General features: G+C 46.3%; 2 protein-coding genes across 4 annotated transcripts; one reads left to right on the forward strand and one right to left on the reverse strand.

The window, feature by feature from the left end:
• Nucleotides 1–41406: 41406 nt before the first annotated feature.
• LOC115637848 (tetratricopeptide repeat protein 38-like) lies at nt 41407–82302 on the reverse strand. 3 transcript variants are annotated; one of them, XM_030539455.1, is made up of 14 exons: nt 82229–82302; nt 76604–76681; nt 76220–76301; nt 72345–72516; nt 71158–71331; nt 68393–68468; nt 67027–67146; nt 62080–62139; nt 59862–59900; nt 58958–59039; nt 54985–55150; nt 43395–43554; nt 43065–43138; nt 41407–41642 (listed from the first exon to the last, which is right to left on the reverse strand). In XM_030539455.1, the coding sequence occupies exons 1-14, from the start codon at nt 82250–82252 to the stop codon at nt 41549–41551; spliced, it is 1401 nt and encodes a 466-aa protein (XP_030395315.1). In that variant the 5' UTR covers nt 82253–82302; the 3' UTR covers nt 41407–41548. The 3 variants fall into 3 exon arrangements, with proteins under 3 accessions (XP_030395315.1, XP_030395326.1, XP_030395320.1); XM_030539466.1 differs by lacking the exons at nt 41407–41642; nt 43065–43138; nt 43395–43554 and adding exons at nt 53605–54646; nt 54812–54863; XM_030539460.1 differs by lacking the exons at nt 41407–41642; nt 43065–43138; nt 43395–43554 and adding an exon at nt 53605–54863.
• Nucleotides 82303–82600: 298 nt separating this feature from the next.
• On the forward strand, nt 82601–91582 carry PKDREJ (polycystin family receptor for egg jelly). Its single transcript, XM_030539386.1, has one exon. The coding sequence runs from the start codon at nt 82625–82627 to the stop codon at nt 90593–90595; it is 7971 nt and encodes a 2656-aa protein (XP_030395246.1). The 5' UTR covers nt 82601–82624; the 3' UTR covers nt 90596–91582.
• The last annotated feature ends 17828 nt before the right edge of the window (nt 91583–109410 follow it).

Genomic DNA, 109410 nt, shown 5'->3' on the forward strand with positions numbered 1-109410 from the left:
CAACATTCCTCCATTTGTAGCTTTGGGATAACTATTAATCAAAAAGCTACACCCTATTTCAAGATCTCAAGGGCCGCTTGGCAATTTCAGCCTGGGCCAATTCGAAGAGAGTAAGGCTTTTAGCTGAAGTGGGAAAAGAATAAACTGACTTACATGAGTTTATGAGGGAGGGGACACACTGAATACAGCAACACAGTATTATAAGGACTACTATGGCCCCAACAACACCCACCAAGAGTTTTTTAACCCACCCAAATCCGGGCAGCCAATTCCATAAGGCTCCCCACCAATCATAAGGTGGCTGGCCAGAGGAGTAGTTTTTAGCCATTTCCCTTAGGTGTTTGGTACGTTGAAAAGTGTCAGAGTAGGTGTCATTTACAAAAACACAGCATTCTTCATTTATGAGGGCGCAAGTTCCTCCCTGGGCTGCTAACATTATGTCTAAAGCCATTCTGTTTTGCAAAGCTAACTGGCGCAGCTGGGACATTTCCCCGGCCTGATTTTCAAATAGGATTGTAGTTTCATTGGTCAAAGATTCTAATAGTCCCTGTAGACGGATGATAGCACCCTTCAAGCTAGTGTGACCAGCCCACCGCTGCCAGGACAAACCATCATGGAGAGTAATATCTCTGTCAGTTTCACGGATGTTACAAACGTGGGGAAAATGAGGGGGAGTGAGGGAGATCCGAGAAGGTGGTGCTAGCCATGCCAAATAACATGACCCTGCCCAATCAGGGGAGAGAAAATAATAAGCTTTGGGCCCGCACACCCAGTATGTTCCATATAATGCGTTTTGGGTATTCCATTTCTCAAAGTAGGAGGTAACCCACCACCCGTTGTACCACTGTTCCCCTGGTAACGCAGAGGGGTCGTTGTGTGAACTGCAGAGGCACAATTTGGTAGTGTTGTTCTCAAAGGGCAGTGTAGTACTGCTTGAGCAGTTGTAGAAGGCAATTGTGTATCCTTTAACAATTAGTTGGACACCCTTGAGATCTGAGCAGGGCTTTTTAAAAACTGACTCTGAAAACCTGCCCCTCCATGAAAAAGTTGAAAAGGTTGGATCGGGGTGAGGGATCCACATATGGGATAAGTGGGATGCGCAAGGCTTGAAGCCAAGATTTTTACTAAAGGCGGTGCCATTAAAATATATGTTGCATTTACTTGTTCCCACAAAAGTTGACCCTTTTCCTTTAACAAAACACAGTGATCCTGTTTGATTGTTTACCCTGAGATATTTGTTAATTGGCACTCCTGTTTTGTCCCATGTAAGATTGGGTTGGACTGGATCTTTTATCCTAGTCGGTGGCATCCAAGTCATATTAGCAGTGGTTAGGGGAATGGGTGTGAAGGGGAGTCCCTGTGCTGCATTTACTGGAAATTGAGTACATACCCAGCAATTACTTCTATTTCCTAAAATACGAGTTTTAACCTCGTGGGAATATCTAATAAAAGCATTATCTTCATAAGCAGAAAATAAACTAAAAAAGCATAAAAAAAAACATACAGTTGTCAGAATAAAGGGTCCTCTCATTTTTTTCGAGTCAATTTAAGTCTAATGTCTGAGAGAGGTAAGCTGGTCCACTGGTCGAAGGCAGTGTCCTCAGTGGTGACAAGAGCTGCTGGTCCGTCACTGTGGTCCACTACGGCTGGCTTGACGTGGGAGTGGTGGATCCAAGATTTGCGTCCTTCCAGGAACACTGCAGTCTGGGTTGTCAAAAGAACCTGGTGGGGTCCAGTAAACCTTGGCTGGGGGGTGTCGTCACGAACGAACTTTTTGGCCCAGACGAAGTCCTCTGGTTGGAACGGGTGGATCTGTTCCTCCAGCGGCACGGTCTGGGAAAACTGCGAGGCTTTCCAAAGGGTACGGAGGCGAGCCTGTAGGGAGAGAAACTGACACGCGGTCATATGATCCCCTCCCAATAGTGAAACATCAGCACGTGGTAGCGCCCCGCCTTTGAAAGGGGGGTGTCCATAGAGCAGTTCAAAGGGGGATAATCCCAATGCGCGGGTTGGGCGAGTACGAAGGTGAAACAGGACCAAAGGAAGTACCTGAGGCCACTTTAATCCTGTTTCCTGACAGTATTTAGCCAATGTAAACTTAAGTTCCCTATTCATACGCTCAACTTTCCAGCTAGACTGGGGGTGGTAGGGTGTATGAAAGTAGTGTGAAATGCCCAGTCCTTGTTCTAAACGGCCAAGGACATGACCAGTAAAGTGAGGTCCGCGATCTGAGTCGAGCACAAGAGGGATGCCAAAACGGGGTACAATGTCTCTAAGGAGAATCTTCGCCACTGTGGCAGCAGTACAATTAGCAGTAGGAAAAGCTTCGACCCAGGAAGTCAGAGGGCAAACCAAAACAAGGAGGTGCTTTTTCCCAAAAGCCTTTGGCATATCTGCAAAGTCAATTTGAAGATGTTGAAATGGAGCAGCAGGCGGAGGTCTTCCACCCTTAATTTTGTTAAGAGGCGGAGCAGGTCCATTACGCTGACATGTGCTGCATGCTTTCACTATTGATAGGCAATAGGGTTGAATGCCTGGAGCATACCAAAAGCGAGCGATGGTGTCCACGAGGGCGTGCGTGCCGTAGTGACCCCCTTTGTCATGGTACCAGCGAACTGCCACGGGGTATGTGGAGCGAGGGAGGCAGGCTCGGCCATCTGGCATAAGCCAGGTCCCTTTGACCAGAGTGGCCCCGAGGCTCTCCCACGATTGTAGTTCAGCAGCGGGTACTGGTACGGGGTGCGGTGGAGTAAAGGAGGAGGCTGCAATAGCCAATGTGGGCATGGCTAAAGGTAAGGTGGCAGCCTTCTTGGCGGAGGCGTCAGCCAGGGCATTCCCACGGGTAACGGGGCTACTATCTTTAGTATGGGCCCGGCAGTGAACTACAGCCAGGACTGAGGGTTTTTGGAGGGCGTCCAAAAGCTTGTGGATGAGGGGAAGGTGCTGAATGGGTTTACCGGCAGCTGTCTGGAAACCTCGCAACTTCCAGAGGTGGATATGACAATGCACAACTCCAAAAGCATATTTGCTATCAGTAAAAATGGTAACGGTCTTACCAGCGGCCAACTGGCAAGCTCGAGCCAGGGCATAGAGTTCAGCGGCTTGGGCTCCCCAGTTGCCTGGCAGTGAGGCGGCCTCTTGAATGTCCCATTCAGAGGTGACAGCATAACCTGTGAAACGCTTGCCATCAACATAGAAGGAGCTTCCGTCCGAGAAGAGGATGCAATCGGGATTGTCCAGTGGCACGTCAAACAGGTTGTCTCTTATCTGTAAGATGCTGGAAACTACTTCCACACAGTCGTGCTGATCCTGGAGGACTGGCAGGTCAGGAAGCAAGGTAGCTGGATTAAGGGGTCCACACCTTTCAAAAATTAGGTTAGTGTCTTCTAAGAGTTCGGCCTCTAGCTGTTGCTGACGATGGGCCGAAAAGACTTGGGTTGTGCCCCTACGCAGAAGGGCTGACAAGGCATGAGAGGTCCAAACCATGGTAAAATGACCCAGGGTTAGGCTCTTTGCCTTTGTGATCAGCAGGGCTGTTGCTGCCAGAGTCCGGGTGCAGGATGGGGTTCCCTGAGCGACAGGGCCGATTTGCTGAGAGTAAAAAGCAAGCGGGAAATGGTGGGGCCCGCTCAGCTGGGTAAGGACACCACTAGCAATTCCGCCCCTCTCGTGGACAAAAAGGTGAAAGGGTTTGCTGTAATTGGGGGGGCGGAGAGACATGGAGGAGGCCACGCTGTCCTTGAGTAACTGAAAGGCTTGAATAGTGTCCGGGGACCACTGCAAAGGGTCAGGAGCAAGGTTAGCAGTGAGTCGGTGGAGCGGTTTGCTTAACTCCCTGCAGGACGGCAACCAGGGGCGACAGAAGCCAATTAATCCTAAGAAACCTCGAAGTTGTTTCTTGGTGTTCGGTAGAGGGCAGTTTTGAATAGTCTTTATACGGGCTGGGTCCATCTGTCTTCCCTCTGGGGTTAACAGGAAGCCCAGATATCGGACCTTCTGTGAGACCCACTGAATCTTTTTAGGGTCTACCTTGTGGCCTCTGGTGTGTAGGTATAATAAAAGTGCCTTACCATCGATGCGGAGGGCAGCTTCTTCGCGATTACCTAATAGGATGTCATCTACGTATAGGACCAATGTGGATCCCTGCGGACTGGTGAAACCTTCCAAGTCGTGGCGGAGGCACTGGCTGAAAATCGTGGGGCTGTCTCTGTAGCCTTGAGGAAGTCGTTGCCAGACATAACTTTGTCCCTCCCAGGTGAAACCAAAGAGATACTGAGAGTCTGGGTGCACAGGAATGCTGAAAAAAGCTGATTTTAAGTCAATAACAGTGAACCACTCAGCATCCCAGGGGATTTGGCTGATGATAGTAGCTGGGTCAGGAACTACTGCATGAAGAGGGACCACATACTGATTAACAACTCGTAGATCCTGTACAAAGTGCCAACGAACAGGGTCTCCGTCCTTTTTAGGAGGCTTTTTGACAGGCAGTATAGGGGTGTTACAGGGAGTGCGCTGAGGGCGGACTAGCTTTTGTGCAATGAATCCCTCGATAATGGGGCGGATGCCCTCCCGGGCTTCCAGAGACAGGGGGTATTGAGGGACTGACGGGGGGGTTAAGGAAGGCTTCACCTGAATCCTTACGGGCTCTGCCGAAAGGAGCAGGCCAACATCAGTGTCAGAAATTCCCCAGAGGGTTGGAGGCAAGTCAGTGAGGTCAGGGGAGAGAGAGGGGGGTGTTTCCCAATTACCCTGAGTAGGGGCCGAATCTCCTAACACTGTCAATAATCCTACCCCTTCAGGAGTGCAGGTTAAAGTAGCCTCAAGCTTACAGAGTAAATCCCAGCCCATCAAAGGGATCGGACAAGCTGGGGAAAAAAGAAAACGGTGAGGAAAACATTTATCAGCATAAATAACATTCAAAGGCAAAGTGAGTCCCAGAGACTGTGGGTTGCCCTCCACCCCAGTCGCAGTTTTAATCTCAGAGGATAGCCAGGGAGAGGGGGCATGATTTAAAAGAGAGAAAGTAGCCCCAGTATCAATGAGGAAAGAGACAGGCAGTCCCTGGACTGAAAGGGTTAAACGAGGCTCTTTGCTGGGAGGGGAGAAAGTGAGAAAGGAGCCTGCTAAAGACATTAAGGAAATAAGACCATCACATTGTTTGCCTTCGCCCCGGGATACCGTCATTGAGGAGGCTGAGTTTGCTGCGGCTGCTGCTGTTTCCCGTAGTTGATCCAGGCCTGGGGAATGGGCTGAGCTGGTGGTGCAGGGGTGTATTCCTCACTTGTGTAAGCATCTGCGGATGCAACCAGACCCTCTGGGCGTCCCCAGGGGCATTCACGTTTAAAGTGACCGGGCTGTCCGCACTGAAAACAATTTCCTGATGGCTGGGGTCGCCAGGACCCTCTTCCCCGAGCACCCTGGAATCCCCTGCCACGGCCACGGCCTTTGCCTCGAACACCGCCGTGAAAAGCTAAAGCCATCAGCTTATATTCTTCCTTTTTCTCTTTCTTTTTACTACTTTCCCTTTCTTTCTCCCAGGCAAAATCAGCTACGTCCAACACTGAAGTGACTGACTCACCTCCCCAACCAGGGCGAAACTTTAAGAAGTAATCCCTTACAGGGGGCACCGACTGATTCACAAAAAACGAAATAAGAGTAGGGTGGTCTGCTTCTCTCTCAGGATCCATCTGAGTTAACATTCGGGCCCCCTCCAATAGCCTCGACCAGAACTTTCTGGGCGGCTCATCAGATTCCTGCCGAATCTGCATGAACTTAGCCTGATTAGGTGAGCGGCGAGCCATTTCCTTGAGTCTCTCTAACAATCGCTCTCGATCTGTTCGCAGCTGAGTCAGCCTTGGCTGAGTCCAGTCTAGGGGATTCCAGCCAGCGGCCAGATCCCGCCTATCCATCCAAGTAAGATTAACTGCATTGATATCTCCCCATGTCCTTTCTGCCATCCACAATCTACTACGTTCCTCTCCGGTCAAAACTCTACTTAACAACTGATCCACATCCGTATAAGTAGGATTATAACTTAAAAACAATCTTTCTAGAAGTTCTATGATCTTTCGGGGATTTTCCCCAAAAGACCCTGACAACCGTCCCCACTCTTTCAAATCCCATTCTAGCCATCCTTTATATTCCACAATATTAGCATGTTGTAACCGTCCATCATTGCCCATATAAGGTTGATCGTGCACCTGTAAAGGCATCTCTCTAACTATACTTTTATTACTCGCAAGAGATTTGACGGGGACATCCTCTGGGCTATCCTCGGGGGGGGGGGGGGGATGCACCCTGCTGTATCTGCTTGGACATTAGCCTAGTAACTACTCCTCCCGAGGTTTGCCCCTTCATTTCCTCCTCATCCTTCTGCAGAAATTCCAATCTGGGATCCTGCAGATTCCCCTCTGCTACATGGAGAGAGTCCCCCTGCGGAGGAATAGGGGCAGGTGCAGAGGGGACCAGCTGACGAGTCAAAACACGCCGTGGTCTACACCCTTCATCGAAATAACCTGGAGGGGGTTCACTCTCGGGAGAGTACCTGACTGCCATAATTTTTAAAGATTTCCACAGCTCTGCTGCTGTGTCCCAACAAAACCAGTAACATAACTGTCCCGGATGGTCTTTTTCGATCTGGCTCTTTACTCCTCTTAAGGCAGCCTGTTCGAAAGAGCCATACGAAGGCCACCTCATCTCCGGGTCAGCCAATACCGCAGTATACCCAGTCCAATTCCTTACACATAGTGTGTACAACTTCTTCCTAGACATTCCTGTCTGTACTGGGAGTTTCCCTTCGTTCCATAACTTATTTACAATCCCCAACGGACTCTCAAGAGGCACGCTAGTCCCTTGACCCATGGTGTCTGACAGGAGCCCTCCAACTGGCGTTTACCCTGCTGTCCAATACACGACCCCTCAATATTGAATTGGCTGGGAGAAATCTCCTGTGGCGCCTTGCCAATTCATATATGAGTGGTCTGACCACTGGACAGAGGTACCACACCAGAAGGAATCCCGGACGAGCCCCCAAATTGTTAGGTAAATAAAGCAAGTCCTCACTCACCTCTCCAGCACCCGAGTTCGTGTGGAGTTGGTATGGGGCACACAATTCTGTCAGAGACCAGACACCAATGCGTTGATCAACGGGCTCACACTATCCTTAGCTCTAAAAGCTTTAGATTAAGTGTGGCCCCTTTATTAGGGGTGAGCATCAATATTTATACACAGAAGTAAACAAAGTGATTAACAAAAGATAATGGTCATGCATAATCAATCAAGATTTTACAGGAAAAGCAAGTTAACAAGTAAATGCATAGAGATAAAGGCTAATGGCTACTTGAGAAAGGGGGTGTCATGAGTAGTTTGCAGGTCAGTGTTTTGTTCAAAAGGGTTCAGGAAGGATTATGCAGAGACAGCCAGTCTGGGTGTGTTTTGGCTCCCCAAAGTTCACCAAAAGTTTAGACCCAACATCTATTTTTTTTCACAGAAGCTCCCCAGTGCCCCCTCCCATTGCCCTCTGTTTGAGGAGCTCTCTGCAGCTCCCTCAAACCCAACCCCCCCCGCCTCCTGCCACACTTCAGTCCCCACATGGCAGTGGCTCTGCACATATCCTCATTCCCACTTCCATTCCCTGCTTCCTGTAGGCATGCTCAGAGGCAGGGCCGGCTCTACAGTTTTCGCCGCCCCAAGCAGCGCTGAATTGCCACCGCGAGTTTCCGCTGCTGCGGCAATTAGGTGGCAGTTTCTATGTTTAGCTGAAGCCACCCCGGACAGCTAAACATAGAAGCTGCTACCGAATTGCCACTGCCGTGGAAACGCGCCTGCCGCCCTAAGAGCACATGGACTGCCTCTGCCCTCCGTGGCAATTCGGTGCTGCTTGGGGGCAAAACAACAGGGACTGCCGCCCCCTGCAGATTGCTGGCCCAAACACCAGCTTGGGATGCTGGTGCCTGGAGCCAGCCCTGCTCAGAGGCAGCCCTAGTGTAGAGATATGTTTATGAACGATTGTAATTTGGAGACGCTTCCTCATGGACCATATTGTGAGTATAAGAATTTGGAGGCAGGAGTTGGGAACACCACATAGCTGTGGGCAGCATTGCACCAGAGACGCTTCTCAGTTTATTAAAGTTTTATTCCTTTCTCATTTACTGGTTTGTTATTTAATGAACTTAAAGAGCGTTACCTGGTGTTAGAAGTGCTGAGTGAGAAGGAAACAGCAGTCATTTTGAAATTAATGCCTGTGTTTGCAGGCAAAGACAAAGCAAGGCACCACAGAAACACTCAGAGCATCAAGCACAGAGGCTTTTGCATATATGTTTTAAGCAAAATAGTAACTTGACTAGTTTAAGAGGGGAAAAAAGCCAAAAATTAATATGTTGCAACCTAAGTTCCCTGTAAGCTGCATGGCTGCACAACAGGCTATCAAGGGCCATGCAGGCAGGGAGAGGAGCTCCTCTGCCAGCCAAGCCGGAGCTGCTGGGGAGAGGAACCCCTCCGCCAGCCCAGCCCTGCCGGAAATGCTGCAGCCCGTGAGAGGTGCATCTCCCCCAGCCATGCTGGAGCTGCCACAGCCTGGGTGAGGTGCCTCTCACCTGGCCCTGAGCTGCTCCGATGAGAGAGGGCTAGGGGGAGTCCTCTCTCCCCTTTGCAGCCCTGGGGCAGCCTGCACCCCAAACCCCTCATCCCAGAGCCTGCACCCCCCTGCACCTCAATCCTCTGCCCCAGCCCTGAGCCCCCTCCCACACTCCAAACTCCTTGGCCCCACCCCCACCACACATCACCTCCATATTGGTGTACATAACAAAATTCATTCCTTACATGGATGTGAAAAATAGAGGGAACACTGGTTGCAACCTCCATCCAGTCAGCAATTGTCAGGCAACGTTGCAGAGGACTGGAAAAAATTCAGAGATTTGAACTGTATTTAGTAGCCCTGGGGGCAGAGAAGAAAAATGATATAGTAAAATCAATCTTTTTGCCATGTTGTTAGGGAGGTAGCATTGGATATTTATAACAATTTTTAAGTTTAAAGGTGAAAACATGAAGTAAAATACTGACTAAATTTGAGGAACATTGCCTGCCAAAAAGGAATGAAACCTTTGAGAGAAAGAATTTCTTTACATGCATGCAAAAAACTGATGACACCATAGAGCAATACATCACAGAATTAAGAAAACTCAGTAAAATCTGTGATTTTGGTGAGCTGACAAAATCTGTGGTCAGAGATAGACTCATTTGTGGCATTAAAGACAATGTGTTAAGAGAGAGACTGCTCCATGAAGAATACTTAATGTTAGAAAAAGCTATCCAAATATGCAGGGCAGAAGAAACGGTGAAAGCACAAGCCAAAGAGCTGAATTCACTAGAAGGGGTTATCCACGTACTAAGTACAAAAGAATATAGCCAGAATAGGTCAAACCAAAGAATGGAACCACTCTGTATGAAAACCACTGCTAAGGGCAAAACTGAGTACAGATGGCCATGTGGAAGGTGTGGATCACAACATCGCCCTGAACTGTGTTGCCTATGGGGAAATAATCATTTTGCAAAATGCTGCAGATCCCAAATGCAGATAAGTCAAGTACATTCAGTTAAGGACAATCTGCTTGAGGAGTTTTTCATAGTATACTGGGATCCACCAAGCCCAATGAGAGGGACTGGATACTGCCTATGACACTGAATGAAACAATTATTCCACTGAAACTGAACACAAGCTCAGGTTAATATTCTGTCTGAACAAGATTATGAGACACTGAAAATAAGACCAACACTGGGACCAAGAAAAAAAAAGTAACTGGTTATTGTGGAATAAATATACCAATGAAGAGGAGATGCACTGCTAGCATCAACCAGAAAAATACCATGTTTAGCCTTCCTTTCATTGTAGGGTCAGAGGAGATGACATCAATTTAGACCTGGCTTCATGTGAAAAACTCGATCTGGTAACATGGGTGCTCTCACAAGAAGATCATATTGAACCTGGCTAGGAGGCACTCTTTTGGGAATATCATGACCAGTTTCAAGGGTTGGGTTGCTTGCAGGGTGAACATACAATCTGGCTAAACAAGCAGGTCCCTCCAGTTATCCATCCATGTAAAAAGGTTCCATTTGCACCATGATAAACTCAAGGCTGAGCTTGCTAGGATGGAGACAATGCAAGTAATACAAAAAATTGAGGGGCCAACAGAATGAGTGAGCTCCCTAGTCATCATGAAGAAAAGTAATGGCCAGCTACAGATATGCTTAGATCCCAGAGATCTCAACAAGGCTATAAAAAGAGAACATTTCAAACTACCAAGCAGACAAGAGATTATGGCTCAATTTGCAAATGTTCAATGTTTCTGTAAATTTGATGCATCCTCAGGGTTTTGGCAACTAAAATTAACTGAAGACAGCTCAAACTACGCAAATTTAATACCCATTTGGAAGATACTGATTTTTATGCTTACCCAACAGCATAGCTTCAGCACCGTATTAATGGTGTTGATACTTCAATGGATGGCATCATCATCTGTGGCTCAAAAAAAGAGGAGCATGATTGTAGATTTAAGAAAGTCCTGGATGCAACCAGAGCAGCAGCTTTGAGAAAACTCCTAGAGAATAAAAATGAATGGTATTGGGGTGCCAAACAGGAGGAATCATGAGAAGATTTAAAGCAACTGATACAAGAGCCAGTGTTGAAGTTCTATGCACCAGGAAGGCCTATTAAAATTTCAGCAGATACTTCACAGTCTGGATTAGATGCAGTGATTTAACAGAAGCATGAGGATTTTTGGCAACCAGTGGCATATCCATCCAAACCACTGATTGAGGCAAAAACTAGATACACACAGATTGAGAAGGAGCAACTGAGACACACTTTAAATAGACTATCCAGTAACCCAATACTTAGGGCCTTTTCCACAAAGCTGGGAATCCTGGGTTCAAGTCCCTGCTCTAAATCAGGCAGAATGGGGATTAGAACCTGGTTCACCCATGGCCTGTACAAACACTTAAGGGAAATGCTGCCTCCTCTTTGTTGGTTATTTATTTTGCAAGAACTGACCTGGCTTCGGTGCTTACTGCCATGAAGGGGTTCACGGCTGTGAATTCCAAGCTGAGCAAGCTGCCTCCCTCTGACTGAGACTAATCCCTTTTGTGGGGCAGGGTTTAGTCCATGCCGCTCAGCATGCTAGTTTCAGTGAATCCCTCTTTTGAGGCACCCTGGATGGGGAATCTGGGTGTCTAACTTGGGGCTATGAATTCATTTGGACAGCAGCACCTAAGTGTTGTGACATCTAAATCTCCCTTGTGCATCTAGTCCTTAATTCTTTATTCTTCTGTGACAGATAAAGGTAGTATCATGCAGTTTGCACTATGTACAGGGCCGACTCCAGGTTTTCTGCTGCCCCAAGCGAGGGGGAAAAAAAAACCGCAGCAGCGCGATCGTGCCACTCCACTCTTTGGAGACAATTCGGCAGCAGGTCCTTCGCTCCGAGAGGGACTGAGGGACCTGCCACCGAATTGCCACCGAAGACCCAGATGTGCTGCCCCAGTAGCGGCTGGAGTGCCGCCTCTTGGTATTGGCCTCCCCAAGCACCTGCTTCTTTAGCTGGTGCCTGGAGCCAGCCCTGTCTGTGTATGTAACCTTGGTAACAGTCAAAAAATGATCACATCACTGTCGACACTGCACAGATATTAGAGTTGACACTTTTTATAAAAGGGAGTACAGTTTGGCCCTATGACCTTGGACAAGTTCCCTCTGTGATGCTGATGCCAGCTCTGATCAAAACCGAAGGCTCAACTGAAAACTGACAAATTCACAGTTGGAAGTCAAGTCAATTCACTTGTGTAGTAGCAGATCAAAAGACTGTTAAATGTGTGTGAATGTGTTTGGTGTTTAAACTTCATAAAATGAATGAGATTATGCATGCATTGTTTTCACTTATCTGTATTGTGCTAGTAAATATAACACCCTCCTGCCCCCTCCTGTTTAGCGTGCTTGTGTTCTCCCTACCTCAGCTATGGCTTTATTTCATCGGTGTTGTATGCAGACAGTTCGTACAGAACTTTGGGATTCTTCAGCATAAAAAATATCTTACATTTTACTGTGGTTACAGTTCATTCCAACAAAACAGATCTGAGGAAAGACTATGAATCCAGAACATTTTTAATACAAGAAAAATCAGTGCAGACTCATTCAAGGAATAAAGGATTGGGTGGGCATAGGGAAAGATAAGCGTAAATGACAATCTTTTGCAGTCTGGCCACACATATGCCTAACACTAGTGTAATGGAAGTTTTGGTGCCAATTCCACCTCTGAAAATGGGATCTCAAAATGGGATTTTGTTTTTTGTGGGATTTTGTTTTTTTAGATGGGTGGGTGAATATGAATATTGTTGCTGAACTCGATACCATAAACTTTAAATTCAAACAGTGTGGCTTTCTCTCACAAATGTTTGGTGCATAGATTAGCTTGACTCATCCTAGAATTCGGCTGAAAAGAGATCCAGATTGAATATGTAAATTATTCATAAACTGATCTCCTCTACCACTGCATGCATTAGGAGACCATATGGAGTGGAGCTTCATGGAGGCACAGGGCTCCCACATCCTGCCCCTACTTGTAGCAGTGGTTCTGTGGGGCCAGATCCTGCTGTGGTTATTGGACTCAGGGCTGGCACCAGCAGAGCAAGCACATGCGTGGGGCAGCAAAGTCCAGGCAGCTTCTTTTTTTTTTTTTTTCCTCCCCCTGCTTCGGCAGTTCAGGCAGCGGCAGCCTGAGCCACCTTTTTTTTTTTTTTTTTTTTTTTTGCTTCTGGCGGTAAAAATGGTAGAGCCGGCCCTGATGGGCTGAGGTCGCTCAAGTGGTCAGCCCCTCAACACAGTCTATCGGGGTGGCTCCAGCCTGGGTGCGGCCCAAGCAGCCCACAAACAACCAGTCTTCAAGGGCTGGCCCTGGCCTGGGTGGAACCCTGGCAGCCAGCGAGAAAACAGTCTTGGCATGACTGGCTCTAGCCTGGGTGGGGCCCCAGTGGCGAGCCAATGAACAGCCCTCCAGGTGAGTGATAAGGGAGCTCCTGTCCTGGGCTAGAGCCTCCTTGCACTGTGTAAGGGGTCAGCCACCCAGGGTGGGATGGCAGGGGGACTCGGGTCAACTCTACTCCACCATGTCCCAGCCTTGGGCCCTGGCAGGGGCAGGATTGGCTGCCCCTGCATCAGTGGGGATCCGGCCACAACATGCCGACTGAGCCACTCTGCAGCTGGCTGCTCCGGGACTGCCCCTGCGTTACTTCCTGCCTCCCTGGGGTTTGGTACCTGTGGCCTCCAGGCCTCTTCCGGCTCCTCGGGGTAAACCACAGCAGGTACTCTGGGCCAGTCCTCATCCATGCCTGGGGATTGGGAACAGCCAGGTGTGGGTTCCTCTCAGGGCCTCTGGAGAACAGGCCGAGCGTCCTTCTCTATTGCAGGCTGTCCCCCAACTGTGCTGCAGGGCCAGCCTTTTATACTTCCAGTGAGAGGGGCGGGGCGATATAGGCTCCGCCATCCAAGGGGCGTGTAGGGGGTCCCTCACTCTCCCGATTGGAGAGAGGCCACTCAGTCTCAACACAGTCTACCAAAGACCCCGGTGGCCAGCCAACAAACAGTCCTACAGGTGAGGGGGGCGGGGCGAAATAGGCTCTGCCCTCCAAGGGGCGTGTAGGGGAGCCCTCACTCTCCTGCTTGGAGGGAGGCCACTCAGCCTCACTACACTCTCTGTTTACAGGGAACAGGAGTTGCTGGTGGCCTCAGAGGCAGGACTCCTGCAGCACTTCAAGCACTTGGCGCAAGTGCCGGATGATGTGAAGTTGTTGCATCACGTTGGCCATCACGTCCTCTTCTGCATGGGAACAAGGACCTGTCAGAAAATCAGATACCCCCGCAGAATCAGGGGGAATTAAGGGCACCTAGGACCAGGAGCATTTCCACTCAGCACCCACCCCCTCTGAGGGATGGAGTCCCCCTCCTGACCTCCAGAATGGAGTCTTGTTCTCCTTTCTAGTGAGCCCCAGGCAGGGAGAGGGCTCGAGCGGGGAGCGGGAAGGGAGAAGAGATTCTGGCAGCAGTGAAGTGGGATGTGGGGAGCTTGAGACCTTTCCCCAAATCATCCCAGTCACTAATGCTGAAGCCGCAGAATGGCAGCCCTGGTGAATGGGGCAGATCAGCAGCCCCTAAATCCTCCCGTTCTCTCTAGAGCGGGTCCAGCCCTGCCAGCAGCAGGACAAGCTTCCCCCACCCATGTGCCTCAGAACTGCCCAGTCAGTCACCATCACCTGTCAGTCCTTGGCCTCCCAGGCTGCCAGTGATGGGAATAACTCTGGTGGTGGCTCGGGTGACAGGAGAGGCTCACAGAGGGCACTTAAAGGACTTTGCTGACCTTCCCAAGAACAGAAGTCCGTGATGAGGCAATGCTTGTCATTAATTAGCCTTGCTAACGAGCTGGGCTGGAGCTGCTCTGTGGACAAGCTGGCTCCGTCCTACTTGTGGAGGTGAATTCATCTCTCTTCCCAGTAGCACCTGCTCTCACTCTCATTGCCCACCAGTCGCCTTGCTGCCAAGCCAGTGAATGGCCATAGGATGGGAATGAGGCCTGGGCCCCGCCCCAGTCTCCTGAGCGTAATGCAGCTGCTCACCTTGTCCCTCATCAGCTGCTGGGCTTGCCCCAGGAGGGAATAAGTGAGGAGCAGCCCAGCCTGGCTGACATGCAGCAAGGGGTGGTGGATGGCCATCTGCAGGAAGAATCTTCTCTGCCCTGATGAGAAGAGCTTTCCGAAGACCTGAAACCAACCAGATGTGAGGCTTCAGCAGATTGTCCAGAACCAGATTCCATATCCTGGACTAGAATAGCAGCTCCGTCTAGTGGCTCCAGGGGGCAGCCACCCGCATTGCCAGAGCTGTGCCCTTAACTCCCCCACCCTGACTGTGTTCTTGTACCCCAGGAGCCTGCTGTCCTGCTGCCAGTCCCAGCACCAAAGGTCTTCGGCCTCATGGATGGTCAGGTCTGGGAAAGAGAGAGAGACGCACACATTTGTCATTCTGGTTGCAGGGCTTGTGTCCTTCCAATCCCATTGGTGGCTGTACAGTGGGCAGAGTCCTCGCTGCGTGCCTGGCCCAACAGAATTGCGGGGGTGGTGTAGAAAACAGAAAGAGATAGAGAGTCATCCTCCAGCTGAGAGAAATTGGCTTGGGTTCCAGTCTCACTCGTCTATCAGGCGTCATTTCCCAGCTGGGTTCCTTGCCCCTCTGGTGAAGCAGCAGCCGGTAGAGCCGGGAAACCCCCTCCCTGGCCTTCCGACTGATGTCCTTGTCTGGGTCACTGACGAACAGAGCCAGCTGTGCCACGTGGTGACCCATCCTGGGGAATTCCACTGAGTTCTAATGGAAGGGAGAGGGGACTCCATCAACATTTTCCTGTCAGCTCCCAGTCCTTGCCTGGATCAGGACTCTCTCTCCCCTCAGCCCATCTGCGGGAGATGCTAGAGGATAGGAGCTAGAGCTAGACCCATAATTATCTCTGCCAGCAAGGCAGCCTGGAGAACAGGGATGCGAGCAGGGCCCTCCATGAGGATTTGCTTCCCCAGCTGCTCCAGGATGACAGGAAGGCATGAACCTGGATCATGATCCCCTTAAAAGCCCAGAGTCACCACTTAACCAGGACAAGAAGAACTTGACACAAGCCAGGCTCATTCTCTGCTCTGACTCTGCCTCTCCAAGAGGAACACTCCTAACCCACAGCCCCTGCAGCAGCAGATCCAACAGCCCATTGGAGCCAGCCCACTTACGCCTGGAGTGAGGAAGCTGGGGTCAGAGGCCACTTACGTCAAACTCAGGGAGGGTGATGATGGATCTGAGCAGGGCCGTGCTGCTCCTGATGGCCCTGGCTCTCTCTCGCGACACCCTGGACATGATCCAGTAGTTAATGTGCTGTGGGGAAAGGAGGCAGCTCAGGATCAATGGGTGGGTGCATGTGTTGTGCTACTGAGCCCCTCCCCATCCCCAGGGCACTGAGACATTGTATGCGGGGTGGAATATCTGATTCATTGATCGCAGAGCTTTAGAAGGGGATTGTTGCCCCCAGGACAATGCTTGTATCCTGCAGGTCACAACTTGTCATTGGGACAATGCTCGGTGTTGGGGCTGGTCCCATCCTCTCTGAACTCCTGATTCCTGAACAGCTCACCAGGAAGGAGACAGACCCCTCACCCCTTCCTGGCTCTCAAGTCCTTGGTTGGGTGAAGGGACTGAGTGTGAGCACAATCCCTCCAGGAATCTCGGGGCCCATCAGAGACAAGGGCTGATTCTCTGAGGCCCTCTTGTTTCTCTAGGAACAAGCCTGTGACTCTTCTCTGAGGAGCATCTTCTGGATCTCACAGGAGGGATTCAGACTCTCACTCCCCAAGCCAGCCTGGGGCCCCATGGTTAGTGCTCAACAGAACCAGGCAAAGCTCTGGCTTGAAGTCCCAGCTCCTTTCTCTGTCCTTCAAGGAAGAAGGGCCTGACACTGCATTGCACTGACTGCCCTGACCAAGGACGGCCCACTGGGGGCCCATCTAGGAGGACAGACTGGAATATGGATCTAAGAGTTATGGTAAAATTGCCCCACCCCTCACACTGGGCTCACCTCCAAGATGTAGTGGAGCTTGTTGGTATCTGGGGATTTTGCCAGCAGGTTCCCCAGCATGGCATCCAGGAGGTCTTGCAAGACCCTATGCAGATCCTGCAAAGCAAGGGAGAGCCATGGGTCAGACTTAGGGAAACTGGGGCTACACCTGCCACAGGATGGGAAGAGGGGTCTCTGGGAAGCACTGGTGAGACCCCCAAACACATATCTTGGCCTCTCACATCCCACTGCAGGCAATTAGCAAGGATTCGGGCAGGATGACAGCTGGCTCTTCAATCCATGATTTAGCATGATCTACCTGGACTTGGGCGGTGTCGGTCTGCATGCTCAGGGTGAAGATGGCATGCAGGGCAGCTCGGAGGAGGTGGGTCTCCAGCTCCGGCTCCAGGGCAGGTGTCATGGTGCTGGCAAGAGAGAGGAGCCGGTATTAGACTGTGCAGTGCTGGGGTGAGACTGGTATCGACACGGATGTGAAAGTGCAGGGAAATAGGCAGTCTGGTGAGAATGGAAACTGAGGCACCAAGCCAGGGAATGATAAGGCCAAGGTTTCCCAGACAGACAGTGGCAGGGCAGGAATGGCGCCTGTTCTCTGGATCCTGCTGCCCCTCCTGTATCTGATCCTGGGAGTCAGCCTCTCCCCAAAGCCATTGCAGTGTTACTGGAGTGAAAAGAACAGAGCAGCCAGGAGAGGGAGTGAACCTTCCTGCCACCTCTGCCAGAGGAGCCACCCTTGGGAAGTGACCTGGGAGTGGGAGGGGCAGTGACTCCTACTCATGGGCCTGAGCAGCACCAGGGATAGGGGAACTGGGCAAGACGGTCTTGGTACCTGAGGTTGGCCACAGCAATGAGAGAGTTGGCCAGGATGGTGCCAGGTGGAGAGTCATCAGGAAGCTCCTCAATGAGCTTCTGTGAAACCCAAAAAAGACAAAGGAGCGTGTGAGATTTGGGCCTCACTGACACTTCCCAAGGAGGAGATTACACAGCCAGCACCCCACAGAGCCAGCAGGATCCCCCCAGCTGCCTCCTGTTCCTCCAATTCCTGCCCACCATTTCTCCCGTCTCTTCTCCCCAATCTTCAGCCCCAGCAATACCTGCCCTCAGCTGCATCTCCAGCACTAGCCATCCCCCTCCGTCAGCCTGGGAAGACTCCTGCCCTTCCCATGTCTCTGTCCATCCTCCAGCTGCTGAGCACCGTGTCTCGCTCACCACAGTCCTCTCCACCACAGCAGCCTTGCAGCAGTGCAGCTCCAGTATGTCCTGCCCTCACTGCTGTGAAGCGAGACACGTGGGGTGGACGGCATGCAGGAACATGAGCTGCTGGGCTCGTTCTGTACCCACCAGAAGTGGAGTTAGGGGAGAGAAAGCCAGTTAGCCAGGGACCTCCCTGCCCTAGCCACACCAGCTGCAGGACTTAGGCCTGAGTGGGGAATAGTGGGGACAAAATCACCCACAACTTCTACACAAGCAGGGTCAGGAACTGGGACAGTGCCTGTGTGGGGGAGGATACCCTGGCTGGTGTGTGACAAACATCTCCATCTTGGGGGTCCCAGATCATGGAGGAGAAAAGTCCCCATTAGGGGTGGTGGCTCCTGAGCATTCAGGGGGTTGGGATGCTGGGAAGGAGAGGGACAATCTCGGTTCCAGAACAGCTGGGGAATGTTTGTACCTTTTCTCGGCCCTGGAGCTGCTCTCAGATGATTTTGAGAGCAGCCTCCTCTGTTATCACATCTACCCATTCCTCCTCCTCCTCCTCATCCTTAGAGTCCCTGGCAGATCCTGCACCAGGGACAGAAGGGGACAGGGTGACTCCTGCTGCCACTCAGGGGAAGGACAGGGGCATGGTGGAACAATGTGCCCCCTTCCAACCTCGGGACATAGGGCAGATCGGGCCCCACACTCCCCCCTCTCAGTGATGTCATCAGCCTCCAACTCCTTTAGGAGCCCATAGCAAAGAGACCCCATCCCCCAAGTGTCCTGGACTCCCTGGGAGGTGCCCCTCCCCGCCCAATGGAGCACCAAGGACCAAAGGGTCAGCATCTAGTGTCAGTGGGGTTCACATGGCTCAGGCCAGACACCTGGTCTGGGGACTCGCCCTCATAGCATTGGTCGAGAGCCTGGGCCCAGGGTGTTCACAGCCCCCTCCTCACCCCTCCCTGAGCCCAGCCTGGCTCCTCACCTTGAACAAAGCAGAAGTGTCCATCGGCCATGCTGCTGCTATCCGAGTCATAGGTGCTGCTGCTGTCCCATGGGGAGCGGGCCGAGCTGCTGGGGCTGGGAGAGGGATCCTCCACCTCCTGCTCTGGGAAGGCTGGAAGGTCCTCACTTACTGGGCAGGGCAATGCCTCCTGCTGGAAATCAGGGCTAGGCTCCTGGGGCTGCTGCTGCTCACACAACAAGCCCCAGAGCCACCCTGCCCGGGTCTGCTCCTGGGCTGGGTCCTGCCTTCCCAGCCGCATCCTGGTCCAGGTCCATTTTGGCCTGGCCGGTGCCTCTCCTACCTTGGCGCCTGCACCAGGAGCGGGTTTTCTCCACCAGAAGGCTGGGTACTTCCATCTCCTGGCCCAGCTGGGAGCTCCTTCCCCACCAGCAGGGATGGAGGGGCTGCTCTGCTCCTGGGGAAGATTGCAGCTGCTTCCCTCAGGCTCTGGGGCCACCTGCAGAGCCTTTGTCCTGAACATCCTTAGAAGCCTGGCCATCCTGGAACCCAACGGGGAGCAGGCGTGAGTCTGGGGCCAAGGCAGCCTCTCTCTAACCAGCCTGTTTGGTCCCTCCCCATCCCTGCCCCAGCCAGAGCAGCTCCTACTCTCCCTACAGGGGTACAGGGAGTGCAAGCTACACACATTGGCAGGAGTTCATTGCATGATCTGCTCCCCCTCAACGTTCTCCCTCGTCATCCCTGGGGCTGCAAGAACCGGGGAGTCTCCTCCTTTTTGAGCACTGGGGTCAGTCACAAAGACCATCAGTCACTTTGTATAAGCAGCTTCCTCCTGCCACCCCAGGCCACAAACCCCTTCCCCCCCGCACCGCCCAGACTAGAGAAGGAACAGAACCCAGGAGTCCGGACTTCTCCTGGGAAACCATTCCCCACTTCAAAGTCCCTAGGCATAGCAAGGCCAGGACCCCCTCGGTTCCTACTGATTTCCATGCTCAGCAGCTCACAGGGTCTGGCCTGTGTCTCAGAGACTCTCAGCCTGAGGAACAGTCTCCCACAAGGGAAGGGCTGGGAGCCCCATTACTGGGACCTTTCCAAACACACTGCAGATGGCTCTGGAGAAGCCTCTCCCCAGTCTGAAAGTGAGGGGCTCCTGGGGGCTGTTTGCAAATGCAATCTCCTTTGGGAGAGATTCTCTCCCCCTCTTTCTGCCTCTCCCCAGACAGACAGGGAACGCCACAGAGGAACCTAATGCCACTCACTTGCTCTGGTGACGGAGAGATGGATGGAGTGTGTTCAGGGTCATCCCACACCCTTCTCACTCTCCAAGCCCAAGGCAGGCTGGAGAGAGTGGTGGTGACCTGAGGAGTTACCCTGCCCTGCAAGCAGGCAGCGTGATGACACTGGGTGATGGGCTGGCTGTGAAAACAAGAGTCTGTCTTATTGCCAAGGGATGGAGAAACTCGGCCAGCAGCAGGGGGTGCAGAACACTGCCCTAGTGTGGGGGTGACAGCACCTCCAGGATCCTGACATCCCGGCACTTTACACACCTTCCTGGAGCCTACCAACCCCCCTGGGCTGTCGGGACTGCAACCCCAACCCTACTGGTGAGAAACAGGCCTGGGGAGGGGAAGCTACTGGCTTAGCTTTGCATCAAGTGTCAGAAGTATGGTTGGGACCCAGCAGTCCTTATTTCCAGGCCCTTTCGCTAACCACTGCTGCATACTCCCTCCCCCAGCTGGCAATTACAACCAGGCCCTCATGTCCGCTCCCCCCTGCCTTTGAGAGGGCTTGTGCTCTGCTGTAGTGAGTGGACCAGGGGATTGGGAGTCAGGACTCCTGAGTTCCATTGCTGGGTTTCCTATTGGTTCCACTGCTGGTTATTTTCCTTTTCCTGTGGGACAAGAAAAGTTGCTCCCCCCTCTAGGGCTCTGTCCCCAGCAGTCAAATGGGGATTTAATATTTTCCCGCTATTGGAAAGTGCTGGGAGAGTCCCCAGCCAAAGCTGCTCTGACAGTGCTAAGCAGCATCTGACCATTCAAGGTCGGAGCGCACTGCAAGGAGGAGGAGTGTTTGGCTCTGGGTTTCACTTCAGCCCAGTCTATAGAGAGGGGCCCAGCCATGGAGTTTGGCTCAAGAAGACCAAGTCTCCAATTTGTTAAGGGCGTTTTGAATTCTAACCCTGTGCTCCAAAGTGCTTGGTGTCATTTGCAAATTTTAAAAGCATGCTCTCCACTCCATTTTCTAAATCATTAATGAAAATATTGAATAGTACCAGACCCTGAACTGATCCCTGCCGGACCCACTAGGTACACCCTCTCTGTTGGACAGCCAAACATGGAGAAGGGCTCTTGGAGTCTGGGCTTTCAACCAGCTCTGCACCCACATTACACTGATTGCAACTAGACCGCATTTCCCCCATTTGCTTGTGAGAATGTCCTACGGGACTGTGTCAAAAGCCTTAGTAACACCAAGACAGATCACATCTACTGTTACCTACCTCCACTAGGCCCGTAACCCTGCCAAAGAAGGAAAGAGGATTGATTTGGAATGATTTTGTTCTTGACAAATCCATGCTCACTAGTCCTAAGAACCAAATTATCCTGTAGGTGCTGACAAACTGGTTGTTTAATAATATATTCCAGTATCTTTCCAGCTATGCAAGTGAGGCTAGCTAGTCTGTAAGTCTCAGGGTTCTCTTTGTTCCCCTTTTAAAGATAGCTCCTGTCTTGTTAATGGACCGGAAGATGTTCTTTTTCAGGGATCTCAGGCGAGAACTAGGGCACAACACCTGGCTTGTTAAGGCCACAAAAATGGAGGCAGGAATCTCTTCTTTCCATCTGGCAAAGAACCCCAGGTACCTAAAAGACAGGGCCTCACGTCCCTGAATGGGCTTTAAAAAAGGCAGTGGCTAAAAAATTTGGCCCTGACCATTTCTTGTTTCCGCAGACTAGACATTTTAGCAAACTTAGAATTCCTAGGTGCTAAACACCGTGAAACTCCCCTTTCTCCTTCACAGAAGGCTTTAACACCCCTTATCTCACTCAGGCTCATGACTGCCCAGAGTTCAAGAATTGTCCCTGTTCCCATTGGACAGATGGGGAGGAGGCTGAGGTGCAGAGAAGGGAAGTGACCTACTCAAGGGCCTACACAGCAAGGTGGTAGCAAAGCCCGAAAGAGATGCCACCAGTCCTGACTCCTGTTCTAACGGAACTCCCTCACCCCCCAAGAGGCAGGGATAGAGCCCAGGAATTGAGATGGTGGGGAAATTTCATTGAAACCATTTCTGTCAGAAAATCCCATTCAGACTAAACCAGTTTGTTTCTTGAAATCATAACAAGTGGGATGAAAGTTCTCTGCAAAAAGATTTTGTTGCAAAACAAAAGCATCTTCTGTTTGTCACGATATGTTAAATTGTCTCATTGCACACAAAGAGGAGACACTTAAATGTCAAAAATTAGACAAGACGCTACAGTCTGAGCTAAGCAGTTGCTGCTCTTAACAATTTCAAAATAAAAAAATACAAACAAAATAGACTATTTCGGCTATTCTATTATGTCATAATCTGATCTGAGTAAAGGTGATAGGACACCGCATGTTATGCACTACTCCCAGTGACACTCTCCAATGGATCCCCATCCTCCAACTACTGTGAGGTAGGTAGGAGTGGATCTTTATTATCCCTACTTGAAAGAGGGAGAAGCTAAGGCTGAGAAAAGAGAATTGACTTGTCTTAGGTCACACAGCCAGTCAGTGGCAGAGTTGGGAATAGGACCCAAGAGCCCTGATTTTCAAACTAACCATAGGATCTTGAATTTCATACATTGAATGACCTGAATAAAGTGCTCTCAAATGAGCTCCAGACCAACAACAGTGCACAGTAATTATTCAGCAAGTATTTTAGGAGAACTGGAATGTTAGAGAGAATCATGAACTGCTCAGAGACAATTCGTGCAGAGAAGCAGCAAAATTCATCAAACATATAACTGGTTATGACTTATTTACTTGGTCTTAAAAGAGACCAACAAGGACCTGAGTCTCCTCCCTGAGAATAATCCCCTGCTCAGCCAATCAGGGTAGAGACTGAGGACGGGAGGCTGAGGGTTCTCACCAGAGAGCCCAAAGGATGGCCCAAGTCACTGGTGGGGATCACTGCCCGAGCACTATTTCAGCCCCACATTTTTGGATGGCCCTCCCACAATAGGAGTTGCAGAGCACTCCCCCGCAACACACACACCCCTCCTGGTGTTGGGAGGGGAACAGGAGAAAGGACAAAAGAAGCAAGAAACGAAGAGAAAGGAGGGACGGATGGAGGAAAAGGTGAAACAAAAAGGACAAACCCTAATTTCCCAGTGATTCTCAGGGACAAAATCCCAGAAGCGGAATAAAATTCTGCCTCCTTAAGCTCATGTTTTCCATGCCTAGAATTCAAGTGTCACCAGATGAATCAGACTGAATAGGTTTCAAACCCTGAGGAGGCTCTTATCTTCTAAGCAGGGATGGCTGTTTTCTAGTAAAATCACTAAAAGGAAAGGAGAAAACTCAAAAGAGGTTCCTCCTAGCGCTCACGTACATGAACCCGAATACTCTCTCAGTCCTCAAAGAGAGACCTCGAGAAGGAGACTTGCTGAAGCAAAGCCACAGGAGTCTGTGAGGTTTCCCTGGCTCCTCACCCCTGTCCTGCTTGGCTGATGTCAGCATCTCTCTGTGACGTCATCACCTCCCCACATTTGACCAATAGTCTGAGGTCCTGAAAAAGGCCTTTGTGATGTCACCACCACACCCCTCCCTTGCTGTGATAATGTCCTGCCCCTGGCCAGGCACTTTGGAGGTTTGAGCTACTCCCCGTGGAGTGTTCATTCTAGGATGCAAGCCGGCTAGACAGTAACACATCAGGCACTTCTCCCAATGCTACACTCAGTTTTTCAGAAATGAGTAGACTTTATGGCCAGAAGAGACCATTAGAGCATCTAATTTGACTCCCTGCATGTCACAGGCCTCCTGTATGACACAATAGCTTCTTTGGGGGAAAACACATTCCAGAAAGGAATCTAGTCTTCATTAAATGACATCAAGAGATGGAAAACCCACCACTTTCCTTGATAGCTTGTTCCTGTTGTGAATCATCCTTGCTGTTGAATATTTGTGCCTTATTTGTAATATGAATTTATCTCTTTTCACCTTCCAGCCATTGAGTTTTGTTATGCCTTTCTCTGCTAGATTAAAGAGCCCTTTAATACCCAATATTTTCTCTCCATTAAGGTACTTCAGTGAAGTTACCCTTCAATCTTCTTTTGATAAGCTAAACAGGTTGAGCTCTTTCAATAGCTCACTAGAAGGCATTTTTCTCCAGCCCTCAGAACATTTGGTGGTTCTTTGCTGCCTCAGCTCCAATTTCACAACATCTTTTTCAAAGGAGGACACCAAAACTGGAGGCAGTATTCCAATATCAGTCTCAATGATCCGTGTCACCTCCTGTGATGTTATTGACATAATCTGTAACCGTATAGATCACCGTTGTGACCTCTGTTATATATTTGCAGCGAATATTGTATAAAGGTTGTGGAAGGGGTCTATGGAGAGGTTATGATTGGCTGACTATAATAATACTATCTGTTTACGTGTATCATTTTTGTAGTTGATGTTATGAATATTGGCTCCATACTATCTGTATTTCAAACTTATGCTAGGCTTCCGAGGAACACCCCAGACAAGTTGGTGTCAGCTCTGCCTCGCCTGCTTGATGGCCCATTAAGGACCATCAGCTATACAATGGATCCGTTGAGAGAAGGCAGATACGCCTTGTGACTCAGCAAGGTGTGCAGGGACATGCCTATGGACAGAACTCTGAGGTTTTTCTATGCCACGTGCTGGATAGAGTGTCCTTGGGACAAAGAAAGCAAAGACCACATGGCAAGAGGCTATAAAAGGCTGATGCCTGCTTCATACCTCTGGAGGGACTTTGCTATGAACTGAAGCTCTAAACAAAGAACTGAATGATCCATCCCAGCTGTGGATGTATTCCAGAGATTTGAGTTGAACCTGCAGTTTATTCTATCACTGCTACAAGCCTGAACCAAGAACTTTGCCATTACTGTATGTAATTGATTCCATTTAACCAATTCTAGCTCTCATCTACACAGGGGTGAAAATAACTTACAGGACTTACCAGTACTGCCGGAGTCCTGAGTGAGCGTGGCCTCATCTGGAAGAGGCATGGCCTCTCAAGATTTAAAAGCCCTGGGGCACCAGCTGTGGCTGGGAGACCCAAGGCCTTTAAATCAACCAGGGGCTCCCAGCTGAAGAGGTGGCTGGGAGCCCCCGGGGGTCAGGGGCAAATTAAAGGGCCCGAGGCTCCAGCCGCCGGAAAGAACCCCGAGCTTTGTGGGGCTGGGGCAGGGATTTAAAGGGCCCAGAGCTGCTGCCGCTGAGGGGAGTCCCAAGCCCTTTAAATCCTGACCCCCGCCCAGCCGCCAGGGCCGTGGCCAGGATTCAAAGGGCTCTGGGCTGCCCACAGCTACGGGGAGTTCTCAGCCCTTTAAATCCCAGCCACAGCCAGAATTCAAAGGGCTCTGGGCTGCCCGCAGCCGCGGGGAGCTCTGAGCTCCTTAAATCTCAGCCGTGGCCCTGATTTAAAGGGCTCTGGGCTGCCTGCAGCTGCAGGGAGCTCTGAGCCCTTTCAATCCCAGCCCCAGCCCAGCCGCTGGAGCGACGGCCAGGATTTAAAGGGCTCATAGGCAGCCCAGAGCCCTTTCAATCCCCAGCATGGAAGCCAGTGCAGTCCAGCATGGCGTACTGGCTCTTGCCAATACACCGTACCGTACCGGACCAGCTTACTTTCACCTCTGCATCTATATCTTTTCCCCTTCATGAATAAACCTTTAGATTTTAGATTCTAAAGGATTGGCAACAGCCTGATTTGTGGGTAAGAGCTGATTTGTATATTTACCTGGGTCTGGAGCTCAGTCCTTTGTGGTCATTTGAGAGAACCTTTTGTCTTTTACTGGGGTATTGGTTTTCATAACCATTCATCCCCATAACGAGTGGCACTGGCGATGATACTGGGAAACTGCAGTGTCCAAGGGAATTGCTTGTGTGACTGGTGGTTGGCCAGTGGGGTAAAACTGATGTATTCTCTGTTTGGCTGGTTTGGTTTGCCTTAGAGGTGGAAAACCTCCAGCTTTGGGTTCTAACTGCCCTGTTTGAAGCAATTTGTCCTGAACTGGCACTCTCAGTTGAGTCTCACCAGAACCAGCAGCGTTACACCTCCCTATCCTACTCATGACTCTGCCCATACGTCTAATGATGGCTTTAGCCCTCTTCACCACAGCAGCACACTGGGAGCTCATTTTGAGTGGCTTCTCCTTCTGGCCTCTAAATCCTTTTCAGAGTCATTGCTTTCCTGCATACACTTCCCCGTTCTCTAGGTGTGGCTGGCATGCCTTGTTGCTAGGTATAGGACCCTGCATTTGGCTCTGGTCAAACTTGTTTTCTTTGAATGGAGCCAGCTTGCTGAATGAGCCAGATGGCTCTGTATCACTGCCCTCTCCTCATTAGTAATTACCACTTTGCCAGTATTTGGTCACCCACCAATCTTATCAGCAGAGATTATATGTTTTCTCCCAATTCACTGATATAAAATATTTTAAAAAATTAGTCCTTGAGAGCTTCTTCAGACTCCTAGTACCCAGGGCCTGCTCCCCACAACACAGTAAGAAAAGGCCGTCCAGCCCTGCTGGTACATAGGAGAGAAGCACAGAAGAAAGTAGGATTTCTCCCTCAGCAACTACCTGAAGGTCCCTCTCCCTGAGGGAAGGGAGCACGTGCTCCTGTTGCACCAGGGTGTGGTGTTCTGTCCCAGCTAGTGGTGCTGAGACCACATAGAGAGAGAATTAAACAAGTCAGCTCTATAGGCTTAGCTAATAGCCAGGTGGCTTTTAGCTCATGCTGTAGAGGCTCATGACTATGCTCCCAGGTTTGATCCTGCCCGCTGACGACCGGGTCTATCGGTATTATAAGTGGGGGGTTGTGATACTATGCAACCAAGGTCCTAGAGTTGCACCAAAACTTGTACAAAGGAGGTCATATGAGGTGTCTATGAAAAGGTTGTAATTTGCTGGTTATGATTATGCTGTCTGTATGTGTGTATCATTTTTGTATTTGAAGTTATGAGTATTGCTATGCACTTGTATCTCAATGTGTTTGATTCTAAGTATAGGTCTGTTGCATCTTATGCACATTTAACATGCACGATTTCAGCTTTACGTGGTCGGCAAAAACAAAAACAAAGAGAAAAATAACAATTTTAATACTGTTCCTGTAGTGCGGGTGATTCCGCCCACCATTACACTCAATGTAATTTTGACTATACGTGATTTTTGCTTTATGCGCTGACTGCAGAACGTAACCCCAGTGACAGACCTGCATTAGTGAAGCATTTGGTAAGTTTCTTGAGAAAGGAATTTTCGGATTAAGTGCCCAATCAAGAATCACTTAACCCACAATGGAACTTGGGAGACTCCAATCCACGTATGAGAAGCATTCCTGAGAACGTTCAAGGTAGCATATGAGCAATGGCTGCTGTACATGTAAAGAATGGACTCATGCATGGACATATGACTTGCCCCTGTGACTCCAAACTCCACCTTGCTGCTGTGCTTTTCCACAGTAAGAACAAAAGGGTCCTTCCGCAGAGGATAGAAAAGGCCCTGGAAACCTCTCCATTCTGGAGGAACTTTGCTACAAACTGAAGCTCTGAACAATGGATTGAATGACCCATCCAAAGCTGTGGATGTACTCCAGAGACTTGATTTGTGCCTGCAGTTTATTCCATCACTGCTACAGGCCTGAACCACAAATTTTGCCATTGCTGTATGTAATTGATTCCTTTAACAATTTTAACTCTCATCTATATTTCTTTCTTTTTATGAATAAACCTTTAGATTTTAGATGCTAAAGGATTTGTGGGTAAGATCTGGCTTGTCTATTGATCTGAATCTGGGGATTGGTCTTTTGGGGTTGTCAGGGTATTTTTCCCACTTTGAACTTTAGCGTCCTAAAAGTGGGGACCTGCATGTACCCTTCTAAGCTTAATTCCTAGCTTAGATTTGATAGCGCAGCCACCAGCCAAAATATAGTGTTTGGCACACTTTCTGTTCCCCCAAAACCTTCCCTGGGTACCCAGGACCCAAACCTCTTGGGTCTTAAAATCAGGAGAAATAAACCATCCCCCCTCCTTTCCCCCTCCCAGACTTTCCCTTCCCTGGGCGACCCTGAGAGGCTCCACTGATCCAAACTCCTTGGATCTTAAAACAGAGAGAAATTAACCTTCCCTCCCCCTCCTTTCCCCCTCCCAGACTTTCCCCTCCCTGGGCTACCCTGAGAGACTACACTGATCCAAACTCCTTGGATCTTAAAACAGAGAGGAATTAACCTTCCCCCCCCCTTTTCTCCCCACCAGTCCCTGGTGAGTTCAGACCCAATCCCCTTGAGTCTTAAACAAGGAAAAAAATCAATCAGGTTCTTAAAAAAGAAAACTTTTAATTAAAGAAAGAAAAAGTAAAAATTATCTCTGTAAAATCAGGATGGAAAATGTTTACAGGGTACTCAAATTCATATAGCCTAGAGGGACTCCCTCCCCCTTAGCCTGAAATTCAAAGTTACAGCAAATAGAGGTAAAATCCTTCCAGCAAAATACACATTCACAAGTTAAGAAAACAAACATAAGACTAATCCGCCTTTTCTAGCTAGCACTTACTATTTTGTACATGACAGACTGTTTCAGAAAGATTGGAGAAACCTGGGGTGCACGTCTGGTCCCTTTTAGCCCCAAGAGCGAACGACGAACAAAAAAAAAACAACAGCACAAACAAAGACTTCCCTCCACCAAGATTTGAAAGTATCTTGTTCTCCCATTGGTCCTCTGGTCAGGTGTCAGCCAGGTTCACTGAGCTTCTTAACCCTTTACAGGTAAAAGAGACATTAACCCTTAACCATCTGTTTGTGACAGGGGTCCTTTGAGAGAACCTTTTTTCTTTTGGGGTATTGATTTTCATAACCATTCATCTCTGTAAGGAGTGGTGCTGGTGGTGATAGAAGGGAACTGGAATATCTGAGGGAATTGCTTGTATGACTTCCCCACCGGCAAATCGGTAAAACCAAAGTCCTCTCTGTATGGCTGGTTTGGTGTGCTTTACTAGTAAAGGACACCCAGCCTTGGGCTGTGACGGCTGTGCTCCAAGCAATTTGTCCTGAACTGATACTCTCAGTAGTGTCCCGCCAGAGGCCGCATCATTACAGGGGTCATCCAGGATTACAACTGGGAAGTCTCTGAAGCTCAGGACACACTTCCTCAGCTAGGGGAAGTATGTAAGCCACACTGGGCATGGTGGTGTGTCCCAGCTAATGGCACCAAGACCACTTAGAGGGAGAGATAAAATGAGTCTGCTCTACAGCCTTAGCTCACAGCCAGCTGGCTTTTAGTTCATGCAGTAAAGGCTCAGGCACTAAGCTGCAGAGGTCTCTGGTTCGATCCTGGCCACCGATGAGTGGACCATCGGGATCTGTCAGTGTTACAGAGACAGCTGCCACCCCAAGGAGAGAGCTGACATGCCACACCCGGCCACGAAGAGGTGCTAAGCACCCTTCAGAGCTTCCTGTGATAAACTGCAAACTTTGGACAATAGCAGCGTGGTAGGAAGTGTCACCCCCTTGTGTTGACCTCAGAGTGGCCTGGGCCAGAGCCCAGTGGGGGGCCCTGGGCTCCCCCACCATCTGCTGTGCCCTTCCCTCCTGAAGGGCCAAAATCCTGACCACTAGCCAACATCCCCATGAGTGAAGGCCATCATGAGGCATCCGTCTTTGAAAGTTTGCTGAGGATGCAGGAGCAGAAAGGGGAGAGATGATGAGGGTGGCTCTTGAGAAGAGGGAGGGAGGGAGGAAGCCTTATGGGAATCTCTTGTTTACTGCCATCAACCCAATGATCAGATCATTGATGCCTAGAATCTTCCCTGACATGTTGTAATTGATTGGATCTCGATTTTAAAAAGGTTCCCACATTTGCAGATGGAGAAATGCAAGCGAGTTGAGTGGAAGGTCATTGCAAGCTCAGCTAATTATGCAATGTGGTTATGCCCCATCTAACAAGCTCCTTAAACAATGGATCCTAATTTTCATTCACATTGTTCTGTTTAGTGTTTTTCTCCAAAACACTTTCACTAATCATTTTGGTCAGCTTTGGAAAGTTAGCCCTTTCAGTGCACCAAATATAAATATTGCTGGTGGGGACTTTCCTCTATTGGTCATAAGAACAGCCATACTGGATCAGACCAATGGTCCAGCCAGCCCAGAATCCTATCCTCCCACAGTGGCCAATGCCAGGTGCCCCAGAGGGAATCGACAGAACAAGTAATCATCAAGCGATCCATCCCCTGTTGCCCATTCTCAGCTTCCAGCAAACAGAGGCTAGGGACACTTCAAGAGCATGGTTTTGTATCCCTGCCCATCTTGGCTAATAGCCAATGATGGACCTGTCCTCCATGAACTTATGTAGCTCTTTGCTGGACCCTGTTATAGTCTTGGCCCTCACAACATCCTCTGGCAAAGAGTTTCCCCAGGTTGACTGTGTGTTGTATGAAGAAATACTTCCTTTTGTTTGTTTTAAAACTGCTGCCTATTCATTTCATTTGGTGACCCCTAGTCTTGTGTTTTGAGAAGGAGTAAATAACACTTACTTATTTACTTTCTCCATACCTGTCATCATTTTATAGACCTCTATCCTATCCCTCCTTAGTCATCTCATTTCCAGGCTGAAAACTCCCCCCAGTTTTATTAATCTCACCTCATACGGAAGCTGTTCTATACCCCCAATCATTTTGATTGCCCTTTTCTGTACCTTTTCAAATTCCAATATATCTTTCTGAGATGAGGGGACCAGCTCCAATATTCAAGATGTGGGCATACCAAGGATTTATAGAGAGGCAATATTATTACATTTCTGTCTTGCTTTTCTAATGACTTCCCAACATTTTGTTTGCTTTTTTGACTGTCGGTGCACATTGAGGTGGATGTTTTCAGAGAACTATCCACAATGACTCCAAGATCTCTTTCTTGAGTTGTAAGAGCTAATTTAGACCCCATCATTTTATATGTAGAGTTGGGATCATGGTTTCAATGTGCATTACTTTTGCATTTATCAACATTGAATTTCATCTGCCTTTTTGTTGCCCGGTCACTCAGTTTGGTGAGATCCCTTTGTCACACTTTGCACTCTCTTTTGGACTTAACTAACTTGAGTTGGTTTGTATCAGCTGCAACTGTTGCCACCTCACTGCTTACCCCTTTTTCCAGATCACTTAGGAGTATGTTGAACAGTACTGGTCCCAGTACAGACCCCTAGAGGACACCACTATTTACCTCTCTCCATTCTGAAAACTGACCACTTAGTCTGACCCTTTCTTTCTTGCATTTGAACAAGTTACCTATCCCAGAAAGTACTTTCCATCTTATCCCATTTTGCTTCAGAGCCTTTGGGGAGGGACCTTGTCAAAGGTTTTCTGAAAATCCATGGGATCACCTTTATCCACATGCTTGTTGACTCCCTCAAAGAATTCTAGTAGATTTGTGAGGCATGATTTCCCTTCACAAAAACCATGTTCACTCTTCCCCAACAAATTGTGTTTATCTATGTGGCTAATAATTGTGCTCTTTACTATAATTTCACCCAATTTGCCTAGTACAGAAGGTAGCCTTAGTGGCCTGTAATTGCGGGGAGCATCTCTGGAGCCTTTTTAATGCATTGGTGTCATATTTGCTCTCCTCCAGGCATCTGATACGGAAACTGATTTAAAGGACAGATTACATACCACAGTTAGTTAGTAGTACTGTAATTTCACATTTGAGTTTCTTCAGAACTCTTGGGAGAATACCATCTGGTTCTGGTGACGTATTGCTATTTAATTGAGCAATTTGTTCCAAAACCTTACTGGTCCTCACTGAATAGTCAAGTCATGATCACTGGCCCCAGAACAATCGTGGCCATCCAGTCCAGTGATCAGTTCCTCTTTATTCACCACAAGGAGGCCCACAATAGAGTACTCCTAGTTGGGTACAAAACTTTGTATAGAAAGTATCTAGAATTTTTCAAAATCTCCAAGGACTGTTTACTCCTGGCTATGTGAGATCTCCCCCATCTGTCTCCCAATAGGAAGTCCCCCGTGCTAACCTAATTTCTTCCCACAAGTCACAGACAGGTGCAAAAGGAGAAACATTTCCTGCTCTCTGGTTTGGATTCAGTGAATTGTGCCAGCCCCGCACCGTTTCATCTGCTGGGCTGCGTTAGTTAGCAGATTGATCCCTATCCATTCGAGGTTCTGGGGTTCTCAATAACCAAGAACGTAAAACAGGTAACAATGTGTCTAATGCAGGGGTTCTAAAACTTCACTGCATTCCGACCCCCTTCTGACAACTAAAATTATTACATGACCCCAGGAGGGGGGACTGAAGCCTGAGCCCTCCTGAGCCCCACTGCTCTGGGTATGGGGGTGGGGGGAAAGCCAAAACCTGAGTCCCCCCACCCTGCATGGGGAGGACAAAATAGAAGCCCAAGGGCTTCAGCCCCAGACAAGGGACCTGCAACCTGAGCCTGACTGCCCAGGGCTGAGGCCCTCAGACTTTGGCTTCAGCCTCAGGCAATGGGGAGCGGGCTTCAGCTTTGGCCCCAAGCCCCAGCAAGTCTAAGCCAGCCCTGGTGACCCCATTAAAATGGGGTTGCACCCATTTTGGAGGCCTGACCCACAGTTTGAGAACCGCTGGTCTAATGTGAAGTGCCACCCTGCCCACTGCTTTTTTTACCCTCTCTCTCCTACCTCAATGGGTTGTAACCAGCGACACTAACATTCCAGTCATCTGCATCATCCCACTGAGTTTCCCCATTTCCCCTCCCCATGGAGAATTTCCAACTCCTCTTCCTTATTGCCCAGATTCCATTGCCAAAAGCGGTGTTGCTTCCCTTTATGAGTGATATTTTGTAGGGCACCATACACTGCAGCACAGCATTCCCCTGAGTCCACCCTTGTGTTACTACAGGATGGGTTATCTGTAAGCCATGGAGAGACTCCATCTCATGTCCCTTTCTTCCCTCCATTGCAAGGTGCTGGGGGAGAAAGAGCACGTGTCCCCAGGGCTGAGGCAGCATGGGATTGCTGGTGTTGCAGCATGCTCTCCAGGAACCCTCAAGCCTCTGCAGCCTCAGAACAGCAAAGCCTGGATTGGAGCAAGGGAAAGGCCTGTTTTCCACAGAATCCTTCCTTCAGGCCTGGAGCATTTAGAGCAGAAATCCCTGTGGGAGTTAATGTTGCTCTAAAAAGAGCTGCCAAGGGGGGTGCAGCTTCGTGACAACACCACGCAAACTGATCTTTTTGTAGAGATGCATAAAGCCCTACACTGAGTCTCTGAGAGGATTCCCCCAAGCAGTTGGGGGAGGCAGGACCTTATTCCTTATCTCTCGTGACAGGACCGCGTGAGAGTTTGTAGAAAGCCAGAGGCAGCTTTCTAGAGGGTTCATTCAGAAATTCCCTGTGGAACCTAGGGGCTGTGGTCTACGGCAGGAAGGAGCCAGGTGATTGTTGGAGTGACTCTAGGAGGAATGCTATGGGATGGCTCTCTGAGCACCTCTTCACTCTGCTTCTTCCCACTCCCACTTTTGGGGTAACTCCATTACCACCTCCTCAGTGCATGTGGGCTGGAAACCAGATATGGCAGGAGAGAGGTTGCCCACTCAGCCCATGCACAGGAGGATCCACTGAAGTTTACATCCTCTTGCTTGTCACAGCCCAGAGGAATGCATGACACCAATCCTGGACTCTGTGACTGCATTAGTTACCAACAGGTGAGTGTGGCAGGAGAGGACACATAACATGTCTACAAATAACTTTTTCTGGACTGCTGAGGTGAGGGGAGAGAGGCCAGATTCCATCTGGCTCTTTAGGACTCTGAGGAAGCTCTGGGATCCAGAGGGAGGTCTCTGGAACCTTGGGATGTGCAGGTTTGGAGACATGTGGCTCCTATCTAGTCCAAAGTAACCTGCCATGCTCGCCCCGCAAGCCATATTAACAAGCAACACTGCCTCTCTGTTTCCTTGGTCACATGTATCATGTCCTTTTTCTGGTGGCTAGTCCAGAAAAGGAGGACAAGAGCTCACTACTGCTACCACCTGAGGGATTTGCTGGGTTGAGATCAGCTGGTAGGAGCAGGCAACAGCGCCAGAATCTGGGACTTCAAGCCCCTAGAGCAGGGGTCGGCAATCTATGGCACATGTGCCAAAGAGGGCACGCAAGCTGATTTTTAATGGCCCCCTGGGGCCTGCCGGGACTCCAGCATGCCATTAAAAATCCTGCCGGCACGGCAAGCTGCAGGGTTCATGCTCCCGGGCCGGAACACCGGGCCGAGCACAGCAAGCTGCCAGCCCGTCCCCCGCATTCCCCCCCTTCCCCTGGAGCCCTGCCGCTGTGCGCTCAGCACTCTGGGGACCGGGGCTGCTCGCTCCCGCGGGGCAGTGTTTGGCTCCGCATGGAGGGAAAGATGCTCCCCGCTCATCTGAAGCCCTGCCACCGTGTGCACAGCCTTCTGAGGGGGGGGGCTGCATGGCAGCGGCAGGGCTCCGGATGAACGGGGAGCCTCATGGTAAGGGGTCCGGGTCCGGGGGGAGAAGTTAGATAAGGGGTGGGGGCAGTCAGGGGACAGGGAGCAGGGTGGGTTGGATGGGGGGGTGGGATCCCAGGGGGATGGTTGGGGTGGGGGTCTCTGGAGGGGGCAGTCAGGGAGCAGGGGGCGTGGATGGGGCATGGGAATCCCAGGGTCTGTCAGGGGGTGGATAGGGGTCAGGGCAGTCAGGGGACAGGGAGTAAGGAGGGTCCTGGGGGGGCAGTTAGGGTGGGAGGGTCTCTAGAGGGAGTGGTCAGGGGACAAGGAGCTGTGGGGGTTGGATGAGTTGGGAGTTCTGAGGGGGGCTGTCAGGAGGCAGGGGTAGAGAGAGGGGTTGGGGCAGGCAGCGGTGTGGAAAGGGGTTGGGGGAGGCAGGGAGCAGAGGGGGTTGTATGGGTCAGGAGTTCTCGGGGTCCTGTCAGGGGGCAGAGAGCAGTTGGATGGGGCATGGGAGTCCGGGGGGGGGTCTTCTGGGTGCATGGGTGTGGGTAAGGGTCAGGAAAGTCAGGGGACAGGTAGGGGATAAGGTCCTAGGGGGGCAGTCAGGGGACAAGAAGCAGGGAGGCTTAAATAGGGGATAGGGTCCTGCGCGGCAGTCAGGGGCAGGGGTCCCAGGAGGGGGTAGTTACGGGACAAGGAGTGGGGGGAAGTTGGAGGTTCTGGGGGTCAGTCACCCAGCCCTCTGCCCTGAGCCCTGACCCCCCACACACACACACCCAGCCCTCTGCCCTGCACCTCCACGCACACTCCCAGGCTCCTGCCCTGATCCTCATACCTTCCTCATATGCACCCAGCCCTCTATTGACTCCTTCACCCCCCCATGACCCCAGCCCTGACTCTGGCACCCCCACACATACCCAGCCCCCCCCAACATCCCATGCACCCCACACATCCCCACCTGCACCCTTCACACCAAATGGGAGCTGCCCAGGTAAGTGCCCCACACCCAAACCTCCTGCCCCAGCCCCGAGCTCCCTCCCTCATTCTAGCTCCTGGCCAGACCTTCACCCCCTGCCCTGTGCTCGGTCCACTCCCACCCTCAGCTCAGTGCAGAGAGAGGAAGAGAATGGGCCAGAACCAGGGAGAAGTAGGTACCCATTTTATGTGGGCAGGGCTGGGACCCCAGACCAACAGCAGGGTGAGAGGGTCCGGCAGCCAGGATCCCAGCTGGCAGGAGCCGGCGGATGGAACCCCTGAGCAGCAGTGGGCTGAGCCGCTCAGCCCATTGTCAGTCTGGGGTCCCAGCTGCTGGCCCCGCACAGACTGCTGCCGGTCTGGGGTCCTGGTTGCCGGCCCCACACAGCCCGCTGCCGGTCTGGGGTCCTGGTTGCTGGTCCCGCACAGCCCGCTGCCGGTCAGGGGTCCTGGCTGCCGGATCCTTCCCAGCTGGGGTCCTGACCGCAGGCCCCGCTCAGTCCGCTACCAGCCTAGGTGAACAGAACCCCAGACCAGCAGCAGGCTGGCGGCATAGGATCAACATTTTAATTTAATTTTAAATGAAGCTTCTTAAACATTTTGAAAACCTTGTTTATTTTACAATACAACACTAGTTTAGTAATATAATATATAGACTTATAGAGAGACCTTCTAAAAGACATTAAAATGTATTACTGGCACGCGAAACCTTAAATGAGAGTGAATAAACGAAGACTGGGCACACCAGTTCTGAAAGGTTGCCGACCCCTGCCCTAGAGTGACCTCTTACCCTTATAGACCTGCCCTTTCATCATACACAGCTATTTTAAAGTTTAGCATGATAATAAAGAGACCCCTTTTCAACTCTTCACCACACAAAAGACAAAGCCCGCAGCCTCTCTCATTAACTATTTATTTCTACTCTCCTGGCTCCCAAACTGCTTCTCCTCCCTACTGCTGCCAGCCACCTTCGAGTCCTCCTTCTTCTCTCCCTGGCTCTGCTCACTTGATTGCAGCAGCTCAGCAGATGGTCCAGCTCTGCTCTTTCATTTCCATTCTTCTTCAGTTCTTTGGGGGCTGCATTTGCCATTGAGCAGCCTGACGGAAATACCTGAGCTGCTCAGCCCGCTGCCGGTCTGGGGTCCCAGCCGCCAGCCCCACTTAGCCCGCTGACAGTATAAGGTTCCGGCTGCCAGCCCCTTGCCAGCCAAGGTCTCGGCTGCTGGCCCCGCTTAGCCTCCTGCCGGCCTGTGTGAACGGAACCCCAGACGGTCAGTGGGCTGAGTAAGGCTGGCGGCTGGGACCCCAGAACGGCAGCAGGCTGAGTTGCTCAGCCTGCTGCTAGTCTGGGGTTCTGTCCACCTTCCTGGAAGCCGGGATTCTGGTCGCTGGCCCCGCTCAGCCCACAACTGGCCTGGGGTTCCATTCACCCAGGCTGGCAAGAGGCTGAGCGGGGCCAGTGGCCAGCAGGGACCAGCAGTGGGCTGAGTGAACGGAACCCCAGGCCAGCCCCGGTCTCAGAGACAGCTGGGACATGCAGTCTGCCATTAAAAAAAAAAATCATCTCGCATGCCACCTTTGGCACATGTGCCATAGGTTGAAGACCCCTGTTCTAGCGTATACAGTGTACACTGTGTATACTGTACTTTATGGTAATTTTCACTATACATAATTTTCATAAACATAGAGCTAAGGGTTAATTCCTCTTTTACCTGTAAAGGGTTAAGAAGCTCAGGTAAACTGGGTGGCACCTGACCAAAAAGACCAATAAGGGGGAGAAGATACTTCCGTAGCTTGGTGATTTGAGCATGGGCCTGTTGAACAGAGGGTTGAGAGCTCAATCCTTGAGGGGGCCATTTGGGGCAAAACTCTGCCTGGGGATGGGTCCTGCTTTGAGTAGCAGGTTGGACTAGATGACCTCCTGAGGTCCCTTCCAACCCTAATACTCTATTCTACTATAAATAGTCAAGAGAAAGGTTTTTTGTCTGTCTCTCTCAGAGCCAGCCAGAAAACAGGGCAGGGAAATTACATCTCCTTAAGCATATCTGAACTAAGCATCTAGTGTTGCAGAAGTAGTAAGTAATAGGAAAGAAATGCGTTAGGTTATCTTTTGTTTTAGCTTGTGAATTTTCCCTGTGCTAAGAGGGAGGTTTATCCCTGTTTTTGTAACTTTAAAGTTTTGCCTACAGGGGAAATCCTCTGTTTCTGAGTCTTTTGTTATTAAAGTACTTACCATTCTGATTTTACACAGGTGATTCTTCTACCTTTTCTTTAATTAAAATTCTTCTTTTAAGAACCCAATTGATTTTTCATTGTTCTTAAGATCCAAGGGTTTGGGTCTGTGTTCACCTTTACCAATTGGTGAGGATATTATTCTCCAGCCTCCCCAGGAAAGGGGATGTAGGGACTTGGGGGCATATTTGGGGAAGATAGGGCTCCAAGTGGCCCTCCCTGAATGTCTATTTAAATCATTTGGGGGTGGCAGCACTACTAAGGCAAAGAAGGAATTAACCTAAGCTGGTAAAAATAAGCATAGCGGGTCTTTCATGCAGGGCCCCACATCTGTACCCCATAGTTCAGAGTGGGGAAGGAACCCTGACATGCACAGACCTTAGAATCTAACCCCCACGTAAGATGTGACTCCACTGTATTCATTTTTGAACGTTTATAATAAGCAACGCTCCAGGGGGAGGGGAGGTGGGATGGGCTAGCCTCTCCTTTTGCCTCTCAGTTAGGGCTCGTTCTATAATCAGCTTGGCTAGGCCCCAGGCTGTGCAGCCCAGGGTAAAGCACCCCGTTACAGGCCTGCTCTGCCCACTCTGACTGTTACTGGGCTGGGATCCTTGCTCCCCATTTCAGACTTGGTTTCCAGAGGGCCTGAGGACACACAGGCCCCACTGCCTGGAACTGGAGTTTGCTCGTTCTGGTGACTCTTGACATTCAGAGGCTGACAGGTGTGGTGAGGGGGCTGGAGAAACCCCACTGCTGCGGGAAATGGAGCTGGAGACGCCAGGTGATCACGACTACCCGATGCTCTCTTTATGTCCGAGGGGCTGGAGTCTCCTGCCAGAAATGCTCTCAGGAGTCCAGGTTCAAGGACATCTCTGGGGAGCCCCTTCCTAGGAACAAAACTAGGGTGGTATGATGATGGAGACGTCTCTGTCCCAGAGCTGGGAGCCAGTAATGGGGCAAGCTCCCAGCCAAGCTATGCATCAGGGATGCCATTTCTCCCCCAAGAGACCCACAGGCCCCAAGAAGTAAATGGCTCTTATCTCCATGAGGGACTGGGGTCTTCCATGTAAGCCTCTTTGAGAGCCGGCGTTGCTTGCTTTGCTGGGATGAGGTGACCTGTCCCTACAGCTCTCCGTGGCTCAGCTACAGGATGCGCCCATCTGGGAGGCTGTGCCAGATCCCAGGGCCTGGAAGAGAGCTGGGAAAGAGGCTCCTATTCCTTTCACACCCAGAGACCCCATAGAAGGGCCAAGGGGAGAATAAAGGGCATGAAGTGAAGCTAGCCCTAAGCCTCTGTGCCATCCCCACCTCCTCAAAAGTGGAGCTTTCTGAGCTCGAGTGGGGCTGGGGCCGTGGCCCTGACACAAAGGCCTTTCTGCATCATATGGGGCAGGGAGAGCTCTGCCTGGGAGCAGGGGGAATGGGAGGGAGATAGACCAAGGAAAAGTGGGGAGGGGAGTGGGTGTGAGGGAAAGAGCTTCTGCCCCAGATGAAGGAATTTGGGGGGCAGAGGGAAGGACCCTGCTCCACAAAGAGGGAAGCGAGTTTCTGTGAGTGGCAAGGGGCTCCATTTCCCCTTCCACTAGCTCCCTGTAGGGGTCCTTCGCGCTCCTGCTCGGAGGGAGGCCACTCCGGCTGGCCCAGTCTGGTCCAGACCAGAGTCTGCAGGGTAGCTGGGGGCCCACAATAAGGCTGGGTAGTTGTGACGGGGTTGGGACTTGCCATCATGGCACCTCCTGCTGGTTGCTCTGGGAATTAGCTCAGTCCATGGGGAGTGCCCTCTGCTGGCGGTGTCCCATCCATCTCTTGTCCTCCATTGGCATCTGCACTCGCGTTGCTCCCTGCTTGACAGTATTCTTCAGGCCACTGACCCTCCAGCAGTACCCACTAGTCCAGCCTCACCCCCTTCCAGGGGGGTGGGGAATTAGCAACAGTCCCTGCACCTGCCTCAGTGGCTAACCACAACCCCCAAAGTCTAGCCCCTTGTCTCAAGGGCCGGTTGCAATTTCTCTCTGCCACCACATGGCCAGGCGCAGTACAAGAGGGAACGGGGGGGACCCAGGCCCTCCTACTACTCTGGGTCCCAACCCAGGGTCCCTCTAGTGGCAGCCTCCCTACCCTCCTTCTCCCCCTTTGTCCAACTGTCCCTGGGCCACTTCCCTTTTGGCCCCTCATGCTACCCGGGGTTCTTTCAACCCAAAGCTCTTGGTAACTTTACTGTGTGAGGAGGTGTCAGGAAATAAATCAGGGGAGACATGGCTATCCAACCGATAGATGGCTGGCACAAACAGGACAACACAAGAGTGCTTTCACTTAAAGCTAAACTTTACTAGTCTCAAGCACTTACACACGTCTGCAACAAGTTAGTAAAACACCCCCAACCCTTCATAATTACCAAAGCTGAGTGTGGCTTTCAAGTGATACAGCGGCAGCCTGTCTGCCACTGGGGAACAGAAGATGCATCCAGAGGGAGAGACCAGTCCTGAAGAGTCCCCAAACAAGTCCCCTTATTTATACATTAGTAATAGAATGACATGTCCTTTAAAGAAACCTTGTTAAGTAAGCAGTTTCAAGCAAGAGGTTCCTTCTGATTATTGATTAACCAGGTGTGGGTTTTTCCAGAACTTGCAGCCTTGGAACCTCAACAGAATTTCTGGGGCACATCCTACTCTTTTAAAACGCATGTATCAGCAACTTCAACCCAATTCTTATCAGAAAGGACATGGGGTCAAGCCGCCCCTTCGGTGGCACCCTAAATCCTCCTCCCCTCCTGCCTTGGCCAAGCTGAGACTTGCTTTTAACAGCGTGCTGACTAGGCTGTCTTTAACAATAAGCCACAGTGGTTTCAGGTACTTTATTGGTTTGTCAAAGTCTCCTCGTACACTCACACCCTCTAGGCCCTTTCTATCAGGGTCCGCAGTCTGGCAGTTATTGGGCCAGAGCCTTATTATGCTCCCCCTAAGCCTCCCCAGCACTGCTCTGCCCAATGTGCTGGTCTCCTGCTCTGGAGACAGACCTTTCCCCATGAAGGTCTGGGACAGACTGCCTGCTGCTCGCCTGGGCAGCCTTTATACAGGGCCTAGCCTAGCTCTGATTGGCTGGCTCTCATCTCATTCCTCATTGGCTCTCAATAGCCCCTTCGCTGATTGGCTGCTGGCCTGTGCAGCTGCTTTGGCCTACCTATGCCCCCTCTTGCATCGGGGTGGGGCAGGCGCCCCACCACAGGAATCAACTGTCGCTACCAGGCTGCGGCCTGGGCTGCATGGCTGGCTCCAGGCACCAGCGGAGCAAGCACATGCATGGGGCGGCACATGCTAAGGGGCAGCATTCTGTCCATCGTGGGGCAGCGGCAGTCTGACCGTTTTGTTTTTTTCTTTTTTCTGCTGCGGCAGTTCAGGCAGCAGCAGTCTGTTTTTTTTTTGTTTTTTTTTGCTTGTGGCGGTAAAAATGGTAGATCCGGCCCTGATTGGGCTGTTCGCATAAAAGCTCTATCCATCCCAATCTAGTATTCATGTACTCGAATAGCAACACCACTGCCTACTTTGGCAGTGCATAACCTTGCAATAATAGTGTTATCCTGCAATCTGATAAGCATAAGACAGATGCGTTCTCCTGAAAAGCAAAGGCTCAGAATGCTTTTAAACAAATGATTGAGATCTATTTCATTTGCTACTGTCACCCTGCTAGACACAGCTAGGCTACAATCTTCCAAGAATCAGAGGTGTGTCAGAAGCTCAAGCAATGATGCTGAATCACCAAAAAAAGCTTCCCAAAGCTCAGATATTTAGAAGATCTGGTATGGCTGATGATGCAGGATTTTCCCTTTTTTGATTCTTTTAATGCCATAGAAAGAGACTCATTACAGTGCTAATTATTATTTCCACTGGAATAACAGATTTAAGATTCATCCCATCACATGAACAGCTGATGCTTTCCGAATAAGTCGCTCAGTCAATGGTGAATTTGGTATCAACCCATCACGTTCTGCCAGGAGGCATCTGAAGGAGGTAAGAGATGTGGGAAGTGAAAAAAAGAGGCCATAAATACAGTGCTCAAAACTATAGCAAGCAGGCTTTTTTGTTTCCTGATTTAGTAGTCATGTGTTGTCTGAAAATAAAAAGCTCGCTGCAGCAAAAAGGCTGGTAGATGCTCACGCTTCAGTCTCTGGCATTTAAAAGAGTTGAAAATGAAAATCAGTATAGAAAACAGCACAGCTAAGTTGTTAAATGCCCATATTGTGTGCTTTGACCACAAATATCACAATGCAGGACATGGATTAATAAGAGAGTGATGTTCCCTTTCCCATTTCTAACCCTCAACTAATGTTCCCTATTTTCACAGCCACATGGCTCTGAAAATCACACAGCAGAAGAACTTTGTGAGAAAATAATCTTGCTCTCCTCCCTTCAAGATCCTAAAAGCTTCCTTGTTCCAGCTAACCCTCTACCACTTGTTCCAGCTAACCCTCTACCACTAACCGTCCACTTCTGTTCTGATATCTCACCTCATAATTCTTAACCATAACCAACATTTTAAATAAGATGTCTCATACACAGACTACCCGCTCACATTACTTTAAATGTTCCTTCCCTAGTTATCTGTATGTTGTCTAATTGTGATTGTAAAGTTTTCTGACAGGGAGATATAATAGGAAAATGAATAAAATGAGCAAGGATCTCTTCATATCTGGGAGGCTGGAATGATTTTCATTACTTAGAAGCTAGGGGTCTGATTCTCCACTCATTTACACTTGTGTTAATCAGGACTAACTCCAGTGAAGTCAGTGGAGCTACTCTAGTGTAAGAATCTAGTCTTACTCCAGCTACTTAGTCAAGCTACTCTAGTCTTAAGCTTCAATTCTTTCAAGTGTCCTACACAGGTAGACTCCTCCAATAACTTGAATGGGTTTCAGTATGGGCACGTGAGTCTGCTCGCCTGCTCATGTGAGCAACTCTTGTGATTTCTACTAACACAAGACTGGCACAATGGATAGCTGAAATATGGCACTACAGTAAGTTAGATCCCAAATAAACTGCATGTGGCATCATTATAGTATTCAGCTACTCATATACGTTTTATTCTATAATCTATTAAGTATTTTGTTCCATATGTAAATACAATGGTGCCATACTGGAAGAGAAAGTCTTTTATAGCTAAACTTGTAGACTGCTAATAAATTGGTCAAATCAACCAGCCAAGTTTGTGTAGCTGAACAAACTAAATATTTGATAATTGCTGTAAATTGTGACCTAAGATTAAATCTAAAACTATGCAGCTTTGTATGTACTTACTTGCATATCATTTTACTTGTAATTTACAATGTTTAAAAACAATTGTAATTTGTGCTTTCATAAATTGTATTTCTATTTAATACATATCATGGAATCCAGAAGTTCTGATTTTTAGCAAGTGGTACTTACCTAGCCAGTTTTTGATAGGCTTTTGATTTACAATTTAAAGCAGCATGAATCAATAGCTGGCTGAAAACATCTCTCTGAAAATATGAGTTACAAATGAAATAAGTTAATATTTGGTAATAAATGCTGCAAGTGACAATTGCTTAGATTCTGATTGGTTATAGCTATCGAGGAGAGAATTTCTTCTACAAACAGTATTAAGCAGCTGAGACATAGTACTTCTTACTTGTACATTTGTATGTTAGTGGAAACATGAAATCCTAACAGATGCTACGCAAAGACAAACAAGCCTTACTCAAATGCAATTTAATAAATAACATTCAAGCCCCTTACCTGAGCATTGCTGCCTCCTATCTGCAGGAGTTCGTAGCGAATTGGATAAAGTAATTCTACTGTTTTGTCATAATTTCCATTGTCAAACTCTACCAAAGCCTGGCAAAGTGGCAACCCCAATTTTGGAGCCAGACCCAGCTCATGGTCTTCACCAGGTGCTCTGCAGAACAGGAAAGGAGTTAACTGCCAGTGAGCAGAAGATAAGACTGTAGCACTTTACTCCTTTTAGTGCTGTTCTGTCACCTTCTGTTGGAGCAACTTAGTTCCACTGAGTTCAAGGAATAGTGATACATGGAACAAAACACCTCACATGTTAGGTACATTTTGCTAAAAAAATCCTTATTTGCTGTACCTTTAAAAAATCCTGAAATCTTGCATATTTTAATTATGCAAGTGAAGACATCCATTCCATACTAATGTTATCCCATTTGACCTGAGAAAAGACGGTTACTCACCTTTGTAACTGTTGTTCTCGAGATGTGTTGCTCATATCCATTCCAGTTAGGTGTGCGCGCCGCGCGTGCATGTTGGTCGGAGGATTTTTACCCTAGCAACTCCAGCGGGCCGGCAGGTCGCCCCCTAGAGTGGCGCCACCATGGTGCCGGCTACTCCGACAGTGGGGAAGGAGGGCAGGTGTGGAATGGATATGAGCAACACATCTCGAAGAACAAGTTACAAAGGTGAGTAACCGTCTTTTCTTCTTTGAGTGATTGCTCACATCCATTCCAGTTAGGTGAATTCCAAGCCTTACCTAGGCAGTGGGGTCGGAGTGAGAAGTCGCGGCGTGGAGCACGGCGGAGCCGAAGGCCGCGTCATCTCTGGACTGCTGGACCAGGGCATAATGGGAAGCGAAAGTATGAACAGAGGACCAGGTCGCTGCCCTACAGATCTCCTGGATGGGCACATGGGCGAGGAAAGCCGTGGATCAGGCTTGCGCCCTGGTAGAGTGCGCAGTCACATGGCCCGGAGGGGCATGAGCCAAGTCATAACAGGCTCGAATACAGGACGTCACCCACGAGGAGATTCTTTGAGATGAGACGGGCAATGCTTTGACACATTCTGCCACCGCCACAAAGAGTTGGGGGGATTTGCGGAACGGCTTGGTTCTCTCTATATAAAAGGCAAGTGCCCTACGGACATCCAGTGAATGAAGCTGCTGCTCCCTGTGGGATGAATGGGGTTTCGGGAAAAAGACAGGGAGAAAGATCTCCTGGTTGACGTGAAAGGCCGAGACCACCTTGGGGAGAAAGGCTGGGTGCGGTGTCAGCTGCACCTTTTCCCTGTGGAACACAGTATATGGGGGATCTACCGTGAGGGCCCGGAGCTCCGACACCCGTCTTGCGGAGGTGATGGCCACCAGGAAGGCGGTCTTTCAGGAGAAGTAGAGAAGGGAGCAAGTTGCCAAAGGCTCAAAGGGAGGGGACATGAGCCAGGCCAGAACCAGGTTCAGGTCCCAGGAAGGGGCGGGGCGGCGAATCTGTGAGTAAAGATGCTCCAGACCCTTAAGGAACCTAGTCACCATCGGGTGAGAAAACACCGAGCGGCTATCCGTTCCTGGGTGGAAGGTGGAAATGGCTGCCAAGTGAACCCTTAGAGATGACACCGCCAGGCCCTGTTGTTTTAGGGACCAGAGGTAGTCAAGGATAGTACAGATGGAGACTGTGGTGGGAAGGAAGTTCTGATTAGCACACCAGCACGTGAAGCGCTTCCATTTGGCCGAATACGTCGCTCTGGTGGAAGGCTTCCTCCTCTCCAGGAGCACCTGACGCACTGGGGTAGAGCAACGCATTTCAGACCAGGTCAGCCACTCAGGAGCCACGCCGTGAGGTGCAGCGATTGAAGGTCCGGGTGACGGAGCCTACCCTGATCCTAAGTGATCAGGTCTGGGTGAAGAGGCAGGGGGACAGGGTCGGCCAGAGACAGGTCCAGCAACATGGAGTACCAGTGTTGCCGGGGCCACGCTGGAGCTATCATGATCAAGCGGGCCCTGTCCCTGTGCACCTTCAGAAGGACCTTGTGGACTAGCGGGAACGGGGGGAATGCGTAGAACAGGTGCGTCGCCCACGGAATAAGGAAGGCGTCTGCTACCGAACCCGGTTCCAGGCCTTGAAAGGAGCAGAACATCTGGCACTTCCTGTTCCCTCGGGACGTGAAGAGGTCCATCTGGGGACATCCCCACCTCCGGAAGAGCGAAAGGGCGATGTCCGGGCGAAGGGACCACTCGTGGGAAAGGAAGGATCTGCTCAGATGATCCGCCAGCGTGTTCCGAACCCCGGGAAGGAAGGATGCGATGAGGTGAATGGAGTGGGCTATGCAGAAGTCCCAGAGCCTCACGGTCTCCTGACAGAGGGAAGAAGACCTCGTGCCACCTTGCTTGTTTATATAATACCTGGTCGTTGTGTTGTCGGTGAACACCGAGACACAACGGCCCTGAAGTTGATGATGGAACGTTTGGCAAGCAAGGCGGACCGCCCTCAATTCCCGGATGTTGATATGGAGGGTCAGCTCATGAGGTGACCACCGGCCTTGGGTCCGCAGGGTTCCGAGATGGGCCCTGTCATAAACAGATAGCTAAGGGTTAATGTCTCTTTCACCTATAAAAGGGTTAACAAACAGTGACCTGAAACACCTGACCAGAGGACCAATCAGGAGACAAAATACTTTCAAAACTGGGTGGAGGGAAGTTTGGGTGTAAGTTCTTTGTTCCTTGTCTTGGTTCGGTGGCCCTCTCGTCTCTGAGAGTGATCTCTCTATCTCCAGGCTTTCTAATCTTCTGTTCCCAAGTTGTAAGTACAAGGATAGTAAGACAATAGGTTTATATTGTTTTTTTGTATTTACATATGTGTAGTTGCTGGAATGTTTTAAACTGTATTTCTTTCTGAATAAGGCTGTTTATTCATTTTTTTCTTTTAAGCCATTAACCCTGTATATTGTCACTTTGATACAGAGACCAATTTTATGTCTTTTTCTTTCTTTTTATATAAAGCTTTCTTTTTAAGACCTGTTGGATTTTTTTTTTAGTGGGGGCTCAAGGGGATTGAGTCTGCAGCTCACCAGGGAATTGGTGGGAGGAAGAAGACAGGGGGGAAGAGAGAATCTCTTTGTGTTAGATTTACTAAGCCTGAATTTGCATAACCTCTCGGTGAGGGGAGAGAAATATTTGATTTCTCGATGCGGTGTTTCAAGGACTTGAAGCAGGGAATCTCCTAGAGTACCCAGGGCGGGGAAATCTGGGAGGAGGTAAAGAGGGGGAAGGGAAGTGGGTTATTTCCCTTTGTGGTGAGACTCAGGGCATCTGAGTCTTGGGGTTCCCCAGGGAAGGTTTTGGGGAGACCAGAGTGAGCCAGACACTGGAATTTTCTGGCTGGTGGCAGCGATATCAGATCCAAGCTGGTAATTAAGTTTGGAGGTTTCATGCTAGCTTCTCATGTTCTGAACTCTAAAGTTCAGATCTGAGTAGGAAAGTTATGACAGGCCCCCTAGCCTAGATCTGAGGCATCCGTTGTCAGGGACACAGAGGGCTGGGGCGGATGGAATGGAAGCCCCACGCACACCACGGACTGATCCAGCCACCACTGCAGGGAGCCTAATACGTCCTGGGGGATGACGACAATCGTGTCCAGAGGGTGCCTGGCCGGACAGTACTGAGTGATGAGCCAGGACTTTACGGGGAACTGTTAGTCAAATTGGAAAAGATGGGAATGAATATGAAAGTTGTAAGTTGGATAAGGAACTGGTTAAAGGGGAGACTCCAGAGGGTCGTATTGAAAGGTGAATTGTCAGGCTGGAAGGAGGTCACTAGTGGAGTCCCTCAAGGATCGGTTTTGGGACCGATCTTATTTAACCTTTTTATTACTGACCTTGGCACAAAGAGCGGGAATGTGCTAATAAAGTTTGTGGATGACACGAAGCTGGGGGGTATTGCTAACATGGAGAAGGACAGGGATACTATTCAGGAAGATCTGAACCACCTTGTAAACTGGAGTAATAGAAACAGGATGAAATATAATAGTGAAAAGTGCAAGGTTATGCATTTAGGAACTAATAATATGAATTTTGGATATACGTTGGGGGCGCATCAGTTGGAAGCGACGGAGGAGGAGAAGGACCTTGGGGTGCTGGTTGATAGCAGGATGACTATGAGTCACCAATGTGATACGGCTGTTAAAAAAGCAAATGCGATTTTGGGATGCATCAGGCGGGGTATTTCCTGCAAGGATAAGGAGGTGTTAGTACCGTTATACAAGGCGTTGGTGAGACCCCATCTGGAATACTGTGTGCAGTTCTGGTGTCCCATGTTCAAGAAGGATGAATTCAAACTGGAACAGGTTCAGAGACGGGCTACAAGGATGATCCGAGGAATGGAAAAACTGCCTTATGAAAGGAGACTCAAAGAGCTTGGCTTGTTTAGCCTGGCCAAAAGAAGGCTGCGGGGGGATATGCTTGCTCTATATAAATATATCAGGGGGGTTAATGTTAGGGAGGGAGAGGAATTATTTAAGTTTAGTACTAATGTAGGCACGTATAAACTGGATATTAGGAAGTTTAGACTTGAAATTAGACGAAGGTTTCTAACCATTAGGGGAGTGAAGTTCTGGAACAGCCTTCTGAGGGAAGTAGTGGGGGCAAAAGACTTTCCTGGCTTTAAGACAAAGCTTGATAAGTATATGGAGGGGATGTTATGATAGGATTGTTAATTTGGGCAATTGATCTTGGATTACCACCAGATAGGTCTGCTCAATGATCTGCGGGGAGATGTTGGATGGCATGGGAACTGAGTTACTGCAGAGAATTCCTTCTTGGGTGCTGGCTGGTGACTCTTGCCCACATGCTCAGGGTTTAGCTGATCGCCATATTTGGGGTCGGGAAGGAATTTTCCTCCAGGGCGGATTGGCAGGGGCCCTGGAGGTTTTTCGCCTTCCCCTGCAGCGTGGGGCACGGGTCGCTTGCTGGTGGTTTCTCTGCAGCTTGAGGTCTTCAAACCAGTTTTGAAGATTTCAATAACTCGATCCTGGGATAGGGGTTGTTATAAAATTGGATGGGTGGGGTTCTGTGGCCTGCCTTGTGCAGGAGGTCAGACTAGATGATCAGATTGGTCCCTTCTGACCTATGAGTCTATGAGTCTATGAGACTGGAGGGGCCTCATGCGAAGCTGGGTATACCCCGTGACAAACGTGCAAGCCGCCATGTGGCCCAATAAAGTCAGGCAAGTGTGTACTGAGGTCAAGGGTGCTGCCTGCAGTCGCTGTATGATGGCCGCCAAGGTCTGGAACCTCGACAGAGGAAGAACGGCTCTGGCCAGAGTAGAGTCCAGAAGGGCTCCAATAAACTCTATCCTCTGAGTGGGGATTAGTGTTGACTTTTCTATATTGAGGATTAGACCCAAGTTCGCGAAAAGTCTGTTGACCATGTGGATGTGGCTGAGGACTTGTGCCTCTGATGATCCCCGTATCAGTCAGTCGTCGAGGTATGGGAATACATGTATGCAACTGCGATGAAGGTGGGTGACGACTACAGCCATGCACTTGGTGAACATCCTCGGGGCTGTAGAGAGGCCGAACAGGAGGACTGCGAATTGATAGTGGCAGCAGTTGACCACGAACCGAAGGAACCGTCTGTGGGGCGGGAATATGGCTATATGAAAGTATGCGTCTTGCATGTCGAGGGCGACGTACCAGTCTCCAAGATCCAAGGATGGGATAATGGTCCCCAAGGATACCATATGGAACTTCAGCTTCACCACGTATTTGTTGAGTTCCCGCAGGTCGAGAATAGGCCTGAGGCCTCCCTTGGCTTTGGGGATCAGAAAGTAACGGGAATAAAACCCTTTGTCCCGCTCGCTCTCTGGAACCTCCTCTATGACTCCTTTGACGAGGAGCATTCGCACCTCCTGAAGGAGGAGTTGCTCGTGAGAGGGGTCCCTGAAGAGGGACAAGGGAGGGGGGTGAGAGGGAGGGTGCGAAACGAATTGCAGATGGTAACCAACTTGCAATGTGCGTAAGACCCATTGGTCAGATGTTAGCCGGGACCACGCAGGGAGGAAAAACGAAAGACGGTTGGAAAAGGGAGGGGACGGATCCGGAAAGGAAACTGGTGCAGTGCCCTTGGGCACACCTTCAAAATGAAGGTTTCGGGCCGGAGGGAGCCTTGGAGGAGCTCTGGTTTTGTCCTCCTTGGTTGCTCGATTGTCTACGTCGGCCATTTCTACTTCGTCGTCTGGCGAAGTCTTGCCTCTGCCGGGGTTGGGGGTAGGGCCGGCGTTGTTGTTGAGGCCAGAAGGGTCTGCACTGGGTGATGGGTGTATGCATCCCCAGTGAGCGCATAATGACCCTATTGTCTTTGAGGCTTTGTAGCCTGGGATCAGTCTTGTCCGAGAACAGGCCCTGGCCTTCAAATGGGAGACCCTGGATCATATACTGGAGCTCCGGAGGGAGGCCAGAGACCTGTAGCCAGGAAATGCGGCGCATGGTAACGCCAGAAGCTAGAGTCCTGGCGGTGTCCAGAGATGCTTGTAGTGAAGTTCTCGCTACCTTCTTGCCCTCGTCAAGGATCACAGCGAATTCTTGATGCGCATCTTGCGGAAGCAGCTCCTTAAACTTGTCTGCTGCCACCCAGGTGTTGTAAGTGTAGCAGCTAAGGAGAGCTGATTGGACACTCGAAGCTGTAGGGCGCCCGCAGAATAGACCTTTCGGCCGAGCAGGTCCATGTGCCTCGCTTCCTTGGACTTTGGTGCCGGGGCCTGTTGGCCATGGCGCTCCCTCTCGTTCACAGATTGTACGATGAGGGAGCACGGGGGCGGGTGAACATATAGATACTCATACCCCTTCGAGGGCACCATATACTTGCGCTCCACTCCGCGTGCAGTGGGGGGAACGGACGCCGGTGATTGCCAGATGGTATTGGCATTGGCCTGAATGGTCTGGATGAAAGGAAGGGCGACTCGAGTGGGTGTATCGGCAGATAGTATGCTCACCACTGGATCCTCAATTTCTGAGACCTCCTCAGCCTGTAAGTTTATGTTCTGCGCCACGCGCCTGAGGAGGTCCTGATGCGCCCTGAGGTCAAGCGGAGGAGAGCTGGAGGATGTCGTTCCAGCCACTGCTTCATCTGGGGAGGATGAAGAGGAGACACCCGGCAGGAGTGGATCTGCCGGAGGCTTTGCCTGGAGCACTGCCTCCAACTCCGGAGGGAGATCAGGGTCCTGACGGTGAGACAACCCCTCCTCTGCAGGGGAAGGGGGAGGACGAGACAATGTGACCTCCAGAATCCTGTGTTCAGATGCCGTCGAACGCGTGGGGATCTGCTGAGGGCCTTGGGCTTGATGATACGCCCAGGGAGTCCAGAAGCCCCACTGTTGTGGTCCATGTTCCTGAGGCGGGGGATCATGGAAGAGAGCAGCAGGCCTGTCAGTGTCCATGGCGTATGCGCTGTCTGTTTGGGAGGAGACGGACGGCTGTTGGGATGGCCAGGGAGGAGCCGAACGGGACTGATATGGGTCCCTCGCTCTACACGGCGAAGACCTCCTCAGTGCCGGGGACTGGTGCCAGGAGTCATAGCGGTGCCGGGATCGAGACCGGGACCTGCCACCAGTGCGGTGCCGGGAGGTCGACTGGGATCTAGAACGCCGACGTTGGGAATGGCTTATTGAACCTCGGTGCCGGTAGCAATGGCTCGAGCCAGAGCGGTGCCGGAGTATCGGGACCATCGTGAAGAGGACCAGCGCCACGAGTACGACCGGTACCGCCGCGGAGAGCGGTGCCGGGACTGCGAGCGACGCCTTGATTGAGACCACTCACGGGTCCAGGAACAGTGCCGGGACCGCGATGGGGATCGGTGCCAGCTCAGTGAATCCAGAGACGGCGCTCGCATGGCCACAGGCTTGCCTTTCAGTTGTAGAACCCGCACCAGAGGCACCGGGGGTTGAGGCAGCGTAGACTCAGTTAGTGCTATCAGGTCCCTAGCCGAGGAAAATGTCTTGGGCATCGAAGGGACCATTAGCTCAACCCCGGGTCTTATGGGGGAGCTATGAGGGACCAAACTCGACGGACCCTCCGGGCCCGGAGTCGACGGAATCCCTGGTAGCGGTGCCGCGGCAATAGTCGGTGCCGGGTGCTCCATTTGAGTCTGCTTGGCCGGAGTGATGGACATCGAAGGTCTTGCGTTGGGGCCCGGTGCCGGGGAAGGTCGGTGCCGAGGCGTTTTCCTGGGCCCGGCGCGGTCCGGTGCCGGAGCGGAGCCAGCACTTGGTGCCGAGGACGGAGGGATAAGCGCTGCTTCCATAAGGAGAGTTTTTAAGCGCTGATCCCTCTCCTTCTTGGTCCTTGGCTTAAATGCCTTACAAATGTGGCACTTCTCAGAAAAGTGCGATTCCCCAAGGCACTTCTAGCAGGAGTCGTGGCGATCGCTCGTGGGCATCGGCTTCTTGCAGGCCAAGCACTGTTTGAACCCTGGCGAACCGGGCATGAGCCCGGCGCCGGGCATGGGGGAGGGCTAGAGCCCAAGCCCGCCAACTATATACAATAAGTAAATACAACTATCAACTAATATTCTATACTTTAACTATAACTACAACTAAATATAACTATTAGAACAACGATACAATGGAGAGCTAGGGACATGGAGGACAGCTATGCCACGCTCCACAGTTCCAACGACCGACACGGCGGTAAGAAGGAACGGAGGAGCGGATGGGCCGGCAGGGGTATATATCAGGCGCCATGGCGGCGCCACTCTAGGGGGCGACCTGCCGGAGTTTCTAGGGTAAAAATCTTCCGATGAATGTGCACGCGCAGCGCGCACACCTAACTGGAATGGATATGAGCAATCACTCGAAGAAGAAGTTAGCCAATCACTGGAGCCTTGCAGGTTGTTTCCATTAGGAGGAGATACTGATGATAAAGTCAGATATTTCTTTGAGGGAAACTTGTTTATTAACAAGAATGTACAGAAAGCCCTGTTTCCTCAAACACAGTAGGAAACAAACATACAACAGGAGGCATTGCTCAATATTCCAAGCCTCTTTTTTCAGCCAACACTCGACTCAATAGCTCTCTCAAATGTCAGGGTCATACTACAAGCAATGCTTTGGATGTCTTTGGATTTGTGCTGCCTTCTCTGTCTGCCTGTCTCACTCTCTCTCTCTCACACACACACAGGCATGCAGACAGAGAGCCCTCTCCATCAAAACATACGTGTGATACCCACCAGAGTACACTATTATATGGATTTGTTTGTCTGTTGTTTTTTCTTTAACTTTCAGCCTCAAAATGTATAGGGTAAAAAAATAAAAATAATGAAAATAAAGGGCTGGAGGATTAGAATTGTATGGCTATTCTTTAAACAAACAAATTTCTAATATAGGTAATGTAATTTTTATATTCTTGATGTGAGTAAACAGTCCTATTACCCACATATTGGTTTAGTAAACATGAGGTTTAATTTTATATTTAGTTTTTCAAATATTCAAATTCATATCAATTCCTGTTTTCTAAAGTAATTTTACTATATTTACATTTTATAATGCTTCAAACAACTATTATAAGGCAGAGCAGTTACAACAACGTTACAATAAAAATGTAAAAGTAGCTGTGGACAAGCAGGTGGAAGCACTGTGCAGAGGTTGGCAAAACGAAGTATAAATTCATTAAATATTCCACAAAGTTTCCATCTATCAATGTTGAAATTCTATAGCACATACAGTATGTATCTAGAAGAAAAAAAAGTCTGTCACCATCTGATAGTAGCAAGCAAAGCAGAGATTACTGTTTGGTAGCTTTACATTTCTCACATTTTCTTCTTGATCTCTCAAAGCCTAAGTGGATCATTTGCACGTGCACCAGTGCTGTTCTGCTCTTTTGTGCAAAACAATACCCATCACACCTGATATTAAGATTCCATTTATAAACAGTTTCTAAAAATTGTTAATTGGTTAATAGGTGTCAGGCTCTTAGAAGATTGTTAGAGAGAGTCCAACAAATCAACATATTCCTTGTAACCATGGCTTGCAATCATGTAGCACAATGATTCTCAACCAGGGGTCTAAGGCCCCCCAGGGGGCCATGAGCAGGTTTCAGGGGGTCCACCAAGCAGGGCCAGAATTAGACTTACTGGGACCCAAAGCAGAAAGCTAAAGCCCCACTGCATGAGGCTGAAGCCCAGGGCTCAGAGCCCTGCCACCCAGGGCTGAAGCTGAAGCCTGAGCAACGTAGCTTTGTGGGGGCCCCATGGCATGGGGTCCCAGGCAACTGCCCTGCTTGCTATCCCCTAACGCTGGCCCTGGCTTTTGTATGCAGAAAAGCAGTTGTTGTGGCACTGGTGAGCTGTGGAGGTTTTACTGAATGTTGGTGGGGGGCCTCAGAAAGAAAACGGTTGAGAACCCCGATCTAGCACCCTTCTGTTGCACTCATAACTATCTTTAACACACACTGCTCATGTCTAACATCTTTCGATCATATATTACACCTTTACACACCATTTATAAATGGAAGCTTAAGATAAAGCATTACTACAGTAACCTTGCTGCCCTATTTTGTTTGGTCATCTTTCTAATGCTATGTATACACTATTTAATGAAGATTTGTTTTACCAGAGTATGATGATTATTACTCTTCTGAAAACTGAAAGACAAATCACAGGCCCCTTCTTTTGCAAGTGAAAAAAGTTGTCATTGTAGATAGCTGGCTCTTTCCCAACCTGTCTATTTCAGCATGTTCTGTGGCACCTTTATGCCACAAATGTCTTACATATAGCCCTCCAGGTCAGAAACAGAAAGCAATGACTGACTCAGACTGTACTCTAAAGAAAGAAGGAAAATCAGTTTCACCCACAGAAAAGCTGTGTACATAAAACAAAAACAGGAAAAATGTAAGAGTGGAATGCCATTCCTATACTGCCTTTCATGACGGTCAATATAAAAATAAGAGCAAGAAATTTATATTTTAGACATAAACAAGGATGTGACAAACATTCTATTTTGCTAAAATACCAAAATATTCAAAGTTGTAGAGCTGAACGAAGTTGTGCCAAAATTATTTTCACAGTGCTTTTAGCTCAATTTCATGTTAAAATGGTAATTCATTGTATGCTTATAGACATTTTATAGATATCTTGTAAACAACATTGATTAAAATTGGTGCATCAGGGCAAAAGGGGCCTTTACAGGTAATTGGCTTATTTTGTTAAGTTTTCTTAATGCTGTAGAAGAAAAATTCCACTGTTCTGATACGAAGAGTCACATCTCTAAAGTACACCCACTGTAAGGGAAAAAAGCGTCTATAGGTTAAGGTGCCACAAGCACTCAAAATCACGGTACGTACAACACTCAGACAATGATGCTGCTATCTGACAAGATTAAATACCCAATCGAGACATTAAATGCCCAGTTTAGATACACTTAAAATCAAAAGTAATTTGCTAACCTTAACTTTAGAAACACTACCCTGCTGAAACCAGAATTCCGGTTAGGACATCCTATATCAGAGAAAAATAAATTATGGTACTTAGCAAACTGCAAGAAATTAATTATTATACTAATATGCTTTGTGATGAAAAAAATATTTATTCAGAACAACATTTTAATTCACTTGCTTACTTGGCAAGTTCCTGAAGAGTTGTTAAGAGCTCATTGGTGGTTTTGTGGTCTTTGACCCCAAGCAAAGACATGAGAATGTGGACATCATTGAAAAGCCAGACATGATCTTTGGTGTGCTTCTTTGCAAGAGGGATAACTTTGTTCCATCTGTCTCCCACCTTTACACCTAGGAGTAATATACATGATTTCAAATAAAAACTCCACATGCAAAACCATGTATCTTGGCATATACTCCCAGTTTAATTCAGCATCATAAGATTTGATTACTAGTTTAAGGAACCACCTCTGGACCTGCGTCAAACCTCTTTATTGATCATCTCCAAATATACCATCTGTAACTGATATCCTGGATCCCATTAGATAGGGATCAGGCCTAATAATAGGATAAATCAGAGGCAAATTATGGGTTTGTAGGGCCCTGGGCTGAAGCAAGTGGGGGCCCCTCCCCACTCCTTCTGCCTGCAGTCCCCCTGCTCCCACCCACAGCGCTCCTGTAGGGAGCTGGGTCAGGACGTGGGGGCTTCTCCCGCCCACCTGGTGCAGCTGCTGGGGAGCAGGGTCAGGGCACAGAGGCTTGTCTGGCTTCACCTGCCTGGCACTCCGGCTGGGAGCAGGGTCGGGATGCGGGGGCTTCCCCCTGCTCCCCAGCAGGAGTGCCAGGCAGGTGGGGGGAGCAGGGCAAGACCCACGCCCCAACCTTGCTCCCCAGCAGTAGTGCCGGGCAGGCAGAGTGGGTCAGGGCAATGCCCATTTTTCCGGGGGCCTCACAATTTGCCAGGGCCCTTGGGCACAGGCCCCGTTGGCCCAGTGGCTAATCCACCACTGGGATAAATGATGTCCTCCTGAACACAGATGAGGGAAGAAAATGCCCAAAGTCATTATTCTGGATCTGTGTGGGGCATATATTACTAAAACAGACTGCAGATGAGTGCACCATGACTAGCTGCAGCAGAGCCCTGTGAAAATTATTATTTACAACTGTGATGATGTGGGGACAGTCTGTCTTATGAATTCTGGTTGATATTATGAAGTTGTATCATGAAATTGCTGTATCAAGGAAAACCTCTGTATGTGTATCCACCACAAGCAGGCAGAGTAGTGTTATGTCTTCCCCAGACCCAGGACAATGGGAAATACTTAACGTTAACTGAGGTGCTTTGAGCAGGCAATAGATATGCCTAGGTAGTTTGCACAAGCTGGGAAAAGATAGTTCTTCTTAGGAGTGGGGAAGATTGGAGCACTGGAAATTTGTCAAAAAGCAGACCAAAGAAAGCCAGGTGTTGGAAAGGTGGCATATAAAGAGGGGATGCTTGCTGTGAGACACACAGTATCAGGCGTTGTTGGGTAGTAAGAGAGGAAGGGCATGGAGCAACCAAGAACACAGAAGGCAAGCTGGGCTGAAAGACTCCATGAGGAGCAGCAACCCAGAAGCCTGATGGGGAAGGGAAGGGCAAGTAAGGTTTACTATGAGCAGATCTGTGTATTTCTCATGCTATTAAACAAAGAGACTCTTACTGTGTTAATAACCCATACAAAGGTCTGTGTGTGTTACATGCTTTACAACCACAACAGGCTCCAACTCTGAGAGAGTTAAACTGTAAACCAGAGGGCTCTTATCTTTGGCGGGATTCTGGGACTGGGTGTGTGTAGGTTGCTGGGATACCGGGGGCAGGAGAGGGTCAGCACTGGACCTGGGGACTAAGGCATAGAGTTACCATATGTCCAGGTTATTCTGGACATTGCCTCTATTTTGAGACTCCATCCTCTGTCCGGGCAGATTTTTCAAACAACACGAAATGTCTGGGATTTTTGCAGAGCAGATATTGCAGCTCAGAAAGTGCCCTGACTAGTCCGCTTCCAGATTAGTCCCTCCCTTGTATCCGCAGCTGACTAGACCATTCCCCTGCAGCTAGAGCTTCTGGATCTTGCCCACCCAGGCCCCTGTTCCTAGCCCTGGGGAGGGGATCCTGCAGGAAAGTGCTGACTGATCAGAGAATCACAGAATATCAGGGTTGGAAGGGACCTCAGGAGCTCATCTAGTCCAACCCCCTGCTCAAAGCAGGACCAATTCCCAACTAAATCATCCCAGCCAGGGCTTTGTCAAGTCTGACCTTAAAAATCTCTAAGGAAGGAGATTCTACCACCTCTCTAGGTAACCCATTCCAGTGCTTCACCACCCTCCTAGTGAAAAAGTTTTTCCTAATATACAATCTAAACCTCCCCCACTGCAATTTGAGACCATTTCTCCTTGTTCTGTCATCTGCTACCACTGAGAACAGTCTAGATCCATCCTCTCTGGACCCTCCTTTCAGGTAGTTGAAAGCAGCTATCAAATCCTCCCTCATTCTTCTGTTCTGCAGACTAAACAATCCCAGTTCCCTCAGTCTCTCCTCATAAGTCATGTGCTCCAGCCCCCTAATCATTTTTGTTGCTCTTCACTGGACTCTTTCCAATTTTTCCACATCCTTCTTTTAGTGTGGGGCCCAAAACTGGACACAGTACTCCAGATGAGGCCTCACCAATGTCGAATAGAGGGGAATGATCATGTCCCTCAATCTGCTGACAATGCCTCTACTTATACAGCCCAAAATGCCGTTAGCCTTCTTGGCAACAAGTGCACACTGTCGACTCATATCCAGCTTCTTGTCTACTGTAACCCCTAGGTCCTTTTCTGCAGAACTGCTGCCTAGCTATTTGGTCCCTAGTCTGTAGCAGTGCATAGGACTCTTCCATCCTAAGTGCAGGACTCTGGACTTGTGCTTGTTGAAACTCAGATTTCTTTTGGCCCAATCCTCTATTTTCTCTAGGTCCCTCTGTATCCTGTCCCTACCCTTCAGCATATCTACCACTCCTCCCAGTTTAGTGTCATCTGCAAATTTGGATGGTTGTCAGTCACTGAGTCCTCGGCTTGCGCCAGTCACCATGACAGGGAGTGACACTGTCCCCCATGCACCACAGGTACCCACTCCAGCACCTTTAACTGTATTCCCTTCCCGGCACCCCCTCACCCCAGCAGTATCCTCTTTTGGGGGACCTGAAATACGATAACCCTACACTAAGCCAGGTGAGCTGATGAGCTCTATTTCCATGAAAGGATAACAGACTGAGAATCAGCACCAGGATATGTGCCAGACACACCAAGGGAGGAAACAGCCTATTAAGACCCAGGGAAACTTAAAAACACTCAGGAATCCAGAGGAATTCCCCTGACAGCGATCTAGTGAGGGTATGTCTACACATACACAGGTCTACCCTTCACCCTCGCTGGGTCCCAGAGCTCAGGCTCTAACCTGAACCCAATTGTCTACACAGCATTTTCAGCCAGCCTTGGATTTTTTATCCCTGTGTAGATGTACCCTGAATGACCAAAAAGAGGTGCTTGATTGGATCTGTGACAATGACTTAGGAGGTGAGCAGTTTTTTTCAGGAACTCTCACTTCATCTTTGCGTTAGAAAGTTAAAGAAAAGTTGGATGCCTGTTTACATAGTCCCATGGAACTGTTGGAATGATTGGTACTATATTTACATTGACTCTCTATTTCATCAATATCAAGATTAAGAACTAAAAATTAACGTTGGCTTGATATTTAGTAAAAGAGAAGTTAATGGCTTTTTAATAGCTTATGCGTTTGATCTTTAAACATTAGGTTGAAAAAATTAGATCTCTGGGGACAAGGGAAGTGAAACTTATCAAAAAAAAAGAAAAATGTGACCTTTATTCATTTGATTGAATGGAATATTGTACTTGCAGGAAAATAATTACCTTTATTTCTCCCTAAAGTTTATGTTCATTAGTATATACTTAAAATTCACCTCTGAAGAACAGCATCTCTTCTCTAGTATAACCCACTGCTCAGACTCGCTCTGTATATTTACCTAAATCTTCACCTGTTGCATTTTGGAGGATGAGCCTTTTACCTTACTCTTTTAAGAAGAATGAGTAGACTGAAGCAGAAACTAACAATTCTTTTACCTTCCAACTGAAGCCGGTACAGCATGGAGCAGTTATCTAGCACAGCCAACATACTTCTGCTTGACAGGCATGCAGGAGCAATCTATAATCAGAAAGCATTCTTATGTGGCATTACCCATCTTTAAGTGGAAGTTAACCTGACGATAAACTTACTTTGACAGTACAAAATTAATTCTCTCCTCTTACTTTTCCAGATACAACCATTTTTTAACAACCCAAATTGCATCTTTCAAAAATACAGCAATCTACAAATAATATTCATATTATTTTATCTGTGGTGTTTTTCCATTTATAAAATCAAATATAGTATGTGTGAAAGCTATCTTTTCTACAATCTCTGATCTCCCCCAAATGGACCATAAGTACCTCTATTACTTTGCAACAATCACCAGGGTAGAACGAGATATTTTTGTAAAGTTTCACACCAAAACAGACATGAAGAGACCTGTTACACAGATTCCTGGTTAATTTGCTGTGGATTATTTTAGAAAGATTCTTCCAAAAGTTCAGATAGCAAAAAATTTTAATAAGTCATCTAGAAAGGAAAAGACATGACTAAGGAAGAAGCCTAACTAGTAATTAGATTAAAATCAGATCTTGTAGATTAATTACCAATCATGACAGCTTAGATTTACAGAAAAAACTATTTTACATAATGTTAAACTTTTAAAGATTATCTTTTTTTCCCCCTGTCCCACCAAGGCATCTACATAGCAACCATGGCAGCCTGACTAAAGATAACAGGATATGAAAGTGGTATCAATAAAATAATTGGAAAACACTAAAAAACCAGAAAATGGTATCACACCTTTATATATTTTACATCAAATACAAAACGAGGCATATGCACACCATTTCATTTGAACAATGTCTTTTCACAACACCAGAAATGGTTTATACTCACATGATTGTCATAAATTGTCAAAGCAGCCTCATAGTCACCCTGTAAAACCAAAGGAGGATTGTGTCATGATCTTTAGTATAGAGTGTCCATAAGTGACTGCTAGAATTCAGTACTAGCAAATTTTTAAAAGAATATCAGTGATCTCATCAATGAATGTCCATGTGCAACATACCCGGATTAGATATGGGAGAGCTGAACAAGTGCGCTACCTGATTATTTATTATGTGTATTATAGAATCTAGGAAGAGAGTACCTCAAGTCATATTACATGAAAAGCAATTATACATAAAAATAAAATAAACTGTAGAGTTATCTTGTGGCTTTCATCCAAAACTTAATCAAAGAGCTCTGAATAAATTTAAAGGAGTTAAAGGAATTCAACATGGATTAATACTAAATTTACCAGGCAAAATTATCATGGAAATCTCATTTCAGCGGATGTGCAAAACAAATGCAACATACAGTACATGTTGACACATGGGTATTGGGAGGGGAGTCGTAGGAAGAAAAGTAACTTGGAGATTTCAATAAAGTAAGGAAGGGGTTTGCTTTATCTTACCCTCTCCAGTTAGGGTGTAACACGAAGTTTTGTATTAATTAACTGAATGCTAAATTGGGACAAATTACACTCTTTGTCACTAACATGTATCTCCTCACCAACTCATACTGCTTTGCCACTTACATACCAGCATTTATTTCCCTGCTAATTTTTGCCCCCAACACATTAAGTGCTAAGTACTATTAAATCCAAAGAAAATATATATTGCAGCCCAATAGGTTCAGTATAACATACACATATTTGTAAAGAGTTTAAATAGATCTTAAATATTTTTAAGACTATGGGGAAATTAACAGCACAAAATCTCTCATTTCTTTAAGATAGTGGCCCTATTGGTCTCTCTCATGCAATTTTTGCAAACTCCAGACTCTTACATTCTACGTGTAGGAAAAAATTGTACACCTTTACCCTGATATAACACGACCCTGTAGAACTGATAAATGAAATTGTTTTCAATTGTTCACTTTATTAATGTAACTTCTGTTCACCATTCACTACACTTGCCTATACTGTAACTTCTGTTCCATATTGTAATTCAAACCCCATTTTAAAACACTCACTCCATTTTGTAAAAGCTTCCTCCAACCTTCATTTTTGCAAACCCTGCTGTAATCTTATTAGTTTAGTTTAGATGTGTGAATGAGGTATGTATGGATGACGGAATCAACCTCCAGCTCCAGCCTGTCCTGATGAGATAAAGTTCAAATACCAACGGCTGAAGACCTAGACAACAGCCCTAAACAAAGTAAGAAGCATCCACCCTAAAAAGAAAAGGACAACAGAACAACAGAAGGAAGATCAAAGCCAGGTTCAAGGCTGAAAGTCACGCCTGCAATTGATGGGTGATCAATCTAAACCCAGAGGCAGTGTGACACAGCAAGACCTATAGACTTTGAATCCAAACTAAAAGCCTATAAAAAAGTAGGGTGAGATGAGAGACTCTGGGCAACATTCTGCTGCCAACATGGAAGAACATCGGTGCCTGCCCAACAGAGATCCAGCTCAGCCTTGTGCCCAGCTTTCCTGGCCAGTTAGCTGCCACAAGCTACGAATCCAAGCTGCAAAATCAAGCCATGAACTTAAGCTATCTTCAGGACTGGTAACTATGCAGCAGCTGCAGAACACCTGATGAATGTGGGTGCGTGTGTGTGTATAGGTATTAGGTATAATGTGAATTGTGTGTGTGTGTGTATATATAGGTATTAGGTATAATGTGTGTGTATAAGAATTAAGATATTAGTTATTAGTCATAAATTGTTATCATAATAAATGTGGCATCTTTGCCTTGTCCCCTTTAATAAGATCCTGCTGGTTTTTACTGGTCTAATATAATTGGTATAACAACCCGATATAACATAAATTCGGATATAACGCGGTAAAGCAGTGCTCAGGGAGGGGTGGAGGGCACTGCGCACGCCAGTGGATCAAAGCAAGTTCAATATAACGCGGTTTCACCTATAGATTTTTCCTCTCTAACATATAACTTTTAAAAACACTTTAGTAAGGTACCAAACACCACAAATTATACTGTAGTATTTCATAAAAACATTGAAATAGAAAGAAGGGAGGAAAGCAGACCATACCCTTTTAATCAGGTCTGCCTATTAATAATCATCCAACTGGAGCAGATAGTATATAGATATAGAAGTGTGCTCATACCTTTTCAATGAAATACAAAGCCCAGTGCCAGTAATTATGGCAAGCAAGCATGTCACAGTCCTGAGAAGAGAGAGAAAATATTTTACTCCCAATTTAAACTCTGATTTAAACAGATCCAGGACATCCAAATCTGAGGGCCTAATAAATCAGTAGATATTAGAGCCAAGAACCTTAATCTGTTGTACCAGTCTGAAAACTGACAACAGCACAATCTTACTCAATAGACTTGCTCTCTGTGGATATGTAGAGATACACAAATATGGAACCTCACAATTCAAGTTCTATAGAGCAACTTTTCAGAGCAGAACTGCATTTTGAATCAGACTCTACCTTATTCAATGGCACCTTTATTGGAAAACCTCTACACAAACCAGACTAACTTCACGCCTGCCTTTCCAGCCATAGGCTGACAGCATAAGGTCAAATACTCCTCTCCATTACACCAATGGCAGATTAGTCACTGGGCCCATGGGGCCTGTTGCTCAGGGGCCCCTACCAACTGGGGGGCCCCTGGAAATAATCCACTTCCTGGCAGCAGAAGCCTGGAGCCCCAGCTGCCGGGCAGGCGGGGCGAGGGAAGTCCCCGCGCCCCAACACCACTCCGTGGTAGCAGCGCCAGGCGGGGAGAAGCCCCACCCATAGCGCCCCCTGACCTCATCCCCGGCCAAAGCTGCAGGATAGGGGAAGCCCCACCCATCCCCCACAGATGCTGCAGGGCAGCAGGGGAAGCCCCAGCTGTGGCCCTGGGACTGGAGGAGCTCACTCTTCACTATGGCCCGGGGCTGTGGCAAGGGGACAGAGCTTCTCCAGTCTTGGGGCCTCAGTGAGGGGGAGAGGGGAGAAAGAACCAGAAGAGGTTGTGGGGCTGCAGTGGGGAAGTGAAATGATGGGGACCCTGGGTGGAACAAGGGCAGACCCCACCCCAGGAAAGGGGCAAAAAGGGGTGGGGCTGTGGGCATGACCACAGGCAGAAGGGATGGGGAGGGACCCCCCACTTGCTCTGGCCCAGGGCTCCGAGAAACCTTAATCTGCCTCTGATTATGCTGGCACAAATCCACTGAAGACAACAGGGTTGCACCAGTGTAACAAACAGGATTCTGAATCTGCAATATATTGGTGGCAACTCAGATAAGTATAACTATCACAGATTCTAAAACTACCTATTCCTGCCCAATGGAGAAGTTAAAATTAATCTTATCTCTAAAGGAACAGAGTGCTCATTTTAGTGGTGACTACTTCAGTACAAACCTCCGAGATGTGAGACAGTTTTCCGCATGTCAGCATTTTATGTTGTTTACATACGCCAGTGGTTTATCGTAACTTGTTTAATATTAAACTACAACAAGGACTCTTTTGACTCAAGTGGCTAAATGTTAGACATAAAAGTGACATTAGCAAGTTTGGCCTATACAGTAATCTGTTCCAAATGTCACACAAATAAGATTATTGGTCCCTTCCCTATGAATAAAATGTAGCTTCTTAGTGCTGCATAGGCTAACCTATAAGAAATGCCTAGGGGAGGGGTGTGGCTTAAGTGTACCCCTCAAAGGGATTTAGGCACCTGCATCCAGACCAGTGGAAGGTGCCTCTTTCAGCTTGGGAATCACAAGCATGAACCCTTTCCTGGAGTTAGTACCTAAGTCCTTTCTTGCAAAAAGCTGTTCTACTTTGTACAAATAATTAAAGTCACTGGGCCTGAGAAACAGTCATTCTCACTCTATAGCCCAGTGGTTAGGGCACTCACCTGGGATATGGAAGACCCACGTTCTAATGAGTAATTATCTATATAAGGTGGAACAGCTTCAACAGGAGAAATTGAGAGAGACCCACCCCAGAATATCCCATACCTCAGCAGTTAGGACCCATTCCTGGGAGGTGGCAGACCTGGGTCCAAATTCCAGGTAAAGTGGGGATTCCAACCCAGGTCTCCTAGATCCTGGGTGAATGCTCTCACCACTGGGGTAACGGCTCTAAGAAGGTGGCAGTACCTTCCCACTCAGGCTACATTTTATGCAAGGCCCAATCCAGTAGGTATGCTCTGAGCAAGCCTGCTAAATTGGGCCCTGCAGGTGAGATAGGTAGGGTAACCCTAGTCTGAGGATCCTGCTGGCGCTTAGGTGTGAGCTAGGTGCCCAGTCATCAGAACACAGTGAGCAGTGAATATGCCCAACAATAGAAATGTAGGTTCCTAGGGGACATTACTGCAGAAACGTAGGCACCATGGGACTTTAGATATCTACAAGGTTAGGCAGCAGCTGAGAGAGCACTCAGGTGCTTCTGAAAATTTCACCCAAATTTTCTATTTATAGTTCATTACAATTTTGTTCGTTAGTTTTGATGCCGTGTTTTTGTTTGTTTTGTTGTTGTTGTCGTCCTCAAAGTTGATCAGCAAAGGGAAAAAAAAATCTCTATCTGAAATGTGATATGCTTGAACCTTGAGGGAGTGCTCAGAAGGCTCTCCGTCAATAATACTAATCTTGATATTGAAGATTTCTAATTTTTAAAAACAAGCAGAAAACAACCCCAAACCTCTTTAGGCCTTCTTGATACAGCTCTGCTCCCTGAGTATGGTGGAACTGTCTATTGCAGGAATAAAGCTCATTCCTACAGCAGACCCTTCTTGGAGCTAGCTCCCGTGGGTTGTAAGAACCACCACAAACTTCAGCACCTTCTGTTCCAAGTGCAAGGTGCATTTCTTTGATACCTTTCCTTCACTATTAAATACATTGCATACAGCAGACAAAAATTAAAAATCTACACACAATTTTCTGCCTGAAGAGAAAGAAAGATGGAAGGAAAAGACCCACATGACAGAAGCTGGTTATGTTATTTAGTGCAGTAGTTCTCAATCTTTCAGACTACTGTACCCCTTTCAGGAGTCTGATTCGTCTTGCATGCCCCCAAGTTTCATCTCATTTAAAATCCACTTGCTTACAAAATCAGGCATAAAAATATAAAAGCGTCACAGCACGCTATTACTGAAAAATTGCTTACTTTCTCATTTTTACCATATCATTATAAAAATCAATTGGAATATAAATATTGTACTTATATTTCAGTGTATAGGATATAGAGCATTTTAAACAAGTCATTGTATGAAATTTTAGTTTGTACTGACTTCACTAGTGCTTTTTATGTAGCCTGTTGTAAAATCAGGCAAACATCTAGATGAGTTGACGTATCCCCGGGAAGACCTCTGTGTACCCCCAAGGGTACACATACCCCTGGTTGAGAACCATGGATTTAGTGCATTAGTGGACCATGGTCAGATGAATATGATATAAGAACATGAACAGAAAAGGGGACAAGCACCATCTTCCTTTCCTTTGCAGTCCATCTTTTAACATCCTCCCCTCCCCAAAAGCAAACAGAAGTTGAGATCTTTTACAATCTTGCTTTGATTGTGTCTCCCTGCAATTCATTCTATGTTCACTAACCTTTTCATGAAGTAGTTTTGTCAAGTTCCTCAATTTATTCTTAAATTGCTGATCCTAGGCTTAGTAGAAAGCTTATAAATTTCACTTTGTTGCCTGCATATCTAAGGGCCTATAGCCACAGCAGATAAAAGTATTCTATGCACATATATATTGCTCATGATCCAAATCACAAGTGGCATGTAAAATGTTTTCTCTACTGGCCACATCCCTTTGGGTACGTCAAGCCCCTGCTTGAGCCAGGGCTCAAGCCTAACAACTCTTGCACCTACACGCAATTGCACTAACCGAGGGTCCCAGGACCCTGCAAGACTGGAGGATCCAAGCTTGAGTTAAGCCAGTAACCAGGGTCTGAGCACTATTGCCTCACAGTGTAGACACAGCCCTGCTTGACTCAGGTCTAAAGAGTCTGCCAGAAGTATCCCATAATTTCATGGGACAATTTCCTTAGTCCTCTCTATCCCAACAATCTGCTATTCACTCTACTGAAAATGGAAGCCACCACTCCCTCTTTGCAAATGGCAACAGATCATGTCAGCATTAACTCATTCTCTTCGGATCACTGATCTGTAACCACACTATCAGAGAGCCTCCTGGGTTTGCAATGGAGAGCAAACTGATGAAGACTTTTGCAAAATGAGCTGCTTCCTGGTAGTGTGTGTGTGTGGGTGGGGGGAGAGGAGGGCGGGAAGCAATCCTTTCCCCACAGTGCACCATGATCCGAAGGCTAGAATGGCCACATTTTGGGGTGGGAAGGGGCAGCATTAGGGACTCTGGATATGGTTATTTTGACTCGGGTCTGCACACCATTGTGTGGAAGCCAGAGCCCTAGGGTTAAAATATAATGTAGATGCTCAAGCCCAGGGTTCCCTAGCATGGGTCACCTGACTAAAGCCCCACTAACCATGGGCTTACATTGCAGTGTAGACATACCCAAAATGTCTAACAACTCTGTTGTGCTCATGAATTGTGAAATATTTTTATATGTAAGATCACATGCTAGTTAAAGATGCCTACAGAACTTACCTCAATATTTCAAGGTAAAATATGAGAAACTAATAGAATTTTGGGTGAAATCTTAGATACACTGTAGTCAATGGAAAAACTTGTATTGACTTCAGTGGGGCCATTTGCTTTACAAGTCTTTATTTAGGTCATTTAAACAGAAACTTTGGGGAATGAGTTTGGGGTTGTTGGGGTTTTTTTTGTTTTAATTGTGTATCATTAATCTCAGCTATAAATACTGAGGGGAATTTTTGGATGACTAACACCCAAGGTGGATTTCTGAAATATGGAACTGTTGTTACATTTTCTGCCTGTTGCTTCCAAAGTGGAATGAATGGAGATTCTATCCTGAAGCAGTAGCTTCCTATTATTTGTGAAAGTCTGCAAATTTCATTAAGAAATAGATCTGACAAAAGTATGCTACATAAAGAGGAACCACTAGTATTTAATGGAAGGAGGAAAAAAACCCACAGTCAGCCACATCAAAGGAACTATTAAGGAAATTTACCTTCCAGTTGTTTTCAGTTTGCTTCATAAATGTCAATCCATTCTTCAAGTCTGCTTTCATTTCATTTATGTGTGCTATGGTATGGACAGACCATGCATCTGACTGGTTTATAGCTAAGGCCTGGTAGTGGGAAAAGAGAAAATAGCATGATGCATACCGGGTAGATTACAAATAACTGTACATACTATTGCACGTATGGAAACTGAAGATTTTTTTCTCATACATGATGGGTATTAAGTATATCTCTGCTTATAACTTCAGTCATATCCTGGAAGACTGGTTTCAACAGAAAGAAGAAAAAAAATGTTTGCTGGATGAGTTCACTTGCTAGCATCTATTGAACAGATAACAGTTGCAAAGTAGTTTCAGAATGAAGGCCTGAACCAAGAGCACCAAATTACACTTCATTTTACAAACTTTTCTTATGCTTCGGGCTCAGAAGAGTCATACGGTATGGGCAAAGCCATGATTTATGCCCATCCCATAGCCTCCATATGGGAAGCATGTGAGTTGATCACTTGTTGTAAAAGAAAATAATAATACGGTTCCTTGCTGTTAACCACTTTTCCTATAACAAGAACATGCTCTGCTAAGTTCTGAATATCAGACAGCTGCATCTTTACTATTCCAACAATTTTCCATTCATCTGTAAATCCCCCCCACATTGCCCGCAAATTTCATTTGCTGTCAATTTAATATAAAATAAGAGATTTAAGTTCTATTACTTTCAGCAATCTGGCTCATTTAAGCAGTTTGGCAAAAACATAGGAAGATGCCAATAGATTCCATTTGTGCTATAATTCATGTAACTTTTCTATTTTACTGGAACTCTTGGTCATGTGGATATGTTGCCAGCTTTTCATTACCACTGCAAATGAGATCATACTTATAAAGAATGAATTACATATACCTAATTTACCAAGGCATTATGCAGAGTGCTCATTAGATTAACCTATTGCACATCTGATATTTTACTAAGGAGCTGTTACCATTCCAAAGATTTGATGGCAAATCGACACAAGTTTCAAATATATTTCCCAATGACAAGTTTCCATTTTATTCTCTGAAGCTTGCATAGCAAGATTCTGTCTGTCCTTCACTCTCATCCTTCCCTCCCTCCTCCGATCATGAATTTAAAAAGCCAGCAAAAACTAAGGAAAGGGAAAAAATCTCCTATTTGAGGTCTCAAAGGCCCATAATCTACATGAGGATGTGGCACATGAACGGTTATGAATTTCAGAACAGTTGCTTACTTTTGTTTAATTTATTTTAAATTGTCATTTATCTTCTCTGTCAAATGAACATCTGAATACTAAATAAGATTAAAAACTTGAAAACCTTTTAGCACCAACAGTGTCCTGTTTACCTCATTGGCAAGCTTTTCAGCACGATCAAAATAATTAGTTTCCATCAGTCCAAAGGAGTATATGCCTTTCACATAGCTAAACAAAAGGCAAAAAACCATTTAGAATTAGGAGGATAAAGCTAGTATTGCAAAGCACATTAAAAAATTTCAATACAAAATAATTCTTCCACTACATGTATTAATACCAAGTAGTGGGAAAAGGAGAAAGTACACAGAATCTGATTTTTTTCCCCTACAAAAAGTTAGCATATCGAAGAAATGCCCAACTTTCTCTTTCCCAACATACCTAGAGTGGGAAGACATATGTATTCATGTTTTGTGCTAACTACAAAAAAAACCACCAAAAAACACAGAACTTTGTGAGATGCAGAGTATTTTAAAGAAATCAAGTACAGTATGTTTACAATATTCAGTGCATATAATTCCAAAGTATAATGCTGCGGATATTGTATCTTTTCCCAATTTAATATATTTTGAAGTGAAAAGACTTTACAGAGAGGAAAAAAGGGTACTTTATGTCTGGGTAATGTAGCAGTTTTCTTTCCCATTGTTCTACTGAAGCTCTGCAAAGTATAATAAAATAGATACCAGTGCTTATTCCCAGACAAAAAGGAATCATTAAGATGCATTTTATTAATTACTTACACTCATGATATCAGAATACTGTAGTTAGTCAGAGCAAAAGCTTGAAATTGTTTATGAAAAACAAACATTAGACATCTCAAAAAGTCAGAAATCGCTGTTCTTCAGAGAACCCTTACTCTGCCTACCATGCTGTGTGTTATCCACATGACATTGTTGGGTTCTCATGCTAGATACATCAAGTACTGTCAAAGTTTTGTCAGCTCTTTGTCCACTTTCTGGAGGGTACTCACTGCAACTAAATGCAGTGGGTCTTTATACAGAAAGAAGAGGACAGGGCTCCTTTAAGGTCCCTACTGTATTTGGGTTATGAGGAAGGGGAAACAGGAACAGACTTACCCGACTGGAGCAAACGGAGGAACAGGAACTGGCCAGATTTGGGGGAGCAGAGTGCACAGACCCCCCAGAAAAAGGGAAGGTATCTATACCCTGTGCATTCCAGAAGGCTCTCTCTCTCTCCTCAGTCACTGACCAGCAGCACTCACCCTCCCATCTATGGGATCAGAGTAGAACCAGATTTTTTATGATTTGCTGTGGATATTGCACTTGTCGCTTTTTCTCTTTTGGGGCTGGGAAGGAATTATACCCTCACTGCCAGCTTGGCTGAGGCATGGTGGGTTTTTTTCTTCTTCCTCACAGCAGGTCAAAGAGCCGGTGGGACAGATAAGGAGTCAAATGTCAAATTTAGTAGGTAGCAGATGTGGCAGGAGTCCAGTGCAGGTACTCGTTACAGAGGGGATACCTGATGAACCGGAGTTGGAAGTGGACCTAAGGGAAGACATAGCTCAGGAAGCTGGGTAAGGCGTACTTGGGGCTCCTAAGGTCTGCAATAGAAGGGAGACAACACCCCCTTTTTTCCAACTCCTCTTAACCCTCATATAAGGGGAAGGTAGTAGAGGCTCAGCAACAGACTGGGAAGGGAAAAGGCTGACAGCTACCCTCCCAAATAGGCAGAAACAATTAACAATGGCCTGAACAATTTATTCCCATGTATTCCCAGATATGTAAAGCGAATAAAGTTGTGGCCTAATTAACCACATCCACAGCACCTTGTCTTTCTTGCTGCATTGCTAAGGCAACAAAGTAAGTTTGTTTTGCAGGAAGAGATATAATATGCAGGTCACAAAGTGTATTCATACAGCTTATAGTGTCAGGGCAAGAGCTGGTTGCATATAGATTCTTTGTACATCTACCTCCATATGTCAACCTGTGTATCCACTTATAAAATGTATCTCTGCACTCAGCTCTAAATTTCTTTTATAATTCAAAGTTAAAATCCTTTCATGAGTTTAACGTTAGTAGCCTCTTTTGCCTTTCAAGAGTGAATTTTTTGTTTAAAAAAACCCCAAACCTGTTCTAAAGCATGTTTGATAAGTAACTGATATGTCAACATATTTAGATTATCTTGCATTAATTCCAGGACACCAAACCAGATAATCCTGCAGCATTTCATGAAGCACTAGAAGTTTTAGATGGGTGCAGCACAGCAGCCCTCTTCCTGAGAGAGCTGGGTCAGCATGCACACTTAGTTATTAAGTTAGGCAGCAAGCAGGCTGAACTATACTTCCTCATTGCACAGGTCTTTTTAGGAAAATCCCAATTCTTATTTCAGAACAACAGTCTGGCAGTCCAAATTAAAACCAGGTCCCACAGCTGCATTTTCCTTTCCCAGTTCTGCTTCCTTCTTGTAAAGTGTTGCTAACTTAGCTGTAAATTCTTTTGAGTAAAGACCATGGATACAAAACTGGCCCAACAGAAGTCAATGGGAGTTTTGCCATTGACTTTATTAGGGCCAGGATTTCACTCCATGTCTTCATATATCATTTGTGATATTTTTGAGTACAATAAATTAATCATCATCATCAACCCATTTAGCCAAAATCTCAGTTAAAAACAACTGACCAGTGAGTCAATAGGAATGCAAAAAAAAGTTCATTCTTATACGCATATTTTTAAAGCCAAGGGTGGTTAGTTGGCACTCCCTTATCTGTACCCAGGCAGCAATTGCAGGAATAATCAGGAAAAGTTTGCAACAGCCTCACACATTGCTGACCAGAAGATCCTGAACTTATGCAAACCAGAGGTGGCGATCCACAGACCCCTGAAGATCCACTCTTGCATACCTACTAAGAGGAATATCAGGTGTCCAGTAAGGATAAACACGGGCAACAGAGTCTCGCATCTGTGTTTGACGTCCCATGTAAATGTAAGTGGCCTGGGCAAATTTGAGCGCTAGTATGTCAGTTGGATGGTCCCGTAGAATTTGATCCCACACATCGCAAGCTTTGGGAAAACGCCTACAGAGAAGAAAAAATATTAATCATTGACAGAGTCAGCAAGACCTAACTGTCTCAGTCTAATATTTTTAAACTTCTACTACTCCAGCAAGTGTAAGTGAAAAACCTAACAAGAAGTGACAATTTCCTAGCTTGCAGGAATTTTTCTTAATTCATAATGTACACAATTGTTATACTGTCTTCACAGAGTACTTTCTACACAATAATGTATATGGCATTCTTTGTTACTAGTAATGCACTGTAACAGAAGAGAAAATGAATTACCTTTTGGTTTGGCCTGATCTTGCATTTTGAGCCACATGGGAAGATCCTCACACCTGCAGAGAGACTCATGGAAGTTCCTCACAGGTGCAGGGGTCCCACCATGAAAACTGAACTTGTGGGGTCAGAGCTTCAGTGATTTCATTACTAACCTTTGTTATCAAATATTAGCCTAAAAGTATTTTCATATTGACAGAAAGCAAATAACCAAAACTAATAGCGTGCAACCTTTTTGACAGGATATGCAAGCTCAATATATTTCTGTAAATGCTCAAATCTCCAAAGTCCTAATTTTCTGGGAGTGCTTCCAACTATATATCATCTCTCTTTTTTAGAGGAAACAGAGCTTGCGGTGCGGGGGGTGGGGAGGGCTATAAAAAGAAGAATAGGAAAAGACTGCTGCAGCCCCAGCTCCATGGGATGCTATGCTCAAGTTTCAGCATAACCAAAGATTTACCCTCGAGTGGTTTTAGTTTTAAAAATAGTTTAGTCCATTATTGGAATAATAGTAGGTTTTAAAATACAGAATGCTTAAAACTAATTAAGTTTAGTATGCTGGCACCATAACAATAATTTGTATTATGATATTGCTTGTTATTTAGCACAGTGATGCATACAGTCACTCAAGAGGACTGAAAGATGCCAAGACAACAATAAAAATGAAAACAAAATGGCCACATGAAACCACACTATACACATTTTGAATGATAAAACCCTCTCCACCTCTTTTCCCTTAAAAACCAACCACTTACCCACTGGCAAACATGTTGAGTGCAGAAACATGTAGCTTCTCCCTCTCAGTCAGGGGCTGCGATTCTGAAAGTGCCACCATCTTTTTCATCGCACTGTCCAGCTTTTTGTCTAACCTCACTGAAGTTCCAGTGCCAACCAAAACCAAGCCATTAGCAATCACGTGTCCCATCGCTGAAGAAAGCAGCATGGATAAACATTAGACACTAAGAATTGCAAGTAATTTAACAGGTGCATAAGCTCTAGGCTAAACTATAGAGAGAAGTTTAAATGAGGCCTGGTCCACACTACAGCGTTAAATCGATTTAAACAGCGTTAAATCGATTTAACGCTGTACCCGTCCACACTACAAGGCACTTTAAATCGATTTTAAGGGCTCGATTTCTGTACTCCTCCCCAATGAGAGGAGTAACCCTAAAATCGATATTACTATATCGATTTAGGGTTAGTGTGGACGGAAATCGAAGTTATTGGTCTCATTCTTTTACTGAGCTACCCAGAGTGCACCGCTCCAGAAATCGATGGTAGCCTAGGACCATGGACCCACACCTCCGAATTAATGTGCCCTACTGTGGACGCATAAAATCGATTTTATAAAACCAGTTTTATAAAACCGGTTTTAATAATTTCGATTTTATGCTGTAGTGTAGACGTGGCCTGAGAGCCGGAGGCAGTAGATGGCAGTAGTGCTAGAGACTGGTTAGGATCCCAATGGAAAGCCCAGGCAACTTAAGGTACATCCATACGACAATGTAAGCCCAGACTCAGGCTTGAGCCCAATCCCCCTTCCATCTGCACACAAATCTCTCAGACTCAGGTTTGCACTTAGGATCCTAGGAGCCTGCAGGGGTGAAGGACCTGCCCCATGTCAAGCCAAGACTCAGGGTTCAAACTCTTGCTTTGTGATGTAAATGCAGCATCTGGACTCAGGTCCTGAGAGTCCACCAAAAGTATCCCACAATCCTCTTGGCCAACTTCCTTTGTCTCTTCTATCCCAAGAATCTCCAATCAACTGCAGGGAAATGGAAGTAACCCTTCTAAGTTTAGTGCAGCTGCTCGGTGTCAACCTTTAATACTTTCATTGTCTTCTGAACACCACGCTGCAAACACACCATCAGAAAGCCTTCTGTATTTGCTGACTCGGAGAAGCCTTTTGCAAAGCATGATGCTTCATGGTCACAGAAGCGCAGCCAGATTCTAGTAAATCTGTGGCGCGAGGCCAGCAAAGCAGTGGACTTTAGTAAGAGTACAAGGAATGACCATACATACCAGCAAATAGAGAAGAAGCTGGCAGTGTTGCAAATTTACCAAACCAGTGACCAGTGCAGGGAGCAGATTAAGCAGCTCAAGACTGAGTATAGGAAAACCAGGGATCACACCTCGGGCAACATGCCTGTTTTATGAGGAGTTCGACCGGGTGCTGGGCACTGTGCTGAGCACAGAGCCAGCGGTGGTGCATGATGAAGTGGTCAGCTGGGATGGCACCCGGCTGACCCCAGAATCCAGCATGGTGACTGATGGGAGCCAGCAGCAAGCGCCGAGTGAGGCCAGCAAAGTGACTCTGTTGCTGAAACTGTTCCCAGAGGAGGATTTTGGGCAGAGCACCAGCAGCACATCCTGGGGCCATATTTGGATGACTTGTTTGATGCACCTCTGAGGAACAATCCACTGCAGGAGCCACAGAAGAGACAGAAGCCTGAACTGAGCTATGTGAGACAATAACCCTATGTGTCTTGTCCTGTGCCAGGCCCCTTGACCTCCATTGACTGCAGAAGCCTGGGCCAAAGTACCTTCATGGACCATTCCAAGTGGAAGCATTTCTGTGACAAACTTATGGTTGAAGTTCTAAACAGGGACAACAAGCAGGTCCAGCATCAAAGCCAGGGGGACTTATAGCTAGAGGAAAAGTATGGTGAGCGGCAAGAGGAAAGGCTCTGGCTTGTTGCATATCTTGAGGACAGGGTTTCAGCATGAGACCAAGCACTTGCTTCACATTTCCTGGAATAGGAACAGCAGCTAACGGAGGAGGACAGAGCTCAGCAGAAAGAACTGTCTGAACAGTTTATATCGCTAATGGCTGCAAGAATATTGGGTCCTGCTCCATTACCTGCACTATGGCATGAGTCCCATGCATGATACCCTGTGATGCAGTCCAAAAAGAGCTTGAAAAACTCCATGGCTGGTTGGCCCATGCAAACTTGCTCCCTGCAGCTCTCCATATTTTCCCACGCAGCATTCTCCACCCCCAGCACAAAGGGCATGGCAAACAAGGAAAAGAGGATGTGCGGCGGGGGTGGGGGGTAGCGGACACGCAATGGTAGAGAGTTTCAGTCTCGTACATGGTTTCCCTTTTTGTACGTGTTCATGCCCTTTTTTATTTTTATTTTTTCTGCAAGGTTCTGTTACTGATGTGGTAATGGCAACTGGCCTGCTTGGCAATGGGCGAATACTGTACTTTTCTAATACATGCTTATAAATAAACCTTTTTATGTAATCAATATTGCTAGCACTGCATCACATACTACATGTATTTAACATAATAAAAGTAAACACATGATCAGGGACAATTAGGAGCTAGCAGGCAAACACTATTATATCAATTTGAAGTTCACCACTTTCCCCGCCATTCATTTTTTCCCTGTCAAGTGGTCACTTTCTTTCATTAATCCTATCATTCTCATCAGCCAGCAGGAGACTGCATAGCAAGCATTGTCTCCTCCAGTCCCAAAGCATATCAATCACCATCCTCAATAAGACTGAGATCCAAATCCAAGCATGTACCACCAAGTTACTATTCATTTTAGGAATTACATTTCATAGTTCATTTGAAGTATATTTTTTTTCAGCCCATTTCTCATGTTTGCCTTTTAAAAGAGATTGTCCTAAAGGGAAGAAAAAGGGCTATCTTGTAGAACATAAATAAAAACAAACAGTATATTTTCAGGACCCAGCCCTTATGCTTCCGCATGTGATACTCCTGGGGGAATTCTGCACCATATTCATACCTTCTTGGCTCCAATGCAGAAAAATGGGGGAGACAAGAAATCCGTGGGGAAACACATGCCCCTTCCAAGGCAGCCCGGTTGCATCTTCTGCGGAGAGACATTAAGCGGGTGGGGCTGGGCACATGCCTGCATGGGAAGGAGTGAGAGACACTCACTCTGTCCCTCTCTTCTTTGTTGCTGCATCCTAAGCCTGGAGCCATAGGGCTGTGTGAAGCAGGCTCTGTCCCTGAGGGAGAGCAGAAAGGTAACAACTAAGCAGGCAGGGTGCTAATATTCCCATTGTTAGTTAATTGTTCCAGTTCTTAGTCATTAAGGCTCCTTCACCTTGCCAGAGTAGTAGTGTAAATGACAGTAACGGAATCCTCAACTAGGAAGAGCTGTGTGCTTTCCTGTTTTTCTCCTGTGCCAGAGAGGCACAATGGGGTTAGATTACAAATCAGGATCTATTTTATTTATCCCTTAAAAAAATGCAGGATAATGATTAGCAAAACTGTATGACTTTCATGTGTGAAAGTCTGAGCAGTTTAAAGCGACATTCTACTTTACAGAACACCAAACACCAAATTAAAAGTAATGTAATTTAAATGAAAATCTAGGATTATAACTGGAATGCAGGGTACTGGTTACCAAGTATTTGTAACTTAACTTTCAATGCTGAACAGTGATTTTTTTTCTGTATGGTAGTTTAAATAAATTACCAAAATAAGTGAAACTGGCGTGATTATACTGTATTATTTTAACAAATAAAATATGTAGAATTTTGCATTTTTGGCACAGAATTCCACCAGGAGTAATATGAAATAAATTAACCATATAAAATTACTGTACTGTATGTTCAACCTCAGTGATAACCATTAAAAAGATATACTTACTAAAAGTTGGATCTGCTGCTAGTAACTTGGAGAGAGATCCTTCAATGCCTCCTAGACTCTTATCATTGGTCCATGTGACATACTATAATAAAGAGTGAAATTGACTAGAAATTAGGATAAATTAAGTTGGTTTTCATTGTCCCAATTGAGTGAACTCAAAAGTAGCAAGATAAATGGGAACAGTGAGACTAAATTTTTTCAGATATAATTATCGAAAATGTCATCAATAAATGAGGGAATCTGTTTCTTAAAAACACATTGTTTAACTTGACTCTCTCCACTTAATTAATAAAAAGGGTAAACAATTCAAAAATCAACTGCCACAAAGACTATTTTATGCTTGTCAGTCCCTTCAATGCATGTTTTATCAAAACACTTCCATACCTGAGTCAGTGTAGCATCAAACATTTTGCAGGCCTCATTACTAGTGGTGGATAGGACAAGTCCAGTATCCTGCCAAGCCTATATAAAAAACAAGATGTGAGTATGCAGTGCTGTCATAGCTGTGTTGGTCCCAGGATATTAGCACATTTTCCAGACTGAAGAAGAGCTCTGCGTAGTTCAAAAGCTTGTCTCTCTCACCAACAGAAGATGGTACAATAAAACATATCACCTCACCCACCTTACCTCTTTAAACAAGATGTGAGACTGTTTACTGAATACAGATTTTTCAGATGTCATAGATTCATAGGTTCTAGGACTGGAAGGGACCTCGAGAGGTCATCAAGTCCAGTCCCCTGCCCTCATGGCAGAACCAAATACTGTCTAGACCATCCCTAATAGACATTTATCTAACCTACTTTTAAATATCTCCAGAGATGGAGATTCCACAACCTCCCTAGGCAATTTATTCCAGTGTTTAACCACTCTGAAAGTTAGGAACTTTTTCCTAATGTCCAACCTAAACCTCCGTTGCTGCAGTTTAAGCCCATTGCTTCTTGTTGTATCATTAGAGGCTAAGGTGAACAAGTTTTTTCCATCCTCCTAATGACATCCTTTTAGATACCTGAAAACTGCTATCATGTCCCAACTCAGTCTTCTCTTTTCCAAACTAAACAAACCCAATTCTTTCAGCCTTCCTTCATAGGTCATGTTCTCAAGACCTTTAATCATTCTTGTTGCTCTTCTCTGGACCCTCTCAAATTTCTCCATATCTTTCTTGAAATGCAGTGCCCAGAACTGGACACAATACTCCAGTTGAGGCCTAAACATCGCAGAGTAGAGCGGAAGAATGATTTCTCATGTCTTGCTCACAACACACCTGTTAATGCATCCCAGAATCACGTTTGCTTTTTTTGCAACAGCATCACACTGTTGACTAATATTTAGCTTGTAGTCCACTATAACCCCTAGATCCCTTTCTGCTGTATTCCTTCCTAGACAGTCTCTTCCCATTTTGTATGTGTGAAACTGATTTTTCCTTCCTATGTGGAGCACTTTGCATTTGTCTTTGTTAAACTTCATCCTGTTTACCTCAGACCATTTCTCCAAAATGATCTGGACAAATTGAATTATGACACTGTCCTCCAAAGCAGCTGCAATTCCTCCCAGTTTGGTATCATCTGCAAACGTAATAAGCATACTTTCCATGCCAATATCTAAGTCGTTGATGAAGAAATTGAACAGAGACGGCCCCAAAACAACCTCTTGTAGAACCCCACTTGTTGTACCTTTCCAGCAGGATTGGGAACCATTAATAACTACTCTCTGAGTACGGTTATCCAGCCAGTTATGCACCCATCTTATAGTAGCCCCATCTAAATTGTATTTGCCTATTTTATCGATAAGAATATCATGTGAGACCATATCAAATGCCTTACTAAAGTCTAGGTATACCACATCCACCGCTTCTCCCTTATCCACAAGACTCATTATCCTATCATGTAAGCTGAGGTGTAAGAATTGAAAGAAGGTTACCGGCAATTTCGTTTCATCTCCTTAAAAATGTTTACAAGACAATCTGAGAAGCAATGTGAGGCTTTCATTCAACTGAAATTATATTTGAGGAATCCTCTTAATGGGGATAGAAAGGACGGAATGGTAGTGGTGGAAGAAAGACAAGGCAAATTGCACAATAATACTGAAGATCCAGATATGCTATGGGTTTTGTAATTTTAGGATCAGTCTCTCTTTAACCTTCAATTGTATACTAGTCCCATCTCTTCAGATATACCCCTTTCAGAATGGTTACATGGCAAAATAAATCCTTGCTTTGCTTCCTATCAAACCAATACTACTAGTGACACTGTAGTGAAACTATCTGCTGGCATAAATCCAAGGAAATCAACTGTGTTATGCCAGCAAAATATTTGACCTAAGGATTAATTTATAGGACTAGTATGGACATTTGATAAGGCTAAAATATAACACATAAACACTGAAAGAATTATGCTGTGCACAATTTTACACACAGATTATATAAAAGCCTCATTCTATAAACTCCATGGCAAACATCTCATTGTGATAACAGAGGTTTCAGATCCACCAGGGTGATACATAAGCAGGAAGATTAAAATAAGACCTTTTATTAGCTGGATGGATGAGGTGATGTATGTTTTACACAATAGGGTGGTTGCCTGTGGTGAACTGGTCATGAATGTCCTCAGGGGTATTCCTAAAACAATCCCAATAGTCAAATGAGAAATCTAATAACAACTCCTAATTTGCCATCACATTGCCCATGCAACCTTAATTCTGCTCCCCTGTGCATATACATACAGTCTTTAATTACATAATATTTCTTTTCCACAGAATGGATGCACAAAGAGATGGAATGAAGGTTGGATGGGAAACCTTAAATCTCATTTCCTAACTTTCAAGTGCTTGACTTTGCCACCTAAACAATATTTTTAAACTTTATATCCAAAAAGCTCTCTAAATACACAGACCACTTCCCACTCTCTCTTTCTATACTGGTATCACTATTAAGACTACAAGCTTCTATGGGCAGAGATTCAAGTTAACACATATTATTCATTGTATAATGCTAGGCACACTTAAGAGCTAAACCAGGGGTAGGCAACCTCTGGCACGGGTGCCGAAGTTGGCACATGAGCTGATTTTCAGTGGCACTCACTCTGCCTGGGTCCTGGCCACCAGTCCGGGGGGCTCTGCATTTTAATTTAATTTTAAACGAAGCTTCTTAAACATTTTGAAACCTTATTTACTTTAGCTACAACAATAGTTTAGTTATATGTTATAGACTTACATAAAGAGGCCTTCTAAAAAGGTTAAAATGTATTACTGGCACGCAAAATCTTAAATTAGAATGAATAAATGAAGATCCGGCACAGCACTTCTGAAAAGTTGCCGACCCCTGAGCAACACAAATAACTACAGTCAAACTCAGTTTTTCTTCCATTACACAGAAATTACAGATGGAGCCATTTAATAGATTTTCCTGCTAATGGAAGAATATTCCTTATATATTTTGCAGTTTTTTTACCTAGCCTCATTTTACAGTCTAAAATATTTTCTGATTCTAACCATGAAGTCAAGTGTGGAAATTTGAAGCAATTGGCAGGGACATGTATTTTAATTAACAATGTCAAGGTTTCCTCAATGTGATTGGATTAAAGATTGCATGCAAGTAATTTAAGTAAATTGAGCATTCAAATTACAGGTCTACAAAGACTATACTGGAATCCACATTTACAGCTTTTGTTTAGTATTTGTACTATGTACAGAAATATGGCAAAAAAAAAAAAACACCAGCAACAAAGAAAGGAAAAGAGGTAGGTAGGCTGTATAACTCTGTATACATATTGATAGTAAGACTCTGCCTGCACTAGCCTTGTTTCTGAAAAATATTCCAGTGCTTCTGATGCTAACTCCACATAGGGTGACCAGACAGCAAATTTGAAAAATGGGGACAGGGGGTGGGAGGTAATAGGAGCTTATATAAAAAAAAAAGGCCCAAAAATCAGGACTGTCCCTATAAAATCAGGATATCTGGTCACTCTAACTCCACAGGCGGTACCAAGCATTGGAACATAGGAGTAGAAAAGGTACCCTTGGCAGACAGCATTATATCTATCCTGTTATGTAGATCTCTTTAGGCTTTGTCTGCACTAGTGCTTCCATCATTGTTAACACTGGGAGAGCTGTTTCTGTGTTAACAATGGCAGGAAGCTTTTTAGAAAGCAGGATGGTGTGGACAGTGCTTATGGGGAGAAGCAGAGACTAGTAGAACTGCTACAAGTTGTACTGCCAGCTATAAACTTTGCATGGAGCAATAGCGCAAATAGGGGAAGGGGGTCTGAGCCTCTTCTCCCTTTCCAGCTTTCCACTATATGCTGAAAACTTCAGCCTGTTTCACTCTCCCCCATTTCCCATTTTAGATATTGTGCTTGATCATTCACATTTCCCTCCACCCCCACCCCAGCTGGACAGGACACACATAAATTTTTTCACCCAAATGTCTCAAAACATTTCACACACACAGGTAGCAATACAGCATCCCTGTGATTCTTTGCACTGTTGTAGCCATGTTGGCCCCGGAATATTAGCCAGACAAGGTGGCTGAGGTAATATCATTTATTGGACCAACTTCTACTCGTGAAACATACAAGCTTTTGAGCTACAGAGAGCTGAAGAAGAGCTCTATGTAGCTCAGGGTGGGCAAATTTTTTAGATCGAGGACCACATCTGGGAATAGAAATTGTATGGTGGGCTATGAATGCTCATAAAACTGGGGTTGGGGTGCAGGAGGGGGTGAGAGCTCTGGTTGGGGGTGCAGGCTCTGGGGTGGGACTGGGGATGAGCCGTTTGGCGTGCAGGAGGATGCTCTGGGCTAGGGCTGAGGGGTTCAGAGGGTGGGAGGGGGATTAGGGCTGGGGCAGGGGGTTGGGGCATGGGAAGAGACTCAGGGGTGCAGGCTCCGAGCAGCGCTTACCTCAAGCGACTCCCATAAGCAGCAGCATGCCCCTTTTCTGGCTCCTACATGGAAGCGCGGCCAGGCGACTCTGCACGCTGCCCCATCTACAGGCACCATCCCTGCAGTTCCCATTGGAGCAACAGCTAGGGCCATTGGAAAACACAGGAGCCAGAGTGGGGCCATGCCACAGTTTGTGGGGTCTCCGTGGAGCAGCCCCAGATCCTGCAGCCCAGCTGGAGCACCAGAGCAGGGCAAGCCCCAGGCCACGCTCTCCAGCAGGAGCTCAGGGGCCGGATCCAGCCAGCGGGCTGTAGTTTGTCCACCCCTGATGTAGCTGGACACCACGAGATGTCAGTCCACTGAAAGATACTACTTCAGCCCCTGGTGTGTCTAGCAGCCCTGTGAGACAGATGTACCGTATGTTATCCCCCACTTTAAGCCAGGGAGCCCGAGGCACGGAGTGGTGAAGTACTTGCAGAAGGCAGGCTGGGAGCCAGGAGCCTGACTCCTCAATTAGAATATCATCTGTGGCTTCTAGGAGTCACTAGTGTCATCAATCCTGATATCAGCACTCTCTGATAAAGGACACTAGACTAGACAGACATTGTTGTGTCCCTGGATGTCAATACATAGGTTCCTGATGAACCCATTGTCAGAGAGGAGTTGTGAAGCTGGAGAAGGGGGAGATCAAGCTGAAATGGCCCAATCCCACTTGGAAAAAATTCAGCTGAGACTTTTCCCTCCGAACCTTGCATCTTGGACACCAGCTGTACATGGACACCTTACTTTGTCCACAAGGTCTGGGAGCCTGACTCCTAGGGGAAAGTCACCACCACAAAACCCCTGTGTCTGCGGAAAGCAAACGGCCGCTCGCATTCATGCTCTGTAAGATCAGGCGGGACAATCGCCCCTCGGGAGGCTCGAGGTTTACTGGGCACTGCCCGCGCCTGGAACCGGACCGAGCCGCCGCTCCAGGTCCCGTCCAGCTCCATGTTACTGCGGGTGCGGCCGGGGGCAGGCTGTGGTGGGGAGCGGGGGCCCCACAAACCTGCCCCACGAACTGCCCCTGGGAGGAGAGACACCCCCCAGCCCATCGCAGCGCGCGGGGGCCGGCGGCGCTGCTCCCCCCTCACCTTGCAGTCTCTGAGCGGCACCATCTTCCCGGCCCCTTCTCTGCCCTTGTGCTGCGGGGCGGGGCTGGGCCCGGCCCGCCTCCCGCAGAGAGACACCTAGCCGGGCGGGGCGGGGCGACCCGGTCTCCGCTGAGCGGATAGCGGCCTCTTTGGACCAGGGCGCCGCAGCGCCAGCCGGCTGTGGGAGAGCCCGGCCCGGCGCCTCAGATCGGGGAAGGGAGGAATTTGGGCGCCACATAAAACGCGGGGGGCGGGGACAGGCCGGCCCGGGGGATCCCGGCAGTGCCGGGGCGCGGGGATTCCAGGCTGCGCAGCGGCTGCACGGTGGCAGTTGGAGCCGTTGGGAGATGTCCGTTCCCGGGCCAGGGATCTCCCCTTGGCCCCGCCACCACCACCATGCCGCCGCTGCTCCTCCCCAGCCTCCTCCTGTCGCTCCTGGGCTGCTGCGGCCCCCCGGGCCGGGCTGCTGCGGCCGCCCCGCGCTTCCAGCTCCCGCCACTGCTGGTCACCTGCTCGGACCCGCACGGGCGTGTCTATCGGCGCCAGGACAATGAGGTCTGGGCCTCGTGCCTGTGGGATGGTCCCATCGAGCTGCGTTATACGCGGGCCCCCGGAGCAGTGTCAGGAGCCCAGGAGGGAGAGACACAACTGCCACCCCCACCGCGCTGCCGCTGGTACCGGGACTCAGTCTGGGTGCAGGACACGTCTCGCTGGTCAGGCAGGGCAGTGCTGGGGCCAGGCCTGGCTGGGGGCGGCCCTGCTCCACCCTGGGCCTCAAGCCACATCACGGTACAATGTGCATCGGCCTCGTGTGCCGTGCCTACGTGTCTGCACCGCAACCTGAGCATCGAGGTGTCTGGGCAGGATGTGCGGCTCTTCCTGCTTTGGCCACCGGAACCCCCCATCCTTGAGTGGCAGCCCGTGCAGCTGGGCTGGTGTGCACGCCTCAAGAGCTCACGCTGGCGCTACCGCTTCAGCAGCCGCGGGGGCAGCCCTGCTGCACTCCTCATTCCTAGCAACCAGCACCACAAGCTGCTCTCACCCGCTGCCTACCCAAGAGCTGAATTGCACCAGGTCTGTGCCTCCTACTACAGCTACCGCCTGACCGTGCACTATACCCGCCGTGGTCTCTACATTGCCTCAATCAGCATGGAGCAGGGGCCTCGGATCAGCCTTAGCCTCACCCTGAGGGTGGAGCCAGCTCTGCTGCATGTCCTCAGTGCCCACTCTAAGTTGTTTAGCCTTCCTTACCAGCCCCTCAGCCTCTCTTGGAGCCTACAGCCCCTTGGCCCCAGGACACTGGCATATAGGCTGCTGGACATGCAGGGGACGGAGGGCTGGTCAGCCTCCTATAATCCTTATGCTTTGCGGAGCAACTTCTGTGCTGACTCCATGCCCCGGCAGGCTAGTGAAATGGCGCTGGCCAGCATTTACTTCCATATTGATGGAGAGTGGTTTGGGGATCTAGCAGGGGAGCTGAGTTTCTCCAATGCTACACTGGGCCTGACAATGAACAGTGAAACTCCCACCTACCTCACCCTTAATCCCCAGAAGACCAAGTCTGGCACTTATATTTTTAGCCGCAACCATGGACTTTATTACACCACCCAAGCAAACAATGCCAGTGCCCCTGATGACGGTGTCAAATCCCATTATATATTCTTCCAGCAGCAGAGCCTTTCCTTCTTGCTCACTATTGAGTTTGTGAAGTTGCAATGGTACAAGTTCAACATGCACTTGTATCTGAACCGGAAAGGAGCCCTGTTCAGGTCTCTAGTGGACAGAGATATAGAAGTCCACATTTTCAACAGTGGTCCTTCTTTTTTGCAGAGTTTGATCTACATTGTGTGGTTTATTCCTGTGCAACATCCAATGCTGCAGTGTGAGTGGACCTTCAACCTGCAGTTGTTTGGATCAAGAAAAGAGTACCTCATCCAGAACAATACTTATACTTATGATGATCATGTCAGAAATGCAGCCCACTTTGTCCGTCGCTCTGTTTTACCTTTTAATCCTGCCCTGTACACAGGGTTTGTGGCAAAAGTGAATTGTACCAGAAGTGGACTTACACCTGCTGTTTTAAAAGTCACAGTCAACACTTATGCTTCAAAGGTCATGGAGTCACTGGTATCTTGTCAGAAAAAACCTTGTTTCATAGAGCGTTTGAGAATCCAGAAGCCTGATCTTGTTTACCCCATCATACGTACTAAAAAAGGGTTACAACTTATCCTGTATGCCAAGTTGCAAGTAAACTGCACAGATCTTGTACGTACTGAAGCAATCTGGAAAATCTATGGTGTTCAGAATGTCACAACTATTCCAGACTGGACAAAACCTTTAAATCCACCCCTCATCTGGAGAAGACACATGCTTATTTTACAAATTCCCAGCTTTAGTTTAGATTATGGCTTGTATCTGTTTAATTTCTCTGTTAAAATAACTGCATCTGAGAGTGTTGTGGAAGGCTCAGATACGGTTTTTGTTCAGATTGAGAAGAGTGACCTGGTGGCAGTCATTGCTGGAGGCACTTTCCGGACAGTGGGTTTTTCTGATCATTGGACTCTGGATGGATCTACTTCCTCTGATCCTGATTCATTGGACCGATTAGAGGGGCTCACATTTATGTGGTACTGTACAAAACGTGTATCAGATTATGCAAACATGACAGTGAGTACAAATGGGACCTGTCATCCAAACCAGGTAGATTTGAAATGGATAAAGTTTTCTGGTCCTACTCAGACTATTTTGCCAGAAACCCTTCAAGGAAATACTGTGTACCATTTTCGTTTGGTCATTCAAAAGGATAACAGAAAGAGTTATGCTGACCAAACCATAAGCGTGCGGCCTGGATCTCCACCTGTTCTGAATGTTACATGCATTGAAAATTGTGGTAAAATTGTAATTCCAACAGATAGATTTACATTGTCTGGAAAATGCCTAAACTGTAGAATGACTAGTCGACCAGTCTATCACTGGTCACTTTTTTCAGGAAGTTTCACTGAAGTAAAATTTGATTGGGCTTCCAAAACTTCAACAGGGAAGTCTAGTGCATACCTGTCTATACATGCTTTGACTTTTATGAATATTGCAGACCAGTCATACTCTCTTCTCCTAAAAATAACCACTTGGGGTGGTACGTCATCAACCTACAGGTACTCATTTTATGTAAATTCTCCACCTAGGATTGGAAAGTGTACTGTCAATCCAACCAGGGGTGTTGCATTCCTGACAAAATTTATTGTTCAGTGTAGTGGATTTTCAGATAAAAATTTACCTCTTACGTACAAAGTAATAGCAGCCTCAGATTTATTGAAAAGCAGTAGAATAACTTCTTTAGAGGAGAATACTTTAGGGACAATAGTGTATTTTGGCTATCAGCCTAAAACTCCTCCATCTTTTCTCCCCATTGGTGTACCATCTAAGAAGTATACTTTGACAATCTATGTTCAAGTGTATGATTCCCTTGGGGCATTTTCCCAAGTAGCTTTACACACAACAGTGCAGGATCCAGCCAAAAGTAGACCACCAGATATTATGCTCAATGAACTGCTTGCTTTAACCAGTGGATCAAATGCACCAATGACATCTTTGCTTCAAATTGGAGATTATTTAAATGTAGGCTATTTGGTTTATATGGTTGCCTCAATTTTAAATGATATTAAAACTGCACCAACTATCCAGGTGTCTAAGGCTGAATTTAGAGAAAGCCTTCTTAATCAGTCTTTGAGTATTCCTACTACCAACGTAATGGAAGTAAATCAAGTAGTTGCTTGTATTTCTGAATTAACACAGGAAGTCACTGAAGTAAATAGAGCATCACAACAGCTTGCCATTCAAAAACTGAAAGAAGTGAGTGAAGCACTAAAAAGATTCAGGGATAAAAGCCTTGGGTCTGAACAAACAGAGCTTCTGAGCACTGGTATACTAACAGGCCTGTCCAATGTCCTGAAAGCTTCTCTTTTAGATCTCAGCAATGTCAATGTGCATGCAGTTAAACAAACCTTCTCTGTCATGGAGACTTTAGCAGAAATAGTCTTACAAGGCAAAGTCCCTGGAGAAAATGAAACTGTAATGGAGGCCAAAAGCTGGAACATTAATTTACAGAAAGATGAAAAGTGGGATGTCACAAATACTTTCTCCGCCAAAAAAGACTGCCAGAATTGCTTTTATCCAACACTGAAGCAGGAGGATCATTCAGAATTGCCAATAGATGCTGTGATTGCCACTGTATTTTATGAGTTTGAAGAGAACCCCTTCCCTTGGTTGGCATATACGTCAGATATTGTAACAACAGTCACTGGGTTCAAAATGACAGGAACCAAAGTGAATGGTGACATAATAGGGATCATGCCTGCAGTAGCAGAAGTGATTATTGCTAGAAAAGATAAGAAGTCTGCAGCTTTTAAATTGACAATAGGGCCTGATAAAACCCTCCCAAAAACAACTGGAGGATTTAGTTTTGAAGTGGACAGAAACTCCAAGGATATATTTATCCAGATTTTGACTAAATTAAAAGTTTCTTTCAGGTTATTTATATACTTAGGTGTTAATGTCACCCACACCTCTCCTATAGCTTCTTTTGTTGCTTCTCACAATGAGCCTGCAGTTGCAAGTGGGAATAAGTCAAATAACATAGATTGTGCGATTAAGGCTCCTTATGTTATCTGTCTCCCACAGTCACTGCTGAGGGCCACAGCCCCAGGCAGTGGGACAGATAAATGGACCATTTCCATTATCTTGCAATCACAATCTATTGTAAGGTCCAGAAACAACAGATTGGTGAGCATATCCCTTTTTAATGCTGTCTGCTTAGACCTAGATGGAGTGCAGAGTCAGTGGAAAGAAGGTACATGCGTTCTTGGCCCTCTTACCAGCTGGCAAAGGGTACATTGCATCTGCAAAGTGAAGCAGCGCACCAAGGGAACAGCAAGCCGCACCATACCCAGTTCCTCCAAATTCGATATCAAGTTCTTGGCCTCTAAAGTATTTGTGGTCCCCAACCCAGTGGATCTGAAAAAATCCCTTTTAGCAAAAATACACAAAAACATGGTGACCCTCTTAACAGTGCTTTTCATTTTTTTAGTCTATTTTCTCCTAGCTCTCTGGGCCCTGAGAAAAGACCGGACTGATAAAGTTAGCAGGGACAAAGTTATAGTCCTGCAAGACAATGACCCCTTTGATAAAGTGTGCTACTTGGTCACTTTATACACAGGCAGTCGTTTGGGAGCTGGAACCACAGCAGATGTTTTTCTCCAACTCATAGGCCAAAATGGCACCAGTGATGTGCATCACTTACGGCACCTGAATTATCCATCATTCATTCGAGGAGGCATTGATACTTTTCTGCTAACTACCAAGAATGATTTAGGAGACATTTATTCCCTTAGGGTCTGGCACAATAACGGAGGTTCTTCTCCTGACTGGTTCTTAAGTAGAGTAAAAGTTGAAAATATGTATACTAAAGAGTTCTGGCTGTTTATTTGCAGGAAATGGCTTGCTCTTGATAAGGATGATCGTTTACTAGAAAGGACATTTGTTGTTACACACCCAAGAGTACCTTTGGCCAAAATGGACTATTTTTTAATAAATATTGCCAATGACCTCGTAGATAGTCACATATGGTTATCTGTTTTTGCTCAGGTTGTCACTGGCTCCTTCAACAGACTCCAAAGATTATCTTGCTGTTTAGCAGTACTATTGTGTACCCTGCTTATTAACATTATGTTCTTTAATGCTGACAAAAATAAAGAAGTTGTTTCAATACACTTACGATATTTGATATCAATAATAATAGGAATTGAAAGTGCTTTGGTTACCATCCCTGTGCAAATGATTATAACTGCCTTGTTTAAGTATTCACAGAAGGAGCCTTGTCCACATGGTGCAGCTCAGAATCACCCAAAGGAAAGTTCACCCTTCATGTCTGGAAACCTTAGGAACTGGAAGGAACGCCTGCAAAAATGGTACATTACAGAAGCTTCTACACAATCTGTGAGTAGCAATACTCTAGAGAACTGTTCCAATGCTAATGATTCATATAGTTTACAGTATTTTGATAAGAAAAGAAAGCAAAGAACACCAAAAATGTGGAGTAATTGCACAATCTCTGAGGGTGCTGCAAATGCAATTGCAGCACAGGAGGAAAATGCAGCTGATACTTCAACTGCAGAGGCTAAAGCACAACAAACCCAACCGCGAAACTCCAATTTCAGTAATAATTATGCAGAAGAAAAGGATGACAGCATTCAGAAAGAAAGAAAACCACTAAACATCCCCTTCATGCTCTTTCGCAAAAGGCCACAGATAACTTTTTGTTGGTGGTGTGTATATGTCTCTTGGATATTGGTCATAGTTGTAGCAGGGGTGTCATCATTTTTCATCGTATTATATGGTCTGTCCTATGGCTACAAAACATCATTAGAGTGGCTTTTAGCATCAGCAACCTCATTTTTTGAGAGTGTGCTGCTTCTTCAAACCCTAAAAATCATTCTTTTCTCAGCCCTGGGTACAATTTATCCAAAGTACTATGAAAACATCCCATGGTCAACCAGGGATAATTTCCTTGAGATTAGGTTGGATGAAGTTAGTATGGATGCAGATGAGATGAGAGAGAAGCACTATGAAATTATCAGACTCAGAGGCACTAAGCAGTATCAACCCTTAGAAGAGGATGAAATCACAATCATGAGGAAAAGAGAGAAAATTAAAAGCAAAGTTTTCATCTTCCTCAAAGACATTGTCAGTCACTTTGTCTTTTTAACCCTAGTATTAAACATTGCCTACTCCACAGAAAACACCAACAGCTTTTACTACAATCAAGTTATTCATAAACAATTCTCTCTTAAGCTCTCCAGCGTGGATAAACTAGAACACATTTACTTGTGGGTGAATAATGTCTTTTTGTCTTTGATCCACAATAACCACCAACCAACTTTTCTTTCTGACAGCTGGTCCAAAATCCTAGGTTTGCCAAGGATGAGGCAAGTAAGAGCGAAAAGTACTGAGAAAAAATGTTTCCATCCTCACAGCTTTGTAAATAAATTTGTGATCAGTAAAAGCCATTGTCTTCATAAATATGGCAGTGACCCTGAAGAGAGAGGAGACTATGCTGGGTCCTGGACAAAGGTTGCCAACAGATCTGTTACTAGTGACATCGTCAACTATGTAGGGTTTACGTACCAGTCAAACAGAAATCAGTGGGTGTATTACTCATATGGAGAATTATACACATATGGACCAGGGGGATACACTTTTTACTTCTTCCCTGCAGAACAGCGGCCTCATTCAACAAAAAGGCTGAATGTTTTACAAAATAGCAATTGGCTTGATGAAGAGACATGGGCTGTGATTATTGAACTAACTACATTTAACCCAGATGTACATTTATTTTGCAGCATCTCGGTCATATTTGAAATTTCTCATTTTGGGCTTATAAACACAAGCTTGTCAGTACATTCTTTCACACTCCCAATTTTCCAGCAGCAAAGCAGAACACAAATTTTTGTGTTTATAACTGTTCTTGCTTTTCTCCTCATTTATATCATGGATGAAATTCACATCATACGCCAAGAAAGGACAAAGTATATTAAAAATGTTTCCAACTTAATCAATTTTGGTCTAAAGTCGGTGTTTGTCTTTTTTGTTTTCCTGCAAGTCATCAAATTTAAAATGGGGGCTGATATAGTAAAGTTTTACTTACTTAATCCAAATGATTTCATTCCTTTCCATACAGTTTCTCATGTAGATCAGACCTTGAGGATAATTATGGGCTTTTTGGCATTTCTCATAGTTTTGAAAACTCTCAGGTATTCCAGATTCTTTTATGATGTGCGTCTGGCACAAAGATCCATCCTGGCAGCTCTTCCTGGAATCTGTTCTATGGCACTTGTGGTGGCAGTTTACTTTTTTGTATACATGGCTTTTGGCTACCTAGTGTTTGGCCAACATGAATGGAATTATAATAATATGATTCATTCAGCTCAGACTGTCTTCTCCTATTGTGTTTCAGCTTTTAAGGACACTGCTTTTACATCCAACCGGTTGCTGGGTGGTCTTTTCCTAGCCTCCTTTATGCTGGTGATGATCTGTGTCTTGATCAATTTATTTCAAGCTGTGATTATGTCTGCCTATGAGGATATGAAACAACCTGTATATGAAGAACCATCTGATGAAGCAGAGGTGATTACTTTTCTAGTTCATAAGATCAGAAGGATATGGTATTTTATCACCTGTAGGACACCAGCAGCAAGTGATCCAGATCTTTTCAATAGCGTACTGTATGGGCAAGCTCAGAGGTATAGCCACCGACACTTAGGGCTAAAGACCAAAAAAATAAACGGCAAGAAAATGGTTTATCTTGTCATATGAGTAATGCAGGTTTTTATGTGCAATAAGAATGATTTTTAAAGAACAGTATAATAACAACAATAATAATTTATCCTCTAATATTTCCCAAATCAGTGCTCATAAATATTCTGAGTTAACTTGTGACATTAGGGAATTCTCAACATACAGCCACTCACTATTGGTCCTCCTCAGATTTACCTCAGAATCCTTTGAGACAATTTCCATAGTATTTTAAATTAGGCATCAGTTCCTACAACATTTCATAGGCAGCAGGTCAGGACTCAGTTTAATAGTTGTCTGGGACAACAAGCCAGCTGCAAATGGCTGAGCAAATCCACTATAATAGAAGACTAGAAATGGACAGGGAGCAGGTTCATGGCATGTATACCCCTGCCTAGAAACTGCTGGTAAGGCTTCTTCATGAATCATAACCTAAAGAATGAGAAATGTTACATTGAAAGAAAAGATAGGATAATTTATAATGATTTGATTTGGCAAGCAAAAAAACTGTTTCAAAACTACATTTCTCTAATACAGACAATTTAAATACAATACTATAAGATTCTTAAAAGAATCAGCAAATACCTTTGACCTATACAATTTGTTGTGTATTCAGACTGTGCATATAGTGGAATTCTGGTATATTTTGCTACTTTGTTTGCATATTGGTCAATATGTTAAGTTTTACTAAGTAATGAATGTCAGATAAATGAGTACAGGCAAGAAGAAAGGACTTGTTTTATCACATCAAGCATTATTAAATGTATAGACCTTTGTTAGAAAAAAAAATGTATTTTCTATCCCTGTGACTCGTTTGCTGTACAAAACTGATGTACAACAGATCCGCTCTCCCTCAATTCTAATTGTATGTGTTTTCATTGTATGTTCATCTTTTGCATGGAAACATTCTCCTTAGTTGAGTCCCTGTTTATCTAATAAATTCCAGGTTCCTCCTTCTGTTCAGAAAAGTGGGGTTTTACTATACTAAGCTTCTGACATTATTGTATATTCACAGAATATTTTTGAAGTGAGTCAATCACACAGTATTGTGGGAACACATTTTATACAAGTGTGTGTTTTAAATGTGTATCTTATCATAAACATTCAGGAATAAACCAATCTTTAAACACTTCCTTATAACATGTGGCTATTTCTTACCAATATAACAGCCACACATACCAAATTATGTTAGTAATTGGCATTGAATACTGTCAAATGTCATACTTTGAACGGATAGTTTGATAGCTCTTCTGGATGCATCTACAGCAAATGCATATATATGTAACTCAATCTAGAGGCACGACTACAGCATTCTCTCTTTTCTCCTCAGGGATATGGGTTCTGGGTTCACCTATCACCTGGTACCTCCACCAAAGGAAACTCCTAGTGCTGAGAACATAGAAGGCCTGGCCCTTGTAAAATATTCATCACCCAATCTCATACACAGGAATGTTAGAGCACCAAAAAAAAACAACTATCAATTCCCAGAGTGATAAAACATTAACAGGAGCTTTATTAGGTATTGGAAATTCAGGATAGGGGACAATGGAAAAAACAGATTGGGATAATAAAAGACAAAACTAATAATACATAAATTCTACCTCCCATCCAACATTTACAGCCAATATGTACCATACTGCTCCCTTCCAGCACGTGCCTAGGCAAATATTGAGTTGAGACGCAGTCTGTGATGGATGGTGCAGCACTGAAATCAGTAGCCATCTTAAAAGACAATATCAAACTAAATAAACAAGGGTATTCTTATAAATATCCACACCAAGGATGGTTGGATCATCCTTGTGACTCTCTGGATTCAAAAGTGCAGTTTGGCTGGCTCTTGGTAGCCTCACTGTGACTCTCTTCTCAGTTTTTTGGGTTTCTGGTCTCTGCTGCAATGACACTGTTCAATGTCCCAGAAATTCCATAAGAGCTCAAAGTCTCTCCTTGGGTAGGAATGTGGAGGGTAGAAGGGTCCTCCCCAGCTGAATAGCTCCTTTTCTCTCTACACTCCAAACACAGTGCACTGAAAGTGAAGTCAGACCTTTTATTCTGAGTCCTGGCTCATGATTGTTCCCAATAGTGTTGCTTACTGTGTTCTGTTTCTGCCCTGGACCCTAGGCAATCTTGGAAACAGAGTCTTTAGCCTCTGCCACCATTACTGCTGTAGTTCAGGGGTGAGTCCCTTAGAGGCTGAGTGTGGTATTTCAGGAGCAACCCCTCAAAAGACAGTACACTGTCCCCTACATCAGAAAAGTCCCCATCAAGAACTTAATTAAAAACATTTAAAATAATACATAATAAAACATCAATACAAACAAACACAATGTCTAACTAAAACCCAAGGACAACATAGAGGTCTTCCCAATACTGGACAGTACACTCCTGATACCCACTTACGAAGCATCTGAGGAAGCCCTTTGGAGGGAGACACTAGCAGAATCCTAGGTTAACTTTACCATAGATTTCACCTTTCATCCAGAGTATCTGGATACAGCTGGATTTTCAGCAGCAGTAGGTCATGCATTTCCCACCTCAGGATCCATGTATGAGTCCACAACTTCTTCCTCAGGTGGGCTCTTCCTCTGTAACCGTAGCCATATCTTCTGGATTTTGTGGTGGAAAGAACAGTTCTGCCAAAGGGTTTAACTAATCTATAGTGGTATCAGGATTAGATCGATTAGATATGGAGATTTTGTTCAAACTGGGACTTTAGTTTCATCATAAAACTTGACCCTTATAAACATCATCAGGCTGATGTGCTCATAAACCATTTCCCCACATGGGAAACTATACTCACTATCAATATATGAAACAACTAATTCTTCATCTGTAGCTGAATACACTATATCAGGAGATGATGCAGTAACACTCTCTTGTCATTATTTCTTCTCCTAGTGACAGGAATTCTTTTGAAAAATGTTTTTGGTACAGGGTTACTGCTTGGGGTAAGTTGTCTAACAGATAGCAGATGGATCCTGTGCAGAGTCTTGATAGATTCTTTCCCATCCTCAGACCAAACTTTATAAACAGGTAGGTCTGGAAACTTTTGTACAATGAAAGGGGTGTCAGCCTTCCATCAATCTGCAATTTTATATTTTCCTGAGAGTCCAAAATTCCTTATTAAGATCCGATTCCCTGGTTGCAGGGCACGATCTCTTATTTGGGAATCATAGCAGGCCTTGTTTGATTCTCTGCATTTTCTTAAGGCACCTGTCGCTGGTTTATAGGCCTCCTTCAACAGCTCTTACTCAATTGACATACTAAAGACATGTCTAAGAGTAAATTCCATCAGCTGACACGGTGACGCACAAATCAACCAGAAGTCTGGCTTCTCTTCCAAATATTAAGTAACAGACAATATCCTGTAGACTCATTTTTTTGTACAGTTATAGGCATGCACCAGAAAGCTGATGTGCTGACTCCATTTGGGTTTTTGGTTAGGACTTAATGTGTCCAAACATGTTTAATGATGTTCTGTTAAATCTCTGCACCCGAAGGTCTCCTTAGTGATGATATGGTGTGGTTCTGGATTTCCTCACAACCACCATTTGCAATGGTTCTTTAATAAACCTACTCTTGAATTCTGTTCCTTGATCTGAATGGATTCTACAAGGCAATCTATAGCGTACAAAGAACTTTTCCCACCACACCTTAGCAATAGTAGTGGATTTCTGGTGCCTGGTGGGGAAAGCCTGGATGTATCAGGTGAAATGATCCATTACCACAAGTATGTTTCCTTGTTCTTAGTATCACTTTCCATACTTAAACAGTCCATGTATAAAAGATCACTGCTGGTGATGTTAACCAAAGGGGTAGATTTCTTTGGCAATGTCATCCTGTGTAGACATCTAAAACAAGCCTTGAAATGCCTTCTCACATAATTAGCCATACATGGCCAACAGAACTGGGATTTCACTAAGTCAAGTGTCTTGTCCACTCCCAGCTCTCCCATTTCTTCATGGAGGGAATGTAGGCAATCCTCCTAAACTTAACCAGAAGCACTAGTTATTTCTTTCGGGCTGTTGAACATTGACTTGTGCAACATAACAGACCATTTATGGGGGTAAGCCTACTCCATTATCTTAAAGGGTGCATCTTGGTGAGAAGACTACTGACATCTCTGGTTTTCCCTTTTCTAGAGCATAAATAAAGTCTCAAACTGTGGTCTGTTTTTTGACTTTTCTCAGAGTAGACATGCTTAGCTGCAGTAAGAAGTCAGGTCCAGATAGGTGAAATGGGCATAAATGATAGGGATAACTTCTGGACAGACTCCCAGCTAGTCACACAGCCTTTACCCCAGAGGCAGGAATCTAGTGTGTCCTGTTCTGAGCCAGAGCATCCACATCAGTGTTCTTCAAATTGGAACAGTACTGAAGACTGACGTCCTAAGCAGACAAGGCTGAAAACCATCAGCGCCCTGTAGCATCAGACTTAACTGATGTTAACATGTCTGTGGCGTTACACCCCATATTCTTCACAGAAATATAGTTATTATATGAATATGGCATAACTAAGATATACTTTAAGGCACTGGCTTCCTAAACCAGAGCTTGTGGGTTCAAGTCCCATTTGAGGTGAAAAACTACTTCTTTGAGGGGAGGGATAGCTCAGTGCTTTGCACACTGGCCTGCTAAACCCACGGTTGTGAGTTAAATCCTTGAGGGGGGCCACTTAGGGATCTGGGGGAAAAATCAGTACTTGGTCCTGGTGGTGAAGGTAGGGGGCTGGACTTAATAACCCTTCAGGGTCCCTTCCAGTTCTATGAGATAGGTATATTTTTTTTATGCAAGATGGCTCATATAAGATATCATTGGAAAGGTTATGATTTACTGAATGTGATTATCCAATTTGTATACATGTATCATTTCTGTATTTGAGGTTAGGAATATTGAGTATGTAACAATTACAACTGTGTGTGTACTTGGGAAAATGCCCACCAGACAGTAAGCAATCATCCTGAATGCGCCATTTAAGATGAAAAAATAAGAGTGTGAAGATACTAATTTCTGTCCTTCCTGAGAGGCGTACTGGGACATAGCTGTGACACCACTAAGGGCACATCTTCGCTGGCAACATTAAAGCACTGCTGCGGCAGTTTTAACATGGCTTGTGTAGTCGCAACAAACCACCTCCACAAGGAGAATAGCTCCCAATGCTGTCTACACTGGCACTTTACAGGACTGAAACTTGCTGCACTCAGGGGTTTTTTTTCCCACATCCCTGAGTGAGAAAGTTGCAGCGCTTTAAATTCCCAGGGTAGACAAGCCCGATGTCAGGTGATAAGATCACCTGATACAAAATACCACCTTATCTATGCCAACAGGAGAAGCTCTCCCATCAGTATAGGTAGTATCTTCATTAAGGACTACAGCACCGTATGTGTAGACAAGCCCTACTCTTCTTATCAATCAAAATCCTGTTGTAGTTAGAATCCCAGCAATGCCTCCATTTTGTAACCCCATCCTGAGGCATGGCTGCAGCCTCTCCCTTTTCTCCTCAGGGATATGGGTCCTGGGTTTGGCTATAAGGGCATCCGGTGCCTCCACCCAAGGAAAAGCCCCTTTGTGCAGAGAACACAGAGGGGCTGTCCCTTAGGAAAATATTCATCATCCAATCTCATACATAGGCGTGTCAGTCAGAACACAAAAAATAAAATTAAACACCTACCACAATTTCTGGAGTGATAAAACAGTAACAGGGGCTTTATTATGTGTGGGAAACTCAGGATAGGGAACAATGAAAAACGAGATTAGGATAATAAATGACAAAATTAACAATACATAAACTCTGCCTCACCCCCAACATTTACAGCCACACTGCTCTCTCCCAGCACTTACCTATGCATACGAAGAGTTTAGACACAGTCTGTGATGGGTGGAGAAACAGTGAAATCAGGGGCCAGCTTAAACACAATATCACTAAATAAACAAGGGTGTTCTTACAACATATCCATACCAAGGATGGTCAGATCATTCTTGTGACTCTTTGTCTGGATTCAAATGTGGATTTAGACTAGCTCTTGGTAGCCTCACTGTGACTCTCTCCTCAGTCTTCTGGGTTTCTGGTCTCTGCTGCAATGACACTGTTCAATGTCCCAGAAATCCTATAAGAGCTCAAAGTCTCTCCTTGGGTAGGAAGGTGAAGGGTAGAAGTGTCCTTGTCATAAACAGATAGCTAAGGGTTAATGTCTCTTTCACCTAAAGCACCTGACCAGAGGACCAATCAGGAAACCGGATTTTTTCAACTTTGGGTGGAGGGAAGTTTGTGTCTGGGGTCTTTGTTTTCTGGCTGCCTGCTTTCTCTGAGCTTTGGAGAAGTAGTTCTGTTTTCTAATCTTCTGTTTCTAAGTGTAAGGACAAAGAGATCAGATAGTAAGTTATATGGTTTCTTTTCTTTGGTATTTGCATGAATATAAGTGCTGGAGTGCTTTGATTTGTATTCTTTTTGAATAAGGCTGTTTATTCAATATTCTTTTAAGCAATCGACCCTGTGTTGTGTCACCTTAATACAGAGAGAACATTTGTATGTATTGTTTCTTTCTTTTTTATATAAAGCTTTCTTTTAAGACCTGTTGGTGTTTTTCTTTACTTCAGGGAAATTGAGTCTGTACTCACCAGGGAATTGGTGGGAGGAAGAAATCAGGGGAGATCAGTGTGTGTTGAATTGGCTAGCCTGATTTTGCATTCCCTCTGGGGGAATAGGAAAGTTCTTTTTGTTTCCAGGATTGGGAACAGAGAGGGGGAGTCACTCTGTGTAGTTTCACAGAGCTTGTGTCTGTGTATCTCTCCAGGAGCACCTGGAGGGGGGGAGGGAAAAAGGATTATTTCCCTTTGTTGTGAGACTCAAGGGATTTGGGTCTTGGGGTCCCCAGGGAAGGTTTTTCAGGGGGACCAGAGTGCCCCAAAACACTCTAATTTTTTGGGTGGTGGCAGCAAGTACCAGGTCCAAGCTGGTAATTAAGCTTGGAGGTTTTCATGCTAACCCCCATATTTTGGACGCTAAGGTCCAAATCTGGGACTAAGGTTATAACATGAGTGGCAGCGGGTGGGAGATAGACAGAATCCAGAAGCCAGTAGGAATATTATATTTTTCTTTTCTCTGCTAAGGGCTTTTTAGCAGAGAGAAACAGTTGGTTTTAAAAGGGAACCAGAGAGAATTTTTTTTCTGCTCTCTCTGGCAGTTTGTGGCTTGCATGTTAAGCAAGAAGCCATTACCAGACTATTAACAGTCTTTTGTCACACAATAGCACTCCCATTGAGAGTCATACCAGCACTATATACATGCAAATAAAGTGGTTTTTCAGGTTTACTTAACATTGAAGATTAGCTAAAGGCACTGTTGCTAGGCAGACCTCAGGAGGCAACAGAGAGCCTGCAGTTCAGAAGAGAAACACCGGAGGGCACCCCAACACAAGAAAACAGGAACCATGTCTACCAAGGCAAAAATTGAGGCCGAAGACCAATTCAGAGAAGCTGAACACAGGCGACAGCTGGAAATAAAACAAAAAGACATGGAGATGAAAGAAAGAGAAGAACAGATCAGACAGGCAGCCTACCAAAGAGAACAGGCAGCCTACCAAAAAGAACAGGCAGCCTACCAAGGAGAACAGGCAGCCAAAGAGGCAGCACACAAAAGAAAACTAGAAGAAGAAGAGGTGGCCCACCGAAGGAAGCAAGCAGAAGAAGAGGCAGCCCACAGAAGACAGATAGTACTCCAAAGGGAAGCCCACCAACAGGCCATGGAATTAGAAAAGGCTAAGCAACACACTCCAGCCAATCCTAACAACCCATCGCCAATTATTGCTCAACAGCACAGGAAATTTCCCACCTACAAGGCAGGTGATGACACCGAGGCCTTCTTGGAAAATTTTGAAAGAGCCTGTCTTGGGTACAGCATCCCCGAAGACCAGTACATGGTAGAATTAAGGCCACAACTCAGTGGACCTTTAGCAGAGGTGGCAGCTGAAATGCCTAAGCAGCAAATGAATGACTATAAACTTTTTCAAACCAAGGCCAGATACAGGATGGGGATAACCCCAGATCATGCCCGTCGGCGTTTCAGAACCCAAAAGTGGAAACCAGAGGTGTCATTTCCCAAACACGCCTACTACATTGCAAAAAACTATGAGGCCTGGATAACAGGAAACAACATTCAAACCTTGGAAGAACTGAACCTCCTCATACAAATGGAGCAGTTCTTGGATGGTGTTCCTGAAGACATCACACGGTACATACAAGATGGAAAACCCAAAGATCTCGCTGAGGCGGGGGAGATTGGAGCCAAATGGATGGAACTGGCAGAAAGCAAGAAAGCTACTGTCAAGGGGAACGATTACCCCAGGGGGCACACGGACCATAAACCCTACAACCGAGGACAGCCAAAGACCCCACATACCACCCAAGTAAAGCCACAGACACCCTACCCTTCCACCTCACCAGTCTCCAGTAACTCACCTCGGCCCAGTGAGCCATCAGACGGAAGATGCTTTAAGTGTAATCAACTGGGACATATCAAGGCCAACTGTCCCAAGAACACCATGCGAGTGCAATTCATTACACCTCCATCACACCAAAGATCCCCAGGCCCGGATGCCTCTCAAATACCCTTGGAGCGAAGGGAAAATTTGAGAGTGGGCGGAAAGAAGGTTACTGCGTGGAGAGACACGGGGGCACAAGTGTCAGCTATCCACCAATCCTTCGTTGACCCCAAATTCATCAACTCAAAGGCCAAAGTTACAATTTACCCCTTCATGTCACAAGCTGTAGACTTGCCTACAGCTCAACTGCCTGTCCAGTACAAAGGCTGGTCAGGAATGTGGACTTTTGCAGTCTATGACAACTATCCTATCCCCATGCTACTGGGGGAAGACTTGGCCAACCAGGTGAGGCGGGCCAAGAGAGTGGGAATGGTTACACGTAGCCAAACCAGGCAAGCTTCCAGACCCATTCCTGTTCCTGAACCGTCCACAGACGCCCCGTCTGTGTTACCAGAGACCCAGACAGAGGTAGTGGATCCAGATTCCATGCCAACCACTGAAACAGCCACAGCACCTCCAGTCCCAGGCCCGGAACTGGAACAGCAACCAGCACCAGCAATTGCAACCCCATCTTCAAACTCAACGCCAGTGGGCGCCAGCGAGCCACAACTGGCAGAAGCAACAGACAGCCATACCCAAAAGGCTCAGCCAGAGCCTGAAATACCCTCAGGTGCACCAGCGGAGAGCGGGTCACCAGCAACGGAAACAACCCCATCACCTACATCGCTTCCAGAGGGACCAAGCCCAAGTCCACAGTCTGAGGAAGAACTGGTGACCCCAGCCTCAAGGGAACAGTTTCAGGCTGAGCAGGAAGCAGATGACAGCCTTCAGAAAGCTTGGGCGGCGGCACGGAGCACCCCACCGCCTCTCAGCTCTTCTAATCGATCCCGGTTTGTTATAGACCAAGGACTTTTATACAAGGAAATTCTTTCTGGGGGACACCGGGAAGAATGGCAGCCGCAAAAACAGTTGGTGGTTCCAACTAAGTACCGGGGGAAGCTCTTAAGCTTAGCCCATGATCATCCCAGTGGCCATGCTGGGGTGAACAGAACCAAGGATCGGTTGGGGAAGTCCTTCCACTGGGAGGGGATGGGCAAGGATGTTGCCAAGTATGTCCGGTCTTGTGAGGTATGCCAAAGAGTGGGTAAGCCTCAAGACCAGGTCAAGGCCCCTCTCCAGCCACTCCCCATAATTGAGGTCCCATTTCAGCGAGTAGCTGTGGATATTCTGGGCCCTTTCCCAAAAAAGACGCCCAGAGGAAAGCAGTACGTACTGACTTTAGTGGACTTTGCTACCCGATGGCCAGAAGCAGTAGCTCTAGGCAACACCAGGGCTAACACTGTGTGCCTGGCCTTAACAGACATCTTTGCCAGGGTAGGTTGGCCCTCTGACATCCTTACAGATTCAGGGTCTAATTTCCTGGCAGGGACCATGGAAAAACTGTGGGAAACTCATGGGGTGAATCACTTGGTTGCCACCCCGTACCACCATCAAACCAATGGCCTGGTGGAAAGGTTCAATGGAACTTTGGGGGCCATGATACGAAAATTCATCAATGAATTCTCCAATAATTGGGACCTAGTGTTGCAGCAGTTGCTGTTTGCCTACAGGGCTGTACCACATCCCAGTTTAGGGTTTTCACCATTTGAACTTGTGTATGGTCACGAGGTTAAGGGGCCATTACAGTTGGTGAAGCAGCAATGGGAGGGGTTTACGCCTTCTCCAGGAACTAACATTCTGGACTTTGTAAGCAACCTACAAAGCACCCTCCAACACTCTTTAGCCCTTGCTAGAGAGAACCTAAAGGATGCTCAGAAAGAGCAAAAGGCCTGGTATGACAGACATGCCAGAGAACGTTCTTTCAGGGTAGGAGACCAGGTTATGGTCTTGAAGGCGCAACAGGCCCATAAGATGGAAGCATCATGGGAAGGGCCATTCACGGTCCAAGAGCGCCTGGGAACTGTAAACTACCTCATAGCATTTCCCAATTCCTCACTAAAGCCTAAAGTGTACCATGTTAATTCTCTCAAGCCTTCTATTCCAGAGATTTACAGGTTTGTCAGTTTACAGTCCAGGGAGATGATGCTGAGTGGCCTGACGGTGTCTACTACGACGGGAAAAAAGACGGTGGCGTGGAAAAGGTGAACCTCTCAACCACCCTGGAACGTCTGCAGCGGCGACAAATCAAGGAGCTGTGCACTAGCTTCGCCCCATTGTTCTCAGCCACCCCAGGACGGACTGAACGGGCATACCACTCCATTGATACAGGTAATGCTCACCCAATCAGAACCCCACCCTACCGGGTGTCTCCTCATGCCCAAGCTGCTATAGAACAGGAGATCCAGAACATGCTACAGATGGGTATAATCTGCCCATCTACCAGTGCATGGGCATCTCCAGTGGTTCTGGTACCCAAACCAGATGGGGAAATACGCTTTTGCATGGACTACCGTAAGCTAAATGCAGTAACTCGTCCGGACAACTATCCAATGCCACGCACTGATGAGCTATTGGAGAAGTTGGGACGTGCCCAGTTCATCTCTACAATAGACTTAACCAAGGGGTACTGGCAAGTACCGCTAGATGAACCTGCCAAGGAGAGGTCAGCATTCGTCACCCATGCGGGGGTGTATGAATTCAATGTCCTTCCTTTCGGCCTTCGAAATGCACCCGCCACCTTCCAGAGGCTGGTAGATGGTCTACTAGCTGGACTGGGAGAATTTGCAGTTGCCTACCTCGATGATGTGGCCATTTTTTCAGACTCCTGGCCCGAACACCTACTACACCTGGAAAAGGTCTTTGAGCGCATCAGGCAGGCAGGACTAACTGTTAAGGCCAAAAAGTGTCAAATAGGCCAAAACAGAGTGACTTACCTGGGGCACCAGGTGGGTCGAGGAACCATAAACCCCCTACAGGCCAAGGTGGATGCTATCCAAAAGTGGCCTGTCCCAAGGTCAAAGAAACAGGTCCAATCCTTCTTAGGCTTGGCCGGATACTACCGGCGATTTGTACCACACTACAGCCAAATCGCTGCCCCATTGACCGACCTGACCAAAAAGACCCAGCCAAATGCAGTTAAGTGGACTGATGAGTGTCAAAAGGCCTTTACCCAACTTAAGGCAACGCTCATGTCTGACCCTGTGCTCAGGGCCCCGGATTTTGACAAACCATTCCTAGTAACCACGGATGCATCTGAGCGTGGTATAGGAGCAGTGCTCATGCAGGAAGCAACAGATCACAACTTCCATCCTGTCGTGTTTCTCAGCAAGAAACTGTCTGAGAGGGAAAGTCACTGGTCAGTCAGTGAAAAGGAATGCTATGCCATTGTGTACGCCCTGGAAAAGCTACGCCCATATGTTTGGGGACGGCGGTTCAAACTACAAACTGACCATGCTGCACTAAAGTGGCTTCATACTGCCAAGGGAAACAACAAGAAACTTCTTCGTTGGAGTTTAGCTCTCCAAGATTTTGATTTTGAAATTCAACACATCACAGGAGCTTCTAACAAAGTTGCTGATGCTCTCTCCCGTGAGAGTTTCCCAGAATTCAGCAGTTAAAAAGTGTTCTTAAAATGTAGAAGTCTGTTAGTTATATACTTAGGGGTATATGTAAAGGTGCATGTGTTGTATTAATCTGTTTATTTTCAAGTTCTAGAAGGAAATCGCCGCCAGTGAGCTTCCCCACTGTCTGCAATTTGGGGGGCGTGTCATAAACAGATAGCTAAGGGTTAATGTCTCTTTCACCTAAAGCACCTGACCAGAGGACCAATCAGGAAACCGGATTTTTTTCAACTTTGGGTGGAGGGAAGTTTGTGTCTGGGGTCTTTGTTTTCTGGCTGCCTGCTTTCTCTGAGCTTTGGAGAAGTAGTTCTGTTTTCTAATCTTCTGTTTCTAAGTGTAAGGACAAAGAGATCAGATAGTAAGTTATATGGTTTCTTTTCTTTGGTATTTGCATGAATATAAGTGCTGGAGTGCTTTGATTTGTATTCTTTTTGAATAAGGCTGTTTATTCAATATTCTTTTAAGCAATCGACCTTGTGTTGTGTCACCTTAATACAGAGAGAACATTTGTATGTATTGTTTCTTTCTTTTTTATATAAAGCTTTCTTTTAAGACCTGTTGGTGTTTTTCTTTACTTCAGGGAAATTGAGTCTGTACTCACCAGGGAATTGGTGGGAGGAAGAAATCAGGAGAGATCGGTGTGTGTTGAATTGGCTAGCCTGATTTTGCATTCCCTCTGGGGGAATAGGAAAGTTCTTTTTGTTTCCAGGATTGGGAACAGAGGGGGGAGTCACTCTGTGTAGTTTCACAGAGCTTGTGTCTGTGTATCTCTCCAGGAGCACCTGGAGGGGGGGAGGGAAAAAGGATTATTTCCCTTTGTTGTGAGACTCAAGGGATTTGGGTCTTGGGGTCCCCAGGGAAGGTTTTTCAGGGGGACCAGAGTGCCCCAAAACACTCTAAATTTTTGGGTGGTGGCAGCAAGTACCAGGTCCAAGCTGGTAATTAAGCTTGGAGGTTTTCATGCTAACCCCCATATTTTGGACGCTAAGGTCCAAATCTGGGACTAAGGTTATAACAGTCCTCCACAGCTGAATAGCTCCTTTCCCTGCTACATTCCAAGCACAGCACACTGAAAGTAAAGTCAGACCCTTTATTCTGAGTCCTGGCTCATGATTGCTCCCAGTAGTGTGGCTGCCAGTTCTCTCTCTGCCCTGGATTGAGGCAATTTGGGAAACAGAGTCCTTGGCCTCTGTCACCATTACTGCTGTAGTTCTGCGGTGAGTCCCTTGGAGGCTTAGTGTAGTATTTCAGATCACCCTTATGGCACTGCTTATGAGTGTAAATATGACATAACTGGAATATGTTTTATGCTAGAAATGCCTGTAACATATCTTTGCAAAGGTTATGATCTACAGAATATATTCATCCTATTTGTATGCATGTACCATTTTTGTATTTAAAGTTATGAATATTGGCTATGTACTTGTATCTCAGTGTGTTTGATTCTAAGTAGTACCAGTGAAGCATTTGGCCAGCTTATTGTGAAGGGACTCTTCAGATTAAGTGCCCAATCAAGAAACACTTAACTGACAATGGACCTGGGGAGACTCCAATCCACATATGAGGAGCCTTCCTGGGAACGTTCAAGGTAGCATGTATCAGAGGGGTAGCCGTGTTAGTTTGGATCTTTAAAAGCAGCAAAGAATCCTGTGGCACCTTATAGACTAACAGACGTTTTGGAGCATGAGCTTTCGTGGGTGAATACCCACTTCCTCAGATGCAAGGTAGCATGTGAACAATGGCTGCTCTACCTGTAAAAAGCTGAATCATTCATGGACATGTGACTTGCCCAGGTGGCTACAAACTTCATCTTGTTGCAGTGATTTTGCACAGAAGAACAAAGGGGTTTCTGCTGAGAAGATAAAAGGCCCTGGAAGCCTCTCCATTTTGTCTTTATCTGGCTCAAGAGATGGTCTTTCCACCCCAAAGAGATGCTTGAAGGAAACTGGGACAAAGGACTGTAACACAGGGCTGTGAGTGATTGCTGGACCCATGCTATAAATCACAACATTGGTCTGAAAAAGGATTGGGCCCAGACTAGGAAGAAGTCTAGTCTGTGAAAGAAGCTTATTGGGACATCTCTGAGGGTGAGAGTTACCTGTATTCAGTTTCCTACTATATTAGGCTTAGACTTGCGTGTTTTGTTTTATTTTGCTTGGTATCTTACTTTGTTCTGTCTGTTATTACTTGGAACCAATTAAATCCTACTTTTTATACTTAATAAATCACTTTTGTTTATTAATTAACCCAGAGCAAGCAATTAATACCTGGGGGAGAAAACAGCTGTGCATATCTCTCTATCAGTTTTATAGAGGGCAGACAATTTATGAGTTTACTCTCTATAAGCCTTAGATAGGCTAAAACTAATTTATTTGGGTTTTAGGCTCCCAGAAAGACTGAATACTGGGTGCTGGGAAAGTCTCTGTTAACTAGGAAACCCCTGAGCTGAGTGGATCTCAGTTTCAGTGAATTGCAGGGGGGCGTGGCCAAACCCCTTGGTCTGTGTTGTAGCAGACTGAACTGTCTAACTCAGCAAGACGGGAGTGGAGGGATGCCATCTCTGACAGGGGAGTTCTCAGTGGTATCCCAGCACATCTAGTGACAGTTTTGAGAGAGTTTCTGTGACCCAAACCCCTCCAAAGGTGTTACATGTTTTTACTACTATGTGTCCCTTCCACTTTTCAACTATGGGCCAATCATGACAAAATTAATACATATGAAATCCCTAAAAATATCTTCCTGATTTTTGAATTTTGAGTCAACCACCTCTTTGGACTTTATTAGGCTTTAATATTGATGCAACAACTCATGGTGTCGGATGCCATTAGATGGTCGCGGGACATCTACACAGAACACATCATTGGACATCAGCGATACCAGGAGGGATGAGCTGGAGTGCCGATGAGAAGCACAGTAAGGAAAGTAACTGAAATACTTCCCTGATAGATTGTATTTTCTAAATGGACAACCTACCCTAATTCTCAATTACTGAGGGACAATCTCCACTCATTGATATATTTTGCTTTCCACAACCAACTCTCTGCACAACTTCTCATAAGTGAATACTTGGATGCTAATATCTAAACTGTATTCTTAAATGTATTCACCTAAATTTAGGTCAGTGCTGATTATGTACTATACATATCATATGACTTTTAAAAACAAACTTTGTATTTGTGGATAATGTACAGAAACTTTTTTTTCAACCTGTGTATTACATAATTCTAACATTAGCTTTAATAATATTTTACTTTCTATATGGAAAATGTTTCTCAATGCAATTAGTTTTTTATATCTGCCACACCATGACTGCATTTTTGGGTGTTTCAGTGTAATGATATATTTATAATTTCCCCTCTCCCCCGGGTTTCAGTGATATGTTTCTCTAATGTGATGGGTATGTGGTTTTGTGTAAGACTATTTTTGTAGTTTTTATTCTTTAAAATGTTACCTTTTTAAAAGTTGTACAAAGGAATCTATTCAGTCACCCCAGGAATGCAGCCATAACCAAGGTAAAAAACTTCAACTTTTCAACAGTACACAATAGTGAACAACAGTTTAGGACTGCACTGAGTAACTTATACACCAGACATTAAAGGGTAAAGAAGTCTAGCTATTTGAAAAGTAAATGACTCGAATGAGATTTTGGCCAGGACCTCAAAAGTTGCATCTTCAGTAACTATAAGTTGTGAGGACCTTGCATTTATGATTCTTCTGAAAAACAATACCTCCAGCAACACAGTTTTCCATAACAGTGGCTGGGGAATTGGCTCAGTGCTAATGCAAAGACAAGAGTGAGACCTCCTAAATCACAAACAGCATATCTTCAGCATCCTTGGTTTTCCTTTAAGGACTTTTATTTGGGAAGCAACTAGGCTCAAGGTTAGAGGTATGGCTCCAGAAATAATCCTCTATTTCCATTGATGTCTTTGTTGATCTAGGAATTCAAAACATTAAAGGTCCAATTTGCATTTACACCAAGGAAACTTACACCTCTCTGGCAATGTAAAGGGGCCTTAAAGTGAGTGTATATAATTTATGCCTACTTTTTGACCCTTTTAGGCTGTCTGAGCAGTGTAAGTGGCCTTAGAGCAGTGGTTCCCAAACTTTAATAACCTGTGAACCCCTTTCACTAAAATGTCAAGTCTCGTGAACCCCTCCTAAAAATGAATATTTCCAGGGATTTTCTCCTTTACCTGAGTATAAATTATAAAAGCAGTGATCTTGAAAATATAAAAATTGTTTTTATGTCATGCTTATTACACACTATTATTAATTATTATTTATCATTACAATAGTTTTATTACATGATGAAAACGGCAATGCTCTTCCAAGATCTCACTTTCGTAGCTTATATCATTTTAAATAAGTCTGTTATAAGACAAGGCTCCTATATTTCATCAAGGAGTATCAGATGTGAAACAGCATGAAGGTATTTAAGAAGCCAACTCAAAGAGTTTCTCCTACACAAGCATTCAGGTATTCAGCAGTCCAGGCAAACAGTGCACGTTACAACAAAGCTTAAACTTGTTCTTCATAATAATTTAAAAAATAATTCTAGCTGCCTATTTAATTTTAAAAACAGCAAAAAGTATCCACCTCCTTTTCCATTTCTTATAAGGAGTCTTGAAGTTTACATCTCCTCAGTGTGATAGATATGCTTACTTTGATCTGCTTAGCTCTTGGAAGTTCAGAGGCTCCGGGCTGCTGGCCCCGTGCTGCCCGGGATCCCTAGGGACAGCTCTCTTCTCCATTCAGGAATTTTTTCCCCACGAACCCCTTGTAACATTTTGCAAACACCAAGGGGTTCACGAACCCCAGTTTGGGAACCACTGCCTCAGTGTAAATGAAAATCAGACCCTCTACCTGAAGATAAAAATGAGAAATTTCAAGATCCGTGGACTAGTCTACACTAGAAGCGATACAGCAGTGCAGCTGCGCTGATGCAGCTGTGCTGCTATAGCATGTCAGGTGAAGACACTCTATGATGACAGAAGAGAGCTCTCCCATCAACATAATAAAACCATGTCCGTGAGAGACAGGTAGCTATATTGGCAGGAAAAGCTCTACTGCCAACATAATGCTGGCCACATAGGCACTTAGGTTGGTGTAACTTATGTCAATCAGGGCGTCCCTTATTCACCCCTCTGAGCAACATAAGTTATACTGACATAAGTGGTAGTGTGTGCAAGCTCTCAGAGAGCTGGACATAACATATATGAATGAAAATTGCAGATTTAGATTGTCAGATTTGGAAAAAAATTACCCTTGACTGTAGCTGTATTTCAAAACCAGGAAATTTGGTATCAGTAAATTTTTCAAACATTGGAAACTAAATTTTCTGATCAGAATATTTGTAAGTGTTGCTGACTTTAGGGACATGTCAAATCATGCCATATCAGCATGTAAGTCACATAAAATCATGGCCATATCAGAACATAAGAACAGCCATACTCGGTCAGACCAATGGTCCACTGAGCACAGTACTGTGCCTCTGACAGTGGCCAGTGGTTGATATTTCAGGGTTAATGAACAGAACAGGGCAATTTGAGTGGTCTATTCCCGGTCATCCAATCCCAGCTTCTGGCAGTTGGAGGGTTAGGGACACCCAGAGCAGGAGGTTACATCCCCGACCATCTTGGCTAATAGCCATTGATGGATCTATCCTCCATGTATTTATTTAATTCTTTTTTGAACCCAGTTATATTTTTTGGCCTTAACAAAATCCCACATTGACAGTACGTTTGTTTCAAACCTGCTACCTATTAATTTTATTGCGTGATAGCCTAGGTCTGGTGTTATGTAAAGCGGTAAATAACACTTCCTTATTCATGTGCTCCACACCAATCATGATTTTATAAACTCTTTATCATACCCCCCCACACACTCATCTCTTTTCTAAAATGAACAGTCCCAGTTTTTTAATCTCTCCTCTTATGGAAACTGTTCCATACCCTTAATCATTTTTGTTGTCCTTCTCTGCACCTTTTCAAATTCTAATATATCTTTTTTGAGATGGGGCAACCAGAACTGCATGCAGTATTCAAGGTGTGGACATATCATGGATTTATATAGTGGCTTTTTTGGCTGCCACTGCACACTGAATGACTGTTTTCAGAGAACTATCCACAGTGACTCTCAGATCTCTTTCTTGCGTGACAACCGCTAATTTAGGCTCCATCATTCTGTATGTATAGTTGGGATTATCTTTTCCAGTATGCATTATTTGGCACTCAGCATTAAATTTCATCTGCCATTTTGTCGCCCAATCACCCAATTTAGTGAGATTCCTTTGCAACACTTTGCAATCAGCTTTGGACTCACCTATCTTGAATAATTTTGTTTTGTCTGCAAATTTTGACACTATTCACCCCCTTTTCCAGTGCATTTATAAATATGTTGGACAGCACAAATCCAAATACACATTCTTGGGTGACCCCACTGTTTACCTTTCTCCACTGTGAAAACTGACCCTCTGTTTCCTGTCTTTCAACAGTTACTGATTAATGAGAGGTTCTTCCCTCTTCTCCCATGACTGCTTAGTTTGCTTAAAAGCCTTTGGTGAAGAAACTTGTCAAAGATTTTCTGAAAGTCCAAGTATACTATTGTGACACTCTATACCTAGGGGCAATGTCATGTAACCCCCATATTCATCATTTATATATCATTGTGATATTTCACATAAAGCATGCTATGTGAGGTATCAGGAGAAAGGATATGCTCTGCTGGAAAGCCATTGT

Source organism: Gopherus evgoodei, chromosome 1 (genome assembly GCF_007399415.2).
Source record: "Gopherus evgoodei ecotype Sinaloan lineage chromosome 1, rGopEvg1_v1.p, whole genome shotgun sequence".
Classification (NCBI taxonomy): Eukaryota; Metazoa; Chordata; order Testudines; family Testudinidae; genus Gopherus; species Gopherus evgoodei.

What these genes read in the sequence shown, in the direction of transcription:
- LOC115637848 (XM_030539455.1), bottom strand. Translation starts at nt 82,252, where the DNA reads ATGGTGCCGCTCAGAGACTGCAAG. An exon ending in AGCAGCAGATCCAACTTTTA is followed by an intron (nt 72,517 to 76,219) that starts GTAAGTATATCT and finishes TGCTTTCTTCAG; the next exon opens with CGATGGGACACGTGATTGCT. An exon ending in CTTTGTATTTCATTGAAAAG is followed by an intron (nt 59,901 to 62,079) that starts GTATGAGCACAC and finishes TTGGTTTTACAG; the next exon opens with GGTGACTATGAGGCTGCTTT.
- PKDREJ (XM_030539386.1), top strand. Translation starts at nt 82,625, where the DNA reads ATGCCGCCGCTGCTCCTCCCCAGCCTCCTCCTGTCGCTCCTGGGCTGC.